The following is a 144179-nucleotide window of genomic DNA, read 5'->3' as shown; positions in this document are numbered from 1 at the left end:
CTGCCACAGCCTGTTAAACAGCTTTTTCCCAAAAAGGGGATAACTTAAATAATTCATGGTCACCAAGAATAGCTGAAAGATGCATCTTCATGGTCACTATTCAAATGTGTTTAAGCAATCATCTGAATATCAATAAACCAGATTCCATTTTCAATGTGTTATTCTCTTCTGTCAAAGTAATCTTACTGAGGCCATTCTTCAAAAACGCAGCATAAATACAAAAAGATCTTTAGAGAATTTTTAAACTTTGACACCTAGCATACAGTACTATTCTGCAAATCATGCACTGTTGAAATGCTAAATTATAGTATATGTCATTATTCATTTGCCATCATAAATAATGTATCTCCCTTATTATCACACTTTTCAGAAAATGTATAATGTATCATCAGTTAGACCCTAAACATTTTTCATTTTGAGTTGCAAGGAGGTTTATCAGATATTGTATGACATAAAATAATGTTTTGTATCCTACTTGGCTATTTCTATAATATAGTGAGCAAAACTAAAGAACAAGTGCACGCTGTGCCCTAGATTTTAATGAAAACTTCATCTTCCATTTGCAGGTTTCAAACAGGCTGAGTGGAAAGGGGCTAGAAGAATAGAGCTGGGTACGTCATTTCTCTTTCCCATCCCATGGCATCAATATTATCTTGTAATATTAACTGAAATATCGTAATGAATGGGAAAACAGCAGGGAACTCACTGAATTTATTCACTCAATCACACACATACAACATGAATCTTATAATTAATCCATACAAAAGTGGCTTCTAAATGCTAATGTGGCACTCATCTTCAATTTTCACCTGTAATTTAGCTTCTCATGGACTTCTAAAAAGCCTATTTAATGTCTGGAATCCACTGAGAAAATCCCCACAACCTTATGCGCCACTATTGGGGCATGTTGTCACATCACAGCAATTTTTCATTTCCGAGCAATAGTAGTGGTAGAAAATATATTTGCATCCTAAATTTCCATCTATATCATATAAAATGAAATTTAAAAATATGTTAAAGTTACATTTTAAGACATTCTATATTATTTAGTGACACAGGAGAAAAAGGCAATTCATTAATCCATACTTTGAAGCCATTAATGCATCTTTCTAAATGCATCACATTCTTCTCTGTTTCTTAAATGTGTGTTGTTGTTGTTTTATTACATCTGTGCTCTTTAATGGTCCTCTCCAGTGGTTTGAAAAATAAATAAATAATCATAATTAAATGAATTAAATAACTTAAGCCAAAGCTAGTGATGATTCAGAAGAGAATCCTTCATCTGACTCATGAAGTCAATACTTACTTTACTTTTTCTTCTCTGGCAAAACCACAGATTTTAACCTGAGATGTGAGTGTTCAACAATCAACTTCAAATGTCAAGAGCCTATCTTTCCTCTTCTGCAAATACTCTACGTCATGCATAACCTTCAGTCACATTGTCAAAGTGTGACTCATATGTCTTTCTAAAGCACTTCTCAATAATCTGCACTTTTCCAACCTGCTGTTTGATGTTCCACTTGCCTTTATCTTGATTTATAAGGACAACACCTCAAATGAATCCCACTGCACCCACAAGAATCTCAAGAAATCTTACAGATGATTCAAAATGTCTCATGTTGATGGATGTCATGCAAGTTGTGTGGCTTAGATAGATCAAAATAAATAACTTATTTAGATGGCCTATATTTAGTACTAAATATTTAATAGATAATAGATCAAGTAGCTAATACTTCATTATCTGCTTTTTACTTCATTGTGTGACTTTGTTTTATCTGCTGTTAAAGCTGCGGTAGGGAACTTTTGACGCTCTAGTGGTTAATAAACAGAACTGCTTGCGTCTTGCGGAAGAACATCGTAGCCGGAACTACTTCTCTCTGTTTATGTCTATATAGAATCACAAAGGTACTGGGTTACTCCGCCGAGGTATCCCCGAAGAAATCTAAAATAGTCCGAATATAAACACTTATTATAGGTGCACCCTAGTGATTCAGGACAAGCCAAAAACACGGTTTGGAAAATGGATTCATGGTGTACTCGCTTATTATATACATTTTTCTACATTTTGAACACAAACAAAGTTACGGACCGCAGCTCTGATTGGTTATTTTTTACCGGGAGCGATGGAGTTTCTGCAAATGGCAATATGACCACCGGGAGGAGCCAGAGGAGCTTGATTTTTTTCACAGATTATCTATCTCATATTCTACCGTCAGTACATAATGACAGGTTTAATAAATATGTAAAAAATATTTTTTTACAAAAGTTCCCTACAGCAGTGTCTGAGCATGTTTGCCATTCTCAAACATAAGCATGAGGTCATTCTCAACCTGCTTCTCTCCCTCATGCTATTCCACATTTTGATTACAAGAAACAACTCATTGAGTGAGCAAAAGTCTGCACTCTGCAGTTTTCAGTTTACATCCATCAAATAGTAAAACAACTGTTTATTTATCAAATCTAATTGAAAAGATCACAAGCATACACATAAACCAAGAGATCCATCATGCTGATAAAGAAAGAAAAGTCTACTCTACACTTCATTTTATTGCAATTGTTTGTCTTTGGAGATGCAATATAGTTTAAAATGTGGATTCATGTAACTAGACTGTTAAAAGTGCATTGCAATGTTTATGGTAACTTAATTAAAATAAATCTCAAAACTGAACTGCAATGGCCAGAGTGGGCAACACTGCAGGTTAATTTAGCATGACTAATGAAAAATAAATAAATAAAAAGTGCAAGGTTGGGGGTTCGAATCCCAGGGAATGCGATGCAAGTAGCTTTGGATAAAAGTATCTGCTAAATGCATAAATTTATTTTAATTCTTATTTAAGTACTTTGTACGGACGGCCCTTCAAAACAATAGCAGTCAAACTCTAACTCACTTTGAAGTAATCAGAGTAATGAAGAACACACTTCCGATGTTTAAACTACAAGCAGATCACATCAAATACTGATCTGATTACCCATCTGCTATTCACTTAAACCACATCAGGCTGCTCACAGTGCTTTCTAGATTTCATCCTGTTTTAAGCCAGTCGGTTGTGTTCAGACACGTTGAAATGTACATGACCTATGATGTAAAGATCAAACGAGAAGTTTGTGTGTTATAAACCATGGTAAACTGAGCAAGAAGAGACTTTGCTTGATCTCGGAGGTTAGCGCTGACACCGCATATCCAAATTAATTCCAATACTTGACCTTATAACATGCTGCTTCATTGGTGCATAAAGGCAATCAAGTCAAATTGTTCTGGAAGAGTGAAGATATTCATATGGGAAATTTAATGAGCCAGGAAATCGTGGAGCTCAGAAAGCTGGACATCCCTACATGGTGGCCAAGGCCTTGGTTCAGTTCACCACTACTGTAATTAACTTTTGAGTTGGAGCAACAGTTGAGCAGAAATAACATCTATTACCTTTATAGGAAAAGAAAAAACTTTTTTTTTTCTTTTGATATTTAAAAGTGTTTACTGGGCTTTTTTTATTTTTATTAATTAATTAATGTATTTATTTTTTGCTTGCAGATGGAAAATGCAGCAAATGGAAAAAAGAGTGACTGAACTAACCATCCAAACCCTGACCTCTTATTCTCCCCTATAATCTACTCTATATTGGCAAAAGAAAATTAATAAATGAATAAATAAACTAAGCAAAAACAAACATTTGCTGAAACACTAACAAGTTTTTGGACTCTTGTTGTTAAAGGTGGCTTAGGAACCTTGCTTTGTAAGAGCGAATTAGTTAATTTAGTAATACATTATCACCCTTTTGCATTTAAGCAAGCCACCTAACCCGTGTTTCCAAGCAGAGCAATTAGTTTGCTGTTAAGTTGTTCAGAATGCAAAGCATCTGCTAAATGGCATTTAAGTTAAAGAAAAGGTCACAGCTTTTTATAAATTTGTAAGTGGAGCCCCACGTGGTTCTGTAGAGGATGAAATAATTTATCTTGGTGCCATGGCTTTTTTTTTTTTTTTCAAAGTTATAGCTTTATTCTTGTGTCGTGGTTACTTGAATTGCAATATAACTAACAAAATACTAAACGAGTGAACAAAAGTGAAAGCCTTGACGTGAAGTCACACAACACTGTTCATAAACTTAAAACATAAACTAAAAATAATCTTAAAACACTGATCAAATTGCTGTCCATTGAAAATTAACAAATAATGACTATTTTACAGAAAACAAAGCAAAATGTATTGGTTGTGGACATATTTTACTTGATACTCTGTGCTTCAAAACAAAACTCAGAATATATTTGAAAAATATGATTCCAAATTCAGCTATGTGTTCTTCAAAAGTGCTTTTTTTTTTCAAACCGATATCTGGTAAACACATCTTTATTTCTATGGGTTCTAGGATGTTCATGCACATGTTGTCTGAAATGGAGACAAAGTTTTGGTGGGGGGAAAAAAATGAGTGCAAAATGATTTTTGAAACACTATGAAATGCACCCGAGGGAACATTTCAGCAAAATATCCTCCATCCATCTGTGTTTGTAAATAAACAGATTGCCTCAGATGTATTTAAAATACCCCTTGCCTTGTCTCCGTTTCACCAAGAAAGAAATCAGTTCATAAGCTGTATTCTAACACATGGTTGATATTTATGAGAAGCCTTTAGCAACAGTCTATTTGTTAAAATCCTTAGAATCTGTTTAAAACCTAGTGTGTTTTTAACTTACTGCAATCTAAAAGTATCTAAAAGTCTACATGTGGCCAAAACATCTACACTCTTAAACAGAAAGGTGCTTCACGATGCCATAGAAGAACCTTTTTGTCTAAATGGTTCTATAAACAACCATTAATATCTGAAGAACGTTTCTGTTTCACAAAAGGTTCTTTGTGGCCAAAGAAGGTTCTTCAGATTACAAAAAGGTAAGAAAGAGATGGTTCCTTAAAGAACCGTTGACTGAATGGTTCTTTGTGGAACCAAAAATGGTGGCATCGCTTGAAGAACCTTTTGAAGCACCTTTATTTTTAAGAGTGTATATGATGCTGTCTCACATTTTTTGCAAAAACCACCAACCGCAACTCTCGATCATTATTCCCACATTCTGATATCAACCTGGTAAATTTATAATACATGGCACTCTGTATTTAGAAACGTTGTGTGCACAAAGATTCGTTTGAAATAAACTGCAGGGCCTTCCCTCCCAGCTAAGCTCTCCTCAGACCAGATTTTGATCCTTTTTGCACTGCTCCTATGAGATAATGCCCCACACGCTTCATCTTTGTAGTCATTTTCATAAGATTTCAGCATCTTTGTGATCTTTTAAAAGCTTAGCATGCAAAATTGGAAAACTCTGGAAAACTTGAGCCAGTAAATACACAGCACTCACATGGGGTCCCATTTATTTCAATCAAGATGGGATTTGAGAAGTATTTGAGAAACATATCTGTTTTTTTTTAGGAGACGTAGAAACAACTAAGATGTTATGATATGTATCGCATGTATTGCCCTTCATTTGCGTGACAAATTTTTAGAAAACAACAGACCAACCTCCTGGGAAATAGATTTTCATGTGTAATGGGAAACTAGGCAGGCAGCAGTTTTCTCATGGGAAGATGTTGATGGGCCGCTGTTTTCATCCATGGAGGGGAGAATGAGCAAAACATTTGGCAGAGTTTGCTTCCAAGTTGTCAGACTTAGGAAGCCTGAATTCTAAATGTTGTAGGTTTCACAAAAAGAATAATTGGAAAAAAAATTTTATTCAAAAAACAACAATGGATCAAATACTACAAAGGTTTTAGATTTTTTTCCTCTTTCTCTTGGAAATGCTAAAGGAGGATTTAAACAAATCACTGAATAGCAAATATAAACAACACCACTTTCCAAGACACATGCCATGCAATAATGAAAATAATATTAATAACTTAATAAAACTAACATAATGGTATCCATATATACCACTTTTGAAAATTGCAGATTGAGAATCACCTGTTTTATAACAATAATTATTACTGTTTTAATTATCTATTTATTTAAAATACCCATAAGATACACTGTCCGTTTTCTGTTTTTCAATAACTGTAGAATTTAAAAATATCATGTTTGAGTTTAAAAGCCCCCTTGTTTCATTCATGGGAAAAATGTGCCCCTTATATAAAGTCTTATTGATTTGTTGAGAATGATGTACAATATGGCCCCACTTTGTCTGGTCCAATTTCAATGGAGATTAACTTGTGAAATAAGACTGTATAAAGCTGTATCTCCAAGATATGCACTGTTTGTTTACAAAAAGCTTAACATCGAGGAGTTTGTTAAAGAATGCTTGCTATGGCATGAAATTATTAAAATAAACAGAAAGCACAGCACATGCCTTTTCTAAAGCGGGTGTGTTGAATAAGCAATTCCTGCTCCAAATTCTGCACTAACATAAATGAACCCACAACATTTTCTCAATATATCACAACAGGCATACGGATATATATCAAATACAGAACTTGTTGCTATAGTGAACAAATGTTAAATGCAATAGCAGGATTGGTTCCCCTAGGGCAGGGTCTTTGTGTAATTGGGATAAATGAGATGCAGTGGCTAAAGCTCATCAGTCTTCCTCACCACGCTGTGTGCCCTGATAGAACGTCAATATACGGCCGAATCAAGTCACAGGGACGGCAGTGGATTTAATCTCCAGACCTAAACCACTGCCGTCGGGGCTCTCATTGCAGGACAGACGGTGGATGTGACAGAACTGAAGCCACACACACACACACTCTACAGTACCGGCACGCTCTCTTGCAACACAAAAAGTGATGCATTTGATAGATAAGCATTTACATATCTTTGCTGACTAAAAGAGCTATACATATATAATTATATCTCATCATCAGATGCATTACACGAATGATCACATGAATGCTTAACATTCACTAAAGACTATAATCCTACTGCAAACAGTTTATGAATTATACATATACTCAAATATATTCAAAACAGTAGACAGTGACAAATGAGAGGGATTATGAAAGTGACTTTTAATATCTAATAATATCAAAATGAAAATTTCGTAGTCGCTTAATCACCCCCGTGTCATTCCATCCTGTCTCATGTTATTTTCATTACACTGTAAAACACAAAAGGTGAAACACTATGTTATGGGGAAGAGCTTCTGTTTTCCCTGGCGAGGACAAAGAAAGGCACCATAAAAGTATCATAAAAAGCAATCCATAATACTAATGCACTGTATTCAGATTTTAAAGTGTTTTGAAGGCATATCTAAAGAGTCCTATGTCCTAACGTTGACAGAATTACACAATTCAGTCATAAAACATTGAATTTACTGTATTATGTGGAATGTCACAGTGTGGAATTTGGTGCAACAGAGTGCACTTCATAAACATTTTACTATTTCATTTGACACAACTATTGTCAGATACACACAGAAACTCAGACGTGAGTTTGAGATCGCATCTACATATGATCTTTTTTGTGATGAACAGATCAAAATCCCCTCTTCTTAAATCTCATTTCTGGTCATGTTTTTGAAATGTTCTACATAATCATTTGACAGAGCCAGTGTGTTTGCCATAGTGGCGTCAAAGGAAGTGTGAATTAAACTGGAGAGGTCCCACAGAGAGGAAGATTATCAGTGAAAGGCTTAAAGGTGATGTACTTTTTTTCCAATTTTATAATAATCTCTGTAATGTAAATGTAAATGATCTCCAAAGAAACTGCTTGACGTGCTTTGCATTTCCTTAAAGGAACAGTTCACCCAAAAATGGTTCACCTCATATCAATTCAAAACCTAAATATTTTGAAGAATGTTTCAGCTGTTTTTGTCCATACAGTGAGAGTCAGTGGGTTTGAAAACAATACTGAATTGATTCTACTGAACACTGTATAAAAATAAATAAAAATCTACAGCTCACACTGCTTTAAAAATGACAGAGAAGAGTTGACTGATTTTTGACCTTTGACATTGTTTTGTACAAAAGGTTACTCTTCTGCCAGTTTATCCATCAATGAACGACAATGCGCAACACAATGTTCGGCCACCTAAGTTGTTGTTTGTTTATATATTAGGCTATTTTGTTTGTATCACATAAATCAGTACCAACCTGGGTGATCAGTCTTCCTCTTTAGAGAATGACTTGCATATCTCCAGCACTCAGATACGATCTTGAGGCTGGAATACTCAATGATCTGGCACAAAAACACCAATACAAAACCTTTTTACTAATGCGTACCTGCTATTTGTTACTGTGTGACATCAGGAAGCTAAAAACCCTTCAACTTACCGTTGCAATACATCATCCCAACTCTTATCCCAAAAGGCCCATAAGAGTTCATTCTCATTTTAATGACTTTGACAACTCATTAATTAACTTGAAAACAAGCGAGAGGTCACCGGATAAACATCTCCATGAGAGCTGAACTACTCACAAGAGCCTATCTGTCACAGAAATACTCAAAGTTAAGCCCTGTTTAGAATGCAAGACATCTTGGATGAGCCTCGGCAGCCAATAAAACCGATTTTATCATCTACTCCTTATCTCTGTCCATATCTATGAAAAACAATCTCCGCTGGCACTTCACACCATGGGTCTTTTACTCGCAGGAAATGAAAAAGGGCCGAGCCGGTGTTAAACAATGTGACCCATTCACCTCTCATTACGATCCATTCCATTAACAATACATAATATCACGACCAGAGGTGTGCATAATGATTTTCTCAATAAAGGTGAACAGAATGTCTTTCTGTAAATTTACCTCATATAAATATTACGTTCTAAAATAAGTTAGCCTTCCCAATATGTCATACTTTACATCTGAACAGAGCTGAAACCATCTCTGCCGCCTAATGCTTATCTAATTTAGTTTGCAAAAGAATTTTAGTGCCGTTGGCAATCTGTCTAATTGTCAATAATGAAAGAGTTACACTTTGTTTTCTTTAAATGGTGATTTTTTTTTCCTTCCATTTGCTTCTGCTAACTGGTTAATTATCTATTGTATCAGATGAACTAATTTAATCTGTGGAACAAAAGGGCCCACATTATGTAAACAGATAAAGAAGACTATGTCAATCAATAAGGGTGTATGTGCATGTCAACACACATTTAACGAGCAAGAAAAACATTTTTAGATGTAATCTATGTCCTGTGTAGTGGTCTGCATATGGTTCATCCCTGTTGCATAATCATTTTGAATTTTTTTTTTGAAAAACATGAAAAATCAACCTGTATTAAGTTTAAGTAATTAGTTTTAAAATTCAATACACGGCCAACCCTCTATCCCACTGACTAATCCAATAATACATGGGGTTAGATTTGAGTCTTTCAACATCGGTCTGATGAAGTAAAGGTCATTCTACAACAATTGGAAAATGGCTGATTGTTTTAGAGGTGAACAGACAGAGAAGTGAGGAGAGGAGGAGAGGGATGTGTCATCTTGCTGTGTGCTCCTGATAGCATCACTCCGGGCAACAGCGATCACCAATTACACATTCAAGCATGGCTGGCTTGAAAACACCTGCATGCTATCAAGAAAAAGAAATCCATCTTGAACCACTAAAAGTACAGACCCCATTTAAACTTTGTGTAGAAACTCACAGCGTTACACTGTGTCCTAATGAGTTTAGATTCCACCACCTGCAAGCAATTTCTCTCGCCAAACACCAAAAGGGGATGTAACAAAACATAATCACACAACACAGCCAATCAGAAGACTTCTCTCTGTTTGCGCTCATTCTCACAATGCAGCATGGCATAAATGCAGATGCATCTCAATAAATTAGAATGTCGTAAAAAGTTTTTTTTTTTTTTCAGTTAATTCAACTTAAATTGTGAAACTTGTATATTAAATAAATTCATTGCATACAGACTGAAGTCGTTTAAGTCTTTGGTTCTTTTAATTGTGATGATTTTGGCTCACATTTATCTTCTCAACAAATTAGAATATGGTGACATGCCAATCAGCTAATCAACTCAAAAAACCTGCAAAGGTTTCCTGACTGGCCAGCAAACTCACCAGACCTGAATCCCATAGAGAATCTATGAGAAACAAGAGACCAAAAAATACTGATGAACTGAAGGCCAATGTCAAAGAAACCTGGGCTTCCACACCACCTCAGCAGTGTCACAAACTTATCACTTCCATGCCACGCCGAATTGAGACAGTAATTAAAGCAAAATGAGCCCCTACCAAGTACTGAGTACATGTACAGTAAATGAACATGCTTTCCAGAAGGCCAACAATTCACTAAAAATGTTTTTCATTTCTTTTTTATTGGTCTAATGAAGTATTCTAATTTGTTGAGATAGTGAATTGGTGGGTTTGTGTTAAATGTGAGCCAAAATCATCACAATTAAAAGAACCAAAGACTTAAATTACGCAGAGTCTGTCTGCAATGAATTTATTATATACACGAGTTTCAGTTTGAGTTGAATTACTGAAATAAATGAACTTTTCCATGACATTCTAATTTATTGAAATGCACCTGTAAAAGCACATACATTCATCATTGCATTCATCAAATGGAAACTTGAGGTAATTGTCATATAACATGCAATTCTTACCTTTGACAATCAGAGTTATCGATATCCATGAGTCCATGACACTGCATGCTTATTAACATGTTAAGACTATTTGTGTATGTTCTGGCCTCAAAAAGGCTGTAAGAAGTGCAGATTAAGATTTAAAACTCATAAATCAAAGTGAGATGTGTTTGAGAATCCTGCACAGTGATAACAGCTTGTTTAAAAAGGCTTAACTTGCTGGTTTTGTTCTCATTTAAAGTAATATGTGCTATTTGTAACCGTGTCACAGAGGCAAACTCGTGGATGCAGTGCTGTAATTACGAAGTAAGAAATGTTCACTCCATTTAACTGAGAGATGAACTGTTAAAGAACAAGCAATTAGCATGGTTGTATAGCTGATTGGCTTTTGTTTGAAACAGGTTTTCTTTCATCGCCTGTTGAATGTAAAAAAATCTCAAGAACGAGATAAATACATGGGTGTGGGAGAAAAAAAGTGAAATAAAAAACAACATCCATCTTTTTCTCAGACGGGTTAGTCAGTAAGTCGGGAAGTTTTGTAATTCAGATTAAAATAACCATCCCATGACTACAAGATTAACTTCCAGATGACTAATCAGATCTACAGTAAATGTATTAATGAGATTATGTAAGGTGCTCACAAAGAATATGTAGAGTCTTTATCATTACAAAGCCCTATTAATAGGCTTAACAAAAGAGGTCAGCTAAGGGCATTTGATAAGATAGAATAGTGAAAAGAGCTTAGAATAGTTAAGGAAATGCTTTTTGTCCATTATAGTCAAAACATTAAAAGTGAACATTCAGAATGTACTCCTCCTCATTTCATTCTTAATCCATATAGAAGAATGTCCATGATGTGCTTTTATGTACAGTTTAACAACAATTAACAATTTTAAGTTTAACAACAAAATTATATTTGCTCAAAGTCAAAAAATTCCCTTTTTGTTATTGAGAGCTGTTCACAAAATTCAGATTAAATGCAGTATGAGCATAAATATTATTAGAAAAATACCCCTATAAATATTGTACGTTTACATATGCCTCCATAGTTACAGTAGTAGTTAGTCAGCATCTCAATCTTTGTGTAGATGTGTATATGCAAGCATTTGCGTCCGCGACTACTGAATCACACAAAGTAAATCTTCAGCTTCCTTTTTCAAAGCTGTGAGACTAACAACTCACCAGTCTCCTCAGGCATGGCAACACAGGAAAAGAGCCCTCTATGACAACAAGACAAACAAATAAATATTTCTGTAAGTGTTCAGATTTCCCAGTCTGATGTGGGAAACCAGCAGGGTCATCTGCATTTGATAACAGAGAGAAAATTAGAACCAAGAAATGAGATGGCCATCTTTGGCCAATAACAAGGACTGTGGAGCCTGGTAAAAAACTGAAGCGTACGTTCTATGAAACTCAATCCATGTGTCAGTTACTTACAAGGCTTGCACACAAACACAACTGACATTTTGAATTCTCTATGATCCATGACTAACAAGAACAATTTGTGTCCATTTGACTTAAAGTTACCGAAACCATATCCAGGATTTTTGTCAACCATATGATTTCACATCTACATTTGGGCCTGAATAATCTAGAATTTTGATCTGATACCTACAGCATGGTTTACAACAGGAAATCTTTATTTCTGTTCATTAAACAATTCTATTTCCCTATCTGCTTTTTTTATTGTTTATTTTGCTATCCTAACAACCCATGACAAATATATATTTTAAATGGTACAGTTTATTATTTGTGCACTAGTTTGCATCGAATCACTTATTTTAAGGTGCTTAAACTAGAGAGGAAGCTTTGATATATGTCAGCATTATTATTCCAGCAAGGCAAGTCTTTCAGCGGGTCGCACAGGCAAAGGGCTCAGTTAATTTTCTTGCCGGCAGTCCAATAATGACCCAAAGGTGACTCAACAGTGTGTCCTCCTGCTTCAAAGGAAGTAACTGTCAGGTATATTATTATAGTCATTAAACCATACAAGACCTGGGACTGATGTAGAAAATTGAGAAAGTTGAGGAAAGTTACTGTAGTAGGAGAGGAAAAGTGAAGTTTGCGAAAGTAAATATGAATGAATAGGGAGTTATAATGGAGTAAATGTCTGTAGAGAACGAGATAACAAAAAAAGTTGTAATTTAAAAGTCATAAAAGCTGTAGCAGATTTTTTTTTTACATCTTCACAGAATCTCTTCAGGGTAAAGAAAAGACCACGGAGGTCCACCATGACAGAGGATAATACAGTCTCCTTTTTTAGGGACCTGCAGGCAAACTATGAATACTACAGTAGGCTTGATTATCTGAACATTGCTTATTAATTATAGTACTATAAGCTTTGTGGTATTCTCTATATTGACACTAAATGTTCTTTATTCAAAAGATTTCAATAATTTAACTGAAGGAACACTGGTAAGAAAAGAATTTATGTAAAAAGGACAGTTATGTCATTATTTACTCACCCCCATTGTCTCAAATCCGTGAATGACCTGTCATTTAGCTGTGAAACACAAAAGGAAAATATTTGGCCAACAATAGTTTATAGCGAGTGTGTCTATCATCCTTCAAAATAATTAAATAAATAAATAAATAAAACCTTAAAATTAGTAGACTTTTCTTAAAAAAAAATCTTCTATATGATAGTATTATATTAGAAACCTAGGATATTGTAAGTTATTCATTGGAAATCTTATTCTCCTTTTTGATGGAGTTCTATGCTAGAACTGCATGAAGATTCTACTATTTTGTTATATGGAAAAAATAACCATATACAGGTTTGAAACATCAATAATAACAATTTTCAATTTAAATGATTTGTTCCTTTAATGATTTCTACAGACTGATAATCTAAAAACCTTGTGTTTATACCAAAGGAGAAATGCTTTGTTTTTTTAAACAAAGCTGCACAGTCAAAAAGAAATTGCAATTTGTTGATGACAACTGGCAGTGCTTTACTGTGAAATCACTTATTTTCGTCTGAGGGTTTTTATTTTATTACATGAGAAATATCCAACAGAAGAAGCTGCTACATTGCTTACAGAGTAAGTGCAAGCAGTGGTAACTTGAACTGCTGGGTGAGTATTAACTGAGCCAGATGTCTGAAATTGAGAAATTATCGCAATATATCAGCATAGCAATCTTGGAAGGAATACAGAGCAGGCGAGATTTACATTTTACACGTATTTTTTCACCCATCATCCATTGTTCAAAATAAGAAGTGACTACAGCACATTGCCAGAGAAACTCAAAAATCTCATATCTCTCGTCCACAGCTTACTGGATATCCAGAATGATTGGAGAAGGTGATCTTTGTGTGTTGTTGTCTCTGTGTACTGGAAGCTTATGTCACTAAAACAAATTCCTTGTATGCGCAAGCATACTTGGCAATAAAGCTCTTTCTGATTCTGATTCTTTGGTCAATGATAGAAAAGCTGAGAGAAGATGGTTCTGCATGTTTGTGATTAGAGGAGCTTTTTATCATGGACAAAGATATGTTTTAATTTTTATTTATTTTGTGCAGGCACGTGATCAGCTAGAGACAAAAAAAAGAAAGAGAAAAAAGTTTGGAAAAATTACAATTATTAATTAATTTTGAATAACTATCTTCTGTTCATCAAGGCAAAATAAAGTAAAAGAAAAAAAAAATATTGTGAAATATAATTACAAATACAAAAACGTTTTAAATTTTAATATATTATAAAATTTAATGTCATTCCTGTGATGCAAAGCAGAATTTTCTTCCTCACTACTCCAGTTTTCAGTGTCACATGATCTTTTAGAAATCATTACAATTTATTTGACTCTCAAGAAACATTTCTGATTATTGAAAACAACGTTGAAAACAGTTTTGTTGCTTCATGTTTTGTGTGGAAATAATGATGCACATTATTTTGCTGGATTTTTAAAAAAAATAAATATAAAGTTTAATAACCAGCATTTAATTGCATTTATCAAATACATTAATTAAATGTGTTAATGCACTTATTAAATATAAATAATTTTAAATGTCTTCACTCACTTTTATAAAACGAATAAATACAAAATACGAATACGAATAAAAGTATTAATTTCTCTCTTTTTTAAATCTAATACAAATGTTTTAGGGGTATCATTGTTTCCACAAAAATATTAAGCAGCAAAACTGTTTTTAACATTGATAATAATCAGAAATTATTCTTGAGCAGCAAATCAGCATATGTGACACTGACACTTTGTAGACAAAAACAGATTTGTAAACGCTTCTAATGACGAATGTTGCATTCCCAAATGCAAATTAAAGTGTCTCAAACTAAGCCCAGCTAAGACTAACAGTGAATCGAAACTAAACAGTACTGTATCAGCAGACATGTAGCGCGTCACTCACACTACAGCCTGTTATATAAATTAATCACCCTTTACTGTCTATGAGCACTACCAATCTAAAATCCTTACCACCATTCATAAAAGGTCACGGGGTCAAGTAACACGTTTCCGCGATGATTCTGCTCGCGTTTGGGGCTTTGAATCATTTGAACGCTTTGAACTGTCCTGCAGATGGCGCCAAGAGCTCGTGCAGCGCTCTCAGGGCCATTCCGCACATGATGTCTCCATGATTGTTGGGGTGTGAAAAGAGATAAGTTTTATTTTTTTTACTTGGCAGTATGGAAAACACTGTGTAAGTACCCAACTCTTATATATATATGCTAATACATACAGTAGTCTTCTTCCTAACTAGATCTCATGAGGAAATGTTCTTTCATGTCCACTGAGGCCTAGCTGTCCGAGTGTGAATGTGCAGTGGGTGATCTTTAGCATTTACATAATTTGCTGTCATCAGTTTTGGAATAAAATTGTTTGATTGCTTTATTGCAGCATGCTGATTTCAGTGCACAATGCGGTGAAACTAATGATGCTTTAATCTAACCTAATTAGCATGGTTGGTGAGCTGTTGAAGTCTCTAGCTGCCTCACAGTAAGACAATCAAAATGAGTATTCATGCGGTTACATTTGAGGTACAGTATAAGAACAAATTTGCCTCAAAAGTTACAGCAAAGTCTAAACTACTGAGGATTCATGTCTGAAATTTGCATACTTAGTACTGAGAAAACGCGCGCAGACCTACGTCACCAGACTATTTGCTTAATCTTCACGGTACTAGAAGCTGGTATCGTAAAAGGCAACAGGTCTGGGGGGGAAATAGTTCCTGGTACAATTGTTCCAGGTAATTTTGGTGGAAACGCGGCATAATAGTCCACCCTGGAACAGGAAAATCAACTATGGCCTCAACCTTTGCTCTGACAGGAAGTGAGAAGCTGTGTGTTTGTGCAAATTAAATGATTCTAGCCAAAATATCAGCCCATAATCCATAAAAATGCTTCCTCCAGTGAAAAAGTCCATCCCATTGTGCTTCTCTATCAGACTCCATTAAACATATTTGTTTAGAATTGTTTTTGCTCGTAAATGGTGCTTGATCTGTCTTAATTATATACTTTTGTACACACATACAGCTTTTCACTTCACAATATGTTAACAGATGGACTGGAATGGAGTGGTGTGGATTACTTGTGGATTGTTGTGATGTTTTTATCAGCTGATTAAACATTCTGATGGCACCTATTTACTGTACAGGTGTGTAACTGGTGTTCCTGGAGGGACACAGCCCTGAGGATTTTAGTTCCAACAATCGAAAAATATATCATGTAGTTTTCAAATAAACCTAAATGAATTGATTAGTTTGACACCCCTGCTATAGAGGATCCACTGGGAAGCAAGTGATGTAATACTAAATTACAAATCTTGAATGGCCAGAGGGTGAGTACATTTTAAGCAAATTTTCAGTTTCAGAGATTATTTGTTTAGATTATCATAGTTTTTTAAGGTCTGGTTTGTCTTCAAAAATAGAAGCCAATATAATAAAATATGGAAAAGCACTGGACAAGGCTTAAAGAGCTAGGGGACTCAACAACGATAAGAAGTCAATTACAGAACATAGACATCAACAGGATTTCTGTCAGGCTGCGATTATGTGCTCCCCACCCATGACTTCATGTATTGTCCTTTTTGAAGAAAACAAAAACACGAAGAAGGATGATGAAAGACAGGAGATAATTTATATTAATATAATAATTACAGATTTTTACAATTGTGCTGAATTGCATAAAACACTCTGTTCGTTGAACTGAACAATTTAGCTGTGGACAGTAATAAACTCACTATGTTAATCAGTGATGTGCTGTTCATAGATCTGAAAAAGTAGAAAAAGAAACAAAGTAACATATTTACCTATCTGTATCTTGGATCTAAATGCCTTAGCTTTGAATGCTTCATTGTGACGAATACAAATTACTTCATTTCCTATGAGATGCATATCTGCCAGTTCTTTTGAAATTAGCTTTTTGGGGCAGTGGAAATTCTTCCGTGGAAAGTTAAGAGGACACTTGAAGAACTAAAGTGGAACTTCTGTATGCACAGGAAGTAAACATGCCAGCTGAAAGAGTTTCTTCACAGTTCTGCAGGCTGTGAATGTGTTCCATCTTGGATATATAAAGAGAGAAAAAAAAAAAGAGAAATTCGTACAGGTTTGAATTGAAATGACATGAGTGCGAATAAATGACCAAATCTTCAATTTTGTGTGAGCTATCCTTTAAAATGTATAATTTTCTGCATAAGAGTTTACCGAGACTGTCTGCTCAAACACTTTCTCTCTGAAAAACAAATGCTGAACATCATTAAAAACGTTCAGCCAACAGTCCATTAAAACACACACTGCCTCTTTCCTTAAATTATTCTGTCAAAACTTTTTACCTTAGTTTAGGACTTGATATTCTGCCATGAATTCAAATGCATTCATTTATTTTAAGCGTGGTCAAAAATTGTCAAAGTGTGGCCAAACGCTTTTTTTGAAGCCAGAAAATAGAGACATCATAGTTTTAGACACAAGGTAGTGAGTATCATAAGGGGTGCCAAGATTTTAGTCTCCTTCTGCTTATTCACTGGGAAATTATTATCATTTATATATATATATATATATATATTTTCTTTACAGAGTTCACAGCAGTCAAACGACGCCTCTGTCATATCGATCAGTGCCGTCCTGTGCATAATGCCTCATTAGTTTGAGTGGCCTTTGACCTGCTGGGACCAGATGACATTACAGTCCATCATTGCATGAGTTGCCCGATCATTTTTGGCTATTTAAGCCAAGTTATAAATCTTATCAGACTTATCTGGCAGGCACGATGAGAATTAAGCATGAAATACTGAGCAATATTCCATGAAGAGTTCCATAATGTGAGCATGTGGGAATGAACATAATGGTGTAGCCTGCATTAGATATAATAAAAATTTATTAAGGATTTCTTTATTTTCTCACTGTCTGTTCTTGCTTTTAGGGCTTTTGATGTCAAATATTTAATATGGCAAATTAAATGAGTGTTATATTAGTGTTATATTCTTAAATGCCTATTACACTTAGATAATAGCTATTGAAGTCTGACCACAATGTTTATTCTTTTTTCATGTTATGTAACTAACACAATGGAATTCTTTCCAATACAAATTCTCAAATTACAAACCACAAAACACTGTTTTAAGCGGTGCAGAAATAAAACCTACATATCTCAACAGCATACACTGCAATGTAATCAGCAATTTATAATTCTTAAACCTCTGAGAAATGACTAGAGTGTCTAAGAAGCTCAAAATCAGTGTGTCTCAGTCGCCACCTTATGGACTGTTTTAAGCAACAGTCTTAGAGCTCATCTCAACTTACTGAAATGAACAGGCATATTTCTAACTTAAAAGCTTTTGACTTCCCAGACAATGAGTTTTGCTACAAATACTCTTGGCATCGAATTCAGCCTCTTTTGCCAAAATGTAGGTGTGACATATAGACAGTCAGGAATTGGCAAGCCTATATTTGTCTTCGATTTTAAACTGTCATTTTAATTTACACTCTAAATTTGTACTTATATTTATTGTTTTTTTTTTATATTTATAATATATTTGTAATATATACAGTATTTATTGCCTTAATTAATTTTTGCTTGCTTGCTTCAAACTTTCATCATTATTAATAAATCTATATACCCATAAAGCAAAATTGTGTAGGCTATATCAGCTCCCTTTTTACATTTAAAGTTAATTTAAATCAAGCTAAATAGTTTAAATTCCCTGCCTGTCATTTAGCAAACACATCTACAATGATGTACACTTTGTCATCAGAAATGTAGATAGAACATGAAGACATTACAAACACACACACCCTTAATCTCTGAAAATGGCTGAGTAATAAAAGATACACCTAACGTGATTCATGTTAAAAGATCTCACACATTTACTGAGTTCACTAGGTCTCTGAACATTCTTATACAGGCTTCTTATTCCAGAAGTAACATATATCAAACATAGTTAAACAATGTCTGTCATAGTGAAAAAAAAGGGAAGTAGGCTACTTTGTATGTGGGTGCTGTCTTTTGTTTGATATTTGATTTTCTGATGAATCATTTGCTGGAGATATTCTGATACTTCTGCATTTTAGTCATTTGACACAATGGTTTTATAGTGTTTATACTTAGTTTGTTCTTTGAGTTTTCAAATTTGTAAAAACTAATATATATATATATATGTTATATAAGTTGGTAACCAAAAAGTTGATGGTATGGAAACATGGAAGTCAATAGCCCTGGACTTACTTACCACTTACCAGCATTCTTTAAAATATCTTCTTTTGTCAAACAAGTGTGGAACAACGTGAGAACGAGTAGGCCTACATAATGACAGAAGTTTCATTTTTGGATAAACTATCCCTTTAAGGATCTGTATCGGACGGTATATTTGACTAAAAGCACTATCAACCGTTTTTTTTTTTTTTTTTTTTTTTTTTATAGATTTGCATACATCACCAACGGCCTTTGTTTAATATTGTAAAAGGTAAAAGCGCCAAAAGACACATTTTGTGCTGAACAACACCGCGCCTCGAATTCACTGAGGAGATTATTTAAAACTCTGACAACTCGCAGGTCATTGCATAATTCGCACACATCGTATTTTTCAGATTGGTTTCACCAAAAGTAGGTTTTGATGTGACTGATCACTAATCATCATGACGAATCGTCATGTTGTTTCCATAACTAGGCTAAGCCAGAAACTGCAAAAAGATGACATTGTTAAGTCATATTCAGACATTTACACGCCCACCACTTTGGAGTGCTGTTGTGAATTTCGTAATGAGATGTGACGTCTGTTAGTGTGTCAGTTGAGTATTTAACTTCTGGAAAGCAGGGCAGGAGAGTGCACACACTCGTACACACACTCGTCATGTTGTGGACTGCGCTTCTCCTGCTGGGACTCGCTGTTCTGTTGCTGTGCGCGAGACGCACGAGGTGAGTCCAGACCAGTCCGACCAGCTCCTAACTCTGACAGACGACACTTACACTTTACAGATAGGTTTAAACAATTAAGAATTAAACTTAACTTATATTTTATATATTTATTTATTTATTTATTTATTTATTGCAGACGAAGAAATGAGCCTCCTCTTGATAAAGGAATGATTCCCTGGCTCGGTCACGCGCTCGAGTTTGGCAAAGATGCTGCTAAATTCCTGACACGAATGAAACAGAAGCACGGCGACATTTTTACCGTGAGTTCATGTTAAGGTTACGTTTTGGTTAAATGGCATCATTAAATCAGCAATCTGTCATAATGTTTAGTTTTTGCTAATGGGTAGTTGAGAAATATAGTTATTTTAAGCCATATTTCACTTGAATGTATTTCTGTTTATATGAAATTTTAAGGCATTTTGGAGTTTGCTTGAATGGTTAAAAGTAATATTAGCATTTCTAATTATTTAACTAAACTCCAAAATCCCTTAAAACTTTGATAAACCTGATGTTTATATATATATATATATATATATATATATATATATATATATATATATATATATATATATATATATATATATATATATATATATATCAAATATATTATACATGTGTAAATTGTTATTGATAAGTCGATAATTAATCAATAATTTTTATGACTTTTGTCTACAAGGATGACTTATGTCTTTCTTCTTGCTGCAGTTCCGCATTTGTGATTTCCATTATTTGTACTTTGACTTTGTTTGTTCATACTTGCATCTAAAATTTACAGCTATAGCTGTTTATAATCCTAATAGTACATTTTACTGATGCAGTGCAGTTATTCCTGGTCCCTGGGCTGCATTTCTCTAAAGCTTTGTGAGCTAAGTTGATTGTAGTGACCATCGGAGGCAATGGTACCTTAGTTGGCTGTTTTCTTAATAAAACCTTATCTAGATATTGCAACTGTAAACGAGAGTTTAGATAACAATCTTGTTCTCACATGACATTTCCTGTGCCAGCTTACTTTCACTTGTTTTTAGACCTAACCGCACTCATCTAATGTGAAACAGGTGCGTGCAGCTGGACATTATATCACTGTTCTGCTGGACTCAAATTGCTATGATGCTGTCCTGTCCGATGTGGTCTCGCTTGACCAGTCAAGCTATGCTCAGGTCCTAATGAAGAGAATCTTCAGCCTGGAGCTGCCCAATCACAACCCTGAATCGGAGAAGAAAAGAGCAGAAATGTAGGTTTCTAAAAATGTTAAATCTGTCATCTTGAGAATTTACTTTAAATGTTTTTAAAGATGTTTTTCAGATGCTGAATAGATAACATCAAAGCTGAAATATCAATGAATCTGATCAATAATATATGTGTTTGTGTGTGTTTGACTAGGCATTTTCAGGGGTCCGCTTTAACCCAACTCCGCAGCTCAATGCAGAACAACCTCCAGCACCTTTTGACCCCTTCAGAAATGGGCCCGAAAGTATCTGAGTGGAAAAAAGACGGACTCTTCAATTTTTGCTACAGTTTGCTCTTCAAGTATGCCAATCTCTAAAATCAACATAACTAATAACCCTCTGAAGGCTAAAAGACCATTTTTCTCACCACAAGCATTAACATTGATATGAAATTATTAGTAGGTTTCAGAATTCACCGCAGCCGGAAGCAAAGATTCAGTGCTTAACACTTAGCAAGCTGATCAGAAAGCATGTTGAAAATTCATTATAAAACTAAAATGTGATGATTAATTTCATAATAAATCTCTGGGGTCACCTCCTGATATCCATTTCATAATTTATGGCTGTTTTTGGAGCAAGTACGTACTGTAGAGTCATAACATATATTCAGCAGTCACACTGTCAATGTAGAAATCAAATTTTTAAAAATCTAATTTCATTATGCACTGCTTGAGTACTGTAGGCTTAATACTTTATTTGGCAGTCATTCTGTACCTATCAACAAGAAGAGACTGTCCCACCCAAACGCTGGTACATCATAATTATCTATCACTATTGTACAGATAAGACCTGTTGACATGCCTCCACAAGGTGCAGCTTAGTTCTCTCATGAATGCCTTAAGGTCATGCTGTAAAACGTGGTATTTTGTGACAGTTGTTCAAATTAAAGGCTTGAATGTTGTACTACAGATTTAAACAGTCTGGAAAAACCTGATTTTGTGGAATTTTTTTTCAATACTGTATATCCTCATACCAATCACTTTCTTCTCTGCAGGACCGGCTATCTTACTGTGTCCGGCGCGGAGAAAAACAACAGTGCAGAACTCGAAGAAATTTATGAGGAGTTTCGCCGGTTTGACAAGCTTTTGCCTAAACTGGCTCGTACTACTGAAAACAAAGGTAACGCGGTTTCATTTGAAAGAAATTGCTTAGAGAGACATATGTTCTTTCTTCTGTTACTATTGTATTCTTCTAAACATGCATTTCATCAGACATGATTTATTTAACTCTCCTGTGGTTTTTTATGTAATCATTCATTAGAGGAGAAACAAATTGCAAGTTCAGCGCGAGAAAAGCTTTGGAAACGGCTGACTCCATCACATTTAGACAGAAAGCCAGAACGCCAATCATGGTTGAGGAACTATGTACAGCACCTGCAGGATGAAGGAGTTGATGCTGAGACTCAGAGGAGAGCCATGCTGCTACAGCTTTGGGTCACACAGGTGAGTTTCCCTTCGCTTAGAGTAGTTGTCCTTTCACAAGACATACTTGCAACAAAAAAAAAAAAAAAATGGATTGCGAAAAATATGTTTCTAAAGACATTCTGTTGTAATAAACGTACATCATTCAGAAGTTCAAGCTGGTGAGATGTTTTTAAAAGAAGTCTTTTATGCTCACCAAAGCTGCATTAATTTGATTAAAAACATAGAAAAACAGTAATGTTTTCTATTTTAAAGTATCATTTTCAGCGGCTATTACTCAAGTCTTCAGTGTCACATAATCATTTAGGAATTCTAATTCTTGATTTGGTACTGAAGAAATTATTTTACATATTATTAACAATATAATGCATCCTTGCAGAATAGAAGTATTAATAAAAAGAATATATATATATATATATATATATATATATATATATATATATATATTAGGATTGAAACATTTGGTAAAGTAGTAGTTCATCATTTTGTCTGATAGCATGCGTAATCACTCAAAACTACATAGTGGTGACACAGTAATACATGGAAGTTACCATAGCGATAGGCTGTTTTGCACTCCTGATCTTACTGTAAACAAGAGAGCCTGTCACCTCTGGAATGTGCGAGTGCATGATTTCACTCGAGTCGTACAGAACAAGAACAAAGAACCTGACAAGCTGCCCAAAACACATGAGACGCCATAGCCTGAGGCCAAACAACACCTTCTGAATGAACCCTTTGTAACTGAAGGAAATCAGGTAACGCAGGTGTTGAATTGTCCCTAGTGTGTACAATCCATTTGACAGAATTATTACATGCATATTCAAGCTTGTTTACACAGTCACAAATAAATTATCTAAATAGACGCCATTTGGCACAATTAAACGATTAGTTCACCCAACAATGACAATTATGACATTATATACGCACCCTCATGTTGCTCCAAGCATATATAACTTTCTATGGAGTGCACACACACACACACACACACACACACACACACACAAAATAATGGTTGAATTGCAACTATTGCTTAGCTGTTTTTTTGTGATTGTTGTTGTTGTTGTTGTTTTTGAGTATAGATTTACATTTCCTAAGGCATCATGCAGCAGTTCTCTTCTTTAACCACATGAGAGCAGTATAACTACAGATAAATAGCTTCACTGCATCATTTGTGATTCTTGCTGATATGATTGCTAATATTGCTCATATTTAAGGTTAGGGATTTGAACAAACCACTAACCATACATATTAAGCTTTGGCACAGAATAAATTGACAAGAAATCAGGCTTAACATTTTTATCATTTATTAAGAATATTATAAAGACTTGAGCCAGTAAGAAGACACCCAGAACACTCTAGTAATGTGCTAAAACCACTCATATTTTCACAAAAATGTAAAACTTATGTTGGAAAGTTTGGTTTGATATATTTCATAATATTACTGTTTGTACTGTATTTTTGATCAAATAAACGCAGCTCTGGTGAGCATAAGAAACTTTTTTCAAGAACATTAAAACATCTTACTGACCCCAAACCTTTTAACAGTAGTGTAGTTTTTTTCATGAATTTTGGTGTGTGATGAAGCGATGTATAAGTCCAGTCCTAAGCTAAAATAAACATATAGGCTTTATCATCCATAATGTGTTGTCATAGTGTGCCACAGCATCTGATACTCTTAGAAAACCAACATGTGATGCAATTCTTTAGCTTTGTCATGCTCTCAGCAGGTTTATTGGCATACAGATTCACCTCAGTCTGTCTGAGAGTCTTCACCCCTCATTGGCCTTGTCTGTCAGTGAGGAGTCCCCCTGAACCCACAGCAATTGTTGTATGACATGTTTAACTGCACTGCCTCGCACGCACTGACAGCAATGTTGATATAAATCTGTTTAAGGAGAAGCAATATGCTGTAGGTTATACCCTTCTGTATATTTGTATGAAATGTCATAAATCTTCTGACATGTCAATGGGTGTCAGTTCACTCACACTTGTTTTGCAGTCAATTAAAATGTTTCTTACTAGATTTAAAGGGTATAAGTGTCAGCCTTTTTAGTGGTTTGTTTGACGGTAATTTATGGAATGTTTCTGTCCTCAGGGAAACGCGGGCCCCACTGCATTCTGGTTACTGGGCTACTTACTCACCAACCCAGAAGCTCTAAGGACTGTGAGAGAGGAAATCCAAGGTGGAAAGCACCTCCGTCCAGAAGAGAAACAGAGAAAAACTCCAGTGTTTGGTAGGTCACATAGGAAAAGTGATTTATATTATTATATTACAGTATATTAAAAAAGTCTTATGTATATGCACATATTTGTGCAATCATTTTTCCAACATTAATTCCTGAGTATGTGTGTGTGTACATATATATATATATATATATATATATATATATATATATATATATATATATATATATATATACACACAATTTAAAAAAATTCACTGAAATTAAAACAAAACTTCTGAAATCTGTTTTTACAGATAGTGTTCTTAATGAGACACTGCGTCTAACTGCAGCCGCTCTCATAACAAGAGAAGTGAAGCAAGATAAGAAGATTTGTTTAAGCAATGGGCAAGAATACTTGCTCCGACGGGGTGATCGGCTGTGTGTTTTCCCCTTCATCAGCCCTCAAATGGACCCACAGATCCACCAACAGCCTGAGGTGCACTTTCAAACTCCACTTCCATCTTAAACCCAACCAAGCAGAGAGATGAGATTCGCTTGGGAGAGAAATCATTTTATTACTTGAAGAATCTGGGCAGATTTTAGATAAATTTGAAATATGTATTGATTTTCACTTTGTCAAAAATAGGTGCAATTGAAATAGACTCGAGCACTTGCACTGCGTTATATAACGGCCCAAAAATATTCTGTAGACTTACACTAAAGGTACCAAGCAAAATCTAGAATCTAATAAAACTTGGGGGTTAGTTCTTGGCAAAAACATCTCTGGAATCATGCCTTTTATATATATAAAATGATAGACATTATATTTAAATTAAATTAAATGCAACACCTTAGCAACCAGATAATAATAATAATAATAATAAAAAATAAAATAAATTAATTATAAAAAATATAATGAACTTTTTACACTTTAACCACCACATAGTTTTTAGTTTTTGCAAATAATTTTGACATTTTAAAAAATGAAACATAGCAATTTAAATATCAAAAGTTAAAGAAAAATACTTCAAATTGAAACTAAAATTATTACAAAATATATATTTAAGTACATTGCTTTATTAACACATCACTTATTGATAGCCTAAACCTCCTTAGCTTGAATTTTATTGACGTCCACCATTATGATCAAGCTTGGATTACATTCTGCACAGGTCCAATGGCTAATCTAGTGAGATATCTGGGATTAGCTATTCAAGTGTTGTCATTGGCACAAAGACAAATAGGGGGAAGGGGTCACAGTTTACAGGAACTGCTGCTGCTCATACTATTTGTGAGAAACAGATGCTTGCACCATACACAGTGCTTTGTAGGCCAAAATGCTTAGAGAGGCCAAAATGACGTTGCATACTGTAGTTCTGTGTATTGGCATTGTGAACTAAAGATCTGATCCAAGCTTCCATGTCAAGCCCACTGATTAATAGAGAATTGATTAGCTGCACAGCAAGATGTTGTTCTTGCAAGCAAATATTGGATGCATCTCACAAACATATCACAAGAGTGCAGTCTCTTGCTTTACTCTGTTTCATCAAGACAATTTGATGTTACAAATATTAATATAATGTATTAATTTTCACCCGTAGACACAATAATAACAATTCTAATTCTGCTTGTTTTCTCCTCATGTTACAGATGTTCCAGTTTGACCGCTTCCTCAATGCAGATGGGACGGAGAAGAAGGACTTCTTTAAGGAAGGGTTGAGGGTGAAGAATCCCTCTGTGCCCTGGGGGACCAAAGACAACCTGTGTCCAGGACGCCAATTTGCAATTAGTGCAATTAAAGAGTGAGTATAATTGCATTAACCATATAAGGTGCAGTCACATTTACCATTGCAAATGATCCAAATGATTTTGATGATCCAATCAATTCAGTTGGAATCTATAAAACTGATTCAGCTCAGGTTCAAGTTCAAATTCGCTGTTTCTTTTGTGTGAGCAGTGCTTCATACATTCCTACCCCATTGACTGTAGAACTTAATCAGGTCATCTTGAATTCAACACGGATGAAAACGAGGGATAAACTTGCAGTCTTTACAATAGCATGAACTGTAAAAGTCCTAGATCATTTTCAAAACTGTTGTATGGAGATGTTTCATCAGCTAAACAATTGGTATGTTGCTAAACAAAAGTACAGTCCATCGATCGCACTGTTCTTCTGTCCCTCACAACCTCAATTTCATTCCTTTTGTCTATGAAATTATTGCCAAAAATTTCACTAATGTGACTGCACCTTTAGTCCTTGTATTTAGCTTTAAATTGATTTTAACAAATGTTATGCTTGTGTCTGTTAGCAACTATAATTATCCTTTTTCCAATCCCTTTAGGCTTGTATTCACGATCTTGACTCGATTTGATCTTGAACTGTGTGACAAGAATGCAAAGCTGCCATTGGTAGACCCCAGCCGATATGGCTTTGGCATTCTCCAACCAGATGGCGACCTAGAGATACGCTACAGAATAAGATCTTAATACGCCAAATCAAATTAAAACTGTACATATATCAATACCATTTTTTACCAGTGTCTTGAATACTTATTGCAATAATAAATATTGTATTTTTTTAACTCTGATGTCATTTGGTTTTATTATCCTTACTTTTCTGCATTCAAGGCCTCGAAACAAACTAATTCTAATGCAATTCAACATGTTTTAAATCCCATGAAAAATTTAATGATCAAGCACACTTGGTTTATTGTACTTTTGCTTGTCAGGGCCAAAATGATGTGGAACAAAAGTAAAAGTGCTACTATAGTAGATAACACATTTTGGAAACATGCATGCCTGCTTTTTTATACAACAAAGTTAAAGCTTCGATCTGTCTGTAGTGTTGTGACTAGGTCAAAGGCACGTAGGTTACGCCAGGGTAAAAGGCACTTTTGGATCTTAAAAAAAATACATATATATATCACCAAAACACTAAACTACAACAAGCAAAAAAATCTAATTCTGAAGCACTATCACATCAATTTCCTAAACTCCTTTTTCCTGAGAAATTGAGAAGTCAATCCATTATCTGCAATAAAAAAGTAAAATTGTATATAATTCTAAAATACCATATACACACATTTATAATATATTAATTTATAACATTTATTCTGAGACATACACAAAAGCATGTGTGTGCTGTTTAAATGGTAACAAGTTATGCCTGGTCACTACTTCAGCTGTTTCTACACCACATGACTGTAATTTAAAATACAGAAAAGTCAGTCTCAGCAGATGAGAAAGGTTCAAATTCACCCTTAAATAATTAGGATAGATCATCTACTCTATTCGCTGAAATTCACTATAAGGGCTCTGAAATGTGATGACTGGAGAGTGGAGACCAAAGGATGTGAGAATCTAAGTACAGCTGCTATGCTTCACCATAGTAAAATATTAAATGAAACTAATATATTCAAGGAGCTGCAGCTATGGCTGAACTGACTCAGAGGTTGCTTCGAGCACTACTCCAAAAAGCGGATGCGTTTCCTAACGAATAAGAAATAAGAGACTATCTTCTGTATTGCCCGCTCTTCAGTCGCCATTTTTACACAGGTTACTCGTAACGACACAGAAGGAGCTGCTCCAAGAGCCTCTTGATGCTGGGTGGCAAGGGTTAAACGCGCCGTCTCTCTGCCATTGGGCGGTGAGACTACGGAGAGCCAGCCATCTGCAAGGAAACCAGCTGTCGCCTTCACGCAAGAGACGTTAGACATCAGTGAACGAAAACAGTGTGGATTCACCCCAAGACTTGTTGATCTTTTTCCATAAACAAAAAGCGGAGCCCTATGTGTATGTTTGGAGAAGAAGAACGAGCTGCTGTCTACTGGCTTTATTTAAATGGTGACATTCCTGTGTTTCCCCTTATTTAAAAGCTTGATTTCACACCGCTGTCAGCAATGAGTCTTCACAAATTAAGGTGGGTATTTTTTTTACATTTATCCATCTAAATAGTTCTTTTAAATATTTTACCGTATGCTTAGTTATTATTGATCGTACTGGAAATTTATGCTGAAAACCTAATGGGAAAAGTGTGACATGGTGTGCAGATAAGCTATAAGATTTTCCTAAATAATATTTAATTGCATTTACACATGCCATACAAATAACTACGGTTACATTGAGTTTGTTGAGATGTTGTTTTGTGGCGATGTTACGTCTGAAGATGCATTTTTTTTTCCATGCATGATGCAGGATCAATAGTGGATGTCACTCCTACAGCGTTTTAAATTATATTTAATGTCTTTATAATAGCACATTCATCTTTTGAATATGTCTTGTATTATATTCTCCGCTTTGATTATTTAACGTCACTTTTTCCTTCAAGTGTACAAGATGATCAATGAAATCACATCATGCTGCATTGATACATTGATGTCAGCGATAACCGCCTGATGCGATTAATAACATTATATCCAAGAAAAGACGTGCGATGTTCATAAAAATCAATTTTAATTAGCTTTGCAGTGGCTAAACAAAATGTCTATCATGTCATCATGTTTTGCTCCTGTTTTTGCATGTTGTTGCTGCAGATGTACGGTCGGGCTCCAGCAGACGTTACACTTAACTCTTTAGTTGCAAGGTATGAAAATTCAATATACGATTTTAGTCTTTTACTGAATAGTTGATGGAGTCTTTTAATGTACTGTACAACAACAGGGATATTGAGAGTTCTCAAACGTTAGAGGTAGGCAGGCAGCCTTCTGATATTGATGATTAGACAGTATGTTCCTTTAAGTGGATTACAGGTGTATTGCGTGCGTTCCAAAATATATCGATTCAAATGTTTTTTTTTTTTTTCTTTTGGGAGTTTACCAGGACAGCAGCAGGCGATTCAGCACCACGCTAGTGGACAGCGACTTCTCCGGCTTCTTCTAAACGATTCGGTCTCCTTAAAGTTTAATTTAGTAGGCTACTTCAAATTTAAAAAATATAATATGCCCTTTATGCGACCATTTCAGATACGAACAGGACAAATATAACAATTTTATTTCAAATGTCGGTTCTTTAAAAAATAAATAATAATAAATAAAGTGTGTGGCGGGCTTTGGATTTTGGATTCACTAAAAAAGAACCAACCGGCTGAGAGTACATTCGTTGTGCTACGTTACTGAATCACTGAAAATAACCAGTCAGTCATTCGTTTAGGATTCGAACTATTTGTAGTGCTTTTTAATATGATTCGCTGAAAAGAACCGGCTCATGAAAGTCACTAGTTCGGGAAATCCGATTACATTTGTGGTTCTAACAATGATCTCTATTATAGATCACTAGGATCTGCATGGTTTTGATTCACTAAAAAACGACTCGTAAGAGTCATTAGTTCGGGAACCGAACATTGCATATCATTGCAAAGTCATGCAAATAACTTTTTTTTTTCAACTGAACCGTTAAAAATATCAAATGCCTTGTGTGTTGACATACTTAAAATGTGCGCCCCCAGGGGCCACCCTGTGGCCACACCTAGGATGATTTGCAGTGGGTACTATTAATTTAAATGCAGAATGTAAATTCAGAATAGTTTAAGAAGTGAAAAAAAAAACGTGCAGCACCCATTGCAGCCACAGTTTTGCGTCTCTTAGCAACATTAAAGTGTTTTGTTCCTGAATGAATCAATCGTTTAAATGATTCGGTTCAATCGCAATGACTCACTTATTAACAGTGACTCTCTGCCACCTATTAGCACGTTTAATTTCACATTTTAGGTACCTTTTCATTTTTAAAATAATTTCAAACATCATTTTTCAATGTTTTATCTATAAAATATCAAAACATTATTTATCCATTTGTAACTGCAGGTTAAAGTATTCCATGTTCCACAGTGGGTAAAAACATCTAAATGGCACTTCAGATGCAGCTTCTGTTTTCTCTGCATTTCAAAGATCAATTTTGTTGATACCGATTGCATTGCTTGGTAACAACCCAAATGCAAGTATTTGACCGAAAAGATGGTGCACACTTTTAGAAACAATGGTGTAAAGGTAAAAAAAAAATAAAATAATGGTCGCTGTCAGCACAATTAGAAATAAGACATCAGCACAATTACACTCAGCAAAATAGTCTAATTATCATTATCGATAAAATCACAGAAATCTCAGAGATATAACTTTTTGTCTATATTGCAAACCCAAAATTTACTGTGGCCTCATCTGGCCACCCCTGTTAACATTTTCTGGGGGCACCACTGCTGCTAGTAAGTGACTGGTTTAAGAATTTGTTTGTTTTGCAGGGATAAACTTAGCAGGGCACTTAAACATAATAAAACATGCAACTCATTTTTTGTTTCTCCTTTCTTCTTCAGCAGCTCAAATAAAATGAAACAGCTCGGAGAACCACTGGTTACAACGCCAAATTCATAGGGTAGTGTGCACAAAAAAACAAAATGGATAAACCATCCGCAGGAATGAGTAAAGTTGGCTCTCGCTCGACAGCTTCTCTGCCCCCGGATCCTGTGGATATTATCCGGAGTATGTCGTGCTACCGGCGTGTCAAACTGAACGTAGGGGGTCTGCCGCACGAGGTCCTGTGGAGAACCCTGGACCGACTGCCGCGCACGCGACTGGGCAAGTTACGAGACTGCAAAACCCACGAAACACTCATGGACATATGCGACGACTACAACCTAGAGGACAACGAGTACTTTTTTGACCGGCACCCCGGGGCTTTCACGTCTATACTGAACTTCTACCGCACTGGGAAGTTGCACATGATGGAGGAAATGTGCGCCCTGTCCTTCAGCCAGGAGCTGGACTACTGGGGGGTGGATGAGATCTACCTGGAGTCCTGTTGCCAGGCGCGGTACCATCAAAAGAAAGAACAGATGAACGAGGAACTCAAACGGGAAGCTGATACTCTGAAGGACCGGGAGGGCGAAGAATTCGATAATACGTGTTGTTCAGAGAAAAGGAAGAAACTGTGGGACCTACTAGAGAAACCAGGCTCGTCTGTAGCAGCCAAGGTATAAATCACACTGACAGCATCTTATCAGACTGATAAATATTCAGAGATTTAGACATGAACACAAGTTTACAGAAGACCAACTTACATAATATCATGCATTAGTTCAGAGAGAAAAGGAGACTCCTTCTTAATTTATTATGAATTGCACAAACCTGCATCTGAAAAAAAAAAGTCTGGTGAGTTGCAAAAACAAGAAAAAAAGTAAAAAAAAGGACTTATATCACTTATTTTGATGATGATGATTTAAAATTTCATAAAACCGTATATATTTCAAAAAATAAGAATTATATTTATATATCAGGTTTAATGCCCATAGCTAAATAAATACAGTCTGATGTCAAAAGTTTTTTAATGACAATAAAAGTATTCAGAAGGTATAATTTAAATAACAATCTGCTAAATTAAAAAATAAATAAAATAAATAAAAGTTAAAATACTTCTTTAAATGTCTCAAAACTCAAAAACTAGAAACTCAAGTTCACTCACCATTTGGAAGTAGTAAATCACCCACAGATGTAACCAAAAACATCTGGGTAACAGTCATAAACCATAATTCTAACGTTAAAATCAAGATTACACATAACTGTTTTCCGAATCATGTGAAAATCGGCTGAGAATTGAACAAACAGATGCAACCTGGCTCTGAGAATCATAGGAATCATGCCTTTGTTGCAGTATTTTCTGGTTAAAATATAAAACAAATTCTTCATCTTACAAAAGGTCGTCGAAAGCAAAAATACTACGAAATGCACATATTTAGTAAGTTTGAATCAGCACCCCAAAATGAGTAATAAATCTATTGGATTTAATACAGCGAATATGATGCAGGGCAGTTTAATGACACATGTATCATAAACAACAGCTATCCAGCAGACATCCAGCATTCAACATTGTGTGTCAAACATCTTCATCAGCCAAAGAAAAAAAACACAACCTCCAGATAAGCATATATCAACACTCAATTAGCTTAAAAGGGCAATGTAAAAAGTGCAGTTCAAGCTTCTGGACTCTAACCAAATTGTGTCAGTCGTGTAATCAATCACAACATAGTGGCACTCTCGAGCTTCTCACATAATTTCAAACGTAGTATTTCCCTGTAAACGTTCATCGATCACAGGTGCAGGTCTGACACTTATGTGTGTCTAAAATAGTTTTTGCTTGATATCTTTGGTCTCAGATCAATAGGAACAGAATTTGGGTAGAATGGTATTGCTAGAGATGCAATGCCTATCAGCAAACTTCTGTTTTCCCTCTCCTGTGGCTGTCTATTTTACTTGCTCTAATTCCATAATTGTGTACCTGTGCTGATATATAGTCACATGGGATTGGGAGGGACAGTTCAGTGTAAGACTGTCCTTCCTGTTACCAGGCAACAGAGAGATGACTCTATCACTTTAAAAAAAAGGACTATAAGTCACTAAAGGACAAAGTTAGATTTAGAGGGTGTTTGAGTGGCCGAAGTGGACCATTGTTTTGGCACACGTGCATATCCTACTTGTATTCAAATAAGAACCGAATGAAGAGTCAGGCTTCGCTTTGGCTTTTTCCTCTTCCATCTCTCCCTCCCTCTATCTTAAGGCTCCTTCCCTGCACCTCTGGCTAAATGTCAGGGAAATGTCACATTAATTATCCTCCATGAGACTCTGTGTCCCATTCTGTTTTCAGCCCCTCCTATCTCTCCCAATTCTCACTAGAACTCACTAGGCTCTGTCTACATCTGTCTCAAATCAGATTTTGCTGCATGGCCCTACCGCACAATAAGATTTTGTCAGGCCTCTGTCATATCATTGCAAAATACCGCCTGGTCATATTTCATAGCTAGACTTCATCTTCTTTGCATTCACTATTTAGTGGATACTAGTAGTGTAGTAATTAATAGTTTACAAGATAGAAGGTGGCATTTGCTTTAAGTTAAGCACCTTGTCTTGAAGCCTCATGCTCAAAGCTCTGATGCTTCAGTTGAGGCATGAATGCTGAGGTAGTAAATGTTGTTTTTAATTAAACGGCACATGCAGTTTATCACGTAATAGGCCCTACCTTGATTCAGAGCCATTTATAACCGGTATTGACAAACTACATTGTAAATCTAGGTTATGGATCTATAATCTATACATTTTAAGCACAGGCCTTCAAATTTGAGTATACACGTAGATAACATAAAATGTAAAAAAAACAAAAAAAAAAACAAAAGATTAAATGATACGATATAGTGGTATGATATGATGGCAGTCTGACATTATCTTATTTCTATGGTAAGGCCATGCGGTGAAATCTGACATATATTATATTTCCCATTTTAAAATCATAAGGATTTTAACCGAAATCTTAGAATCTGACAGCATACTGTATATTGCTTTAAATATTGCACCTGGAGGAGACAGACAGACTGCTGCTATTAAAATACTTTACAGATGTAAGAAATGACAATCATCTAAGATTAATCCCAGTTAAATGTGATGCTGTGAGTTCAGGCTATAAGCACGAACAGGTCATGACGGAGTAATTAGCAAATGTTCTTTTCAAAGAATCTCATTCATGATTTAGCCCATCATGTATATTGAAAGCCTGTGCCTGAGGAAGTGGGCATTTCCTGATTCTCTGAGATGTCACAAAACACCAGTCTTATTTACTGTCTCCATTTGGTATAAAGGGAAGTAATCACTTACTGGATGTGGTTATTTACAGCCATGTCCTTCCAGAAGCCCTTGCAGCACTGAGATAATGGCAGTTACCCGTGATACTTGATAGTTGATACGAGACATTTTCACAGATCTAGATACAATATTATCATGTCATGAGATTATTATCGTGACTTTGATTTATTAAAAAAAATGAAAACACCATATGGCGCGTCAAAAACGGCTGAAGGTGACCCTATTTATTGTGAGATGTGAGAAAGACAACCTTTTTCCTGTTCTAGTTAATGCTACTGCAATTTTATTACTATTACAGTATGTTCAAGGGACATTCATTCTTATGAGAGATACAGATAATAAGCCATCCATTCTATCAATGCAACATTTATGAGGATATCTGACTAGTGCCTGTAAAGGTGTCTAATGTCAGGATGGCTAGCCCAAAAATAGAAAACTACGGAAAGACTCCGCTTTTGTGACCAAGGCTAGGATCAATTCCTGTGCAGTTTATCCCACTGTATGAATTGATAGGACTGGATGAGATGAAATGAATCTGAAATCGCTGCTTATATTTCTAAAGCTCCTCCCTGTCCATTAATCCTGTAGTCAAATAATGGCAAAAGAGTAATTTGTGTAATTTATTACACTTCATTGTTAATGTGTAAGTGATTAATTTAATAATAGATGGTTTCAAAATCATAAATATAGCAGGTACAATGTAACACTATTTGTACACTGCTGGAAGTGATAAATGGTAAGAACAACACATTGCAAATTTTACATATAGTTTCAAATTCAGATTTAACCACAAATAAAGCATGATGTAGGCCTGTATTGAAATACCATTTTTGGAATTCAAAATAATAGCTCTGCTTAAAATTATATAAAATTAAATGAAATAGGATAGTACTAGTTAGCGAACACTTTTTAAACAACAAGCTAAACGTCTTCTATAAAAATGAGTTTTAACTATTTTAACAGAAGTTAACTCATAATCACAATGTTACCAGAAACTTAGCTGAATGAATCACCGTTTTTGAAAGAATCAGTTGAATCAACAGTCAATCGAGTCAATAGTTCACTCTTGTTTGTCGCCATCAACTGGCACAATGACGTGAGTTCCGGAAAGAGTAACCTGCTTACCTTTATTGTCTTTGCAAACCTGTATACATTTCTTGCTTCTGTGGAAAATGAAAGAAGATATTTTGAATCCATATATGTTTGGAACAGTGCAGGGTGAGTAAATAATGGCAGAATTTATTTTACTTAATTAAGTAATTTTCATAATTTTTAATATAATGACAAGACATGTAGAATGAAGAAATGTTTAGGTTTTACAGTATTTTGCAATGTACTTTTTGTGTTGGATGTATATTGGAGAAAGGGGTGAAAGTTTTGGTCAGCTTCACTGTATTTAGCTCTAGACCTTGATGGTGGTATTTTAAAACATTAATTTAGCTACTTCATTAGACATCATGAATCTTTTCTTCCGTACACCATTTCCCTGAATTTGCTGAAATTATTTCAGCTGAAATGTAAGAAATTCCCTTTCCTATTATTTTAATGCCAGATAATGTGGCCAATAAAAAAAAAAAGTTAAATATATTTGTCACACCTGTAAATTAGCTCAGTTATAACAGCATCTCATTTTACATTAAATGTTGTAAGCTCAGAGTAAGAGTTATGAACAACGTGCATAATATGAAATCGTTTTGCAAAACAGCCTGTAATTATGCATTGTTATTGTTACCACAGTTAATTATTTTGACATGTAACTTGAACACTTGTATTATTAGAAGGTGTCCTGCAGTTTTTGCTCAGCCCTCGGCAGCGGCTTTTCGAAGCCCTTCGTGGTATATGGGTCTTAACCTGTGGTTTGCTGCGGTTACGATAGCCTAATTACCTGTGACACAGAAGTTATAATGTGAACTTTTTCTTGTGAATCACACACTCATGAATCATAACAGTGTTATATGAATCATCTAATGCTTGGTGAGATTTGTAACTAAACGCTAGAAGCCATGTGGCTTGTTATTGTGCAATCAGGCCTAATCGCCTTTCTGTCGCATCTCATTCACCTTATTTATGAAAGTGGGTCAGTAAAGTGTCCTTCGTTGTTGAACTGGACACTTCTGGGGAAGATATAATGTGGCGTGATTTCCTAAAGATTAACACATTAAACTGGTGCCAATTTCGATTTATACATTGCCGAGCATTGAGAGTAAAAATGTGGTGTTTTCTTTTTTTAAGTAGATGACATTCTTTGAAGCTTGGGCCCCATCTTATTAATAACAGCCCATATTTCTGCATATAAAATTAATCATTCTTTAATTAAACCTCATTAGGAGGTGATTTGTAGCATTTAGGAGGCTAGGCAGTCTTGGAATCTAATGAATAAAGAAGTGTAATTATTTTTTCAGACCCTTCAATGTAAGTTGTTGAAATGAGATGTGACTGCAGAGATCTAGAGAAACTTACTGTCATCCACCAATAGCTTATCTGTGCAAATGATTCAAAAGGGCGCTTTCAAGCTCGGCTATGTCTCGCTCTTTTCACTCATGCCCACAGCTACCAAAAACACGCCGCAAGTCAGAAATACAAGTCTCATGTCAGTGTCTTGGCATGAACAGAAGCGACTTTTCTGGAGCAGCATGTCTGGCTTTGACATTAAAGAACAGGTTCGTGCTACAGTTAAAGAAAGTTCATACAATGTTTTTTTTTTTTTTTTTGCCATCATATAACTGAACTGTGAATTCTGCTTCTTTACGAACATAATGTGTTTGTTAGCCTTTATTAGGCATGACTTTAAAAAGCACAATCAAAGCTTTCTCATTTCTTCCCTACACACTGTGGGTGCTTTCATCCATATGAAAAAGCAGCGAAATAGCTATTAAAAAACGAGACATTTTCCCATAAGTTGTTTAACTCTCGAAAGGTCTACATACAGTAAGTGTTAATCCATCCTTAATCACAGCATTCCCATTCACCTACACAATTGGCAGCGGAGCCTCTGTTGCCATGGCAAACTCCATCGGTTTCCAGGGCAATGGCTTGTGTCTCTGTGTTGAAGTAAGAGTATGTAGTGTGCAGTGAGTACATAATGAAGCTTACATTGATTTCCTTATTGAAACTTTCAAGTTTGACCAGCAGACTCAGAAATACCATATAGTGTATGAAATACCACCGTCACATGTTCCTTTTCTCTCTAGTGTTTCCATTAGTGCTAATGGAATTTTGGGGAAATATAAGTGTATAATTTTCTTGGTAGATTATTTATGACTCATTCCCCGTTGCAGTCTTGATCCTTAGGTACTGTAATGAATCATATTAATGCACCTGTTCCCATCTTCAAATGATTAATATGTTATACATATAGGTACTGACCCCTTCTACATAGTCACTAACCTAAGTGCTTACTTCTGGAAGATGACTTAGATCAATACAATGTCTATTAATTTTTCCACAGTTCATCCTAGATCCTATATACCCTACAGCATGCACTCATTCAGCTTTCTAGATTTCATATACTGGGTCATAGTCATTTTGAAATTCGAGGAGCTTCAAACCGAATAGATGAAAGAGTACATTCTGGCTTTTACACTTATTTATCTTTGTAAAAATATACCAGTACTATTACTTTTTTCTATAAAGTATTGATCTCTACACATGTGATCATTACAATACAAAGAACTACAGAGTTTTCACAACATACACATGTACGGTGTATTGATACTGTGCTATGTAGCATTGTTAAACCAACACGTAACAAATTAAGGAAGACTGAGTCGGCAGAGGTTCATGTTCACAATCGGCCCTTGTTGCCCTGTACTGAGTGTCCCTAGAGACAATATGTCAATACTTTCCTGTCTCAATACTGTGCTATCTCTGTCGGCTGGGCTGGGCTCACAGTTTCTTTTTTAGCATTTGCAATGCCCAAGGACAACACAACCTGGTGAGACCTGGTGTTTCCAATACTGCTGGCTTTTTTCCTCTCATTAGCAAGTTGAGTTAGTACCGAATGCGAACATATGGACTACTGTCTCAGTCGTTTGTTTGTTAGTTCGCATGATGCATTGGCTAACATTTAACACTCTAGTCTAACTTTACACATATCTTTTTCACAGCAACACTGCTGCGCTTCCCAGTGCATGTATTAAACTGCTGACAGCTGAATGGTTGCAAACAAACACATGGCACTCTATAAATGTTTCAAATAAGGTTCTACAAGAGATTTCGCCAGGCTGACTTCATCCACACTCCTGAAAACCCTTGCTTTTAGTGACATGTCAGCTGATGCAAGCAACCCCAAAAGCTCAACGTGACAGGCAGAGTTTCTTTTTTTTTTTTTGGCTAAAACAAAAACAAGACACAGGCCTCCACCCTGACTATGTATTGCTGTCTACAGAGTGATAACTGTCAGGTAGAAGAGACAATTTATGCGTGGCATTCTAAATAAAACGCCTACAGCATTCGCCTTTAATTGCCTTACGAAGAACTATCTGCCACCTCCAGAAATGTGAGCACTTGCATAATGCATATTAGAGCTTCTTTCATAATGTGTAAATCACCTATGAAAATAAACAGAGCCAGCAAATCCGATACAGATGCACAGCTTTTAATTAACACGATTTGATGAGTAATTTTTTGTGCCCTCAAAAAACTATATTACTGTCAAAAGCAATAAGTAATAGCAGACCTACAATGAAATTAAAAGGCTTTAAAAGGCTCAGTGCTCTTTATTTAATGTGAGCTGGGTATATTAGCAGACAAATCTTGTATGTAAGCGATTATGAAACATCGAGAAAGTTCCGGCATACAAGAGAAGGCTAATCTAGGGAGAGATAATCAAAGATGGTTTCAGTCAGCGTATCACAGAGGAGCATGGCGTCTCATTCTATTGAAGTCTTTCCCAGGCCATTAATACTCCATCGAGACATGAGCTTGACTGAAACAGGAACAGACTGAGAGTGTGTAATAAACAGAAGAAGCTGTACGTGTGTGTGTGTGTGTTAATTTGCTCTTGAAAGAATCCAATGAGAAAATGAGTTTGTATTGAAATGTATCTTTTGATTAAAGCATTTGGTATCTTAGCTATTCTGAGCACATATACATTACTGAGGTCAGTTATATACTTAAAAAAAGTCTCCATTTAGTCTCATAATTGGAGAAACAAATGATATTAGACTGTAAATTTACCATGCAATTAATTGTTTAACATAATAATAATAATGCAATATAAAAAATACACATTTAATCGTTCCCCAAACTTTGAGGATATGGAAATAAACAATATTAAGATTTTTAAGTCCTTGTTTTGTAACGTATATTTATTGTTTTACTCAACTGGCACAATACTATCGGTATTATTTATGATTCATTGATTTTCCTAATTGGAATATATTATGAACTCTTTAGTGTCTGCTGTTTAAGAAAATCCATTAATTTATTTTCCTCTTGCACAGAAATTCCATTCGAATGAGCAGCAGGCTAATAAATCAGAGGAATGGCAAATAGAAAGGGAGTGGGGTTCAACAGTTTCCCATGTTGTCATTTTATTCTGTCCTTGCCAGTTGGCTTGTCATGTTTATAGTGACAGGTAGCTCTCACAGTGCTACGTTATAGTCAGGGCAATCAATAGAAACGACCGTAAAACACACTACACAAGGCCTACTGAAGCACGGAGGGCATCTTTAGTGCAGCCCCTTCTCTTGGTGTCAGAGATTGGATTGCCGTTGGAATGGATTTGACAGGGAAGCAAAGGCCAGGGGTACAAAACAAATGGCACTCAAGCATGGGAAAAGTTCATCAAAACCAGTATGTGATTCTAAGGCGGATGCAGGAGTGAGCAAGAGAGAATGACCCTCTAAGTCTTGCTTATGAAAGAAGGACTTCATATTTTACAACTGCTGGACCCTGTACATGCCTTTCTCAAGAATGAGGGCCACTTGTGCCACAGTTCAAAATGTTATGGACAGTAAGATTTTTGTTGTTGTTGTTAATTATTCAAAAAAGGATGCATTACATTAATCAAAAGTGACAGTAAATACTTAGTGTTTGCTTTACATGGTTACTAAATAAAATAAAAGCTGTATTGAATTTTTTATTCAGCAAATTATCTCACATAGAAATTGTCATAGTTTCCACAAAAATATTAAGCAGCAAAACTATTTCAATAATAATTATAATAATAATACTTAAGTACCAAATCAGCCTAAAGACTGTAGTAGTAACTGCTGAATACTCAGCTTTGCCATCGCAGTAATATATTACTATTATAAGTAATAATTATTTTAAAATATAAAAAAATAGAAAGTCTCTTTTAAACTGTTAAACTGTGTTCACTTTATTTTGATCAAATAAATGCATTTATAAAAACATAAAAAAATGTTTCATGCAATTGCAATACAGGCAATTTTTTCTCTTTCTTTTTGTACATATTCTTTAAAAAGCACTGATAATAAATAGATTATATTGATTTACAATTTATTGCACTAAATACTAAAGCTATGAAATAATGTGACTACATTCAGGATCCTGTAGATGATATACAAAGTCAGTAAATATCAGAGTTTCCTGTAAATGAGCCTATGCTTGTAACTGCTAATGTAGGTTCCATGTGGAAAATAGCTGAGACTAATTTCGGAGATACATTAAAAAATAATGTGAATGCTGCGGTACGCCTCCCTTAATTACCTTTTCCCTTGACCTAAGTGTAAACCCGAACACTATCTCTTTGCTACATGGTGTCACTGTCTTTAAACTTTAAACATTCAGGTTAAGAGTCAAATTACATGATTTGTTGTGCTGCTCGCTGACTTTTGGGTGGGTACGTGCCTACTGCACATATTAACGTCATTGGTTTAGTCTTTTTAAATTAAGACGTGTTGCTGCTCTCCACGCCTGAACTCTTCATCTTTACCTTGTTGCGTTCTTGTTTTCATACATGCCTTTCCCACTGTCTGCTTTTCCACTGACACACACGCACGCACGCACACACACACACACATGCATTCTTTTCTCTCTCCCATCCCTGAAATGTTATAAAGCATGTCGTCATTGTCACCATAGCAACTGTGTCTTGTGCGACGCCTGAACGCACAGCTGTCTCTGTCAGGGTAAGCAGCGGTGTGTGTATGTGAGCCTGTGCGTGTGTTTACTTTGTGTACCGCTGTTTTTTTGTTTTGTTTTGTTTTTTTTTTGTGTTTGATTCTTTGTGTCAACCTCTAATGTGAAATATATGAACTAGTTTGTTTGGTCGGGTGTGTCTCAGAGGGACAATTAAGTGTCACTGATGCGTATAAATGCTTGTTTGTGACAGATACTTCTCATCATTTGATGTTCTTGAATTTCATGCAAATAAGAGGTGAGATGTAAGGGGCACAATGATAAGATCAGGGACCTAACTGTTAAAGAGAAAATGTCAATCCTGTCATCATTTAGTCACCTTTCAAACCTTCCTGTGGAAACCAAAAGAAGATATTCTGAATCATATTGCCAGCCAGACCAATCTCTGTGGGAACTGAAACGATTTGGTTAGCAACATTCTTCAAATTATCTCTGATGCTTAAAATATTGCAGCTTAATGAGGAGAGGTGTGTTACCTACTTTTCAAAGCAATCATAGGGCCCTGTGATTTCTGCAATGTGGAAAAAAGGAACGGAGTCGTAGAATCCAGCCATAAAAATTGACTTGACTGTATAACGCGGAATGTTACGGAATTTGCCATTTTTTTTTTATTAATAAATCAAAACTAGGTCAGTAGACTTCATTCAAAATGCGATATGGACTAGGGTCTGTGAATATTAAGCCATACAATAATATTTACGAGACCTGCATGTTCTGCGTATCTCTGTGTGAATGAATGGTGCAGACATGTGGCTGGTTTTGTGTACAACACACATAATGAAGCACAAACATGACGCTTGTGGTGTTTTCAGCCTCTGCCGCCTCAATATATGAGTACATGAACATAATTTATATTAAATTATAGTTATACTTAATTATAAAACTGCTATAATACTCATTTCATTTATTTAATTTTTTTACTGTTTCTTATGAGAAAATTTGTCATCATATCATTTAAACAGATAAACTTAAAGGTCTTCAAAGCAATCCATAAAAAATAAAAGTTTGGTTTAACTTGAAGAAACTGTGACAGAATGTTGGTATTGATAGTACTTGATAATGACTATTAAAACCTTATTTTTAACGAATATTTTCCAGGAATTTTTTTTTACCAAGATGTAATTAACAGAAAAATGTAAATACACAACAGTATTCCTGAAAAAAACAAAAACAAAAAAAAATTATATATATATATATATATATATATATATATATATATATATATATATATATATATATATATATATATATAGTAAAATCTATTATTTAGAGATGCTTTTGTTTATTAGAGTTGTTAGAGTTTAGTAAAAAACTATATTTGAAGAAAACAAAATGTATTTCATAGGGCCTTAAAAGTTAAATTTTTGTTAAACTGTAGCTGATAAATTGTGTAAGTTTCATTATTTCAATAAAGTAGACATGCTTTTTGCTGAAAAAAAAAAAATCAGTCTAAAAAATAAAATAAATCTAGAAAAATTTAAATGGAATTTAGGAAAAATTAAAAATTTTCATAGGGCCCTACAATCAGACTTACCATTTTGACCTTGTGAATGTTGAAATCATACACAAGCCAAATCTCATTGCCTCTCAGTGTAAAAGGAACCAATGTCAATTGAAGTGTTCTGAACATCACAAAGATTTGCGAGTCAGTAAACAGCCACCATGCAACTACCAGAGCATTCTAGAAACTGCATAGCAACACATTAAATACGACTCAGAGCACTTTAGCATTGACCTGGAAATATCTTGTCATCGTGGAAATGACAACAGAAAATGCTGAAATCTTCTTGTTTTTTCTAATTGTCTATAATGCAACAATTAAAGCATAAAAATTGTAGCATGAAATATTGCCACATGCTGTCCGCTGGATCGTCCTCTGAGTTGTGTGTGTGTGTGTGTGTTTGTGTGTATTCTAAGAGAGCTCTCCTGTAGGATCCCAAAGCTGCCCAACTGGAGCTATTAATAACTATGTCAGGGCCTGGGCAGGTTTAAATATAGACTCAGCAACTGGATTTTCCCTCTCATTGCAGACAAATGAATAATGAACGAAAAAAATAGGGCTCTGCCAAGGATCAGTCACTCAGGTCATCTAGCTGTGTGTGTGTGTGTGTGTGTGTGTGTGTGTGTGTGCACTGCTGTTGCCTATGTATCTCAAGGGCTTCACAGATACAGCCGAACCTTGTCTTCTAACTCAGGTCAGAGCTGTTCCAAGAGACAAACAGAAGACAAGGACAATTCTTCAAGGGCAGGACTTTGAAATAACTTGTTTTGCATTGATATTCATGAGAAAGTGTGCATGCGTTTGAGTACTCTGTCATGCCATCATTTGGTGGAAAATGTAGAAGACATGGTCTCTTCTGGTAACCATGGTGACAGTGTCACTTTCAGAGGGACGTGAAGGCGTGTTCGGCAACACTATCAGAAGCTCATCTCTCCCTGCTCCCCTTACGTCAACCCATAACAACAGCAAAGTCTGGGTCTGTCTGGATTCTTACTTCGTTGCATTTTTTAAATGGTCGCTCACATTCACATAAATGATAATGAAGGAATGTAGCTAACTAGAAGCAAAGCCATGATGCTTGGTCGTTGCAAAAGCATTGCTATCTAGTAGCTAGGGTGTTTCAGAGTGGTAACTCATTATGATTCTGGGGCTGTATTACAGAAACATCCTATAACTTAGAATTCTATCTTATCTACAAAGCCACTTTCGGGCATTTTAATGCAGCTTCAACGGGCTCCACATGATCCCAGCTGAGGAATAAGGGTCTTGTCTAACGAAATGATCGGTTCGATATAAAAAAACATAAATCAAAATCAAAACTATTATCATAAAAATCAAAACAATTATATATAATTCCGCATTTGTGACATAGGTGGAAGTACCAACCAACATCAAACACCCTTTACACAAAAAGGTAAAGCAACGATGTTGGACGGATTTGAAATCAAGGAGAAATTGAGATGGAGATTTTCGCCCTACCCTACCTTTCTGAACTGAAGTACACTGACAAAGAACTAACCATGCGTTACCTTTCCAATTTTACCTTTAATTGCAGAGCTATTGCAAGATGAGCATTTGTGATATATATATTCTTAAGAAATTACTGATTAGTTCGCTAGATAAGACAATTATTCCTCAGCTAGGATTGGGTAGACCCCTTTGAAGCTGCACTGAAACTGCAGTTTGGACCCTCAACCCATTGGCCGCCATTAAAGTCCATTGTATGGAGAAAAGTCCTGGAATGTTTTGCTCCGACACATACATTTCTTTTTGACTGAAGAAAGAAAGACATGAACATTTTGGATGACATGGCTCTTTCAGTATTGGTATTTTTTTTTTTACCTGATTTAGCGTCTGCTAGAGGAAATCAAAAGTCTGATGGCCTGTAAAAGTAATATCATACTTTATCATAAGTTAAGCATTAACGGTACATGGTGAGTTACACAAGTACTTAAGGTTAAGGGGTTGTTCATATAAACTCTAAATCAACCATTGACGCAACCTGTCCTCCAACCAATACGCTTGTATAGGTCGTTTGTCCAAATCCTTGAAATACGACCCATCAAAGCGTATACTACATATCGGCAAAAGGTTTTTTCATATTAATGTTTTGTACTCTTTTATTTGCCCTCTGGTTTGCGTTTCGTGTAGCTCAGTTAGTAGATTATTGTGTTATACCTTGATATGTAATCATGTTATCATGGGTTTGATCCCAGGGAACGCACGTGCACGAAAATGTATATGCTGAATAAATCATAATTTAGCATGATTTCTGTGAGGGTTAGGTTTAGGAGTGGGGTTAGGTGTGGTCATTCGAACGAATAAGCCACCTACAGTAGTAAAATATGTAGGAAATACTGTGAGATCGGTGTAAGATGCCAACACATTTACATAAACGTGCGTTTTGATTGGCAATGACGTTATACGTCAATTCATGACGACAGATGCAATGCGATACTGTCATTATTTTTACGTCTGCTAGAGGGCGCTTAACTTTAAAACGTAAATATAGGTCGTAATAATTGTTTGCACAAACAACCTATATAGTCGTTTTTTGTTGGAGGACAGGCTCCATTGACGCCAATAGGATAAACTGTTATTGAAGCCATGGCCTAACATTTATTGCACATGCTCTAGCACATTAAGTAGTACAAGTTGAAATCTGGCTTGTAACATTTTCCGATTCTGTTGCACAGCATTACCCATTCTAGCTCTAGTATACTAGACAGTTAAAGCTACCATGCAGGCAAACCTGTAAACTTAAAATAAAGGTTTACGAATGCACCTAGAATGAAGTACACTTACAGAATCTATTAGTACAGGACTGGCTGCTGTATGTTTGTATGAGGCAACCAGTCTAGGATGATGCTGATGCTGATGAAAAGAGGGACAAAGACATCTACACTTTTCAAACAAACCTCTTCATGTGACTGCCTCCTACCGAGCTTGAAGAAGGTTGCCATGACAATGCTGCAGCAGCAGTTGAATGTCAGTGGTCAAGGTCAAAGAAGTTTTCACTGAAGAGTCACAGAAACATCTGCACAACGAGTGTTATGCAGGCTTATATTTACAAATGGTGATAAATAATATATAACGAGAAACGAGTATACGGTCTAGAAAAACACTCAAGGCAATTTTGTCCCTATAAAAAATGAAACAAGTGCTGAGTTTTCATCATTATTGGCTCTAAATTGTTAAGTAGGTAACTAACAAGTGAAGAGGAAGACATTTTTTATTGTACCTAGAGTACTTGGGTTTACAGAAATTCTCTTAAAAAAAAAACAATTATTCACACATGCACACGTATTTGAATGATAATCTATATTTTTTCTATGATTTACAGTTAACTCATGTAAATGGTTTAAGTCTGAAATATTTACAGTACGCTTTTGTGATTATTCTTTCCTGTGAAATTGCACGCAATTTAATAGCCTTTTATGGAATGTCCTGCTGTGCACAACAGCTTTTGGAGCCTTTGCATGCTTGGTGTGTGTGTGTGTGTGTTTGTATTCTTGTGAGTATATTTATTGTGTGTCTCAGGAGATCATAATTTGTACTTGCTCATAGGAGCACCCCACTGGATGTGATAATGAGCCGCTCACCTGAGATGATGCAAAGATGCAGCGATTTCTCCCTGTTCATCCTTAGCCATCTCTACTCAGGGAGTTGACCCTGTTATGCCTTCCTCAGTTTGAGTATGTACAGACATTATTTACAGATTATCACTTCAGTGGCTCAACTGACTGCATTCTGAGAATTTTTGCTGAACCCTTTTAAAATGTGTTCCTCATTTAACATTCACTGTCACTGTAGTGGACTATGTTTTTTTAGTTGCCCTTTTCATTAAGAATACATTAAGAATACTTTGTAGCGCACGTGTGCACACACGTTTGGCATTAAAGGCCAAGAAAAATTACCTAGAAAGGATTTCTTAGCTTCAGGGTTCAGAATCACTCAGAGCCGTAGTAAATTGTTGTTGTTCAGAGGTTGCTCTTTCATAGCTCAGGAGACATAATGAGCATGCCAGTTATGTTTCTTTAACTTAGGTATTAGATTTGTCTCCATTTGAAACAAAACATACTCAAATATCCAACTTTAGACTGCAAAAATATGATATTGTCAAGGTCTGAAATCTAAAGAAAGCATATACGATTACTGGAGTTTTTTTTTTTTTTTTTACAAAATTTAGTATTATTGCTCTGTAGGATAAAAACTGACATCTCATTAGTCATTTCTCTTATGGGAATTAGCATGTTGTTCAACTCTAATTGTTTGTCTTTTATAGAGTTTTAATGACCAGAACTACACTACTAACCACTTTGGACTAATAAAAAACTTTATATCTCTAGCACCAGAATGTATCCTAATGACATCAAATGACAACAAAAACAAATGTTATTGGCTTCTCTCAGACAGTGAGCGGATAGGAGATTATGTGTGATTTAGAGATTGTGGTTGCTGATACCGGTGTGTAAGTAATGCTGTTGAAGCTCTGGCAAGCTTATAAATAAAAGGCTAATCTTTGCTGTATATAGGTTATGGGCTGTTTTTAATCTTATTACCGTTTCCAACTTACCCTCATGACTCACGTGACTGCAGGGTATCATCTCTTCTTAGACACATTAATACACACAGAGAAACACCTACAAATGCAATGAGTCACAAATGATTTTCCATACTATTCATATGAAGGCGAGTCATATGATAATACTGTCAAAGAGAGATTAGCAGGCTAAAATAGAAGATAGAAGAACAAGTTAGGGATTCCTAATTCTGTTATGTCTTGGCATCACAACAAAAGCGTGGTTATAGATGACCACTTTCTCCTTCCCGAACAGTGTTATGAGACAATATTTTTGCATACTTTGGTGTGAATGTTTTTTAAGCGAAATACCCAAAACTGATTCATCTTAGGAATCCTGAATCATGTTGCCACCACCATGCTTTGGTTTAAATTCAAAAAAGTGCATTAGTCAACAGTAATCTTACTATATAATATTTTTGTCACATTGCCTATAGTGAACTGAGTTGCTCCAGGCTTTGACCAGAAATGGACTCCTTCTTTCCACTCCCCCAAAGAGTCTATAAAGAGATTTTTGAGAGTTTCTTTGTCCAAGTTTCTCTTATCTCAGCCAAAGAGCTCTGCAACTCGGTCACTGTTCGGGTCTTGTTCATTTCTCTGACAACTGTCCATCTTATTGAGTTATTTGGTACAAAAGCCTCTTAGTAGGCTTAGTAGTGTTAGGATTGTGCCACAGTTTTGCCATTTTTGTTCAGTTCTGACAGAGGTTTAGAGGTTAGAGGTTTTTTTTTTTTTCTGGAAAGTTCCACAGGGTACCATTCTGCATTTAGACAGCAGATCTTATCTGATGATTTAGTTGAGAGACTAACACAAGTGTTCCTTGTGTCAATCTCTTAAGATTATTAAGTACCCAATTTAGATGTTTAGTTGAATTTATTAGCAAGTGATTTTATTACTAGGTGTTTTAGTGTATTTTTTATCAATAAGTAGACTTTGTTGGGGATTTAAAGAAGCGTTTGTCTTACAAACTTCTGGTTTTGATGGTTATTGCATGTTCCACAACATTTCTGTATTTCTCAATAACCCTCAGCCCTGTAACACATTCATTTACTACTTGATACTGCTTTCGGGACCCACAACACAGGTAATGCCATTATTATGCAATGACATTCCCTACTCAGCAGTGAGTATAAAGATTTAGATTTCATGTAGATGCTTTGGCTGACAGTGTAGTCGACAACTTAGTATGTTTTTACAAGTTTTTCAGCAAATTGCAACAATGGTATAATCTCTTACCCACAGTCACAAATATATATATATATATATATATATATATATATATATATATATATATATATATATATATATATATTTTTTTTTTTTTTTTTTTTTCAGCTTATTCTCTCTTGGCCTCAATTTAATTAATCCTGACTATGCACCTATAGTGAAAATTAAAGAAGAAATTCCTTAGTGGAAACTTTGTATTCAGTACCGCCATACATTTGATCAGACATTTCATTCAGCTGTCTTGGTTTAAGCACCAATGTTGGGTTGCAGCTACCACTACACTGGTGTATCCAGTGTTTTAACCAATATGTAAGAGATCATGAGACACAAACCTCAGTATTGAAGGTTTTTCCTGTTTTCTAATGGTGGATTTTTTTGCCTTTCAGATCTTGGCAATCATTTCTATTCTATTCATCGTGCTCTCCACTATCGCTTTGTCTCTTAACACCCTCCCAGAGCTGCAAGCGACAGACGAGTTTGGTCAGACAACTGATAATCCCCAGCTGGCCCATGTGGAGGCGGTGTGCATCGCTTGGTTCACCATGGAATATCTTCTTCGCTTCCTTTCCTCACCAAACAAATGGAAATTTTTTAAAGGTCCCCTCAATGTCATCGACTTGCTGGCCATCCTACCATATTATGTCACCATATTCCTAACCGAGTCCAACAAGAGCGTGCTGCAATTCCAGAATGTGCGGCGGGTGGTTCAAATCTTTCGAATCATGCGGATTTTGCGCATCCTCAAGTTGGCACGTCACTCCACAGGGTTGCAGTCACTGGGCTTCACGCTACGACGGAGTTACAATGAGCTGGGTCTGCTGATCCTCTTCTTAGCAATGGGGATCATGATCTTTTCGAGTCTAGTTTTCTTTGCTGAGAAGGACGAGGATGACACCAAGTTCAAGAGCATCCCTGCCTCCTTCTGGTGGGCCACTATTACCATGACCACTGTTGGATATGGGGACATTTACCCTAAGACACTTCTGGGTAAGATCGTTGGTGGACTCTGCTGCATAGCTGGAGTGTTAGTTATAGCCCTACCCATTCCCATCATCGTCAACAACTTCTCTGAATTCTACAAGGAGCAGAAACGGCAAGAGAAGGCCATAAAGAGACGGGAGGCTTTAGAACGAGCCAAACGCAATGGCAGCATAGTGTCCATGAATGTTAGAGAGGCATTTTCCCGTGGAGCAGAGCTTCTGGATGTGGTGGTCATGGACAAAGGTGAGAGAACCCAGGACAACCATCTTTCACCCAGTCGATGGAAATGGTCATCCAAGCGGGCAGCTTCAGAGACCAGCTCTAATCGTTCCTTCAATCCAGACCAAGGTTCACCTAGCAAGGCGAGAGCTTCTAGTCCACAGAGGCTTAATGCACAGAAACTAGAAGAGATGTATAACCATATGGCAAAGACTCAGTCACAGCCCAACCTGAACTCTAAAGACAGAGGTTCATCCCGAGCAGGCCATAGAAGGGATGAAATTGAGCTGGGAGCCTTGGCAGGTCAAGGAGGCGACCCAATGATTGGGGGTCGTGAAGGGGTGGTAGATATGAAAAGTCTGTCAAGCATTGACAGTTATATCAGCTGTGCAACAGACTTCCAAGAGAACCCACGATTCCCCTACAGTCCGGCAGGAGGTCTATCCCTCCCAGAGAGCTCTCGGTTCTCCCACAGCCCTGGTTCTGGCCTCTCTGGGCGGGTCAATGCTAATCCAAGTCTGCAGACTACATTGGAGCATGAGACTATGCTCAAACCACCATGTTCTGGTACTAAACCTCTCAACAGTGAGGGTTTGCGGCAACAAGGACTTCTCAGAAACTCTCAGAAACTGCATTCAGTTAGGGTGAATCATCGTAATTGTGGGGAGGCCAGTCCATCAGGCGGTCCTCAATCTGACAGCTCTATTCTTTCTGACCATTCCATCCTAAGCCCCGAGGTGTCTGTCTATACAACAGCCAGCAGCAGGACTCCACCTAAGACACCAGAGAGAAAAGCATTCACCCCTGCAGTCTTCACTTTTCATGATGCGTCCATCAGCAAGTACATTGATGCCGACACAGATGACGAGGAGCACTTGCGCGAAGGTGGCCCATCGGAGCGCCTGCTGGGTGGCCTGAGCTCCAAGCCTCGGCTCAGTGGTTACCAGGGCACCGTCAACCACTTGGAAGCTGCCCAAAGGCTGCTCGGTCAGAACTGCCTATTCCCACTGGGAAGTAGCCCAAGTGTTGGCCATGAGAACCATTTGGCTTCAGAGAACTCACGAAAGCCTAAAGGGGACAGGGGACATTCCAACGCATTTGATAAGGGCCTCTGAGGCCTCAGGGTCATAAGTTGGACTCCAAAGGGAGTCCAAGAAGGGAAAGAAGGCCAAGTTCAGTCAAGGACTTTGGGGAAAGCAGAGACTAATGTACAATGGAGAATCATTTTAAGGGCATCTGACCAGGGGGCCTACCTTGGTGACTTTATGCTGGAGAGTTCACTGGAAAACAGTGGTCATCATGTTACATCATTAAGGAACATGATCTTGAGGATGTACCACTGCCTACACCTCTTGCTCTTTTTCCTCTTCTGTAAACAAGCCTGCATTGGTGCATCGAATGGGTAAGATAAAGCTAGAGCCGGTCTGGTCTACAGTTGTTTGTGAAAAGAACAGAATGTATTCTAAAGCTTAATTAGTTTGAGACTGAACACTTACCAGACATTTAAATGCAGATGTGCATGGTAAATCAAGGGGGACAGTCCGTCACTGCCCACGTCAGCAAGTCACTGTCCAGAGCCCACCTTAATGATTAGCATTAGAAACATGTTATACTCTGTTTACTAGTGCACCCTTCCCCTGTCCCCTAATAAACTGGCCTTACTTAACTGCAGTTATGGGTCTGCATACAGTATGAGTGCTTGTTTGCAAGTGTATTTGAAATAGGGAGGGCTGATGGTATGATAATGTGCACGTATAAAGTAATTAACATTCCTGCACACAAGCTCACTCTCCACATGGTGTTTGATTCTACTTGATTAATTTATTTTTATATAGACGTGGACATTATCTGTAGAAGTCTGTCTGACATATTTCTTGTCACATATTCACCAGTATAAGAATAAACCGCTAATTGTTTCATCAGAAGAGACCAAAATCTGTTTAAATTTACCTCCCCTCATTTACTTGTGTGTCATCTTTAGGATTTTTTTCTTCTTCTGATTTGGCAGATTTTAAAAGGATAGCTCACCAAAATAATTGAAGAAGAAAAAAATAAAGAAAGTTCTGTCATTGTTTACTTTGTCTCATGGCATTCCTTTGTTCTATATTTCCTCTTTATATCACAAATAAGGATTACATTACAGATTACACAGCCAATGGGGTCCGATGTTATTTAGACCCATATATTCTTCAAAAATATTATCTTTAGTGATCTGCAGAATAAAGAAATGCATACACGTTTAAGTGGGTGAGTAAATGATGACAGACTTTTCTATTTTGGGTACACTATCCCCTTTAAAATACAAAGGTGTTTTTATTTAAGAAAATAACTGAAGATACGCGTCTTGCTGCGCTTACATGTGTAATATTGTCTTTCAAAAAGCCCATGTTTATGACTGCTTTTTGTAAATTATCTAAAAAAAACTAAACAAACAACAACAAAAAAACAATTACGTAGCACATGCATATTGGCAGCCCAAACAGAAGCAACAATGAGAACAAATGGACAACGCATACCTCGTCCTGTTGTTACCAGATATAGGTAAATGATGGAAGGCTAGAATTAAATCTGAACAAGATAGAAACTACTGAAAAACTTCAGGTCAATTCAACATTTCATTTAGAATTACCAGTTTCATAGCAGTAGATGCTGTCTCAAGCCAAAATATTTCTGAATCGAAGAAAAATTGTATATTTCTAAAGTATTTTCTAGATGATCATAGGAAGTGAGGGAGATGGTCTCATACTTTTGCATTGCCGGGGAGAATGTTTATTTTAAAATATATGATTTAATAAAAGGTTTTATGGGGCCTTTTGTGTCCTCAATTGTTATTCAGGCTCAACATACACAGTGTGACCAAGATGACCACCAGTTAATCCCAAACATTTATCCTTTTTGATAGCTAGCCCTGCAATACGGTACATAATGCATGGCCATGTTTACCTCCAAATTTAATACAATCCTTTCATACTGCACAAACTTAATATCCTTAAAAGATTAGATCCTTATCTCCAACATTGCCATCCACACCATTCTGTAACCACATGCATACACATAGTCCAGCATGTATTCACAGGTATGTAGACAATGTCCTGAAGATGACTATATCTAGTTTCCATGGTGACCACAAGCCCTCCCTGCTATAATGCTCATGTCCAATTTGAAAACCAGGATAGTGAGGGCTAAACAAGATCAAAATCATATACTCAGTTGCATCTGTGTCAACAAATAGCATCACTAGAAGTCACATTGTCAGAATTAACTTGTCTTTAAGAGTATGTTTGTGTGTGCATGTGTTATCAGGGGAGTGCGAAGATAATGGGGGGAATCTCGGCCTCTCCCGAGACTTGTGAGTGTGTGTGTACGCTTCCATCCTTGTCTCAACGATTTTAGCTGAGTTGAACTGAGGTGTGAACGGAATACCAATTTTCTGCAAGAGAGCGGGAGGAGGGTGTGATTGGGAGGGAGATTAAAAAAAAATCTGCAAATGAGAGGGATCTTCCCTCTCTCCTCAATAAAGAATAATTTATGAATGCAGCGATGTGTACTGCTTACTGTACTGGTGGGAAAGGAAGCTGCTTTCTGAGTGCTAAGGTCCCTTGCTCCACTTTTGGTCTTTTATGTGGATATTATATAATATCATGATCTGTTGGGTGTATGCTCCACATTTAATGCCCTATTCATTCAGTACATTCATTTGGAGAGAACATAGCACTAAAATGTGACATTACTGAAGCCATTCATAACTCTCTTCCTGTCTCTGTGTTAGGCTGTGCCCTGAAGTCAATGTCAACTCTGGGTTTTTTGTAATGATCCATGGGTGAATCTCACAAAGAAGTGTCTGACAAATATCCCCCACAAAAAAAAAGTTTGGACACACCTTCTCATTCAAAGAGTTTTCTTTTTTTCATGACTATGAAATTGTAGAGTCACACTGAAGGCATCAAGGGCTATTTGACCAAGAAGGAGAGTGATGGGGTGCTGCTCCAGATAACCTGGCCTCCACAGTCACCGGACCTGAACCCAATCGAGATGGTTTAGGGGTGAGCTGGACCGCAGACAGAAGGCAAAAGGGCCAACAAGTGCTAAGCATCTCTCGGGGAACTCCTTCAAGACTGTTGGAAGACCATTTCAGGTGACTACCTCTTGAAGCTCATCAAGAGAATGACAAGAGTGTGCAAAGCAGTAATCAAAGCAAAATGTGGCTACTTTGAAGAACCTACAATACGACAGATTTTCAGTTGTTTTCAACTTTTTTATGTATATAATTCCATATATAATTCCACATGTGTTAATTCATAGTTTTGATGCCTTTAGTGTGAATCTACAATTTTCATAGTCATGAAAATAAAGAAAACTATTTGAATGAGAAGGTGTGTCCAAACTTTTGGTCTGTACTGTATATATATATATATATATATATATATATATATATATATATATATATATATATATATATATATATATATACATATATATAATTTTACATTTCCCCCCAGAATTTCAGAACCACAAGATGTCTTGATGTTTTGCTTTTGAAAACATGCTTTTTTTTTCTTTCTTTTTTTAAATGCATGATCAAAATTTGAAGTTGGACCAAAAATTTGAAAAACTGCTTTAATATAACATATACATTTAAGGGGTGAAAATCAGAAGAAAATGTTTTCAATTTGTCATGTATAATGTAAAAAAAAAAAAAAAAAAAAACTTACTGGCTCTTTATATGGCTCTTATTTTCTTTATGCAATATTTAATAAAAAACTAAACAAAACAGAATTTGTGAGATTCACCCTCATATAGTCCATGTTAATTGCTCAATCAGAGATGTGAGAGAATAGTATGTGTTGTATTATTGAATTATGATATATGTCTCACAGGAACACTTGCAGTGCAGTGTGCATAGAGCATTTACAAAGATTAGAGTGAATTATATATGGGTGATTATTTTGGGGATATTTTTTGACACCAGTCTACAAACAGTGATGACAATCAGTAATTTGAGTCCAATATAAGTGTCTTATTGGATGGTTTGATGGCATTAAAGGTGTTTTGTCTAAAATACCCACCCACACAACAGTGCAGGTTGCAGTTCATCATGGTACATTTCTAAAATCCTTCAAATTAAGTGGTATTAAAACTTGTCGGAAAAAGTGCCTGTGCTCCAGCATCAACATGGACGCTGTTTGAAAATTAAATATGATTTTTATCTTTTTGGTTTACAGTAACATTTATTAGATAATCAGCACTTTGACTTTTAATTCCGTTGATTATTAATAAGAGGGTTTGTGATGATTTATGTACTTAATTTCTCATACAAGAAAGCACAACTAAGATTTATTTGAATTTTCTTGTTTTCTTATGAAATTGTACAATAACAGTGGTAACTAGAAGTATGAAATTTAGGAAGTATCTCATGATTTAAAAAAATTACCGTAAACATCCATGTAGAATTTCCAGGGAACTAAAAAAGTGAGCACTGTTTACAATCCCTCCCTTGCCCTAAATCTTCTACAATGTTGTTTGTAGGTCTAAAAGCTGTTTGTTTTGTAATCTTTCTACCTGTTCACTTTCTATGCCGTTGTTTCTGTATGTGTGTTATGTTGTTTAATGCATGTCGTACCTCTGGAAGCTGTAACATGTTCTGTATGTGACAAAAAGCCAATTAATTGTCTTGTATAGGAAAAAGAGCCAAAAATGTGTCAACATGTCCTGAAATCTTTTGATTTCTTTGCAGTATGAAGAGACATACCCTCCCCCCTTGGTTGGCTGGAAATCAAATAAATGATACAGATTATAAATTTTACCTATTATTCTGTGTTGTCATTAGAGTTTACACCCATTAATTTGAATGGCATATCCCTACAGACTCCTAAGAAAGTAAAAACCTTAATCACACTTAGAAGTCATTTGCTCTAAATAAAAATAACAAAAGCAATCTAACATTTGTTTTTAGTGCTTTTAATATATTACTGGTTAAAATTCATTTGTTGAAAGGAACAGTTCACCCAAAAGTGAATAGATTTGGCTAAATTTAGCATTGCATGACTTGCTCGCCAAAGAATCAACTGCAGTAAATGGGTGCCGTCAGAATGTCCAAACATCTGATAAAACATCACAATAATCTACAATTAATCCACACGGACTCCAGCGCATCAATTAATATTGTGTGAAGTGAAAATCTGTGTGTTTGTTAGAAACTAATAATAAGGAGTTTTAAATGTAAACCATTGCTTCTGGCCAAAATACCAGTCTATTATTCTGTTCATAATAACATGTCCTCCAGTGAAAAAGTCCATCCTTATGTTGTCCTTCGACATTAAAACCCACCAACATGTTTACAAGATGTTAACTGATGGACTAGAGTCACGTGGATTTCTTGATGTGATGTTTTTATCAGCTGTTTGGACTCTCATTCCGACGGCACCCATTCACTGCTGAGGAGGTTACATTCATGAGCAAGTGATGCAATGCTAAATTTCTCCAAATCTGATGAAGAAACCAACCCATCTACATTATAGGTGGCCTGAGGGTGAGGGAATTCTCAGCAAATTGTCATTTGTGGGTGAACTGTTCCTTTAATCTTAATATGATGGCCATTAGCATCAGTCTTTTTGTATAAGTGGAATTAACTGTGACTAATATTGAATCTTTTCTTGATAACATACTGTAATGAGATATCAACTGTATCATTTGGCATACAAGCCTAGAGCTGGTTTGAGCTACCAATATAGTCTCTGCACATTCAACTGTCACTTCTTTAAAAGTGTGAAATTTCATGACCCTGTTTAGGCTGACTGAAGTTAGATGAAGAGAAAACTGTGTACAGTAGGACAGGAACAGGAGTCTCGTCGACGGACCCGTCTCCACAGCCCTCTGCAGCGAGAATTCCCCACGGCCTGCCACTGCAGAGACAAGCTCCTAAGAGTGAGAGAGTGAGAGTGTGATGGAAAAAGATGATCGAGGAAGACAGATAGAGTGATGGCGGTTGTCCTTGAGCTAGGTTAAGAGTTACAACCCTACCTTATGAATAATACAAACATTTTATGTGTTGGCTAATATAAAATATCGTTATAGTATTCTTAAAAATACTTTATATAAAAATACACCAGCATCACTAGGGCTTTAAATTTAGCTCAGACTAAATGGGCAATTGCTCTCTTTTTATAAAAAAAAAAAAAAAAAAAAAAATAAGGCTCTAGAGTGCTCCAAATGAGTGCACAAGTCTTAAAGCAGTACAGGATGTTTTATACACTAGCTTTTGAATATTTAAAGATGTGTCACGGTTCCCTCTAGTGGCCAAGATCTAGTGTCAATTACTTGGAAAAACCTGGCCTAGTTCATGTCAGAAGACCATATTTCTTAAAAGATTGATCAAAAGTGACACTAGTAATAAGAAATGTTTCTTAAAGCATCAAATCACCATATTAGAATGGTTTCTGAAGGCTCACGTTACACTGAAGACTGGAGTAATGGCTGATGAAAACTCAGCTTTGCATTACAGAAATAAATTGCATTTTAATATATATTTCACAATATTACAGTTTTAACTGTACTAGATGTCAATCCTACCACGAACTGAGGATATAGACAACTTTACAACTCAAAGAACACTTTAAGTTTGTTAAAGTTGTCTATATCCTCAGTTAGTGGTAGGATTGACTTCTGGTATTTCCTGTCAGTGTTTTATGCTCTATGAAAAGATGCATTTTATCACACTAGTCTTATGTCAACATGCATAATGTCTCAGGGCAATACTTTTGAAACAACTGTTTAGACATTTCTAATTCTAATGAGGAGTGTCTAAGCTATTGCACTTAAACAAAAAAAGTTTCTCTGCACTTACCCGTCCTGTCCCATGTTCTCCCCGTCCCCGGAGCAGAAGCGTTGGCCCTGGGCCAGTGCTGGTGGCTGGCACTCCACACACACCTGATGTCCCTCTTTCAGATACCGCATCCAGCGAGTGTGTGGACTGAAACTGTGTTGACAACCCACCGTCAGGGACGTGAGTCTGAACTCCACACAGTAACTGAAGTGTGCACATACAGACACAAATACACACAAAAAAATTACACATACGTTATAAACAGTATATATATATAAACATACAAGTATGATTTTTTTTCATTCATACATTTGACAAAGATGCATTAAAATGATCAAAAGTCATATTACAAATATAAACATATTATATTTCAAATAAATGCTTATTTTCTGAACTTTATATTCATCAAAGAATCCTGAAAATAAATATATCATGGGGTCCACAACAATATTAACCAACACAACATTTTTTTGTGTTTTCATAATGATAATAAATGTTTTTTGAGCACCAAATCAGCATATTAGATTGATTTCTGAAGGATCATGTGACACTGGAGACTGGAGTGATGATGCTGAAAATTCAGTTTTGCATCACAGGAATATCAAAATATTGGAAACTTATTTACATAAAATCTTAATGTTGCACAATAATACTATATTCTGTACTGTTTTACTGTATTTTTGATCCAGTAATTATAAGTTTTGCTGTGATTTGTGAGATCTTACATATGTTATATAAAAAAGGACATTTTTGTTACTTTTTTTAGTCTTGGATTGTCAAATCTTACCCTGTGATACTGTTGTCCAAAATCTCCCTCTTTTTCCTTGCATTTCCATATCCACCTGTGGTGATGAGAGCTGGGACTGCAAAATAATGAGACAGAGGAGTAGGACAAAGATTAAGGAAGAGAGATTTTAATGCATATGTGCCCCCATCCTTCACCTGCGGCCTCATAAGAAGGTTGAACTCATTTTCAGAAGCCCACGGTTGCTCAGGATAACAGGCGACATTTAGATTGCTGCTTTAGTGCCTAGAGAATATGCACTGACGAAGATGATTACAGTTCATCATTTGATTACAGTCAGAACCAATCTGTGTACTGATAATGTGATTATATAAGATAAATATTCACTCAGATAAATGGGATGTAATGTGTACTGTGGATTCCATCCAAGAGTAACAATTCAACGGAAAAGTAATGGTTGTATAAATCATTTTAAATACATTTCAGATGCTTTTATTATGGATCATAAGGGCTGACCTCAGACCTTTTGAGATACTATCCATTGTTGTTCCTGATATGTGACATTTGTGTTGATGGATGGCAAATGGCTTTGCTTAAGCTTTAGATCTCCATACCTAGTGACTGCAGGCAGGGGCCATGCTGGTCGTGATACTCTGCGCAGCCTGCAGTCTGATATAGAGAGGGACAGGGTTCGCCTCCATTACGTGCTTCCCGAATCACCTGTCTCTGCCTGGTGCGCAGTGTGGGTTTACACGGCTCCAGACAGCCAGACCACACGCTCCATTCACTCACTACACAGGATACGGCTAAAACACACACACACACACATAGTAGATGTAGAAACTAAAGCATTCATATCCACAAATGTAATAAACAGCAGCAGCAGCAACAGCGAAAAAAGTTTTATATCATATATTTTGTCATTTTTTTATCATTATTTTTTGTGACCATTTTCCACCCTCCTTCTGAAACTTCAAAGTACACAGGCTTTTTTTGCTGCTGTTGTTATTATGCCTTTAAGGCCTCTTTGCATGTGAAATGAGGTTTAGTGTCTCCAGTGTAGTTTTTAACTGAACCATTACACATTACACTGTGACAGGATCACACAACAATCTGCAATGAAAAGTTGTTTGAAAGCTTTTGTCCTCCAGTGCGTTAAATAATAAAAAGCGGAAACATTTGTAAAGTACAACAGTGAGAAGTTTTCAAAGGCCACAGAAATTTGGTTTTGTATGGGTGCATGCAACAATGCCTGCTCACTACATTTTGTATTAAATGCACAATCCTGCTGCCAATTAAGATTTACTTAAACATACATTACTCAAGAGATTCATTTGGAGCATAAAGTAAAATGTGAAACAAGAGATGAAAATCTACAGTGCCTATACTTTCCCGGATGCATTCATATACATTTACACAGTTTTTAAAATAAATTATAACTTTTATTCAGCAAGGATGCATTAAACTGATTAAAGATGAGAGTAAAGACAATTGTGTTACAAAAGATTCTATTTTAAACCAGTGCTGTTTTATATCTATGTATCATGGTTTTCACACACAAAAAAAAAAAAAAAACCTTAAGCAGCACAAGTGTTAAAATGATAAAGTGATAAAAATATGAAAGGTTTTTTGTTTTTTGTTTTTTTAGCACTAAATCAGATAATTAGAATGATTTCTGAAAGACCATGTGATGACTGGAGTAATGATGCTGAAAATTCAGCTTTGCATCACAGGAAAAAAAACAGTTTATTTTACAGTATTACTGTTTTTACTGATTATTTATTTATTTATTGTTTTATAAATGCAGCCTTGGTGAGCATTAGAATCTTTCAAAAACATATATCACACTTATATATATATATATATATATATATATATATATATATATATATATATATATATATATATATATATATATATATATATATATTCACAATGTTTTAAACTCATAAAAATCTTGATGTTAAAATAGTGTTCCAAATATTTTATAACTATCATATATTAATATTATTGTTATATTTTCTAAAAAAAAAGATTTAAAACATAGCTCTGGATAAAATCGAATAAAATATGGCACCCATTACAATCTGTTGAATCGGTTTAAGAATTTTTAAAATATAAAATCTGAAAAATATAAAATTCTAGAAACCTGGACAGGCAAGGTCATAGTCGTGACAACAGTCCAATGTGGTCTTGCATGCCTGGTCGCAGTAACATTCCCCATAGGAGCGATCTTTCCTCCAGTCTTCAGTAATACATGACTGGTTTTGTCCAATGCAACACAGTCCCGTATCCTGACAACCTCCTTCGCTCTGGGACACCAGTGTTACCAGCAGAGCAAGGTACAAAACCATCCATGAGCGTCTGGAGCTGCACGCTGACATGATAATGGGAAGCCTGAATATGTCACTCTCCACATCTGAAGAGCTCATGCATGTAATTGACTTCTACATCTTGCTGCACCTCTGAGCTGGACTGTGACATTTACTGTGCCTGTTTTAGATGACACGCTTCACTCGGTCAGAGATTTTGGTTTTAATTTTTTTTGTCTCATGGCACTTAAATGAAAAGTTTACCCAGAAATGTGCTTAAAATATACTTATTCTCAGGCCATCTGAAATGTAAATGTGTTTCTTTCTTCAAAAATGTAACATTACATCACTTGCTCACTATTGGATTCCTCTGCAGTAAATGGGTGCCGTCAGAATAAGAGACCAAACAGTTGATACAAACATCACAATAATCCACAAGTTAGAATGAAGTCCATCTATTAACATCTTGTGAAGTTTAAAAAATGCATGTGTGTAAAAATCCATCAAGATGGTTCTAAAGAATGGGGACTTCAAAAATCACGGCCTGTATAAATGACATAGATTTAAGGTAATGAATGACCTAAAATATTTTGCACTTGGCCAATAAAATGTATATAAGATCTAATGTATGCAAGTTTGTATTGCATTTACAGTTGTTAGATGAGTTTTTCTCTGGTTGACAACCCTCTTCAATGTTTCCTTAGTTGGCCAGGATTGCCCACTGATGCTGAAACACGTGAAAAGAGAGGATTAAATGAATTCCTGTAGCTAGAGGCTATTCATACAGAAATAACAATACCATAGGCACTGTTGTAATGTAGGCCTCATATATTCACATTCCCTTGTCTCATGTGCAAAGACAGAAGGACTTAATAGTTTTGTGAGGTAAATGCACATGCAAGGGCATACACGATGTGTTTGTAAAATAAATGGAGCTTTGATGTACACATAATGAGAATTTGTTTGGGTGCATTTTTGTGTCAAAAGTAGCTATTATTCATTTATAGTCCAGTACATCCATTGTGCTTAATATAAAGCAATATATTTGTTCTCATTTTTTCCCCTTATAATCTATTATCATAAAAATTAGTAGTAGTGAAATTTGATATCGGCAAGTTTGAAAAAGCTAGGTTAAGAGGACTTGTTTAAAACAAGCAATCATGCATGGGGCACTTTGATCCATTCTTTCCAAACTGAACATAAAACTGTTCAAAACATGCAAGAATTCTACATTGCCTTTCAAAAGCATAACAACACCAGATTAATGCTATACACATATAATCTACATACTGAGTTATTCAAATTTATTTTTTGGCGCAAATATAGGCACAGCTTGGACTAATATATGCGGTTTACGAATATTTTTTATCTATAGTTTATTTCTTAAATTGTTTTTATTATCTAAAAATTATCTTGAGTGAAAGTACAAAGGCATATTTTCATCATATAATTTATTCGTTAACTGCTGCAGTCAGATCAGTTAAATTCACAAATAATCGATCGCTCTTAAACGATTTGTAAATTGGACAGAGCTAAAAAAAAAATAAAAAAAATAACATTTTTTATGTATTGTATTAAACCGAAATATCATGCTTGTTTATTAAGGTTAATAATATTGTACGTAAGTAGCCTATGCACCTATATGCTTTATTTTCGAGAAAACACAAAACCATTGAAATGGGCTCCATACTCCTATTATTGAGCACAGCAAAATAATTTGAATTGGTTGCTCCAAATATCTTCCCCTAATACTAGTTCAGAAACAGAGCAACCTGCTTGCTGTCTCACTCACACACAGCTCTACATGGACACCATGATCTTCCTAATGCATCCAGAGATGTTGCGAACTGGGCGTAGTGTTCTTCACCCTGCGCTCTTGTCTGTGGATCGTGCCGAGACCGCGTACGGAGCCCAGAGACGGCAAGGTTGTGCTAATTACCGGCTCTGGAGGAGGCCTGGGCCGCCTTTTCGCCCTGGAGTTGTCTAAGCACGTTGCAGAATTGGTGCTGTGGGACATCAACGGAGAAACTAATAAGGAGACAGCAAAGCTAGTGAGGGCGCAAGGGAGACAGGCACACACACGTACATGGTGGATGTGGCACAGCCAACCAGGTGCACCGGAAGGAGGTGGGAAGAGATGTGACCTACCTGGGGAGCAATTAACGCCGAGGTGATGACTGACGAGAGACTTCCAGACTGTCCTGATCTTACTGTCTATGGTCCTGATGCCATGATGGAGAGGACTATGAAAGTAAACTGCCCCTTCTCTCTTCTGGGCAAGAAGTTTGAAATAACATCAGAAAAGGTATCTTCAAAGTTCAAACAATTACTGCCTATAGGCTAGTCATTTTTGCAAAGGTTTTTACTGGTCGCTATGTGAATGTTAAGAGTATTTTTGGAGAACTTCACCCAAAGAAGAAAATAGCTGAAAATATACTTACCCTCCGGCCTTCCAATATATAAATTTTTTTTTTTTATATATAAAAAGTTTGTTTCTTTATCAGAATAGATGATAAGAAATTTGTATTACATCACTTGATAATCCAGTGGATCCTCTGCAGTGAATGGGTGCCGTCAGAATGAGAGTCCAAACAGCAACACAACAATAATCTACAAGTAATCAACACGGCTCCAGCCCAACATCTCAATAGAATCAAGAAATAAATATGCTTAAATAGCCTCAAATAAAACAAATACTCAGTTTTTCTCAGAATCTTATAAGTGGAGAATGATGAGAATTTGTAAAATGGCATGTGAACATTGTGTGCTACATTCTGTATTCATGCCAAAGCTTGAGAAATAGATGGATTAAAAGTAAATAATGCTGCTTTCATTGTATAACTTGATATGCATAGAACACAGGATGTGGAAATTACCTAATTGTCTCCCTTTAGCCTTATTTACAGGCCTTCTCTGACTTAAACATATTATTCCCACAAGAAAAGTCTCACTTTGATCCGCTTAATGCAAATAGCCGTGACCACGTATGAAGTGGATTAATGTTCACATTTAGCAGTCTTTACACATTGGGCTGATGTGTGCACTGGATGCCAACCAGTAATGATGATACTATGGATTCTTTGCATTTATATATGTATTCAACAGGAGAACATTTTTATCCAAGGCAGCTTAAAGTGCATTTGCATTTTTTTTTTCAGTGCATTTGTTCCAAGAGAATCAAATCCATGGAACTGAAATTACGTAAGAGCTTTTGATTTATCATTTTGAGCAGTATTTGGAGAGTTTGATTTATTATTTTATTGATTTATCTCCATTACGTCTCCATTTAATCATCCAAATGCCACCCCAATTATGTTTTGTAACCTGTGGGAAACAATCTGATGATTTTGGAAGAATGTTTATGCAGCTATTCATAATCCAGTGTAATATATTTTCCATAACTCTGGAATCCCTGTGATTAGTATTTACAGCACACACACACACACACACAGTGCTTTTATTTGTGCAAGAAGCACATCATTTTTACTCATATTCCATGGTAGAGAGATGGGCGGGGTCAACACTGATAGGAGAATGCATCGGTTTAACTGACATGACTGAAGATTATCGTGCTTGAAACAAACATTTACTCGATCGCTTCCATACACAACAAAAAAACACCACCACACACTCTACACTGAAGTCACAACATTTTCCCAGACCTACATGAAAATGTAGACAAATTTTAACTTTTTTTTTTTTTTTTTCGTGTGTGAGTGTTATGGTCGTCATTGTAACTCAAAGCACTGGAGAAAAACCACCACAGCAGAGACGTGTTTGAGAGCTTCACCATATCCTTCAATGGGGTTTTATACTGCACTTCACAACAGCGCTAACACAACCCAACTCGCTGGGTTCCTATAATACAACGTTAAAAATAAACCAAAAATAAAAGCGAGAACAAAATGTCATGACACTGAAAACATGACGTCCTTGGAGCAACTAAAAAAAGCCAATCTACTCGAGTCAAACTTCACGATAATAGTTTTACAATTTAATAACGAAAACAAAACCACCACTTCACTGGATATGATGAGGTGACTTTTCTAAAGCCTTAGCGTTTAAAAATGTATCACTGCGTGTGAACCATTTAACAAAATTAACATCTCTTGACCTTGTTTAACTGTTTTGAAAACTTTTTTTAAATCTAAGTAATTAAGAATTACTCAAAAGGCCTTTTTGAGCAGCCAATCAAAACTCTGCTTCTGACTTTTCTCTAGTGTTTCGCAAATAAAACGACCAATCAAATAGTCAGTTCTATACTGTGCCGTCCAGAGTCTTTCTGATGGTGCTTGAGTTAGCCGGTTTTAATAATGCATCACCCTCGAGGTCTTGTTTGTTGCACCTATAGAGAGGGAGACACGTGAGAAATTAAATGCAATGTATGCGGTTACTGGACTCTTATCAGCTCTATCTTTAGCCTATATGCGTGAAATAACTGTCACTTAAAGTAAACATTGTTCAGTGACTTTGTAAGACACCTACAAAGTCCATGTATGGTATCATATTGTAAAAATAAGACCTTTTTAACATTTGAGACTGACCCTGTCATTGGTCCATTAGCTGTGCGCTCATTGGACTGCTGGTCAAGTTCTGACAGGAGCTTCAGGATGTTCAGAGCAGCCTGTTTAGAGACAAAAATACATTGCCGTAAACAAGGGAACAAGCTAAGGCATAAATACACATACACTGTCTAGAAGGACATGAAGAAACAAAGCAACAGAGATCGACTAAATCCAGGAGAACCGTGGCAATGTCTCCAAGATGCTTCAGGAAACCGATCTGCAAATCTACCTGAAAACTATGCATGACGAGGGCAAAAGCTGCTTTAATGCAAAGGATGGTCACACCGAATGTTGATTTAATTTAGTTAACATAAGTTAACTGATAAAGAAAATCTATTTATCACATTAATTTTGACAGCATCCCATAATCCATTAACCGCATTTTTACAAGTGCCTAAAACGTTTAACAGTGCAGTAGTTTTGCAGGTAGGTTTCTTGAAGCCTCTTGGAGATGGTGCCACAGTTTTTCTGGATTAAGTCTGTCTCAGTTTATGTTTCATCATGTCATTCCAGACAGACTGGATGATGGTGAGATCAGATCTCTGTGCTGTCAGACTCCTTGTGCAAAATAAACTCACTGGATTATTACAATTAATGGCAAAATTAATGTTTGGATATGTAAACTGATATTTCCTACTGACACACACTACAGCAAAGATAGAAATAACTGGTTTCAACCATTTTTAGCAGATGAAAACACTAGTGTACTTTATTTTATTTGTCCTGTGGTGGTAAATAGATTTTTCTTTTCTAGATATTATTATATCATAGGTATACACATACAAAACAATCACATTCTGAAATCTATTTAATATATTAATATATTTTCAGATGTAATGTATTCTTGTGAAGGAAGTGAATTTTCAGAAGCCATTACTCCAGTCTTCACAATCAGGATTTTTAAAGTAAACTAAAACCCATCAATTCTGCTAATTTTAATAAATGTTAACTAAAATATATAACCCTTAAACTCAGTTTCCAAGGCAACATTACTCATTTAACTTGATTTACTAAAATGACTGAAAACTGAAAAATAAAAACCAAGACATTTAAAAACAACAAAAACTAATAAAAATGTCAACTAATAATATATAATATACATTATTATTATTATATATATATATATATATATATATATATATATATATATATATATATATATATATATATATATATATATATATATATATATATATATATATATATACCCTAACTAAAATGAACAAAAACAAAGTATTAAACAAATCTGCATTTAAAAATTCAATAAAATCTACTATAGTATATCAATGAAACTAAAATTCTTCAGAAAAAACATTTCTTATCAGTATCAATGTTTAAAACTGCTTAATATTTTTGTGAAGACCGAAATACAGTTTTTTAGGAATCTTTGATGAACAAAGTTTAAAAGTACAACATTTAATTTAAATGTGTCATTTTTTTAACACTTTGATCTATTTAATAGATCCTTTTTGAATTTTTATTTATTTATGAGTAAAATATATGTACCGGTAGTATGACACGGTGAATGTTATTATTATTATTATTATTATTAATATACAACTTACCATGTCATGGCAGGACTCCACGTCCTTGCCGATGCCGTGGCTGATGAGAGGAGGCTGAGAGGAGCAGTTGATCAGAGACACAAACTCATTCTTGTTGTTTTTGGGAAAGTCTTTGTATTCAACCTGTACAAAAACCAAAAGGTACTGATTGGTTGAGCAACATCACTGGGGTGGATAAGTGTGTGTTCACTGTTAGATTTAATACCTGTAAGCCCTGTATAGTGGCCAGGTAGCTGAGCTGTTCTGATGGTCTGGTAAGGGGTCCGTGGGGTCTGTGTGCCAAGCTGTTGTTGGTCTTCAGTATACCCTCCGCAGTCGGGGACGTCCCGGCGTACAGCAGTTCATTGGCAATCATGGCCGTTACCGTGGCCTTGGCAGGGTTGGGGGCAGCTGTGTGACCGTAGTCTTTGGCATGGGGTCCCTGGTTGGCACCCACTGCCTGTGCCACCTCAGGCACCATGGGTAAAATGCCAGCAGGAAGCTGCTGATGGCTGTGGAAGGGAACTCGGAAATTCTCCTCCTTATTGACTGCTTTGAGAAACACATGAATCAATTGGTTATGACAACAGTCACATGAATATGAAATTTATGACAGAATATGAGAACAGACTACAAAACCCATACCAAGACCGGTTTTCTCCACAGAGCCCGGCTCAAAGAAGGTCACTTTACGTCCATCGCCAGGTTTCTTAGCAGGTGCCTTTACAAAGATAAAACAACTTTATAACGGTATACAAATGCAAATGATTCTTGGATATGCATCTTCTAAATGTAGTTTTGGAAGATTTGGAACAACATGAAAATTAGTAAATGTTCCTTTTTTGGTGAACCTTTTGATGGCCAAAATATGACATTCCCCTTATGAGGGATCCCCTTCCAAAAATAGACATTTTTTTGAAAAATATTTCTGCTAGGTGATACAATTATCAGGGGCAAAGTCATAAGACAACAAAGGTTTTTTATTATTTTCCAAATTAAATACTTGGCTTTTATATTGTTATACTAAATATTTTTCTTATACCTTTTTTTAAAACAAATTTTAAAAATTATCTAGAAAATGTTTTACACTAAACTATATTCATATTGTTTTACTTTTCTCAAAATTTGACCATTATTTACAAAGCTGAAACAGTAATCAGATTTTGTGAATGTTTTCATATATATATATATATATATATATATATATATATATATATAAAAGTGTTGCATTAATAAGTACACACCTTAACTTTGGCAGCTCTGAAATAGTAATATTAATCAAATTTGGTGAATGTATTAAAAGAATCCTCCCCCCCAACACACACACACTACATGAAACATGTTGCATTAATATATATTAAGTGCACACCATAACTTTGACAGCCATAAAAAAATAATAATATTCAGCCCTTGACCCCAGTTGTAAATCTCCTGACACTGCTTTTCCAACATGTTTCAATACAAAGGAAATGCTGATAATAAGCAGACACTCACCTTCTCGTCTGTTTTCAGTGCCGGTTTGGGTGGTTGTGGCTGAGGCACTTTGAAGCCCAGAAGCTCCAGCATCTTCTCGGCTGCATTTCGCTTGGCCACTTTTTTACTAGGTCCCATTCCCTCTGCATTCTGACATCCAACTGACACCTGAGGGAGAGGTTAAACAGAAAGTAATGGGGCGGGGGACACATTTCTTTTTCAAGGAACATTTCTGACAAGAAGCAATTATGCAGGTTGTACAAGAAAAAGTGAGCAGAAGAAGAGCATGGCCTTCACACAAAATGTGCACTGAACTATTATAAAAATGCTGAGTCAGAGAACACTCTTCTCTCTGATGGAGTACCTGCATGACAAACTCCCTGCGTCGAGGCAGTCCTCTCTCCGTCACTAAAGTGTACTCAGGGCTCTTTTTCTTTCTTAGCCTGCTGGATCTGAGCCAGTCTGCTGATGGGGTTCATGCCCTGACCGTACTCAGGGCTGGTCTGCAGCTGAGAGCGGGGGCAAGATCCATTAAGGAAATAATAATAAAATAATAATAATAGGAATTATTATTATTATTATTATTATTATTATTATTATTAAACAATCATCAGGGCATTAGACTGAGAATCCGATGAAAGGACATTTGACATTCAGTGAATGGCAGCCAATGTCTGTGTTGGTATAATTACTCATTTCCATTACTTAATATCAATTAAGTTATTAATATTTCAGTTACACTGTCAAGTTTGCCTTAATATTAAAAGGAATACACCTCTTTATACACTACCTTTCAAAAGTATGGGGTCAGTAAGACTTTAAATTAATATATAAAAATAATAATAATATTTAATAATAATAAAACTAAAGTTTATTTAGCAATGGTGCATAGAATTGATAAAAAATAAAATTAAAGTTGTCCTTGGGTAATTTGTGTCAAAGAATCCTAAAAAATAATGCATCACAGTTTCTAAAAAAATATTGCACAACACAAATGTTTTTTGAAATTCATAATAATAAATGTTTCTTGAGCATCAAATTAGCATATTAGAATGATCTCTGAAGGATCATGTGAAACTGAAAGGTGAAAATAATTCAGCTTTTCCATCCCAGCAACAAATTATATTTTAAAATATAAAAACACAAAAGGGATATTTTAAATGGTACAAAAAATTTAATATTATTATTTTTTTTACTGTATTTTTGTTCAAATAAATTGGCCTGGTGAGCATGATAAGACCTTTTACAACAAAAAAAAAAAACAAAAAAAACATACTAACCCCAAACTATTGATTGGAAGTATATCTGTATAGAGAAAAATAAATATAAAGAAAAATAGCCATCAAACTAACTCAGCCAGTCTAAGCCATCTTCTACCTTAATAATGGACTTGCTTTTCTTTTTAATACGTAGTGGTATCTTGTCAGTGACAGGTAGTTGAGGCAGTTTGCGGAGCTCCTCCAGGACAGCGATGGCAGCTAGTTTCTTGGCGATCTTCTTGCTTTTGCCTTCACCCTCCCCTGAAAACTCACCCACAGTTACCCTCACCACAAAACTCTTCATGTGGGGAGGCCCAGTCTCTTTTAGCACCTGTATATAGTGAGGACAGTAAAAGAAAAGTCATGCATGATCAAGAAGTTTTGCTTAATTATAATGTGCATTTTAATACATTTGTAACCTATGAAAAGATCACGAAATACCTCGAAATTCACAGACATGTTGCGCTTCAGTGCAATCTCAAACACTTGGCTGATCTCGGATTTGTTAAGGTTTTCTTCTTCTGGCTCTTCGTCCATCTACAGGATGACAATGACATGCTTTTTTTAGTCACCATTTAATAATACAGATTAGATAATTCTATTTTGCTTGTATTTTCTAGACTAAGATCTACCGACTGCCCATTCATCATGTTAGTAGTATGAACTCTCACCTCAGCTAGCTGCTGCATTATTGGCTCTTTCTGCAGATATTTGATAGCTTTAGCCGCAGCGTCATGTTTGGCTGCTTGACGCGTGCGGCCCTTGCCATGGAACAGTTGTCCACCGATAGACAGCTCCATATGATACAGTACTGGCCCCACAGGAGGAAATGGGTAGTAATAACTGATCAAGAGAAGAAAAGCAAAACACTAAATAATATAAAAATCTCTATTATGCATCATTCAATAAGCAAAAACAACAGATTAAAAGAGAAAGTGCATACTTCTGCATGGAGCGTGCATAAGGGTCTGGTGCTCTGATGTTGTAGTTGAACGCTGGTCTCATTCCCTGGTAGGCATCTATAGGTTTGTAGATGGGCTTCTTGCCCAACTTCATACAAAGTGCATTAAGCTCCACAGTGTGGGTTACGTTATCTACAGGAGACAGAAACATGTCAAACAGCTGACTGCACCGCTAACATTCATGAGGTTCAACCGAACACACATTAAGATCGTAAAATATTATTGCGGTTACTGCAGTGGACTAAAACATTTGTATTTATTAACCTCTGTTTGTTAATAAAAACACAACCAATCACTGTTAGGTTGAGTACATTAAATAATATTAGCATATACACCTTTTGATTTTAATCATGTACAAGTAAATGTTCAAATTAACATTGATTAATGCATTTTAAAGTATTTTTCATTGTTAATTCATGTTAACTAATGAATTTACTAAAGTTAACAAATGAAAACTTATGGTAAGGCATAACCTAAAAATCCTCTGTAACCCTGTAACTTGCCTTTACCATCACTTTAGATCAATTTAAAGGGTCCTTGCTGAATAAAAATATTAAATTTATTTTTACCAAGCGTCTGAATGATACTGTAAAAAAAACTAATTATGATATACTGTACAGTACATCATAAAGACAAAGGAACCCCAATGGATGTACTCAAGAGTTCAAATAGGTGGAAAGATGATGTTTCTTTTTAAATTTAAAGGAACGGTTCACCCAAAATCTAGGATCAACTACTCACCATGTATGAAAGTAACTCATGTGACTGTACATTTCAAGTTTTGAAGGTAGATGAAGTAAATGCTGTTTCTGGACAGTTCAATTCCAACCCTGCTCCTACACACCTGCCTGTAATTTTCTGAACATCTTTGTTGATTTGGTTCAGGTGTGTTTGATGAGGGCTGGAGCTCAACTCTGCATGACACTAGTTACTCATTCTCTACAGTATACAAACTTCTTTTACAATTTTTTTTGACTTTTTAGGGTTCGACCACTCTATTCTATAGAATCCAGGTTCTGCCATTGAATAAAAAAAAAAAAAAAAAAAGATAATTGTTTTAGCAAAAGTTGGACGTACACTCTGAGCCCTTGTAGATCCCACCTGGGTTCTTGCCTGGGAGGCGGGGGCTTCTGTGACTGGGTTTGGGGAGAGTGCTTTGGGAGAGAGCACATGTTGCTGCTGAGTGCTGGGCTTTTTTGATACTGGTCCCCTCGGCATCCCAGTGCTGTTCCCCCAGAGTTAACCGCACTGAGAAAATCTGACCACACAATATAAGAAAGTTCAGGCAGGCGGGATGAGACAGTTTTGTGTGTTTGTGTATAAAAAAAAACCTCCAAGTCTTACCTTGGAGTGGGCTGGTCCTTGTTCACTGAGTAGCTTGTATTCAGGTTGGATCTTATTGTAACGGGCTAACTCATTTACCAAACACATAGGGGTCTTCTCTTTAGGGTTTGCCATGTTAGATACTAGGGGAGAACATTAAAAGATTAAATCAAGAAGGAAACATTTGAAAACTCTAACAATCCCAGAAATTATTTTTATCATCATGTCATAACCGGGCCCAGATTATTCAAAAGTTTAGGTTTAGTAATTATATATTTATTTATTTATTTATTTATTTATTTTATTTTTTGAAAAGTCTTTTATGCTCACCAAGGCAGCATTTATTTTTGATAAAAATAAATCTAACAGAAACACTGTGAAATATTATTACAATTTAAAAGAACTATTTTCATGTATTTTAAAATGTAATTTATTCTTCTGATGGAAAAGCTGATTTTTTTAGAAGTCATTACTTTAGTCGTCAGTGTCACATGATCCTTCAGAAATCATTCAAATATGTTGATTGGCTGCTCAAGAAACATTTCTTACCATCAGTTGTGCTGCTTAATATTTTGGTAAAGAGCATTTTTTTAAGTTAAAATAAACATTAATTTAAAATATTAATTTTGTAGCATTATAAATATATTAAATTTAACCTTTGATTAATAATCTTAAAAAAAAAAATTACCAAAGTTTCAAACTTTTGAACAGTATTTATTTTTTTCATAATTTTATACCACTGTTATACTTTTTCTTTTTTTTTTTTGTCAATTTTGTAAAAGTTTTTAAAATATAAATCTTTGGGTAACACTGGTGTCTCTGTTACACATAACATCTGCTTACTATTATAATATCAATAAATTATGCATAATTACATGCAAGTAACCTTAAGCCAAACCATAATCCTAACTATATAGTAAGTAATGTAGTTTATTAATATTACTCAGAACTTAAATGTTTAATGGTTAAATTATACTGTTAACAATGACACCTTAATAAAGTGCAACCATCTTTTGTATTACTGTCAAATTTGATAAATGTTATGCATTCTTGCTGAATAAAAATGTTACTTTCTTTCAAAAATAAACCGAACCTCACAGACTAAACATCTTGAATGGTAGTGTATACATTTCCAACATGTTCTGAGATAAAAAGCTAATTTTATACGACTGTTTTCAGATTTTATTGCTGAATGGAAATGTTAAAAACCTTCCATAAGATTTCTCTATGGGCCTGGGCATAATTGCATATTTCAAATGTACAAACTTTCAAGTCCTATATAATGCATCACCCACCTGTGGGGTTGCAGAAGGGCGTGGCGGAGGGAGAAGGCAAGGCGGAGTTTCGGAGCGGGTGACTGGCACTCTCTGAGGGTAAAGGAGCGGCACCACAGGGAATGCTGAACCCGGGTTGAGGCGGGGCCAGCTGTAAAGGGGCGGCACTGGGTGCAGGGTTGCCAGGTGCCTGGAACTGAAGCTGTGACATTCTGATTGGCTGGTAGGAAGGTGGGTTGTTTGAATGACCAGGTACAGACTTTGCAGTCAGGTAGGAAAAGAACTTCACAAAGAAGGGTTGTAGGAAAGAGAGAGCGCCACAGTGAAGGTTTGTAGAATGAAGGACGACTGCAAAGCTTTACCTGCAAGAGAGCAAAAATGAAAAGGGTTGTAATTATCTCCCAGTAATATGTCTAATTAAGGTAATATTAAAAAGCTAATAAAAGCAGAACCTATAATGCAATGTATATGTATAAATAATTTTCTAACAATTATGCATGGATAACAATTATGCATGGATAACTTGAGTTGCTTTAGTAATATTTCAAGACGAAAATTTACTGGACTAAGAATATAAAAAGTTATTCTTACGTTTAGTTCATAAAATTTAGACATTTTTATACTAAGGGCCTTTTACTTGCTAAATAATTCAGCTGTCAATCAGACGATTTAAGGCAGTAAGGTTTTGATCATTTCGAGAATTCAAAAGCCTTAGAAATGATAAAGCTCACAGGCTTTATGAGGTTAATATAATAATGCTAAATGTCAAAACGGAAAAAAAAACATCATATTACAGTAACACGGAAAAAAGCTCTTATTGTCTGACAATTCCTGGAAACCTGTTTAACAGCTCAAGATCAAAACACATCGTCCTTGCAAAAAAGTTGTGGCAAAATGAAACGTCAAGGCAGTGTAATTTAGATTAAACCGATTATTTTACAAGTTAACATAATTAGTATGTACAATATTATCTGACCTACTGCACTTCAGCTGCAGTCAACTGATTTATTTATTTTTTTACATTTAAAAGAAAAAACGAACGCACAAGCTGAAAATGTGGACAGAAAAATAAATATCAGCTGTCAAGGCTCCTCCTACCCTTACACAAGTATCAAAGACAGGGATATCCACACACTAGAGCTATAAATATAAAATGCATGGCATTAATAAATCAGGCCAGTTTCTATAATGTTACGTGTGTTTTTCGTGAAAAGCTGCAATGACAATATGCGATAAAATCCACTGAGATCAATATGAATGGCTCGAGCTAACAGACTAGCAGCTCGCGCATCTCCACAAACGCCGGCTGAATAAAGCTCACCTCGGTTTATTTCTCTCCGGTTGTGATTTACTCCATGAGTTACGATGTTAAAGTCTAGTGTCTGATCGGTTTCGTCCTGTTTTAAGGGGTTCTGGACTGGTTTAGTATGAAAATACGGGGAAGAGGTAGAGACGGTGAATGTAGACAGGGCAAACACTAAAGAGAATAGCCCGATATTTTCCGCCCCTGCCAGGAAATGACGTGACGCCAGTCATTTGTGCGGTAAAAACGATGGAAAAAAGTGTTTTTATTAAATGATTCCTACATTAAATTACAATTCAGCTTTTCTTATTAGGCGTATTTAAAGAATCTGCATCTGCAGAGGTTTGTGGCGTGGTTAGGCGGGCCTTATGTTACAGTGGTATGGTGGTGGAGGGGCTGGTAACCCAATCCTCTCACAAACATGTTTTGGACATACTTGAAGCACACTTTATCCATTTGAAATGCTGTTTATTGGTTAAATTGAGACAATTTTGTCATTCTTAATGCAACTGTGTTCAAGCATTTCTCACAGGCTTTTTTTTTTTTTTTTGCAGGTACACAATGAAAAAATAACAAATTACATTATCATTAAAATAAAGAGGAACTTATCAGCTTAATTTGCCTCTGTATATAAAAAAAGAAAATATATTTGTAAACAGCTACTGTGTTCTTTTATAATTTTTGAAACCTTTTTTATAGAGTGGCCATAGCCAGGGAACTTTGTGAGGATTGGTGGTTTTTAGCAATATAAAAATTATGTGGTTCAACATCATTAAAGCACCCAAAATTCATTTAAAATAACAGTCAGTGAAATATTTCAAATCCAAGTCAGTAGTTATAAATTGATGCACGAGTGACTTAATTCCAGTGCTTCATATGTACCTAAATGTGGCTAATATTTCTCACACACACACAGAGACAGACACAAATACACACACAACTTGGAGATTATTGCTGAAGTATTTCTGATGGTACACAATACTTTATCACATTGTAATAGGAAAGATTTGGTAGAAGTCTTGCATAAATAAGAGTCCTGAGAGTTGGGGATAAAACAAAGGTTTAAAGGCTGTACGCCTGTCGGATATTGAGCGTGTCTTTCATCATCAGGTCTCTGAGTCGCCATAATGCATCGGCCATCGTGGTGTGAGCGCCCTTGCTTTTCAACCAGTGAGTAGGGAGACGGCTCTCTTGCTCCCTGGTGAGCCGGCAGTCTTTTCTTTGTGCTGAAGGAATGAAAATTAGAAAGAAAACCTTTTTCAAACATGCATCATTCGGGACAAGGCCACTAAAACTGAGCAGCAAAAATGGGTCATTCAGAAATGTTTTGGCTTTAACCATACACAAGCAATTTACACACAGAAGACGTAACGGTGCAGCCTTTAATATGAAAACACTACTTTAAATTACTAAATTATGAATGTTTTTTGTTGCAAGACATCATATATGTATATATTCGTGTGTGTAGCATTTAGTGTTTTTTTTTATAAGGAAATGTCATAAAACACTTGCTTAAACAATACAAATATTTCTGCAATTATTTAGTAAATACTACTTTTCAAATGTTTGGTGTCTGTAACATATTTAAATGTTTTTGAAAGAAGTCTATTAATTTACCAAGGCTGCATTTATTTAATCAAACCTACAGTAAAAACATTAATTATACTGTGAACTATTATTGCAATTGAAAACAACCATTTTCTAATTCAACATTTTAAAATGTAATTTGTTAATCTGAAGGCAAAGCTAAATTCTCAGCAGCAATTACTTTAGTCTTCAGTGTCACATGATCCTTCAGAAATCATTCTAAAATGGTGAATGTTTGAAACAGCTGTGTTGTTAAGATTTTAATAAAAACCATAAAACATTCAAAAGAGCATTTATTTGAAATATTCTTATAAAGAAATAATTTATATTATTATATGTCATTACTGTCAATTTTGATCAATCTAGTGCATACTTGCTGAATAAAATTAATAATTTTGGTCAAATTAAGATGAACCTAGCTGACTTCAAACATCTGAAGATTAGTGTAACTGTACATGACTTCAAAAGGAATACATAAAACAACTCTCATATCCAATTCGCATACAAATCATCTTTACCCTTAAGGCTCTGGTCCCACTTGCTAATAGTGGAGGACTCCGCACTGAGGCCCTCAATGTACTTCAAATAAGCTTCTGAATGCAGAAGACGCTGAGGTTTTGGAGGCGGGGCCACAAAAATAGGCGGAGTTAGCTGCTGCTGGCCTGGTTGACCTTGACCTGGATATGGTGGTGGAGCTTGCTGTCCTGGGCCATATCCACCCATCTGAGAACATTAGGTAAAGACAGAGATGACAATCTGCATCTGCTTTAGTGTCACCAGTGAAAGCTGCATGAACATGTTCTTCACCTGCATGCCATAATGGTTTCCAGGACCAGGACTTCCAGCCATGCCGTTCATTCCTGGGCCCATCACACCTGAGTAGGAAAGCAAAAATAGTTTAAATCTCAACTCCAACAGATAAGGTTGCAAATAATGTGCACTGACTGAATAAAAACAATATTGTTTACATAAATGTGTGTTACATTTCCCCCAAGCAAGTGGTGTTTTTATAAAACAATGATTCAGTGAAGTCAGTCAGTGGAAAAGTGAAATGACAAATCATGTGTAGAAAATAGATTAAGAAAGTGTGAGGTGAGATATTGAGGAAAAAAAGCATGTTAGTGGTGTTGTGTGAATATTTCCACCTTATGAATTAGATACAACTAAAATTAGACAAATTAACAATTAGCTCGGTTTCAAAACCATATAAGCTGCCTTGCTGTCCAGGCAGTTCACTAGTTTTTGGAACAAAGCGATGATTTCAAACCGAGAGAGACAAAAAACAAACAAATAAAAAACAGATTTATTATTTTATTTGGATTGAAGCTGGTCGGAAGATCTTCAGATGTGGTTTCTGTCTGATCGGGATGCTTCTTACCCGGATGGGGCATACCAGGGTACCCGGCCATGCCTGGTAGAAGGTAGTGCTGGGAAGGCAGCTGGGGCACCCCCATGGAATGAGGTGGTGTGCCACCCATGCCCATCATGCCCTCAGAAGGACCCTGCATAGGCATGTAGGGCAGGCCATAATTTCCCATCATGCCTTGGGTGAGGAGGAAAAAGATCCATGCATTGATGACATGCAGTTGTCTAACAAGTCATGCAACTACAAAATAACAATCATATCAATGTCAAAGAAAGTGTGAATTTTTAAATGTGGTAAAAAAAAAAGAGCTCTACATATTAAAGGGTTAATAAAAAAGGTTCTCATGCAAATAGACAAGTGCAAACGTGAAAAAGAATGTGACAATATTCAAAAACACAAGACGAGACCAAAATGTTTGCATACAAACAAAAGGCATTCAGTGAAATGAATTGAATAATCACTAATGGGGCACACTTTTGGTTTGGGGAAGATAAGGGACATGACTGATGAGTTGAGGTTTTAGATGATTTAAATAGATGAGAAACTGTCGGAGGGTGCCCGGATGCTGCATCTGTCTCTTTCAGCAAAGGTGGGGGCGATTTGGCGTTACCTGGCACAGGTGGCATGGACTGGTTTAACATCCCCATAGCGCTTGGGGGAGGTACCACCCCCATCATTGAGCCGACTGGGGTACCTGCTCTTGGAGAAGCCTGCTGCTGCTGCTGCTGAAGGACCCTCTCCCGTTCCTGCTGCTCTACCAGTTTAGCTGCCCGTTCTGTAAAAACATTGATAACTGAATTGGGACTCTTTAGCATGTGGTTGTATTAAGCAATGCTGTGAATAAGAAAAACATTTTCTATACAGAAATAGTGTTGAGCAAGTAGGAAAACTAATCCTGGTTACCATTGTTCTTTATTTCTATGGGGAAATAATCTCAGCTGCAGACATGCAAACATTCAGATGTGAGATCCCAAATGCATCTCTTATCTTGTGACTGAATTCGTTGTATTCAAAGCAGTGTCTTGTAAAAATGTTTGGCTTTATTTGGGATATGACTGGATATTTAGCATAATGGAATATTTTACCTTAAAATTAAATTTGTTTGAAAATGTAGTACTCCTATTCTTCTCCTACTTTTCGATTTGAACAAATTTAGCAACAGCTGCCAGAGTTCAAACACTTGATCATTACAGTAATTCACAAGTAATCGACAACCAATCAAAATCATTTGCTGTCTTGTGACATGAAATTCTGTGTGCGCTCAAGTAACAAATCCATAATCAAGGCATTTTAAGGCATTCAAACCATCACGTCAAGCCAAAATACAATAATAATGCTTCCTCCAGTGAAAGAGTCCATCCCCTATTTTCTTCTCATATCAAAATCCACAGACATATTTGTTTAGAACCATTTTGGACTGTTTTTACTTGTAAACAGCGCTTAACCTGTTTGAACTCTCATTCTGATGGACCCCATTCATTGCAAAGGATCCATTGGTGAGCAAGTGATATAATACTTAATTTCTCTAGAGCTGTTTCAATGAAGAAACAAGATCACGAGGTGAACTTAAAGTAATCAAAGCTAGAGCAACTTCTCAGGAAAGGTTGAGAACATACCTTCATATTCCACTTTCTTAGAAGCTTCCAGGTTCCTCCATTCTGTGCCCACCAGGCGGCTTAGCTCTCCAAAGGAGAAATCAGGGTGACGAGCCTTAATAATAGCCCTCACTTCACTGCTAAACAGGATGTAGCCACTCATGTTGATCTTACGCTTGGCTCCTTCCTTTTTGGACATCCCCTTAATCTTTGGCGTGGACTGTGCATAGCAAACAGTGGTGTAAAGAAAAAGTCAGGTGCTGTTAAATATGAAAAAAACTGGAGAATAAAAGTTGATCAACTTAAAACTAGACAGTTAAAGATGTATATATTATTCCATATTGAATATAATAACTCAGAAAGCAATGGATTTCTGATAGCAATAACTATGTAATATTTTTATTAATGTTTCATTGTTTCATGTTTGCTTAAAACTGCTTATGATGCACACCTAACTGGAAAATGATTAATATCTGAATATTCTTGTGCATGTAAAACTGGACAGGATGGGTAATGACTGATTTTTTTGGGAGAGTGGAGTACCTGTGGTGGTGTATAAGGCATATCCATGTCACTTGTTGTGGATGCCCTACTGGGTGGCATTGAGGGCGTCGCTGCTGCTTCATCATCATCTTCATCCAGGTCATCCATATCTTCATCCAGATCTTCCATGTCTGCAAACTTAGCCTCTAGCTCCTCAATCTTCTTATCCAGCAGTGGAGACGGCACCTTCTGGGGCACGATGGGTTTTCTGAAAATTAAATTACAGCATCAGTTAGTCGCTAAACCCAATCAACCATTTCGAGCCTTAGTTGAAGTCTGGCACATTAATTATTAATAAAAGCAATCAGACTTTGGCTGTAACATATATTGCCTGCTAAAAGTAAGGTAGGAGAGTTAAAAGCACCTAAAGTAGAAGATCTCGTCATCAACGACCTTGGCTGAGAGGGAGAAGCGTTTTAAAGCTTTAAACTTCTTCATCTGCTTTTCACTCTCAATGTAGCGACTTTCAAACAAGAGAATGTCTTCTTCTGGACATTCAGTTGGTCTGCAGGACAGGAAGTCCTTAAAAGACGAGACCACACATTTCCCTGTGAAAAAAAAGGGAAAGGCTTAAAATATGGTCCATAGTAAGGTTTCAACGGAGTCAGTTTTTTTTTTTTTTTTTTTTTTTACAGACAAGGTAGAAAACCGTAGAAGAGAACATTGGAATTAAAATGAAAATGTTCAAGTACTTAATCAGCTGTATAAATCCCATTTGTGGGAATACACTGTCAACATGATATATTTGCTACTGGATCTGCAATAATTTATTGCACTTTTTGTTCTTACTCGAGCCAAGTGATCCCGCACTGATTCAGTTATGCTTTCAGGGTTCTGAGGCGGCTGGTTTTGTACTATAAAATCACTGCAGACTTCCGCAAGAAGTAGGTCTTAATTGCATTTCCAGTGTCTTTGTGAAATTAAAAGTCTCTGAGAATGTTAATGATCCCAAAGCCACCATGTGCATTGACAAGAATGGTTGGCAAATGTTCTATCACAGCTTGAACACCCACAAGTTTGGTTAGTTGTGGGTTGCGGATGGATAGCAAACTGGTATGAAAACTAGGATTTTATTACAATTAGATAGAATTTATTCGTTCAGTGCCCATACCTAAGATGCAGGTCATAGGACAGTTCTCCTCCAGGCTGCTGAGGAACACCTCACGTTTGTAGAACATCTTTGTTGGCTCATGTTCCGTTTCCTCGGGGTGGATGAAAATGGGTCCAAAGAAGAATGCTGCTCCATCCCGCATCCACATCTTCTCGATTCTGTCCATATCAACCATAACAACTCAGACTAATGCTGTGGGCTTATATTACTATCAATTGTGTACTTTTACAATGAGTTATTGGTGTAAAAGCAGCATGATTTTGCCCACCTGCCAACTCGTGGTCGCACCAGCCCGTGGGAGCGTATGTAGACACAATCGCCAAGTTTAAGCCACATGTCATTGTAGTGGAGCTGTTCATAGTACTGGCATCCTGGCTCCCCATTGGCCACTTCAACTGGAACGTCTTCTCGCTCCTGTAATGAGTGCAAGAGAGTATATTAAATGCTTAATTTAATTTAAGAAAAAAAGAAAAATGTACTCAAAATCAATCATTTCCTTCATACCTTCTCGATGAAGCCACCACTCTCCGCATCAGGAAGATCAGCCGCTTTGTCTTTTGCACTGACAAACATGGAGGCAACTCTGACTACAGGCAACTGAACCTCTCGAGGGACTAGTTTGACAGAGCTTGGCGGCATGGACCATACTTTGATCTTCTTGAAGGTTTTGGTCCTGGCAGTGTAGCGGGATTCACAGACATAGATGTCTTCAGGTTTAAAGCCTTCTGGTTGCAACTTGAAATACTCCTAAAACAACAATCCCACATTCAAGAGAATGAAATGCTAAATTCTTCAAGAGCCTGTGAGGAACATATTGAAACTAAAGTACATCTAATAAGATATATATACCATTAATTTTACTTTCACTGCAACACATATGGCTTTATTTTGTGAACCTCTTGGTCATATAAATGTATTATTTAATTATATTTGCCTAATGTTACTCACCTTTACAAACAACACAACACATTTCCCCAAGATCTTGCTGAAAGGAACATGGTTGTAGTAATCGCTCTTGAATACCTCCTTTTCCAGAAACTTGCGGGTTGCCAAATGGAAAGTTTCCCCTGGACGATAAAACCAACATCCGTACATCCACTGCTCACCTGCAGTCAACAAACACATCCAATTGCTAATACAAGAAAAAATTATTTGACAAATGGAGGAGCATTAAGCAATGACAATAAAGGAAAAGAGAATGTGCGCACCAGCTTCGTCCTTCCAGAGTTTCTCAATGCAGACAATGTGAGGTTGCAAATTTGCTTCTGAAGGCTGAACATACACACAGTCTCCCACGCTGTAGGTGTTGTTCTCAAAATTGCAGTCCTGACTATATGAGCTTTGAGGACCTGACGGCCACTGGCTTCCTGCAGCACCCTCTGCTTTGTCCTCTTCTGGAAGAGCTATTAGTCATAAAAGCAAAGTGCAGATTATTACATTTCTCATTATAGCAGCAAGACTTTAAAGGGTATCCCAAGGTTTGAAAATGCTAGAAGCAACAGCAAAGCAATTTCTGAAAATATCAAGGGCAAAAAACCTTTACTGTCTTCTTCCCGTTTCAGCTGGTCTTCCTCAATTTCTTGGGGCAGTTTCTCTCGCTTCTCTTGATCTATGTCGGCATGCAGATGTTTGGATGTGTAGCTCAGTGCTGGGGTCAGCAAGATTTCACCATTCTTGCATAGTTCGTCACGGATCTTCACAAAGAAATGCTGCAACTCCACAGAATCCTCAAAGATCTCAGAATCGGTCCTGGAAACACACACCAGCTGTAATGAATTCTCAGATTACCGGTGCTAAACTTGATTTCTATTTACATTGACTTTACCATCAAACTTGATTCTGTTAGAATTGAACAGAGCTTAAAAGGAATTATTCATGAAGTTCTTTTCATCATTCACTCACTCACATATCATTCCAAAACCTGTAAATCTTTTTCCCCCTATGGGGCTATTGCTATTATGTTGCCAAATAATGCCAAATTATCATAGCTATGTCAGAGAGTTTAATGCAAAGCATTTAATCAAGTCTGACAAGTAAAACTACAGGATTACATCTGATACACATACAAAGACTGCATTCATTTTAAAAACTTCAAAATCATATATTTCAAGTTTTAAAATAATATTGTTACTGATTACATTTGTAATAGTATATGGCAATAATTTGCATATTGAATATCTATAATAGTCATTCAGTTGTGTTAAATGATCACTTTTCTTTTACTATACATACTCTAAACATCAAGATAAAACACGGATAATTAATTTTGTTTTATATATATTATAGATATTTTGGAATTTTGACTAAAATCTAAAAGTTGGCTCAAATAGGAAAAGTAAGACTAAAAAAGATCCTACTTTTCCATATTGCATAGGAAGGAACCCTAATAAAATATGGAATATTTATATATTTTTTTTTTATTTTTTAAAGCATCAAAAACATCTCATAAAAGTGGTCCAATATGCTAAATTGTGGAATGAGGTTTGAGGAAGACACAATGAGGGGAAAAGAAAACACTGGCACATAGAACAAGTAATAAAGAGCCTTTTATGGTTGAATTTTTTCCCGCCATCATCTTTAAAGCCTAAATCCATTCCTATTAATTTTATAGAAAGTGGCATCTTTTAAATTCCAGTTTCTTTAATGGTGACAAGAATAGCTAATTTTCACACTCTTCCCTGCTGCTCACCTGTTGAGACGTCTTGCTTTCTCCAACACCTCAAACACATGCTCCTGGAACACATCCAGTCTTCGATAGCGGCCGTGATCCACATTATTACGAATAATATCTAAAGTGAGGGGAGGGTCCTCTGGATTAGCGGGGTCGATGGCGGGAACCTCTGCCAAAGAGTCACTATAGCAGCGGCCTTCATCATCCTGGTAGCCCATCATCGAAACGAAGAGGTTCCTGATGAGCTCACGCACGAGAGAGGCAACCGACAAACCACCCAGTCCACCTTCGTCTCCCTCCTCTTCATCCTCAATTTGTCGACGGGCTTCCAGGAAGGCTCGATGGAGCAGCAGTGCATCTCGGTATATCAGAGACTCTGGCTCATTGTAGGTGCAGGCGTTGTTGAACATAAGGATGAAATCTTCTGCTAACGAGTCAATATCTTGATAGCGTCCCTGTACCATGTAGCTTCGTATACGTTCCATGTCAATAGGACGCTTAATGGCAGCATAATAGTCAGGCAGCTCAGAACGCGATGGAAGACGCAGGAAAACGGCACTGAGACGTCGGCCACGATTGTCTGTGAAGTTGCGCACTGCTTCGTAGAGATCACTAAGCTTCTGCTGGAGTGGGGTGGTCTGGGTGCGGGCCTTTTTAGGGGAGGCAGCAACTCCACTACGGCCTAGAAAAAAAGAAAGGAATTTAGTAAACCCACCTCCCCAAAAAAAGTTACATCTAAAATTTGTTTCTTAATTAGTGCGTTAAAGTGTCCAATTTTAGTCACAAAAAAAAAAAAAAAAACATACGAAGCTTGAGTTTGGGAGAGCCCATGTCATCTTCCTCAGGAGGAGGGCCAAGCTCCTTCTGTTTATCCTTTACGATCTTCTCCAAGATGTTTGCATCATTATAAACCTGCAGAAAAAAAATAATTGGCAAGCATACATTTCAAGTTAGATTCTTCAAATTAGGTCTTTTCAATTTAAGACACTATATTCAGGTTTGAACCCACAAAATGAAATACTGAAGAAATATTATTTCTGAATGAAAGTTTCCTTTAACACCACTGTCATCTTATACATATTTGTAAAAGATAAGGATAAGCAACTAAATACAGACAGAATTTTGGGGCTGGCAAGACTTTTAGTGTTTTTGTATGAACTGTAACAATTATAGTATGAATTATTATAATGTTAAATAACGTTTTTAATACGGAATATATACATTTTAGAATGCAGATTAATCCTGTGATAGCAAAGCTGAATTTTTTGGCTGCCATTAATCCAGTTTTTAGTGTCACATGATCCTTCATAAACTATTTTAATATGCTCACCTGAGACCCCTCCTCATTATAGTGGCGGGCATTGCGAAACATTAGCTTCATGTCATCCATAAGTGCTTCCTCATTGTTATAACGCTCAGTGCGGATATTGTTCTCGATGGTACGCAGGTCCATTGGGTCTTGGATGATCTGGTAATAGTCTGGGTAATCCTTCTTAGAGGGCTTCACCATGAAGAGATCACAGAGGCGGCGTCCAGTGCCTGTCTCACGTGCTTCAGTCACTGCAGCATACAGCATCTTCATTCGGTTTTTCTTGGTGTTCTTCTTGTGGCTTTAAGGACCAGATAATGGCAGATTTTTTTACAACATTTTACTGACTGCAAGTCATATGGGTAAAATAAAATGAGAGTGACATCATTTAAAAATTACCTTTTCCTTTTACTACTTCCCAAGTCAGAATTTGCAGTAGAGACCTCTCCTTCATCATCATCTCGAAGCTCTCTTTTCTTTTGCTAGAACACACAATCAACCAAAAAAACAACATTTTTTTTTTCCTGAAACACTAGGACATTTGGAGTAGGTTTTCAACAGTTTGGAAAAAACTTTATTTCTTAAACTTGTTACTTTTGTACTATGAGCTAAAAATTGTTGTGGTTCACCTGTACAATGACAATAAAGATATTCTAATTCCAATTCTAAAGCAGACATACCTGCATTATTTGCTGTAACCTCTGAGCACGTTTGTATATGGTGGAGTTGGGCATGTTGTAGCGTTTAGCATTCTCAAACATTAACGTGAGGTCAGCCTCAATCTGCTCGATTCCTTCATAATCCCCATTCTTCAATTTATCCCTATAAAAAAAGAAAATATGAAGAGAATGTGTAAATATTGACTGCTTTCAAACATCACGATTTAAATCAGCAGATATATCACATGGGTTATCCACACCTGATCTGTTGCAGGGAGATAGGGTTTTTGATCTGATGGTAGTAGTCCGGGTATTCTCTTCGTGCGGGCAGTTGGAGGAAGGGTTCAGCGAGAAGCAGCCCCTGAACACTTCGGGCTCCGCGCACTGACTGGTACAACAACAAGATTGGGTCACTTGCACTGAGACCACAATCTGCCTCCGATTCTCCAGTGTCATATCGTACAGTGCCTGAGAAAAGAACAATCCTTCAGCTATATTAAGCTGCAGACATTGCAAATGTATTTGTGAATACGACTGTCAGCAGACCTTCTTAGATGGATTGTTATAGAGTTATCTTGGACAAAGGGAACTGTGGGTATGATGTACCTGTCAGAATCGAGTCTTCATCACTTTCGGACCCAGCCTGAAGAGCCATAGTGATGACAGACAGCCGGTCACCCTGAGCAGACCTCCGATTTCTAGCAAAACACAGCATGTTACAGACTAAAAGATGCATCTTCAAAGCAACCAGTTGAGGAAAAGAAGAAATACCTGATGCGGAGGCTAGATTTAGTGGGTTCAGCCTGCTCAATCTCAGTCCTTCTCTGGGCAAACACCTTCTTAATTGCGGTTGCATCCTTTACAAAGACAAAAATATGTTTATGTTGTATACAAGGAGTTAAAAGTTTAGGATGAATAGACAACAAGGGTATAAAGTTTACATACCTTAAAAACTTGTGACCCTGGCTCATTGTACGTTTTGGCATTTTTTGTCAAAAGATCAACATCCTTGGCCATGGCACTGATGGATCTGTAATGTCCTGCCTAAACACAGAACAAATTATTACTATTATTCACCTTATTTTGCAACACAGGAAGTAAACCATTTCATGTCGATGTGAGAGATAATTAACTACAAGAATAAAGTGAAGTAAACAGTAAAACTATTTGCACTACTAATTAGCATATTCCTAATTACGATAATAAATAAAAAAAATAACAGTTTGCAATATCAAGCAGCGTAACAGACTGTTTTTGTACAGCTAAAATAAATAAATGAATGCACCTAACACTGGAAGTTTTGCACATAAGTTACAAATATAATTATTATAAAACTCTTGCTAAGTAAATAATGGGCATTATTTTAATTTGAACAATTTCATGAGATATACATTACATCCGCCTTTAACAGTACTGTCACAGTTTAAATTATTATAACAGCTCCAAATGCACACCACTACACATTTTGATTGCTATAGTCCGCTAACGTATTTTCAAAGCACCACATACCTGTATCTTCTGAGCCACAGTGCGCAGATCTATTGGCTCTTTTATTACGGCATAATAGTCTGGATAATGCTGGAAAAGAAAGAATGGGGATGGGAAAAGTCCGTTTTAATTATTTAAAATAATAAACTTGTCATGATTATCCACACTGCAAAATGACCAACCAATTTGGAGGGAAGTTTTTGGAATAGCTCGCTGACAAGCCTCCCTGAGGAATCAGTGCATGATACTATGGCTTCCAAGAGCTGCTCCAGTATGGCTTTTAGATAGCTTGGTGGTCTCTGTTTGGCAAAGGTGTATAGAGGAGAAAAAAACGATATCAGTCTGGATGTGCAAATTAATATTAAAACCTTTTTTTTCTTTTAATTGTCAAATGTTTTAACCTCCTCTTCCATGGAAGTACTAGGGTTTTCCCCATCCTCATCATCCTCAGCCTCTTCTCCTTCGGCTCCCTGTAGCAGTTCATTCTTGGTAGACAGGAAGACATTCAAAAGCCTACAGGCAGCTTTGTACTCCGCACTGTCAGCCTGTTGTAAGAGACCCACAGGTGTATTAGCATTTCTGAGTTAATGGTCGGTGGGTGTGATGCTGAACAGTTCTGCTTGTGCAATAGCTATGTTGGCTGCTACTGCAAACTGCAAACCAGTCCTGCGGTCTAAAATAACAGACAGACTGAACTGATTCATGTGCTAGAAATTTCAATATTATGTGTGAATGCAAACGCAAACTCTATCAACTCACTTGATAGTAAGCTTTGGTGTTATTAATAAGCAGATGAAAGTCAGCTGAGAACTGCTCTACATCCTGGTATTCCTCTGCCCTGAGCTTCTGCTGTATTTTCATCATGTCTATGGGCTGGCTTACCACTTCATAATAGTCAGGCTGATTCCTAAAACAGGAAAAATAAGAATGCAGGTTAGTGTATGGTTTATTTCATCACATTGTGAAATGATACAGAACTAATAAAACTAATAAAAAAGTGTGATTACTGCTTTTACTTTTCTGCATACTTTTCTACTATTTTATAAAATGCATAAATTGAGCCAGTGTTATTTTAGTATCAATTACACACTATTATTGTATTTATTAATATTTTGAAATAGAATTTCTTTTTATATTTCCTTTTTTTGTCCTTTACTCCATTTAGAATGGTGTGTAAAATACTATGTATTAAAAAAAGAAAATGCAAGTGTGTTCAAACATTTGGCTGACAGTGTATATTAAAAGACAAAGATAACACACTGATACCTCCTCTTTGGTGCACGAACAAAGAGCTCACAGATCTGTCTGCCTAGGTCATCTTTGTAATCTCTGACAGTGTTATACAATTCATGGCACACAGCAATCTAAACAAAAGATAAAGTCAAAGTCAATCTGCCAAGATAATTTTTGTGATCTAAACCACTCTTATGTTGTTTTAGTCTATATTAAACGCCATGTACTCACTTGATCAACAGAAGGAGCAGTGGTAGCTCTCCTCCTCTTCCATCCACTGACTGGGGTGGATGAGGTGGCATCATCAAAGTCTCCTGAGCTGGAGGGAGAGGTGGCTCGCCTTCTCTTAGTGCCCATTGAAGTGATACCTATTCACCAACAAACATCCTTTTAGACTCAGGGCTTCCAGCACTAATTCATTTCCATGACTCTTCAAGTTGTGTTAATAAAATAATGAGGGCTCTCAGAATCATTTCATGGAGATAAATCTCTTTTGTATGCCAGGTACCAATACTTAATATCTATACATTTGCATGGTTCTATTTTTTACTGAACAAATGTCACAAGTTAAACCTAAAGCGCCTTCACATCTGAACGTAATACCTGAATAGCCAAAGATAACGCAGAATACTTTAGAGTACAACATAATAAAAACCTTTACGATAACTAACGCAGATTTTCATGATTTAAAGATGGTATTATATGTTTGTACTAGATTTTGTGAATCACCATATGTAATATCCCCGTAATAAATGTTGTTTACAATTCCTGTGAGCTACTTCTCATAAACAAACCACAGTTGACCTGATTAATGGAGGACAAAAGAAAGTTTGGACATTAATTCATCACTCATATGTGCATTATTTCATACCACCTGTTACGTAAACCTTTAACAGAAGCGATTATGCTTTAGACTATATGCATGAAACGTTACAGTGTTATGTGGAATAGCATACTTAGCCGCGTGTTAATCTTCCGGTAAACAATCCCTAAACACCAACAGCCAATCGAAGCTCCGTGTTTCAGTCAAACAAAAGAGCGGTCTCGCGGTGTGTTCTCGTACTCACTCACTTCTCTAGAAAAGCGCACTTCGGTTTCTTAGTTGCTGAACTTTATAAACGTATTGGGGAACGAAGGTTTTTAGAAGTACGCCGACCTACCCGTATTAAAATCTCAACTTTATTGGCGTAGTTAGGAATTATCTTTCAGTAACAACACAGCAGCAACTGTTAGCCAGCAAGTAACGTTAGCGTTGATGGCTAGCAAAGTCACGCCTCCTTTGCCACACGAAACCGGAAGTACATTGAAGAGGTCCCACCTTACATCCGAAATGTAGAATATTTGAAATATTAAATATTATTTTCTCCTTGATGAAAAATGAATACAAACGCTATTCGAGATAGGATAAACATTTACATAGATTTAATAATTACAACGTAATTAAACTTAATCTATTTTAAAGATTGCAGCGAATTAAGAATGACGAAAAGCAAATTATAAAAGCAAAATATAAAAGCAAATTAATGGAGCCAAATAAAAAAAAAATCAATTAAACTTCACATATTTATAATTAATAATAATAATAATTAAAACTGCTACTTTTATAGGCCTACTAAATAAATGCTATTAACAAAATGACATATGCAATTACATATACATAAATTACAATGCCATTTTTTCATTAATTAAATACTTTCAAAGAACATTTACAACGATTGTAATAAGATGCTGCATTCTAAACACTTATTGGAAATTCCCAGGCAAGCCCATTATTTGCTTAAAAACGCTAATTCTCTTTGCCTTTTAGTTAAACATTAATTAAAATAAAATTTAGCTATAAGACATAAATAAATTATATATATAAACTTCAGACTTCAGAAAATTTAAAATTGTATGAAAAGGTGACAAAAATGAACGTGTTTTAAATAGTTTTGAGAGTATATTTATTTACTTATTTGTTGAATGTAATTTTTAATGTCCTGCCATTGTGATCCAGCAAGCGTTTTCAAAACACATCTACGTACAAAACTTAATAGTTTAAAAATCTATAGTTTTTTTTTAATTATTATTATTTTTTTGGCACTCGGGAATAGTATCATAGTATCCGGACTGTATCGTTATATTGTCAAATGAAAGACACCTCCTCCAGTCGCTGCTTGACGTCAGGGTAGATCCCGCAACTATTGCATCGAAAGAGAATTGCAGATAGATAAAGAGGCAGAAGAGGACCATCCATCCGTCCGTAGGAGCAGACGATCAGGTATCGCATTCATTTTAAGTTTTCCTCCAAGTCAACTGTTAAAGTGTATGAACTGATTTAATATAGTATCAGAATCTTCTGCAATGCCACTGCAAGGTTTCATGCATGATGTGGGCAATACACAAGTCCATGCTGCATATTAGAATTCTGTGTGAGATAACGTCGATCTGTTTTCAGTCAATTCATGGTAATGCTTCGTTGTCTGTTCTTAAAAGATTATTAGTACAGGTAGCAACAGACTCCTGCATGCGCATCTATGCGCAGTGTCTGAATACACACACTCACTCATACACGAACAATATGCATCCACTGGTATAGCGCATTGCTTGTTTAATGACTCGAGATGCGGAGCACTTTCAAATACTGATAAGGGGTTTTGTGCATTGCATTTTTACAATTTATCAGTGGAACAGCTGTTCATAACAGATGTTTTTTTTTTTTTTTTTTTTTGTCTTATGATTATTCCTTTGGTAATTTGGTGAGGTACTAATGGTATAGAATGGTCTTGAATGACTGTCATATTCATATTCCATGATATAGCATAGAATTACTATGCATGTTAAAACACACATTGCTTTGGTACCAGGTCCAAAAATAATACAATAAAATTACTTTTTGTACTTTTTTGCACAGATATAAAAAATCTAAGTTGTACTTTAACTGAATGTTGACAGGATAAATGTTATGTTATATGCATGATATATTATTTAATGTAAGTACAAGTTCCAGAATTACAACAATCAGACGTATCACGTGACAGGTGCTTATCTATTTTAAATGTCTATAAAGATGACAAAGATTCTAATGAATAAGGAATGACCAATGACTGATATAAAAGCAAGACAATTTAATTGTTAGTTAATAAATTGTAGAATAACAGATACATAATACATAATAATGAACAAATTTGCCATGTACAATAAAAATACATGAGCATTAATAATTGTTTAAATCACAGTGATGCTTTTACTCAATAGTTTCATGTGAAGGAAATTCTTGGGGATTTAAGGTAAAACTTGTGGAGTTTAGAATGGCTAATACATTAGTTTTAAACAAATTTTTTTTTTTACAAAATAGTTTCCAATGTTTTTTTTTTCATGAAGATGTGAATATGTTTTACTTTCTCTTATTTTTTTAAATAAGATTTTAATCATCCTTATAACAGAATCAATAGAGTTTGCCTATAAAAAAATGTATCTCAAAATCTATAAATAGTCAAACTGGTGGCTTCAGAATGGCTCCCTGCAGATGCTTAGGCTAATAAAATGCCTTATTCAACCACAAACTATTGGTTTGGCCCATCTTCCCCTGCACTGAGAAGACTAACAGGTACCATGATGACGGCATTCACACATGCAGGCTTCAGAGGCGGTGTGATGTTGTAATACACACCTGAACAATGTCACACTATTGCAGTAGGATTTAATAAAAACCATGAAAACAGAAACACTTAATTATAATTTTTTTTCCCTGTTTCTATGTATTTTATTGTTTTATTCATTGATCTCTACTTCTGTTTTTTTTTAAGTTCCTGAGTGGAAATCAACTATACAATGCCTTTAGGTGAGGATGAAAATGGATGGAAAAAGAAGACCACTGACATCAAGGAAAATTATGATTTCAAGGAGGTCTTGGGGACGTGAGTGTTTGATAAATGAATTGCTTGATTTACAATGAAAGTGGCCAGAAACAAGTGTTATTTTAGTATTATTTTTATACTACTTTAATTTTATTCATATTTTTAATTAGATTTTATGTTTATATTTTCAGTTTTCATTTTCTTAATTTTGTTCTGTGTTTTCATTACTATTTAGGTTTAATTTATTTTTATTTCAGTTTCTGTTTTAGTCACTTTTTTGCTTTTTATGCTCCAAAATATTTTATTTTAGATTTATTTCAATTAACAATGATAATAATCTTGATTTGAGTGATTTCATACACTACGAAAAGGACATTTAAACCACACAAAACCAATGATGACAGGAAAATCAGGTCTTCACAGTGTTTTAGTTCTGTATGGAAATCATCCTACCATCCGACTTTTTGCAACTACTGTATCAACAAGTATTCTTATTCCCAATCTTCTTAGATCCCCTTCATTTGTTTTAGTCAATTGAGAATAACAATATGTCATGTTGGCATTATGAAAACAATATTCAGAGTTTATTGGCACTGAGTGGCATCAGAAACAGATCTCATCCATGTTCTTTTTGAGCAGTTGTTTTTTTTCTCGCTTTGCTGGGTGTGATTAATGACACCTCAGTGTGGCACGCAGCAGGGCTTTCGTTATCCGTCAATATTGGGAATTAGTTCAATTTACATTTGCATTTATATTATTCCCAGATGCTTTCCTACAAAAGCAACAACAACATTTCTGTTTTGAAGTGATGTAGACCTGCTTCTATTATTCATGAAGCCAGTCGTAGTAGAAGGCAAGAGAGTGCTCGTCGACCCTAAGTGCACTAGCCCTTTTATGTTCGCAGATATATTTATAGTGCGTGGGCAGAGTGTGTACATTTTACTGTCACGTTCGGCGCATCTTGGCCGACATGGCTGAGGACAGGAGCCAGGGAGAGGGATAAACAGATGGACAGACTGATCTACCATGCCGAATCTTAGCAACACTCTCGCAAGATCGTTCACGAAGCACGTGAGAAGCAGGACGCCGAATGCTGGTTGGGAAGCACATCGCCAACCTCCAAGGCACTGCTGAGGGGAAAGTCACTAGTAGAGCTGTGATGAAACCTTCAGACATGCACACACAGACTCATACACAAGCATATAATATTCATCAGGGGGTTGTTATGAGTGTCTCTTCCCTCCTGAGGCCAGAATGACTGCTATTTCAGATGGCATAACATAATCATTTGGGCATGCTTACTTCAGCTTGAGTTCACATGGCCAGCCTCATGTTAAATCCACTTCTTTGGAGCCATGCATGCTACACGATCACCAGAGATACATTCTTAGCATCACTGTCGAGCAATTGTCAGTCTTGACCTTTGTTGTACCAAAACCTCAGCCCTTTATACCTTCAGCATAACGTTTGGACCCCTTTGCAGCTTATTCTGGGAAATAAATGTCTAACCTAAAACAGATGGGATGCCTTGCGGAAAATGCACCATTAGTTGAAAGATCACACTTTTCTATTATTGTAACAGATTTTTTCCAAAAACTTTAATTTCCCTTTTAATACGAGTACGCATTTTACTTTATATCTATTAATTGTAAATATTATACACTGTACTGTTCAAAAGTTTGGAGTTGGTGAGACATTTTCCTTGAAAGAAATGTATACTTAATTTGACATTTAACTGATCAAAAGTCACTTTAAAGAAGACACGTAGTCTATAATTTTAGAAGATTTTTTTGTTTGCTTTTTATTCATCAGATATTTTTTTGCAATTTCCTCAAATATTAAGCGCCTTAAATGATGTTTAGTAAATGATGACAGAATTTTCTTTTTTATGTGATCTGTTCCTAAGGTGACTTGCAGCTTCGACACTTCCAGTGCTGACCGCCTTAAGCAATGTGACGTCCGTCACTTCTATTGTAGACACAGTGTTACATAAATTGTTGCATTAAATTGAATGTGACAATTTTTTGTAGAAAGGTTTTACACAATTCGTTTCATAAATGAATCACGTTGTATCTTGCAAACATGACTTGTTTCTTAGCAATCTGACTCTCGGAATTTGCATAGTATTACTGTACATGACATTTACATATAAACATTTGGCAGACACTTCCATCCATCAGATGGTCAGTGAACACACTATAACTATAGTTGTATTAAATACCCTGCACTGGAGTGGAGCAGTGCAGTTAATTGTAAATGGTACAATGGAACTATCAATGTCAATGAGCAATTTTAGCTTTGTGCTGGGAGGCAAAGTCCATGCTTGTCTTCTTTTGTTGGCAAACAACGAATTCTACAGAGAGCTGAATGAACTGAAGCGGACTGTGTAGTAGGCAAGATTGCTGCAGCTGGGACCTGTCTGCCCCATCAGCAGAAATAAACAGAGAGAAAGAGAGTGATGAATCATGGGAAACTCCAAAACTTCAAGGAGACCTTTTTTGAGGAATGTTTTATCAATAGCAGTGCATAAGCTACTTGTAAATATTGTGGGAAAGGTTAGCCTGCTGATCTTTAGCAAGATGGCTCAAAAGATTTCTGTCATTCTGTACTCTTAGACCACACACTGTATGGTCATAAATCAAAAAAGTGCTCTTTGTCTGTTCTGCACAATTAATCTTGCATTAATGCAACTGTAGATAGAAAATGGAACGGTTTCTCTGCATAGGCAAATCTGTAACCTGTCTTTGTTTTCACAGTGTCATGCGGTTTTGACTAGTTTGCCAGTAAGGCATTGTTCAGAGGATTTAACTGTACATGTTGACAGAAAGCCTCTTTTCTAAAGTAGATTACGGAATTGGTTTATCCGTGAATTCTTTGAGTGGAGTCAATTGATTTATTCTGGGGAAATTGTATCTGCTTTGGCTTATCTCGCTGCAGACCTGGATTTTGATTAAAACATGAAAACAGTTTACAATTGGACACTACAGACTTTTTAATTTTAGTAGACTATTCAGGATTTGCTACAGTATGTCGACTAATGTTTGGGTAAGTGGTACATGTGTGTTTTGAAGTAACTATAAAAAGAGATAGGAGCTGTTAATTGCAGAACAGTTCATTTCTACTGTAAGCATTATCCATTCTGGTTGTTTTCCATACTGTTATTTATGCATTTTATACAAATGTACATGGCTGTTAACATAATTAAGAACAGGTGGTACTTTGAAGACTTTGTTATGATGTGTAAGTGCTTAAGTCATTGCTCTAACTAATATATACAAATAATAGTTTGCTTATCTTGTTTTTGTAAGAAGAAGGTCTGTTTACAAGAGGTTTATAGTTGAAATTTGTGAAATTTCAGTGTTTTTTCAGAGTTGCTGTCTGAAAACAGTCATATTTGGGAAACAAAATGTGACTGTTTATATTTGTGCTCTTTCAAAGCTTACATAATTCAAACATCACTTTGACTTTGCTTTTTTGTTTTTGGTTTAGTCATTTATAGTGTTCATCATATTTACAAAGTGGGCAGAAAAGGTAAAAGGAAACTGTTTGCTATGGTGACAGGATAAGTTTTTTTTATACATAAAGGTTTATGTTTATGTGTGTGTCACAGAAGTAGGATGAATGAAAATTCAGAGCTGTTTTTTTTTTTCAAAGGTCCTTTTGTTGATTTAAACTCCCAGTCTTCCTAAACAAAATGAGAAAGGTATTTTAAAAGACCAAGATTTGTCAGGTTGGTATAATGTCAGAGTTTTTTTTTTTTTTTTTTTGCTTTTCAGTCTGTAGTAACAGACAAATCTATACAGCTTTCTAAGGGAATCTAAAATTACAGAAAAACCTCCCCAAACAACCTTGTCTTTTAGAAAACATCCATAAAAAAGAAAACAGGGCCATTCATGCTGATTTTTTTTTATTCAATTTTTAATGGCATTGTTAAAATGAGTTTTTTCAAGGGATATCAATAAATTTTATCATTATTTGCCGAGAACAAAAATGTATTTAATCATTTTAATGTAAGAAATTAAACTGATAATTTATTGTGGCAGACAAAGGCATGTTAGATAAAATGTTGAGTTGTTTCTGGAGTTAAAATCATAATGAGAGATGTCTCGTGTTCCAGCACTAAATCTTTGAATGACTGGATTATTGCTTCACAGATTATTTTCCAGGTCAGGTACAGTGGTTAAATGAAATGCAGCATCAGTATTACTTGAATAACTCTCCTAGACATTGTAAAAAAAAAAAATCATAATATATTTGTGTGCGTTTTTGTGTATATATGTGTATGTGTAGAGAGAGAGAGAACAGAGAATTCAGAGGCAGAATCTTAAACTCTTATGAAATAAATTAGACTTAAATTACTTATATTCTTATAGTTATTGAAGCAATGAATTAACACTAATGCAACACCCAAAAAAAAGTTTATATTAATGTTTTATGACATCAGAAAAAATGGACATATAATGACTGCTTTCAAATTAAAAGTAAGAGTCGTTCAACACTGCTGTACCACATTTTATGAAACATAAAAAGTGTAATGAAATATAAGCATTAGTGTATCAAACTGATATGAAAGGAATGTTTGTAATTTTTCCTTTCATGCTGTTGATGTTTTTTTCACTTTTTATTGACATGTACACAGGACCGTTTCTAGCCTTTTTGGCACCCTAGGCGAGATTTCTACCAACCCCCCACAATATATAACTATTGGTGGGGCGGGGGCTCTCACTGGCGCCCCCCAGCTGTTTGCGCCCTAGGCGACCGCCAAGTTTGCCTATATGCCTAGAAACGGCCCTGCATGTACACTATAATATCTCCATGATTATGAAGCTCTCAGTAGACAAACACTTTACACCATGAGCATTTTTAAATCTATTTTAGTGTACAGAGCTGCTGTTGGAAAATGATTGGCCTTGTAACATATGTAAGGCATTCCATCAGCTATATGTCCCTGCTAAACAATTTTCTCATTTACAGACCCAAACACCCACATCGACTGTCTTGTATCATTTCCTAATCTCCATTCTGTCTCCTCTCTTCCTCCTCCTTTACCCACAGGAAGCCACGGGAGGCCTTAATTACACCATGTCTCACGGCAACAGCACAGCTCCCGCTCTCTTCATTTCCTCTCAATCTCTCTTTCTTCCCTTCATTCTTTCTTCCCAGCCTCCTTTTTTGCCCCCACACCTCCCCCTTTCCACTTAAGGCAGTCTGAGAAGTCTTTGATACGAGTCCAGTAGAAAGTTTGTTGACAGCTGAAGCACTGTTGAGCAGCTCTCTCTCACTAAATAACCCTGCTGTGATCATGACTCATGATCATGACTACAGCATGGCTTCCAGGTCATTGGAGATTTCCGATTTATTTTTATTATCTCAACAACAACATATCATAAGGTCCTTTTAATTGAAATCATCCTCATGGAAACTATCCTCATTCGCTACAAAGAACCTTTTGTGGTTGTAAAGGTTCTTGATGGAATCGTTTAGACAAAAAAGTTATTTTATGGCATCGTGAAGCACCTTTATTTTTAAGAATGTATTTTTGTTAGCTGGGTATCTGTATTTAGGTGTAGGAGATGTTGTTTTTGAATTGTATGAGACATCTAAAATAAGAATGAAATCATAATTAGGATTTTACCTCTATATAAAATTTAGTCTTGGAAGTGAGGAAAAGAAATTTCCTCTACTGTCCATTTATTCTCTGGCTTGTTTATTTCTCTTTTCCTTAGTGGCAAATTGTATGTTTAATTGCTCCCTCTGTGATTAAGAAGGGAGTTTAGGGAGTGTGTGTTTGGGACAGATAGATTATACATGACAGTGCTTGTTTTAACACACAAGCTTTGTGTTTAAGAAAGAGAATGAGAATGAATGTGCTTTGTCTACAAACCTGTAAAATCCTGAAAAGATGCTCGAAATGGGAAAAAACACACACCCAGATGCCTAAACACATGGAAACATTCCTTGGATGATTAAACAGCTTGTACTGTTTGTCTTTTTCTGGCACTAGTACCGGTGTCCCTCTGGAAGATGTAGACGTACAGCACATGGTTTCATCTTTCCCCACCTGAAGAGTCTGGCCTGATAAAATATCTGCCGCTCACAATATTTCTGTTGTGCAAACAACACACACACACACACAAAAGAGAGCTTCTCTGGAAAAGGCACCAGTGCCAAGTTACGTCCCTTTTGTGTGTGTTACACAACAAAATCAGAGTTGAATTACCTCTGAAGGGTAAAAATGCATCAGTGCATTTACTTTCAATCCATCAGTAAACTTATGTGCATTAACTTTTTAGAGTTACACAAGGCCTACTGAGTTTTATTAAAGAAATTAATACTTTTATTCAGTAAGGATGCATTAAACTGATCAAAAGTGACAGTAACTACATTTATAGAGTTACAAAAGATCTCTTTTTCATTTAATGCAGTTTATTGAACTTTATATTCATTATAAACTTGATCTGTAAATCAGCATATTAGAATGATTTCTGAAGGTAATGCTGACAATTCAGCTTTTTATCGGATGAGTAAATTACATTTTAAAATATATTATATAATTATATTATATTTTCACAATATTACAGTTTTTGATAAATTTCTTGTATAATAATAATAATAAATAAAGCCTTAATGAGCATAGGAGGCTTCTTTCAAATACATCAAAAATCTCCAAACCTTTGAAAGGTAGCATATATGTTATTTTATGCTGTTTATTCCTGGTTGTTATTCTTAACCGTATATAAATATTTCTGGCAAACCCCAGATTTATATCATAAATTGGTGGAAAACATAACACACATAATAAATGCAATTGCAGTTTTTATCATGCACGGTTTACAAAAAACATTTAAATTTGTTTAAAACATTTAAATGTAATCAGTGTTGTTAATATTTACAATTACCATTATCAAAAATATGTATTTATTAAATAATCAAATTTGATTATGCTTATTGACTGATGTTAATTATCTTGAAATATCGATCAATTAATTTGATTGTAGAGGCTGTGGGTGCATTTACTTTTGGTAAATGCAGCTCTGGTCAATATATTAGTTACAATAACTTAGAGGTCCACTGGGGGAAGATAAAAATCAAATAACACTAATTCTATCTTTCCTGTCCTCCAGAGGTGCGTTCTCTGAGGTGTTCCTGGCTGAGGAGAAGAAGACCCAGCGACTTGTGGCCATTAAATGCATCCCTAAGAAAGCTTTGCAGGGAAAGGAGAACAGCATTGAGAATGAGATTGCTGTGCTACACAGGTCAGAACTGGCTATAATAGCATTAAAAAAAAAAAAAAAAAAAAAAACCTAATTTGATAGTCAAGATGGACAGCTAGCTGGCAGATCAACAATCTAAACCAACTGAGGACCAGCTTGGCTTTAGGCTGGTTTAAGCTGATAATTATTTTTTGTATTTGTTAATTCAGGATAACATATATTTATCATACATGGAGAAAGCCAAAGAGAAGGAACCTGTAGTCTGCAGCACACCTTTACTATAGTATTTGGGACTGAACTCTTTTACAGATAACAGCACTGTTTGAGATCAAGCGAAACCATGTCATGATTTATGTGCCGGATATAGGACGGATGCAGTCAAGAGCTTGATTCTTTGTGAGGTAGTTTTAAGGATAATTGTCAGTCACGATGCTGAAAGGTCTCTTCCTTTTCCTCTTAAAAGCCAGATTGCTCTTTGAGAGAAGAAAAGCTCTTGTGAATGCTGTCTGTGCCACACAAATGTGCTATAGCTTTAGAGATCGTAGAAGTGTGTACCAGAAATGTCAAGAGTACTGGAGATAGTCCTATTTTTAGTGACTCTGTTGCCAGGGCAACAGCACACGCAGAGGCTGAGATGGGATGGAGGTTCCCCGCAGCAGTATTGTGAAAGAGAGAAAGAAAGGGACCAAAGAGGAGGAGTGGGGATAGAATTAAGAGAGAGAGAACCCCACCATTGGTGTGAAAAAATGGAAGGCAAGAAACCAAAAGAGTGGAAGTCAAATGGGGATAGAGCGAAATGTTATTAATGTCTGATTTGAGTGTAGCCGGTGTAGCTTCACAAAAGAGAACGAGAAAGAGCATTAAAAATAGGGAAGAAGGAAGGAAAGCCACCATGAATAGAGTATAAAAAGATCTTTAGAGCAATGCAGGGACTTTCACATGCATATTACATTTCCTCACAGCAGTGCTGTTATTGTTAACAAAAGCTATTATTTTTATTATTAATATAAAATAGTTTTCAGTATTTAAAGAAATTTGAAAATAAATGATAAAAATCCAAAGAAAAGAAAAAAAACTAAAACTAAAATTAATCAAAATAGTTTTCAGTATTTAGATACGTTTGAAATTAGATGATAAAAATCTGAAATAAATAAATAATAATAATTAATCAAATAAAATAAATGGCCGTGTATTTGTGCACACATGGCAAATAAAATGTATTTATTTATTCATTCATTCGTTCAATTGTTCATTCATTAATTCATTCAAAAACTAAAACTTAAAAAAAACATAAATATTATGGAAACTAATTGAAATAAATAAGTAAAAAAAACTGAAATTCAATTAAAGTTACAAATATTTTTATTAATTTTAATAGTATAAAATAATACAAAAGTAACACTGCCTTATAGTGTAATAAATCAACATATACACAATATAAAATATCAATCTGCAGGTTGTGCAAGTTGGATCCTGCAAGTTCTGGTCCCTAATGTAAGGATCCTATGCCTTTTTACTGTCCATTAGCTGAAATGGTAAGTCTGATTGCCAGTTTAGATTCTAATCATTGCTGTTTTATTTTTTTTATTTTTCAGAATAAAACATGAGAATATTGTTTCACTGGAAGACATCTTCGAAAGTCAGTCGCATTTGTATTTGGTCATGCAGCTGTGAGTTCTTCACAACCACATCAACCAAAATAAGTATAAAAGATGCTGGTTTAATTTTCAGTGTCAATTGAACGCTTGTGTGATTATAATAAAGGTGCTAATTGTAGTTTGTGTGTGTGGGTCTTCACAGCGTATCGGGGGGAGAGCTCTTTGACAGGATTGTGGAAAAAGGCTTCTACACAGAAAGAGATGCCAGCAAACTCATTCGGCAGATTTTAGATGCGGTCAAGTATCTGCATGATATGGGCATTGTGCACAGAGACTTGAAGGTAATGCTTACATATTCTTTCCATAGAATTACACACTGCCTTTCTAACCAGGTGTAAATCTGAAAATTATTCAGTATGCAATCTTTTTTCTGTCCTTGCTGAAAGCCAAATGCTGTTGGGAAGGGACAAAATAATTGACAGAAGTATTGAATGTTTAATATTTAGCTGTGTGGAGCTGAAAATCAGACGATTGAAATTTAACAGTAGGCAGTGCAATGTAACTTGACAGAAATAGGCTGGAACGGAATACAAGTGTACAGTACTGCACAGAATGCTACCTAAAAACTAAGGTATATGATTTATCGGTTGTCAAGTCTGATTACAACACAGTGTTATGCATATGAAAAAGCGTGCACCAATGGATGTCCATAAATGTAGCAAGGTATGAAGTGATTCGGGGGGAATTGCATTCAGCTGATATTTGTTCACTCTCTTTCTGTGCAGCCAGAGAATCTGTTGTACTATAGTATGGAGGAGGACTCCAATATCATGATCAGTGACTTTGGCCTGTCTAAGATCGAGGACTCGGGAAGTGTGATGTCAACTGCCTGTGGAACACCTGGATACGTAGGTACGAATGAGGGCTATTTTTCCTGCCTTTTTTCATCTATTTTAGCAAGGGGCAGTAATTTGTTGGTTTTTAGAGACAACGCAGTCGTATGAAATGCTGTACAAAGTCAAGTGCTAGCATTTGAAAGTGCCTCTTTGATGCTGCCCAAGCTCAAAAGGGAAGTGAACCAAACAGAGAAAAAAAAGAAACACTGAAAGCTTCTCTGTCTCTCCCACCCTCTCAATCAGCTCCAGAGGTCCTGGCACAAAAACCGTACAGTAAAGCTGTAGACTGTTGGTCCATAGGAGTGATTTCTTATATTCTGTGAGTATTTCTTGATCTGTCATATCACCGAAATTTTGTGATCGATTGATTGTCAATTTTATAGGAATTTATTTAGGATGATTTAATGTATTAAATGTATTTAATTATTTGTATTTATGGTCAATCGCCATTAATTCATTGATTTATTTAGAGAGAAATGTTTAATAAATTAGCATAAATCAATATTTCGATCTAAATCTATACTTCATATTTAGTTATTTATGTATTTGTCATATCAAAAACAATTAATTTGTGCATATTTATATATTTACTTATGATTTATTTAAATCATTTAATTATTGAATTAATTTTTATAATTTCTTTTTCTGTATGATCAGTTCTTTGGAAGCCAGGTTACGCCACTAAAATAAGAAATAAAAAACTAAATCTCACAATTCTGACATTTTTTTCTCAATATCACTTTATACAGATTCACACTTCTGACTTTTTTTTTTTTCTCAGAATTGTAAGATTCCATTTCTCACTTTTTTCTCATAACTGCATTTGCATCTAGCAAATCTCACAAATTGGATTTTTTTAGTTTTGTTTATATAACGTAGTTCTGAGAAAAAAAAGTTGATATCTTTCATATTGATTTATTAGTTTGTTTATGATTGGCCAACTAATAAGAGGAGTAAACAGTCTGTTTGGTTGTTAACGATGTCTTTTGCAGTTTATGTGGCTACCCTCCGTTTTATGATGAAAATGACGCCAAGCTGTTCGAGCAGATTCTCAGAGCAGAGTATGAGTTCGACTCTCCGTACTGGGACGACATCTCTGACTCAGGTATGTCTCCAGTCATGATAATGGAGTCATAATAATCCAGTACCATCATTTTGACCAGCTCTTGATACAAATGACTGCACCAACTTAGCTCAACATCAGGTTTTTAAAAATAAAAACACCATTGGTGATGTAACAATGTTAAACGGAGTTCATTTTTATAGAATGCGACTTGTCTGTCAATAGTGAAGAAAAAGCTTCTCAGAGCTACTGATGATCTCAGTCCTGTGCATTTTCTTAATGCTTGAATATTGTCTGACAAACATATTATCGTTCATATCCCGTCCTAGCCAAAGATTTCATCAGTCACTTGATGGAGAAAGATCCGACTGTGAGATACACATGTGAACAGGCTTTACAGCACCCATGGTAGGATTACCTAAAAAATATTAATCTACGATCATAATATCCTTTTCCTCTTTTAACAAAATTGCATTAGTCACTCATCCCTCATCTCTAATTTTTGAAGGATTTCTGGAGACACGGCTCTCGACAGGAACATTCATGAGTCTGTCAGCGCTCAGATCAAGAAGAACTTTGCCAAAAGCAAATGGAAGGTGAGAATCCCATCAATTTGTTCACATCTTGCATTTCAAGCCCAAGTTTTTTTTTTTTTTTTTTTTTTTTTAATATGGCTTACTTTGTTTGCCAAGAATAAATTACTATAAACCCGAGTTATGTTTTCAGCCTCTGCAGTCTCACTATATGACTACAAAAAACTATTGTTTAATTACTTAAACACAGAAACTTAAAGGTCTTCACAGTAACCCGTCAAAATAAAAGTTTTCTTCAAGTTGAAGAAATTGTTACAGAAATATGTAATTGTACTAAAGAATGGTTTTCTTAATGTAACACTACTACTACTAATAATAATACAAAACATAATCAAATTTTTTCTTCCATGAAACCTCTGTTGTGCAGCACTTTGTTTGACTAAAACGTGAAAGGGTTTGTGAAATATTAATTTGATTTAAAGATAAATTAATGTTTCATGCCTTCATTTGATTACCAGAAAAAAATCTAAATACACATATTTCTAAAAAAAAAACAAAAACAAAAAAAAAACATTATTGGGCCTCATTATTTTAAAGAATTTAATAAATTAAGTTGTTTATATGAGTTTAATTAATTAGATATGTTTTTAATAAAACCATTCAAATGGAATCAAATGAAATTAAAATTAACACAGAAACTGAGAAAATAAAATAGATTTCATAGGGCCCTAAATATGTCATTTTTGTTTAACTTAATAATCATAATAATAAATTACTGTTAATTATTATTATTATATATATATATATATATATATATATATATATATATATATATATATATATATTTTTTTTTTTTTTTTTTTATATATACAATTTAGTTTAACCATTAAAAAGGAGTACAGAAAAACTTTAACTGAACAAAAAAAAAAAAATTTAATCCAGAACAATTGAATGGAATAAAAATGGAATTTATAAAAAATAAAAACAGGATTTGGGTAAAAATAAATTGGTTTTCATGGGGTCTTATATATGTTTATATGTGTATATAGTAGATGGTAACAGATTTCTTCGTTAATCTCACTGAAACGTTCTTAAAGATACTTGTAAACATATTTCAGAGACCCGTTGTTTCTTGTTCTTGTCCCTGTAGCAAGCATTCAACGCGACAGCAGTGGTCAGACACATGCGGAGACTGCAGCTGAGCACCAGCCTAGAGGGGCCGAGCCAAATCAGCAGCACCAGCCCCTACCACAGACACCTGCTCCTGCCCGCCAAAGAGCTGGACCACGAGGAGGACGAGAACGAGGACGAGGACCACAACAGTAAGCCTAAGATCAATCTCCAATAAAAGTCACATACTATCCATCATAAACAAGAAACTGACAATTTTAGTACATACAGCCTGTTAAGTAAACAAAGGAAGTGAAGTTAGTGACAGTTTTCTTCTTGGATTTTTTTGTTTAAGAAAAACGTCCACAGCATGATAAGATCATACATAATGAGCAAGTTCATGTTTTTGTCATGAACTCATTTAGAAACTAAACACAGTTCTGCTGTAGCTTGTTAAGTAATGTTTTCGTTGACAAAACTGAACAAAAACACACAATAGTGTGTAAAATATAGCACAATATTAACTTCTTATTTACTGAACTGTTGTATAAAATCACATTTGGTCTCGTGTTCTTCGTGACAAAAATAGCACTCCTGTGATATTGCTCTAGTTGCTGGTGTGATATGTTTATATCATATAAATATGAGACAAAAACTCATACAGGGCCATTTTCTTTTTTGACCCAATATCTTGAATTTTAGGGAATAACTGCATTTATAGTTGTTGTCCTGCATCATATTTGTCAACAGTCACCTGTATGAAATGTTAGAAGACATACAGGTTTGGGGGCGGGACCTGTGTGTTAACTGCCTTTCAAATTTTTCATAACTAATTAATTAAGTTAACGCATTAAACTGACAACCCTTATATACATATATATATAACTATTCTATACAAACTATTCTGTTTAGGTTCCTCGAGTGCGGATGGGCGTCGAGGCAGTGCTGATCGGGACAGTCTCAGAAGCTGTACTTACTGCTGCCGACCAGCCAGTAGGATCTGAAGCAGAACTCGGAGCCCAGCAGAACCTAGAGGAACCCAGAACCCATGCACGTCCATCGCACCAGTCTGACCCGGAACACAGAGCTTTCCTGGTAACATGCACTAGATGGAGCCAGTGCTGCTGGTGGGACGTGAGAGGAGAGCGTCATTGTTCCAGACATTCAGACTTGGGTATAATCATAGACAGATAGTAACTCCGCTGTCGTTTTCATTTGATTACTATTTCTGTACCCCAACCAAAGACAAAAATAGGTTTAAGTTGTACGTTTATGGAAGGTTTAATTATTTATTTGTTTATTTTATTACCATTCATTTTTTAAGAAAAAGTTCAGGTCTGTACCCTGTAGCAATTTGGACTTTCTTGGAAAGCCACTAGTTATACAATGTCTCAACAAATATTAGTGTCTTAATAAGCCCCACTTGCTCAGGCGAGAAGTTCATGAGAAAAAAAAAAAGATAATTATATTATTTTTAGGCCTTAATACATTGTGGTTTTGTTTTGTAAGGTCTGTTGGGTAGAGAGGTGTCCATGTTGTTGAGTTTGTGATCTGGTTCAGACTGGTACAAAGCTGCATATGAAGTCAGGGCAGGAGTATTTCCAAGCTGTATTTCCAAACGGCGATCACAGAAACTTGTTGTGGGTATAAACCTTCTTTGAAGAGTGTGGACAGAACAGGGCTTAGGAGCGTTGAGCCACAGTCCAGATGCTTTTTTTACACCCAGATTAAATGCAATACTTCGATAATATCCACCAATAAAGAGTTCTAATTTTAGATTTATGGGGCAAAAGTAGTCTGTAGCTCAGTTCCAAAACCTACATTTAAAAATTATTGATTTAGATCTTAATTTAAGATGTATGTTTTTGAATTTGCATATAAAATATCCAGCTATTTGAATTACAGTTTTAACATGAAAATTCATGCATATTTGACAATCATACATAAATGAAAGTAGCAAGATTTCTGTAAAATTACTAAGAAAATGTAAACATGTTTATATTTTTAATGATCAATAAATCAGTTTTTTTTTTTTATCGAATGCATATTCCTAATTAAATATTGGTTGTTCTAGAGCAAGCCATATTTTAACCATGTTCTTATTTTATTTTAACTGAATAAATTTGATTGTTTGCACAATAAACAGATTAAGACAAATTCAAAGCATTTTTATAAACTAATTTTGACAAATGAAACCGGTGAGATTTTTTGCAATAATACTAATGTGTTTTAAATATACAGTAACCAGGCTTTTTATATATTTACCACCCATACATCAAATTTGATTATCTATCTTATTAGTCAAATTAATATATAATGAGCGCACTTTAGCTAAACATATTCATACTTTTATTTTAACTAAATAAACAGATTTACACTGATAAGCAGTTCGAATAAATGCATTTTGAGAATATAATTATTTAAATAAAATTCCATAGATGCAAACAGTTCATAATAAACTATGCCATGCTTTTTCTGTGTGTTGTTTAGAAATCGTATCCATTTCATTTATTCATGACTGACGAATATGCATTACATTAAGTTTATTCGTTTGTTTACACTAAAGCTGTGGAATTCAAATAAATGGTAATATTACACAATTCAAATACATGAATCTTAAATGTAAGCCCAAGTTTAGTGAGAAGGAATCAGATGCACACTCCTGGTCCAAAATATGTCTTTTAAGACCCCTCATAAATCTAAGGCAGATTGTATCCTTTGCTGTGAAAGCAATCTCATAATGCAGTGCAACAAGCTCAGTAAATATATATAAAAAATAATGAATAAAAACACCATTTTAGACAATATTTGTGAGAGCTGTGGATTTATGCTTTTTAGAGTATGCTGGCATCAACTTCTGTTGCAGTTGTGAGTCGAGTGTCGTATTGCGGTTCACACGTGAGGCACTATTTGTAGATTGTTTTAAAATCAGTTACTTATAAGGTTCTGTTTAAATTATTCTGCCTATTCTGAGGGTTTGGGAACAGATGTTGATGAACTACTTTGTCGCAACAGTGATTTAGTTCTGCAACCACAATGATTTATCGGTTCATGATTATCAGTTATTCTATGTTTTGCTTGTTGTGGGAGCTGATTGGTTGATTGGTTAAGGTTCTTTTGTTTGGGTTGCTGGCCGTAATCAGTACTGTTCTCCTGTGAAGAAGACGTCTAATGTTTGCATGACCTCGTAAAAATATGTTTACAAGAGCGATGATCAAAATAGACAATATACATAAACATAGTCTTATCTTTAAAATACTAATCATAAAATAAGACATACTATTTCTGTCACGAGTCATTTGGGAGTCACAAGAAATGTGGACACTTAATCTATTTCTTTTTATAAAATATACATATAACATTATATTAAGAACTCGATACTGGCCTCATTTTAAAACCGGATTAATAAAAAAAAAAAAAAAAACATTTATCACCTTGATAATATATAATATCTATGCCAATTTGCGCATATTACAAACTTGAAGCCAACAATGATACAAATAAAACGTTTTTGTTTTTTGCTAATGGATACCTAATATTAAAAACATCTTTAAACCATGAATGATTACACACTCCGTCTATGTGATGTAACTGTATTTATCATTTATTTGCATAAAGTCCATTTCTAGGTTGTCTGAACAGTGTTGTCAATGCAACAGCATTTTGATTTTCAGTGTAAAATGCTTTTTATTTCAATGTAATATTTATTCATTTCAATGAAATTCTAAAATATTAAGTACATCAATAATTAAAATATTTAATTTTAGAACTGCGTCATACCTGAGTGCAATCATCGATTTAATTAGTATAAAATTGCAACGGTCTAACGAGCAGTTCAGCAATCAGTTCATTATGATAATTATGCAAACTGCCTCAGAAGGGCTGATTCAATATCATTAGAAGATATCTACGACTTACTTTGGCTTTTGGAAAGTATACACCCCAGTTTTTGGGTAGTTAATTCCTCCCTTGATCAATTTTTTTTTTCATATGGAAGTGCACACACTTCAGGAAGTGAAGAGGAGACACAAATACAGTATGTGTATTATACATAAAGTCAATGTATACATATATTGTACATCTTTTTTGTAAAAGCTACAAATATATGGATGCAATGCATCATGTGTTATCGATGGAGTTATGAAGAGCCAATGATTTGTACCCTTAAAGATATACAGGTAGTAGCACGTTATGAATAAACACTCCTTGTCTATGCATTGTGTGTGTTCAGTAAAATCTGTGTGTACAGTGCAAATAAAGTTCACATCAGAGTGCTATGCAAAGGCAGGTTGTGGTTGGTACTTTCAGATTATATACTCCAAACTCTATGGCATGTCAAAATCCCTTTATTTAAAGATCATTATAAAATGTTGTGTTGTTAGCAGAAACATACATGTGACATCAAAATTGAATGATGTATGATGATAACATTATATGATAACATTATAAAGTTCTGACAGGAATAGTTCACTCAAAAATGTAAATGGACTCACCCTCAGGCCATCCAAGACTTAGATGAGTTTGTTTCTTCATCAGAACAGATTGGAGAAATTCAGCATTACATCACTAGCACATCAAAGTATCCTGCAGTGAATGGGTGCCGTCAGAATGAGAATCCAAACAGCCGATAAAAAACATCACAGTAATCCACACACCTCTTAATGATGGATGTTTGATACAAACAAGCAGCTTTTCACTGCACAGGACCTAATTGATGGACTGAAGTTATGTAATGCTTACTCTGACGGCACCCATTCGCTGCAGAGTTTCAATTGGTGCTCAAGGGACGTAATGCTAAATTTAAACAAATCTGCAATGAAGAACAAAATCTATTTCTTTAAATAAAAAACTCACTTATGCAAGTAGTGTAAATCAACAATCTTAATTGTAAAAGATAACTTTGTTAAAACAAAATGCATGTGGCAAAACAATAGCTATGCCTGCCCAATCAAATAGTGAGTCAAGAAAAAGAGATGCTAAAATTTGCCTTGCCAAGCCTAAAACATGGCATTATAGTATACAGTGTCCTTTTCTTTTTGTACTACATATTTGGTTAAATGTAGTAGTGCATGATATCCGAAACTAGTATGCATATGTGAACATACCAAACGATTCGAACCATAAATGTAGAAATAATTGGTGTATATAATCTATAAATATGGCAGACCAATAATTTCTATACTCAAACACTAGTTACAGTTCCAGTATACTGGAGTTATTCTGTTCTTGTGTGTTTCTGTAACTGGTGCAAATTACAGCCCTGTAATCAGCAATTACAATGAAATCTCACTCGACCATTACAAGTGCTTAATATGACATAACATCAGCCCATATTTTCAACATTCTTATCCTTGTCAACAGGTTTTTTCACATTCTGTGATCGCGTTCAAAATCCAAACCCCAAACTTTCTAAATAAAACTAAGAACAGCTGGAGGAGTGTCAAGATCAGTGAAGTAATGTCATGTGTTTACAGCTCTTTCTCCACAGCACTTGTGATCGCCGTCCTCTTTAGGCTCTCTTTGACCCTGATGAACTCGGGCGCGCACTTCGACCTTTCTCTCTGCTCTTCGACTTCTCTCTCAAACTGAGAATAAGAATTATTAAAGTTAAATCATTTCTGAATGAGGTTATAGTACATGGTGTAGTAGGCCTATATATTATGACTGACAGCACATTTTTTGGAACCCGAGATCAATGTGTTCTGAATTTGATATTAGAGAGCATTCTGTGCAATTTGGATCACTTCCCAGCCTTATTAGTGCATTTCACACAATACTGTCCATTCAACACTCATTTCAGTATGGTTTGAGGAATGGTTTTTCTGGTTTTACCTTCTCTAACCTCATCTGTCTCTTCAGTAACTCCTGCTCCAGTGGCGATTTCTCTTCCTCCTGTTTTCTGTGTTGTTTCAGAACTTGAGCTCTGTTTCTCTGTTCCAGAACTCTCCGTAACTCTGGCTTCTCCTCCACCACTGCTCCTCTGATGAATAAAATAAGTCTTATTTATCTATATTTTATAATAGAAAGTGTACATTCATTGCAATTAAATGGAAAGCGAAAACAAGGATTTGGACGCTTAAGGTCAAGTTCATGCATATGTTAACATATGTTAACAATTTTGTATTACAAACTATTAGCCTATGTTTAAATCATTAAACTACTAAAAATAAGGTAACACGTTTCCTTTAGTTATTATAAACCATTGTAAACCAACATTAACTAACAATGAGCAATACATTTCTTACAGTGTGCAGCCTATTAATCTTTGTTAATGATAGACGATAAAAATACAAAACTGTTCATTGCATTATGCATATTATTAACAATATGCATTGATGGATCGTTCACTATAAGGTGTGTGTATTGAGACAGCAAATAGGATCGATTTTTATTTCTGTTGTTTCACTTCAAAAAACATACCATCTAGCGATAATTTATAATAAAACGCGTTACGACTTTTAGTAGAGGGATCCACCACGCCAGAGGCTTCAATTTTGACTTTACTGCCATCTGTTGGACATAACATGTACATGCACGAGCGCCATAAACTCAGCAGACCCTCTTTGGGTACGTTTGAAGTGAGATTAGAAATTGGGTCAGGTGATAAATTACGGCCGCAACTAAGCTTGTTCATGCCTCAAAATGTGAACATGCTTTCAACTCAAATTCTGGGTCAGTCTGCACCTTTTGTGCGTAATAATCAGCTCTCGCTGGAGCTCCCGGTGGCTCTTGGATGCTTTGATGGGATTGTGGAGCTTTTTGGGCCTGATGAGCTCTTCATAGTAGCTGCTGTCTGTTTGCTCAGGAAGCAACTTGCTCTGGTCTAAATCATCTTCTCTGCCCCACCTTTGATCAGGGTCTAACACGGCTCCAAGATCAGAGACTAAATCCACCAGTGGGAGACAAGCAAAAGAGAGCATTCTATTAAAGAAATAGTTTACTGTAAACGTAAATTTCCTGAAAAGTCCTGTTAAGAAAATTCAAAGCAGCTGATAAAAACATCACAATAATAATAATTAACACAATTCCAGTCAATCATTTAACATCTTGTGAAGCAAAGCATTAATGCGTTTGAATTTCAAACCATCACTTCTAACCAAACTACCATTACATAATTCATAATGCTTCCTCCAGTGAAAAACTCCTGTTGTCTCTCATATCTAAATCCTCTAACATATTTGTTTAGAACAGTTTTTGCTTGTAAATGGTGCTTGATCTGTGCATATTGCTCTCCTGATTCAGACAAGATGTCTTTTAAATGGGAGAAAGCAATACTGGTTTCAGATGAGGAAGACTTCAGCTAGAATCAAATGTTTTTTTATATTAAAAACATCTTATTGATGAATTTGTTTCTTACAAACACCCAGCTTTTCACTTTACAAGATGTTAACTGATGGACTGGAGTTGTATGGATTACTGTGATGTTTTTGTCAGATTTTTGGACTCTCATTCTGACGGCACCCATTCACTCCAGAGGATCTTTTGGTGAGCAAGTGATGTGATGCTAAATTTCTTTAAATCTCTTTCGATGAAGAAACAAACTCATTTACATCTTTGTTGGCCTGAGGGGGAATCTTTCAACTCATTTTCATTTTTTGGTGAACTTCCCTTTAAAAACAGCCAATATCACCAACAAGGAGAAACTTTAATTTGTATGGAAAAATAATAGGACACCTCACATGACCATGGCACCAAATGCACCTTTGTTCAAGAAAGCATGAGTGATAATAATGAAAAGCATTATCAATCAATGTAATTGCATCAAACAATATGAAAGGAAGATAGAAAACCTGATTCACCAGGTCCAATAAGTGGTTGAGCACAAGCAGAGTTGTGATTTTGATGATTATGATCTGCCTGTGAAAGAAAATGGATATGAGTCATTATATTTTAACCACAAGACAAAATATAAAAATGTTATTTTGATTATTTCCCCTTCTGTATTTCAGAGTGATGTGCTATGTAGTGATTTCATAATACCATGGTACTGTATGATTAACATATTTACTATAATAATACCATGGTATTACCATCATAGTGTAGAAAAACCATACTATCACTATTATCATGTCCAGAAAGTATAAAAGGACATTGCACTTATCTATCATCCAAACAATCTAAAATAATCTCCAAAGCTGTTGATGAACAGCACAATAGCCCTGTGTGTTGAGAGAAACTTGCACTAACACAAGGGAGGCATTGTGTGTGTGTGTGTGTGTGTGTGTTAGCACCATGCTGGGTTGATCATACTGGACTAAAATGGTTTTGGGACCAGCTGGCATTTAGCCACCTCATTACTGGCCCTGCCAAACAAACTCTCCATTTTCCCTTCATAATCTGTTTGCTGTCTAGTATGTGATTGTCTGGAAAGTCACGAGGAGTCCTTGGACTTAATCAGAAAAGAAAATCTGAAGGGAACCAAAGTATTCAAATGAGGTTAATGTTACAGATGGCAACTAAATATGTACTTTTTTACACTGAAAAATAACAAAATACATGAAAGCTACAGACAACTGGAGTTGAGAAGAAGGCTGTCTCTCTATGTTATCTGAACTAAATCACACAGACATATATTTATATATACACATTATATACATACATTATATACATATATAAGAAAAGTTACTTTGGCAACTAATAGATATTTAAGTTGAAACACCATCATTACTAACTGGAAATAAAAACTAAAACTAAACTGATATATATATATATATATTAGGGGTGTAACGGTTCACAAAATTCACGGTTCGGTTCGATACGATACACTGATGTCACGGTTCGGTTCGGTTCGGTTCGATACGTTTTAGATACAGCAAAATGTAAAAACATCTCAACTTTTCAGAATGCCGCAAGCGCACCGCGGGTCATGTGACAAGAACTAACCAATCAGCTTCATCCTTTCCCGTAACAACGTTGATAGCTCAGCCAAGATGAAGGATCAGCTGATCATAGTTGTATATGGATTGCAATTTTGAAATAAATTTAGTAGCAGAGCTACTGCAAGCGATTTTTAGAGCTGCAAATCCATTTATCCTTCGCTGAAATTTCCGCGTCTCATGGAGAGAGCACGTCATTGTTGCTTAGCAAAGACAGACGCCTCATGAGCGCTTCTGCCCAAGCGCTTTGGAAAAGAGGAGAAAGACGCGCTTAGCGTTTTCCATGCGTTTTTAGGCAACGATATGTGAACGGCCCCTAAGGCGCTCGCTCACTCAGCACGCGCTGAAGGCTCGTTGCAAAATGTCGAATGCCTTTAACAGACCAGAAATATAAGATCCTAAAATAACCAACAGGTCTGGTGTTTGGGTTGGATTCCCTGTAAGCTATAGTTTCTAAATGCTGCAGGGATAGTTTGCTGCGTGCATGTTTCTCCTTTTTTTCGTCTTTTCCCAGATAGTACTGACGCATATATCCCAGATATTCCCGCTGGGTTTTTTTTTTTTTATTTTTTTTTTTTATTCCCGCTAGTGTACCCTGTCATGTTGCAGATGCGACATACCGTTGTTTTTTTATCCACCACTCTCTTGCCATCACCATTATAGCTTAAAGGGAATCCAAAGTGCACCCAAACACCAGACCTGTTGGTTATTGGAGGATCTTCTCATTTCTAGTCTGTTAAACGCATTGGCTATTTTGCAACGAGCCTTCAGCGCGTACTGAGTGAGCGAGCGCCTGCTGAGTAGCCTAACATAAACATATAAGATGGTGTTTTTTTCTTCTTCGGGAGTGTCAGGGGCGTTGCCTGTTACGTTGTTTGGGTTATTGGGCTACCTTGTTGAACGCATATCATTATATTTCTCTCTCTCTCTCTCTTTTTTTTTTTTTTCAAATATAATTAATTACTCCAACGAACCGTTCGGTATACATAATGCGTACCGCGTACCGAACCGAAAGCGTCGTACCGAACGGTTCAATACGAATACGCGTATCGTTACACCCCTAATATATATATATATATATATATATAACTTAAATAGAAAATAATAATAATGTCTAAGGCACATAAAAATATTTCCAAAAAATCACCCCAAAATAAACTGAAAATATAAAAAAACCTAATTCAAATGATTAATATTTATAAAAATATTCATAAAAACTATATAGATAATACTAAATAACACAGCTGATGCTCCTTGATTCCACACATGTTCCTAAGAACTGAAACTGAATTACTGTAACTTACAAGACACTCAACTCATAATAAGTATATTTCAGCTTAGAATAAATGTATCAAACTCAAACCACATCAAACTAAAGAAAGTCTCGCCTCAAAAAAATTCTGTATTTTAAACCTTAAACACTGCTTTCCATTTACAATCATCCATTTGTGTAAGAGTTTGAGTCCTGTCAGATCTTTAGAGGAGATTTAGGACTTACACTCGCAACATACAGGTTCTTCAAACTGGATTAAAATAACCTTACTTTCTTTCCATGGGCCACTCCCATGATTCCAAAAGTGCAGAGCGCTGAGTGCCTCAGGATTGTTCCACAAACAAATTCTCTGGGATTCCACCTGCTATTTTCATGCAGAGCAAGGGTAGAAGCAGGAAGGGGGATGTATATCCCTCCAAGCAAACCCAAACACACACACACACACACACACACACACACACACCACACACTTGTACAACCCGGAGTGCATACAGTGTCCTAACTGGTACTACAATCCAGCACAAGGAGGGGAGTGAAAAAAGGGACTGTGTTAAAGTGATGTCACTTTCTTATTTTCAACTCTTCATTGTTAATATCAACAGCAACAGTGTTACCTTATATACAAGAACCAGTGAGAAGGAATTCTGTATGAAAACAGAATAATCTGTATTATCTTTCAAATGTATTTTTGTTTTAGAATATTATCATAGTGACAGAATGTTGCTCTTCTAGAATTTGGTAAAGATCAGGATAAATATATGCACATTTTTGCCGAATGAGTTCCTTAGAAAGAAGTCATATGGATTTGAGCAATACGAGAGTAAACCTCAAACCTTCAATTTATTTGCTTAGGGAGGGAAAACAGCCAAAAAAACAAAACAAAACAAAAAAACTTCTGTGTTGTTAATGTCCTATTTTCAAATGAACCAAATGTGGTGATATGAGGTTGGCTACTGTGGCTTATTCAGTCTCAGATATTCTGGGACAGCAGCCAATGATCTCCCCCATCTCTGGCCAGTCTTCATACGTGTTGCTCCTCACATCATTTTGAATGAAATAAACATAACAGAGAAAACATCCATCTTAAAACTAAAAACTAAAATACAAATTTTCATTCACTGAAATGAAACCTAAGTAAAATGTAAACAATTGGATTAAAAACTTTAAAAGATATATCCCAACCTTTTCAAAAGGACTAGCTTCATTTATTCCATAGGCGCCTGTGAATACCCAGCCATCCCTGGGCTTCAGGGATTTGACCACTGTGCTGCCCAGTGCACTGAATATAGCTCTAATCTCATCGGTCAGCCTGGAAAAGAGACAGCGGCAGTGGAAGTAAGACAGGAATGAATAATTCAACTCTAATGCCAAGTTAATCATGTTGATGGTGTGTGAAGGCTGTCACATTTTTACTTTTGTGTAGGGTCGATGTGTGAGGCCACAAGCACTATATGTCCTCGTTTTAGTGTCTTTAGATAGACAAGTAATTCCTCTGGATCTTGAAGGACAAACAAGTGGTTCTGTACATCAGGATAGTTTTACTTCACATCTTGTTAGATTTAGAACAATTTCACTAAAAGACCTACCTCTAGATTCCAGGATTCCAGGAAAGTTCTTATTTCTTAAAACCTCACCGGTTGCACCTAAGAAAAGAAGAGTCAATTAATCAAACTGAATTTGATTTGCATATATGAATAATTATTAGGACTTGTATAAACAAAGTCAAATATTTTTAAAGATTAAAAAAATGTAAATCCTGTAAAAAAATGTAAAATAATTGAACCGTTTGCTAACACAATGTTCAGCCCTTGTCCTGCATTATTTTTAATGCCACCCATGATGCTGTAGAAGAACATTTACCATTAATAACACACTCATTTAGCATTTATACTATTTAAATATATCAAACAAAAATGAAAACTGCCATCATTTATCTCAATAAAACTAAAAATTGTGCATATTCATCAGTTATACATAAATGAAACGAGTATAAATGATTACTTATAGAGTACTAACATACAGAATGCACTATAAGTCGCTTTGGATAAAAGCGTCTGCTAAATGCATAAAAGTAAATGTAATAAACTGAAAGTGTTTTAACCAGGTTTTATATATATATATATATATTTATCATCAATAAATCTGATTTTTTTTATTTCATACATTTAAAAAAAACTGGATCTTACTTATTTTGCAGCTATATTTAAACCATGTTCATTGTTTTTAACTTATTAAATGTAATTGTTTTCACAAAGAACATATTTAGTACTAAACAAATGCATTTATAAAATCATCACAGAAAGTCATTTTGTGGATTTAAAAGTAATCCAAGACTCTTATTCTACAAGCCATACAGCAGATTAGCGTGAGGAACAGACAAGAGATTTGTTGTTATTCATGTAAACATTTAAATATGCAAGCTATATCACTGTAAGCTTTGCAAAGTATGGACAAGCAGCATAAATTTTCAGATGAATCTCTCATTTTGCATTCATATGGATGAGTAAATGATGACAGAATTGTATACAATTAATTCAAATAACCACTGAGTTGTCTGTCATAAATAAGCTACAGGATGTAACAATTCTTACATTGTATTGTTAAAGCAGGTCTTTGCAGCCACCACATTGGCTACACCGCTGTGAATGTGGAAGGGAAAGTAGTTGATAGGGCACCGTTTATGTGGACAGCAACCAAAATGAGGATTAAATAGACCTGTCCAAAACAAGTAAACAGGTTGCCTGAAAAAAAAATTCAGTACTACAAGCACCCTAATAAGCTCCATCTCCACCTCGTCCACTACTGAACATATAAAATAAACTTACCTATCCTCACAGTCCGTCACAAAATCATTAACTTCATCTGGAATACAAAACAGCCCCAATCTTAGCCTAACTAAAACATAACAGTAATAAAATAGATTTTTAAAATAATGTTACAGATTAAGAAGCTGTCATATTGGATCACCATGTACATTACATAACCGTGTGGTAGTTTCTTGGAGTTTTTGACCAGTTAATGGAGAAATACCATATTAATATGATCAGCATAAACATGATCTGAAAAACACAAGTAACATATGCTCAGTATACACACAAATGGTCATACAAATTAATCAGAAAAGCTAAAAAAAGGACTATGGTGGTGTGTGAAACCTTACCCAACAGGATCTACCTAAAACAGATATGTTGGTGCATGCAAACTGATTTTTACAGTTGTGTGATGCCCTCTTGTGGCTATCTATGAGAAAAATGCATGCAACCACACAAGGAATATTGAGTTTATCATTTTATTCCTTCTCAGTTACACAAACTGATAGTTTCAGTAGTCAGTACAGTTCAGTCTCAGGTAAGAAAGAGTGAACATGAAAATCTAAAGATACAGAAGACCATCATCAAAAATACTTCCCAGCATGAACGGAGCTCAAAGAAACACAATTATTGGAGCTCTGGACTTCACTGCGCATAATAATTCTCGATCAACATCATCATATTAAAATAGAGGTGAAGTCAAACACCACCATTAGTTAATACCAATACAGCATATGAGTGCATATTATTGTTCAAATACACAGAGTTAACAGATTTCAGTAAGGCACTGAAATGCAAACTCTACAGCATTATTACAGTTGTTGAGACCGGTTTACAGTAAAATGCTTATTCAGATGTGCTTCTGGTGTTGGTGGCACTGTTCACAGTATCCAGTGGAAACAACCCTGAGATCATAAAGCTGTTTTACAATCAAGAAAAAGTCAGGCACAATAAATACAATCATTTCAACAGACTTTGGTACAAGTTGCCTTGCATTGAGAAATTCAAGAAAATACTAAACAAGATCTTCAAGGAGTGCAATTAAAAAGGTAGTTCCAGAATTGACCAAGTATTAAGCAATGTGCAAAGTAACCATAACAGCTCTTTTCATAAGTTATTTGCCTGCAAGTAAATCATAGTAACTTTGATCTCAAATGAGCATCTTCTCCCCACACTTCTTTCATGTAGGGGACTTTATCCTTCCAATCCTGCCAAATTTAACCAGCTAATTTTAACTGGTTGGTGGATATATCCATGCTGAAAAATGGTTGAACAGATATAAATATTTCAGAAACTCCTGGTGGTTTTTAAATGACCCATGTAATGCTTTTGGCCATATAATGTCACATCATTAAAAATGAAGAGAAGCGGCAAGGATAAATTATGCTACATGATTCACTCCAAGAGGTCCTGTGGAAAGAACATCCAGAGTAAGAATAAAAAGTAATTAAGTATATATAAGGCTATTATTACTAATTTTAAAGTGTCATGCATAGGCCGACTAACCTCATCGGAATCATTGTCCTCTTCTCTGGCTGCATTTTGTTCTTCCATTTGTCGCAGCTCTGAGTATCTATATGTTACATTGCTGGAAATAAAAGTCTAAATTTAGTTGTCACTTAGTAGGGACAAATTTGGCAACAAATATGGGTTTAAAATGATTAACTTTCCTATAAACTGTTACAAACATTTTTTTCCTGTACAACAGGAATGTAAGGTTATGTTGCACTGTCAAGTAAAGCACTTGTTGCACATACCTCTGCAGACAGCAGTATTTCCGGATAATGAAGACAGCAGCTGCTATTGCAACTACAATAACGATCACAACAGACGCGATAACTCCGAAATGGAGTCTTAAACCCTGCGAAACAACAGACCGTGGATAGTAAATAAATACGCAAACTAATAGACGAGACTGGCGCAAGAAAGTTGATAACGAACCTGTTGAACATTTGGTGCTGAGATGGGTTTCTCCAAACTCTCTGACTGTCTGGATTCGAGAAATGACGGAAAGGCGAAGGCGAACTCATTAAAAATACTAAATAAAATCACATTTAGTAACATATTCGAGGAGTGGCTTAACTTGAAGGTCTTTCTCGCCATTATAGATGTTTACTTCCTAGTGAGCAGAGCTAGAGAGCTACCTGTCAAATGACGTAGAGGAGTATCTGGTGTATGATTGGCCGATCGTGTGTCAACGCGATGACTTCCGTCAACAGGAAACTGTGGGATCACTTTAAAAAGTGAGATTAATTAAAAACATTAATTATATAGCAGGTATTCTATAATGTTAGTTCTTTTTACATAGTTGTCTAGGAACAACTTATAAATTTGAATAAAAAAGTTTGGAGGAATAATAAACACTGAAATGGATTTAACAATACGATTTTATTACTTGCTTACTGAAAAATGTACTTATATTATGAGCTCATACAAGCTTGAATGTGAATATATTACTAAAAACCGATATTACATTAGAAACAGTAAAAAATAAAATAAATAAACTTTAAATCCCAAATTTCCATTACAATTTTTAAATGTTATGAAGGCCAACAAACTTGAACTAATCCATTCATGTAATTGGCAGTATTGAATAACATGGCTGTAGATGTAACTCATCTCGGGATCAGAGCGGTTCATAATATTTCACAGAATATGTATCAAAGTAACAGTTGAGGCAAGAGAAACTCTTCTTCTCCGCTGATGTTATGCAACACAGACCCTGTGGATGTCACAGAGAAAAAAGTTGAGAGTATATATATATATATATATATATATATATACATACATATATATATATATAGCAATTGTTTTGGGTCTCTAAATTGATTTCAGTGAAATCCATTCAGTAGCTTCTAATTTAACTGAAGGTTTTCATTTCTCATAGAGACAATTTACCCCATAAATTGTTCATAAAATCTTTCAATAACAGTTAATATGTTTTCTAACAAAGACTTTCAAAAATAACCCTGCCTTTAGAAATACTCAATATCCTGAAAACCCTGATAACTCGCCTACAGAGAGTTTAAGAGTCTTGTCACAGAAATATCACTGTGGGTTTTAGATGAAGAAGGAAAAATCAATCATGAATGTAATTATACCAGTTCTTCTAGCTCACGATTTATTTTTAGCAACAAAGGGTTGAGAATGAGCCCAGGATGGGGATTTTTCTGGTGTCATACCTCTGGGTGAGACCTTGCCGTGGTCTCCTTTCCCATCTGCCATCTGTTGATTTGGATTAACTATTGGAAGGCTGAGGACATCCATTCATTCTCTACAAGAGGTTTAAACCATATAGTCATTCAGATACAGTGTATAATTAATATAATTGTTTTAATTGGGAGCCAGGGTTTTAATGGTCTTAAAAATATAAGTTATTCTGCATATGATTTATAGTTTAATTAAACTAAAGCTTCTGGAATCATATGAAACTACATCAAAGCCCATTTTCGAAATCCCTCCTCTGTCACTAACATGTTACCTCTTGTTGTGAATGAAAGACCCCCCTTCTGTATGTCTCTTTCTTTCATATTCTCTCATTTACATGACACTTTTTAAGGCACCATGTGGTGTTGATGGACGGGCTCCCTGGTGAGACGGGAGGGAGGTGGATGATGACCTCCTAGCGAGCTCTGCTGCAGCGGTGACAGCTAGGTGACACATGCAAGCCTCTGAGCACATGCATAACTCCTGCTTGTTCATTGTCCCTGACAACCATGCTTAATTAATCACCGAGGCGTGGCAGTGTGGGCAGCTTCCCTTGACAGGAAAAGTTCTGCGTAGGAAACTAGCCACAGTTATGCTGTGTGTACAAAAACACAGCTCCATAAATGATTTTTTGATTGGTTAATTTATATTTAAAGGTCTACTTATAAACAGTCATTATGCAGAATCAGTTTACAACTAAAATTAAATGTTTAATTATTGCAGTGTATATTTTCTGTCTTTATTTGCATCTTTCATATACTGCTGCTGCTGCTACTACTACTACTACTACTACTATTAATGTTACAATAATTTATAATAATTATGTTTATGCAATTCATTAATTACTGATGCTAAAAATACAATAATAATAATTATTATTGTTTTTAATTGTCATTATCATTATATTTTACTACTATTAATAATAATATTTTTATGATAATACATATTGTATCATCATTATCATGACCATTTGACATAGTTATTATTAGTAGTACTGTATAAATATGATATAAACATTTTAACTAGTTATTCATATACTGCTACTACTAATTATTGTTATTATAATTAACCTATATTTTAAATAATCATATTAATGGTGTATATTAAATTATATAAACAATAGTATTAAATGATTATGATTATTAATATATTACTAAAGTTAAAAACTAAGAAAAAAAAGGAGACAAAAAGAGATACGGTGCTCCATTAAGTAGACAGTCTAAAAGGTTTGTCATGAAATGAATGGCAAACAAATCTTTTGAAGGTTGGCATAAGATTTAGTGGAGCACACCACCTGCTCTCTTTTTATGCTTTGATGTTCAAAAGTTCTTTTTAGTATCCTAGAACCATTCGATACAATTGTCAATGGAAACTTCAAAATGTTCAGTGCCCAAGCTATCCCGATCATATTTTCTTACCACTTTTCAGAAGTCCAAATTCTTGAACGTGCATGAGCCTGAGGGGCTGACGAGTGTTCTCTTATGAACTCGCATGATAAAGTTCTGCAATGACTCATTCATGTCTGAGCTCAACACTTAAGATACTGACAGGCTTAGCATAATGGCTTAGAGTTATGCCTCACAGAGGCTAAAAATCCTGTTTTGCTTTTTTTTTTTTTTTTTTACCTGGGATTAGAGTGAAGAAGAGGGTACATTTCTTTCTGATAGTGCTGGCCTTGATCCACTGGCTAAGCACAGAGAGAATAAGCACTGTACATTTACAATCTGGTTCGGGGGCCATATCTACCCACTATTAGCTCCAGTCTAGTAGGGAAAAATATAATATGTTCTGGATAACTGCATTCCTTACTGTAAAATAATGATTTAGCGTTTATAGTTTGTAGCAGTGGTTCTTAACCGGTGGGCCATGAATCAAAACGGAGTTGCAGGTCTGTTCTGATAGAGTCTAATATTAAATCTGTTCCATCAACTGAAAAAAAAAAAAAAAAATTATATATATATATATATATATATATATATATATATATATGTGTGTGTGTGTGTAGAAAGCCATTCCTCTGATATCTTTCCTCAGTGACGTTATTGTTGTGAAACTTTTGCTAATTTTTATTTTATTTTTTTATGCAGAATGATTTTTAAACTATATCTTTGAATATATCTATATCATTACATTTGATGTTTTCCTATACTTCTGCATGATAAATGATTTGTTACTTGGTCGTTTCGCCACTGGATGTCTCATGTAAAATCTGGTTCCTGAAGCATAACTTGAAGCACTTAATGATTGTGCACGTTTTTTTCTCACCTGATGAGGGCAGTACTGCTATGTTTTCACAGTCGGTACAGTCCACTTATTTGCAGTTTCTCAGTACCAGGCCACCAGGCATGATTAACAGTTGCAGCATATCTTTCTAATCAACAGACAACAACAGCATCAACAACTGATGGATAGGGTCTGATATTGAAATGCCATGGGTGTTTATTTCACTCTAATTAGTAGGTTTTTATATAAACTGTTTGATTGCCCTTCTTTATAGGAAAACAGTTTTAATATTCTCTCTATTATTTGCCTGCTAGCTACAGTTCGTCCATACAAAGCACCCTGTGCAACTGAGGAGCCTAATAATGAAGAAGGAATTCAGGCCTTCCTGCACTGCGCTCAAGTGCGGCAATGTGCTTGACTTCTGTAATTATAACTGCCGTAAATGTCTGTGCAGTGTATGTGCGTTTGTGGTTTGAAAGTCCACCAAAGGAATACACTGAGTCCAGTTTGAGGCGTCATCGCTGTGCGTTGCAATAAAAAAAAAAACCTTGACAGAAGATAAAATTGTGTTTAATTATGGGGTGGTCTTTTTATATTCGGACTCACAACACCTGGAAAGAACATGCGTTTCATATGGATCAAGTAAGAAATATTTTACTATCCATGTTGAATAATATATACTTACCAAGGCATTACCATACCATTTATCAAAAATACTGTGACATCTACACTCACCTGTAAAGCCAAAAAATCTCATTACTTCATCAGTGCTATTTTGTAATAAGACTGATCGTTCTAGGGTATAGCTAATTAGCAAGCAATCAATCAAAGCTTGCAAGCTAATTGGCAACCCCATTAAGGCCAAGACATCAGCAGGAATGGCTGCATGCTGCTCTGAAATCCACTTATATGAAGTCCTACCTGGATCTATGAGCAACCTTCCAGATAAGCTCAGCAAACTTCACCAGCATCAAAGATTTGTGCCATGTTTAAATGAGGAAAGTAGTGTTTTGGGGCATCCATGATGATCCTGAGTAATTCCCTCATCAAACTCAATTTAAAGTATTTAGTTAATGACCGTTTCAGACCTGTGGTGAGAGTCTGCGGTAGTTGTGCTAAATGCTTAGACCCGTTTTAGTCCAGACATGTTCCCACCTCTAAGAGAACGCTAATGAGTTCTCTTTGATATCCCAGTTGTTCGTAAACAATGAGATGAAATGGAGACTTTGCTGAAGGCTAACGTTTCTCAAGTTTATCAAACAATTCTGTCTTTTTGCTGTTCTAATATTTTTAAGAATGTTTCAGCAGTTTTTTTCCATACAGTTGAAGTCAATTACAATACTGTTCCTCATTGACATTAATTGTATGCTCAACACAGGAAATTTGTGTGGATATTCTTCAAAATATATTCTTTTGTGTAGCTCTTTCTTGCATGCATCTGTAGTGAAGGTTAGTTTGTGTACATGATTATTTCATTTTCATTTATTTATTTTCTTCTTGCAGAAGAAAGAAATGATTTATATTAAATGAATATTTTTATTTTGGGGTGAATAATCCCTTTCACGTAGTGTTTCAATTGGAGTAGGATTTACTTTAAAACCATTTCTATTTAGAAATTGCTATCAAATTTCACAGTTAATTACAAAACAATGGCAACAAGCACATTTAAACATGAAATGTAGAAGTTAAAAGACAGAAATGGTAGTTTCATGTCAAACATACTCTAATAATCTTTGTTTTATTTACAATGATGTTTTTATTGTCTTTGGAATGTAAACATCACTAATCTGTGTCTATAAAGGACAGATGTACACGACAAAGTAATTTTATTGTAATGAAACTCCTAAGAGCAACCTCTGATCAAAATAAATTTTTTGCTTAGTTCAAAACCCCAGAAAATGTTTTATAAATCACAAAGACAAAAGAACACTATGTCCAAGCCATTTGGAAAATTTTGTCATTTGCGATTTCCAAATGCATCAGAGATGCAAGGGCACAAACAACTCCCCTCAATCTGAATGGATTCAGATTAAAATATCCAGCCTGGGGAAGATAAGAACCACACCAGTTCTGAAATTACAATAAGAACAGAGGCCCTAATAAACAAGCCACTCTGCTGGAGTGCACCAATTCAGCTGAAGTATGTGCTTGATTTGATCCCCTCTAACCCTGCATGCTTGCTACGGTTAAAAAACATTTCATCCACATGAACACAAGGCCATGTGATTGGTGTGGGTTCACTCCACAGAACCCAAGTGCTTGTTTATACTATTCTGAATGTCTTTTCTCTATATTACATCAATTATGCTTGCATATTTCTCTCCTGATTCAGATTTGATGACCTTTTGAGGGTTTAGTATATATTTTGAGGGTTGTTTCTCTATCTTACATAAATTATGCTTGCAACTTTGTGCTGATTACTCAAAGGGATTATTCTGTCATCTTTACTCACTTTGATGTTGTTCCAAACCTGCATGAGTTTCTTTCTTCTGCTGAACACATAAGAATTTTGTCTTGATTTTTGCTTGAATGCATATTAATTATTTTAATTACAATTACAATTATTTTATTTTATTTTACCCCTTTGACTTTCATTGTATAGACAAAGACAATAAGACAATCTTAAAAAAAAAAACCCAGACGAAATCCATACAAGCTTAAAAGGATTTGAGGGTAATTAATTGATAATATAATTTTCTTCTTTTTTATCCCTTCAAAAGGTAAACCTTTTGGAGGCCAGAATTCTTCTGTGAAATTTCTCACCCAGATGCTCTGTTGATAGATATCCTGGTATCTCCATCAGGCAACGCTCTTCCAGCTTTGGACCGATCCAGTCCGCTCCCTTGTCTTGTATTGGGTGAGAGGCAGTGGGCTGGTGCAATTCGCATGGGTTCATGCCTCTTTGGTCCTTCAGAGACATGCTGGACTGTGGAGGCCTGAGTCTTAATTGGCTCACAAAAGAACTTGGGTAGGACTGTGTATTTTTGAACTGAAGGAGGTGTTGGGGGAGCAGTAATGGAATGGACTGCACATCTCTGAAGGAACTTGGTATGTATTTCATCCTGTGAAGCAAAACGAAGTAATAAGTGTTAGAATAGTTTGAATGAAAACTAAATTTTTTTGTGACAAAATGATAGTGTGTAGTGGGTTGTTGCTAGGATTGTTACTAGGAGATAGTTTAGTAGTCTTTATTATATTCTAGTTGCCTTCAATGTAAATCTATGGGATTTAAAAAAAAAAAATTAGTGAAGAGTAGCTCACCCTCATGCTATCCAAGATGTAATACTATAAAATATGTTCTGATGAAGATACAGACTCATCTATATCACTTGCTCACCAAATGGATCCACTACAGAGAATAGGTGCCGTCAAAATGTTTGTCCAAACAGCTGAGGAAAACAATAATCCACACGACAGCAGTCCGTCAATTAATGTCTTGTGAAGTGAAAAGCTGCATGTTTGTACAAAACAGTCCATAATCCATAATAACGTTTCTTTCAGTGAAAGCGTCCATCCTCTGTTGTCTTCTCACACCAAATCCAATGACATTGGTTTAAAATAGTTTTCACTTGTAAACAGTGCTTGATCTGTGCACATTTCTCTAGAATATTACATCTAGAATATAATATTTGTATTTTAGATGGAAGTTCTGTAGATTATGGTATTGTGTTATTTTTATCAGCAGTTTATCCTCTCTGATGGCACCCATTCACTGCCAAATAATGTGTTTTCCAGATGATTTCTCCAAATCTGTACTGATGAAGAAACAAACCCATCTACATCTTTGATGGTCTGAAGGTGAGTAAAATCTCAGCATACATTTATTTTCGGGTGAACTACTGCTTTAAGGAACAGTTGTTTTCGTCTCTCTTTCTTTTTCAAATGAACCTCCTTTGCAAGCATCACTAATTATGACATATCAAAATGAATAGCATCACTACGCTTGATCATTTTCTTTCAGCCTGGGCCATTAACACAAGGAAGGAAATCCGTTGATATATCAAAATTCCCCCTAAAACTACAAATATTAAATTTATCAACAAACTTGCGATGGAGTCATAAAGAGAATGATGAAATCTCTTGCAAGGGTCTCGGAGCCACGAACGCCAACGCTGTCACAGATGAAACGCATTAATAGCCACGACGTGAGACAGTCTGGCGCGGGCGGAGTAACATCAGAGTTACCTGTAATTAATCAGGGTGACACTGTGCCCACAAAGTTGTCTGTCTTTGCTCTGTTTTGGAAAAGATAAGGTCTTTAAACTAGTGAGGCTTTGATCTACACTAATGGTCTTAAACAGCAAGCTTCACACTAATGATGACAACCTCACTTAAAGGGCACGGCCAATCGAGCCATCAGATCAGCCGGAGTTTTTGTCTACTTTCTTTCCACCTTCATATCCCCTGAAGGGACCAGTCTTAATATATCAGCTTTTTTATTTTTTTGATAAAAAAAAAAAAAAGTGTCATCTCTTCTCACAATGTGAAACGCTGACATTCGGTAAACACACATCAGCCTGGCGCTACTCTATATCTATTTGCAATGAATTTATTTAGACTGGTCAGGCTCTCTACGAAACTCAATGTGTTTAGTGGTTATTAAGCTGGGTTGCAGATGAGTTTCAATATGTTACTGCTTCATCCGTCTTCCGATGACAACTCTGTGGCATTAATGAAAGTCATTAGGCGAATATAATCACCTCTGCTTCTAGTGGAAATGATTTACACAGGAGCAAGTTATAGAGGTACAACATAAACATAATGTTCAGAATACTCAAAGCAGTCATTATTTCTTCTTTTTCCCATCTCCCATTAGTAATAAGAAGACAAATGCAGACATCTAGGTTTTTGGAGAATGCAGATCAAAAACAAAGAAAAAATGACATGAAAAGGGAATTTATCAAGGACGGAAGGGGAAATAAACAACAGATAAAACTGTCAGAGATATCAATCAAAAATGTCTAATTAAGTGCAGCAGAACATATGTATGCCAAAGATGAGACTGATTTCCCAGGAGGAGATGAAACAGACTGCGAGTAATGAAGGATGTTCCTCTCAGTGGACACAGAACCCAAAAGCATCGTGGAGCTCAATGCAGTCTCATCAAAAATCAACTGAACTGACGAAAACTGAATTCATGGATCTAACTGAATGGCAGGGCCCCTGGGGGCCTCAATCAGGTGGTGTGTGTGTATGTATCATTAACAGATGACTCCACTAGAATTTTCCACTAGATTTTTCACTAGACTCCACCACGTATTTCCTTGAGAAGGGATCTAGAAAAGAAAACAATGCAGGCAATGTGTTAAGGAGATGGGGAATTGTTGATGATGTTGTGTTTGCATATTTTACAGTACAAGCATCTGTAGCGATAAAGGAGAATTGATTATTTTGACAGGTGTCTCAACAAATGCGTATAATTTGAACAAAACTAAAGGATTAACAAAATGTAAAGTACCTTTGAATATACACTGATTATTTAATTGAACTTTATTTTATTGCTTAACATTTTTGTCGTAAGGACATCTTTTATTTTATTATTTATTTAATTTAATTGTGAGGACAAAGAAGAGATGCATGCTAGTTTGAAACATCAGGGTTAGTAAACAATGAGAAAAATATATTTTATATTGAACTCCTTTAAAAATGCTTTCATTGTTTTATTGTAATGTTTTAAAATATCTTCTTTTTTGCTTTACAAAAGAAAATATATATTTTTATGTTGATGACATTGGAAATACTTTTTTTAATTTTGTGTTTTGTTTAGTTTAGTTTTGTTTTGATGTCATTGAAAATAAAAAACCTTCAATATTACTGTGAACCAACATAGCACACAGAGTTTAGAAGATGGATGAAATCCATTTTCATTAAAATGATTTAAATCAAATGTATTATTGTTATTATTAGTAGTATAAATTAAATGACTGCTGAAAATCCCAACTTAAAAAAAGAAAATAAGGCATCAGCCCTGCCAAAGTGCACTCATTCTTTAAAAAAAGCACAACTGAAAATGAGGTCTGATGGAAATAATGTTGAGAAAACGATTTCTACTTTCTTCAGCTGACTTACTGTTTCAATAAAGATCAATAATAGAAATCTGAATACTAAATATAATGTTGCCTCTTTCATTTTTTATAGTGACACTCATGTTTCTCGCCTGCATTTATTTTAATGAGCATATGCAAATAAATGCAGAAGCACAATCCTTGAAGATTAAGATGAATTCTACTACGCTTGCCAACTGAGGGCGAGAAGGAATTTATAGAATTCATCTAACCTCTTTCATTTGATAACTGCAGCATTATGCTTTAATTACACCAACTTATATTCCTCATGAAATAGTAATACCATCCGACTTATCCAATCTGACAGAAACAATGCATTTTCTCTTAGTGATTTCATACGAAGATCTGACTACAGTAGGACACGACTAAGAGCTTACTTAATTTTGTATGTCTGTTTTGTCCACAATTTATCACAATTTAGCTCTAGCTATCTATTGTGCAGCTCTACTAGCCACTTGATAACCGAATAGAGTAAATGCTTATACTCCTCTAGTAACATTCTGAATGTCCTCAAATCTGTTAATTAGAAGTGAGAAGCAACCCTCAAGTCCATTTAATCAATCTTTGTCAAAACCATACATTTATTACTGTCTCTGCATGTTAAAGTATGTGTATGTTGTCTGCGTGCCATACCTCTTCACTCTCACTACCGACAAAATCATCCTCCAGACGAGCATCTTTCTGCTTTCCTTCTGTTACCAGCTTGTGCCCTTAAGGCCAAAGGTCAAATCCTCAACAGGGTTGCAACTAGCCTGATTCCGTCTGGCAGAGTGAGGGCATGAGGAGAAAGTGAAGACTTCCTTTTCGTATTCCTCTTTGCAGAGAGAATTCAGTTTCTGTGTCACAAAGGTCAGCATCATCTGTAGTCAGCAGACGTTCTGGAGGTGAAGCAGCACATGGAGGCTTGAAGGCTGACCCAGATGTACCTGCACTAGAAGCACAATCTGCAGAAATATGACAGGAAGATTTGTAGGTAATATCACCATTTGCTGCCATCTAAAATGTGCTGTACTTTGTATATGTTAGTATTTTGTCTTGTTTATAAATGCTGTCTGGCTTTATTTTGAGTGATTGACAAGTCATAGGCCACACATAAAAATGTATAAATATCTGTGTACTGTATAACAAACACAAAGTGGCATTTACAGTATTTTATTGAAATTTGAAAAATGTTTAATCAACAATTTTACAAAGAAGTTTGAAAAAGTTTAAAAAACTTAAACACTAATTGTGAAGACAAGTATAATGCACTGAAATTCATATATTTGTGTGTGCCTAAGTATCAAAAATAGTCCCAATACTTTTTTAGCAACTATGTTCACCACCATTCAAAAGGCTAGGGGTTAGTCATTTATTTATTTATTTTTAAGAAATTACTAGTGTTATTCATTAAATTACAGTAAAGATGTTTCCATTGTTATTCAAAATTAAGAAATGTTGTTCTTTTGAACTTTCACAGTTTCCACCAAAATATTAAATGGCACGACTGTTTTCAACATCGATAATGTTAAGCAACAAATCAGCATTTAGAATGATTAAGATATGAAATGATTATTTAAATTGTAATATTATTTCACAAAAATACTGTTTTACTGCATTTCGAACTAATACAATTAATGTAGCTTAGGTGAGCAAAAAAGACTGAAAAAAATCAGACACCAAATCTTTAAATGGGAGTGTATATTTTTTTAAATGTAATTTTTTTTTAACACTAACATTGGCAATAACAGTAGAGACGATACATAAAAACATTTAAGGAGAGAGATTTTGCTTTTGTTTATTTGCCAAAGTACACCATTTTTGTGAAAAAAGCTCCGTTGAAAAAAAGGCCTGATGGTAATAAGGTTGAGAAAACAACTTCTACTTGTTTCTCTTTCTTCCACTGACTTACTGTTTCTATAAAGATCAATAATGGAGATGTAATTACTAAACATAATGTTTCGTCTTCCATTTTTTACAGCGGCACTCTTGTTCTTTGTCCATGTACATTTTAATGAGCATATGCAAATAAATGCAGAAGCACAATCCTTGAAGACTTAAGATGAATTCTACTACGCTTGCCAACTGAGGGCGAGCAGGAATTTATAGGATTCCAACCTTTCATTTGATAACTGCAGCATTATGCTTTAATTCCGCCTTAAAAATATACATAAATGGGGGAGACGCGTTGAAACGATAATTTAAAGATGTAGATGGCAGGAATTTACATCTGCGGTCCAAGGGGAATAACGGAAAAATAACATTAACTTGCTTTGTGTGTGTGTGTGTGTGTGTGGGTTCAGGAATCGGGGAGAGGGTGGGGGGACTTTCTGGCTTTCCCACTGACACAAAAACAGCATCATTAGTAGATAGGGAGCAATGGTACAGTAAGATCATAATTCAGACGGGGCGATGTGTGCCTGTGGGGTCTGCATGCCCTCCTACTAAAGAGAAGACACCCAGAGAGCAGGGAGCAAAAGACACCGCAGAGACCAAGTGATGAATTTTCTGTGTGAGTGTACAGCGCTTTGATCTACTTCAGCAAAATGCACAGCAGCAAAAAAGTCTAAACCGCTGTGAACTGTGAACCTAAGCTGTACTTTCTCGTACTTAGAGACAAGGACGAAGAGAGGGCATTGTAGACCCAAACAAATTGTTTTGCGCTTTAGATAACTCTGGCTGATGACTGTCATCGTCCACCACTAATCCACAGGGCATTTTGACCACACTACATTTTGCCATAATGTCATATGAACTATTAGATCAAAGCATTTAGATTAATGTTTTAATATTACAGCAAATATTTTTTTTTTATTGCTCAGTGGTTGCTCTTTTATAGCTCATAAGACTCCTCAACTAGGTTTCATTTAAAAGAATAGTTCACCCATAAATGTCAGTTTGCTAAAAAAAACATATGGTCAGCCTCAGGCCATTCAAGATATAGACAGAGTTTGTTTCTTTATTGGAGCAGATTTGAAAAAAAAAAAAGAGCATTTTATCATTTGCTCACCAATCGATCCTTTGCAGTGAATGGGTGCCGTCAGAATGATAGTACAACAACTACAGTATGTGTCTATAAGAAAAAATCCATAATTTGGTGTTTTAACTTTAAACTTCATAATTTATGGCCAAAATACCAGTCCATAATCCATAACAATGCTTCCTCCAGTGGAAAAGTCCATGCTGTTATTCTCCCAGACAGCAAGCAGTTTCGGCCCAGATCTGGCCAGATCATGTTCAAATCCACCCACATTGCTCATAACAGTGCTTAATCTGTGCATATTTCTTTCCTGATTCATGCGAGATTACTTTTTCACTGGACAAAGAAATGTTATGGACAGTGGACACGTATTTTAGCTGGAAGAAACAGTTGGAAGTTAACAAACATCTTAACATCTTAATGATGGAGTTGTTTACTACAAACACTCATCTTTTTGCTTTACAAGATGTTAACTTGTTGTGGATTATTGTCATGCTTGGACTCTCATTCTGACGGCACATATTCATTGCAGATGATCTCTTGGTGAGGAAGTAGTGTAATTATTTTTTTCTTCTTCTTTCATTTCTGTTCCAATGAATAAACAAACTCATTTACATCTTAGGTGTCCCAAAGGTGAGTAATTTTATAGCAAATTTGTATTATTGGTTGAACTGTGCAAAGACTTTCTGAGATCACTGAAGTCTTTTTCACATCACAACCTATACTTCACCCATCTCCATGTTTTTCTCTATTTAGTTTCATTGCTGTCCAGCAAAGATCTCATTTGTGATTTCCTTTCCTATGGGCTGTTTTGAAAGGCCTGTATTTTGTTCTGTTTGTTTTGCTCACATGCATGGATCATAAAGATATTATCGGCTAAACAACTGATTACATATTAAAATGAAATAGGAAAACAGCAACATAATAGCCATGTCAGATAAAGTGATGTAAAGGCTCTATTAAGCTCTTCACAGAGGAGCGTTTCATCTAATTAAAGCATGCACGCTCACAGAGCTCCTCTCAAGAGCTGCCTTCTCTCTTGCCATTCTGAGGGGTTTAGCATATTTTGATTCCTGGCACGTTTTTGAACAGCCTTATAATGTAATCACCTTTTCTAATTGCGCACAGTGCAAGTTTGCCTGAACCCAGGAGACTTCTTTTTGACCTACACAGTGTACTTAATGTCCCATTACCACTAATGAACTCTCTTTCCTCTGCTAAAGGGAAGTTCGAGTTAGACCTACTCTGCAGGAAAGGATTGTTAATGTGGAACAACTGCTCATGTTCTCTGTGCCGGCGTCGAGACAGATTCCAGTATCACTCATTTGGAATGTTTGGTTTGCTAGACCTTTGGTCAAATCACCTTTATTTATATAGCGCTTTATACAATAGAGATTGTTTCAAAGCAGCTTCACATACAGATTTAAACAGAAAAGCAAAAGAATCAATGATGTCAACTTCATAAAATATGGGACAATATATACTATAACATGTGAGCAACACCTAGTAATTACTCACCTCGCAGAACTGGATTGGTTAATTTGCCTTCTACTGGTAAGTCAGATCCCAGAATGTGAAGTGAAGATAATGCAATTTTTCCTTAAAGCTCAGGTCCCTCTGGGTCCAGGCTAATTTTGCTACTTTCTTCATCTTTGAGAGTACATATAAGACCAAAATAAAATACAATGACTTTGTAGTAGCAGACTTCAAAAGTCAACAAGGAATTAATTTCAAGAGAACTCGTGGCATGAATCTCTAGGGGAAAGTCATCCGTCTGATTATTATTATTTTTTTTAAACAAGAGCAAGATTTTGAGGGCTGAAGGCAAAATACATGAAAAGTCCTGTTTTAATCAATATTCAAAAAATAAATAATATAAAAATAAAAATTTGTTCAAATGAGACATAAATCCTATCATTTACTGAATATACTAGCATTCAAAAGTTTGGGGTCAGTGTGATTATAAAGAATTTGGATACATAATTTGATTAAAGGTGACGGTAAAGACCTTTCTAATGCTACACAAATTTTATATCTCAAATGAATGCTGTTTTTAAAGAATCTTGAAAATGTATCAGTTTCCATGAAAATTCTAAAAAGCACAATTGCACAGCATTTTAGAATGATTTCTGAAGGATCATGAGACAATAAAAAGACTAGACTAATTGCTGTTAAAAACAATAATTTGTAATAATAATGTTAATTCGCAATATTATGGTTTTATTGTATTTTTGATCTTTGAAACCACCTGTCGTTTCTAGTAAACAGGCATGCACAAAACACAAAAACCTAGCTGATATAACCCTATAAAGCCCCATTTATATTTAATATGCAAATTTCTAAGACTTCTGAATTATATAAAAAAATAATACTATAAGTTTTGAATTGTAAGTAATATTTAAAGCTACAGAGCCTTGGTTATAAAACTAAGACTTTAAATATCATCTTAAGAAATATTATTGGGCAAAATAAAGTGATTACTAATATTTACATTCTTTTTATGCAAGTAGTTTGCTATACTCTTAAAAATTTCACTTATTAACAAGTTATCACAATTTTATTTTACTTTTTTGCCATTTAAATAACAGAAAATGTATCTAATTGCACATTTGTGCACACACTTATTTTGTATGAGTTCCATAATCTAACCATATCATACTATATGGACCAATAAAAGCCTGATCTATGAAATATGATGCTCAAGAAAAAAAGCATACTTGGCGCAAACTTATTTATTTATTTATTTTTAATTATTTTAAAGAGTTTTTTCTAGAGGTTCAAAAAATTGCTCCTTAGGTCCTTAAAATCTTTAGATAGTTGAAAAAATTAGAGGTAAGGTAATACTAAATCAAGAAAGAAAGAAAGAAAGAAAGAAAGAAAGAAAGAAAGAAAGAAAGAAAGAAAGAAAGAAAAAGATGGATTGTTTTAGCCCAAGTTAATCCCTGAGTATTCTAACATCTGCCATTCAAGTGAAGTGATGATGTATTAAAACACATAATATTTGTATTTAGACTAACAATATCATGACATCCTTTAGGACAATAGACTGTTTTCATGTTCATAATCCTTGTAATTGTGAGGCCCTTGCCATCTGTTCGTTTGCAATTGGCGTATTTTCAATTGTTATTTAGCGTAATGCTGCAAGAAAAAGCAGCGTTAAGGTCATGGCAATCTGGCAACAAAACACAAAATACTGCCATTTGTCATTTCAATGTAACAGCCAGCTCGGGATCCAAGGCTGTAAGCTTCATCTACACGGTTTCATACACAAGGCCCACGGTGTTTTTATACGCTGTTGCTAGGTGATGAAACAGGGAAAAATGATTAATGTAGAACGAGAGACTGTGGTCTTTTGTTGCAATATTTGTATATGTAGAAACATTTTATATGATCTCATTACAGTCCAACACCTCTCGTCAGTGATTGACCTCTTGTTATATTAATATCTTGCTATATCTACACTATTTGAGTCTTTTTCAAGATTCTTAGATTCTTGAAAAAGACTCAAATAGTGTAGATATAGCAAGATATTAATATAACAAGAGGTCAATCACTGACGAGAGGTGAGAAAACAGCAGTCTGAGGGTGAGAAGACAGCAGTCTGGCACTGTGATATGAGGCCAACAGATGTCTGGATAAATAAGAACCGTAAGAACAGCTACGAAGGTCTCACTGGGCTGGCAGAGTGGACAGGTATGTGACTAAACAGAGATGATTAGAGCTCTCTTGGCAAGAGGTGTTTCTCGTCTCAAACTAACAGACAGCAAATAGCAGGAGAGTTCTGCAGAGGTTCTGACCTTCTGTTTAGCAAAGAACAAAAGGCAAACACACAAAACTTCAAATCTACAAATAGAAACTAAGCAAAGAAGGATTTGTGTTGAACGATAAAGTAACTGACTTGCATCTGAGTTCGCAGATTCACTCTTTTAATCAGACTGTCCAAATGTCTTCATGTTCACCAGCTGGACAACATGCTGAACTTCTTTTGGACTGTTACTTATTTCTAAACATTGAGTAAAATACGAAAAGTAGACGGTTTTCAGGCAGTGAGAAAACAATGTTGTGAAGTTGCTTCACCAAGTAAATACACAGATCTAAGCTAAAATGTCAAAAACAGAATATTAAGGCGAAGCATTTGGCACTTTCCATGAATTGTTTATCCTTTTCAACAAACGGTCAGTGAAAAGACATGCTCAACTTTCAGACATTCAGCCAAGGTCAAACAAAACATTTGAGAAGCTTTTGTGTTTTCTGTGAGATATGCAGTTTTCTGCACCTCTGTTGTGAGTTTGAAAATATTTTATGAATGTTTGAATTCAGTTTAACTACAGTATAATATATTTAATTATTATTATTTGTTTAATATATTTAATAATTAATATTAATAAAATGTTTTTAAATACACATTTGTTTATAATTCATGTTATTATTATTATTATTATATTGCAAATGTAGCCTAAATGAAGCTAGGGAAAAAGTAGTTTGGGATCAAATGTTGTTTGTCTATATTTGCAAGCTATATTTTTCACATTGTATCATATAAATATATTTTATGAATTCTATTTTAAATTTTTTACATTAAGAGGAAAATCATGCACTAGCAGGACAAACATTTTTGGATGCACTAAGCATTACATTTATGATCATTAGATAATAGTTTATATAAAATATCCAATTATCTTAATAAAATCAGTTTGTGAATGCCCTAATTAAAGTAATGGGACACTAAAGTGAGCCACAAAATAGTATCCTTAAAGTTAAGCACAGGATGCATTTTCCCCTAACCTCCATCCACGCAGTCTGCAGGTTCATCCTTCATCGTGAAGATGCGGCGGACCTTACAGCAGGTGGAGATGATGATGCCATCCAGAGACAGCAAGCGAGTCCCTCTGAATATCTCAGATCGATACACAGATCACACCACTGCACACAGACAGTCGTACCTTATCTTACTACCGCAAGAACATTTTTCAGGTCATTTCTGTGGTCATGTTACAAAGTGTCTCACTAAGCTAAGATCAATTGATCTGATGGCTCATTTGCAGATAGTCACAGAGATTGCAGCAGTCGGGACTTACAGTATTGCGTTTGAGGCACATTAGAGGTATTCTCGCATGCAAAGGGGTTGCTGAGAGCTCTTTGTGCACAGTAGACAGGTAGAGTCTCTTCTCTCTTCTCTCCAAATTACTTGCTCTGTAAGGCAGATGGAAAGATTTTTAACCATTTTCTCATGTGTGTGTATGTGTGGGAGTGATATCTACATGTGTGAAAGTGTGAATTAATTTACCCTCCATGGTAATAAACCTTCTACACTTTCTCTGAATTTCAACTATATCTTAGCAGCACAACAAGATTGTTTTCAGATTGAAAATAGATGTCGGAAGGAACCTGTTAACAATGACACTAAATTTGAAAAGAATTCAAAAGGGAAAAAAAAGCTGGGACTTACAAAAACTCAGTAGAAAAATCTATTCCCAATGGAACGTTTACCTGTAGAATCAGAAACCTCTGAATCAGACCAACTGTAGGAATGTGAAACAGGAGATTAGATGTGAAAGAGATGCACAGACACATAAAGCATAAATGGTGATTCAACCTGATACTCAGTCTTTAAACGCATCCCTAAGGCAATATGATATTTTTGTTATGAATATGGCTTTGAAGATGTTCAAATAATAACAACAACAAAAATCTATAGGCCTTAACAAAATGGAAAAATGTATTAATCATACATGAATGTTAAATGTCAAATATAAGTGCACTACATTTGATTACATAGATTATATATTAATGAGAGATTAATGAAATATATTATTGAAATTAAAAATATATTTAGTTGTAACCTTGATATAACAAAATATATTATTTCAAAATGTATTGAAGGAGAAATAAAATACATTTCCAATCTTACAGTAGCCTACATTTAGACTAAATGAAAAATAGGGATGGAATAACCTACTTGAAATCAAACAAATAAAGCTTTTCTTCAAATTTGAAACATCTGAATGTATTTTCTTGGATTGAAATATATGGAGGAATGCTTTTAAAATATATTTTAAATTTTAACATACATTTTCAAAAATAAAAACACATAGGTAGAAGACATATTTACATATATTTGAAATGTTTTAGCAAATCTATTGTTGCTCATTTTTGCTAATTTGAAATATATTTGCAAATATATTTATACTTTTATTATATATTGAACTGGTGGTTTTATTTTTGATTATTGTGAGCCAAAAACATCACAATTAAAAGAACCAAAGACTTAAACTACTCCAGTCTGTGTCCACTGAATTTATGTAATACATGAGTTTCACAATTTGAGTTGAATTACTGAAATAAACTTTTCCACAAAGTTCTAATTTATTGAGATGCACCTGTATATATTTGCCATATCTGATTTATACTGGTTTTATTTTCACTTACGGGTCATCTTGCTATCCTTAGGTACCTCCATCTTGTGTGTTTGACTGCTGCCTTCAAGACACAAAGCCCTTCACTTCGTTATCAAACACCTGTTAAAAGAGAAAACAAAATCAATAAACATGCAGATATGCTTTAAATAATGCTCCTCAGTAGTTATATATCTACCTACAATATCTCATGAATAAATAAATTAAAAAAAACACATACTGCACATACTGTTGTGTTAAAGTTACAAGCTATTTGGGCTGCATTCATTAGTGTTGTTTGTGATATTGTTCAAATTATTATTTTTTATATGTTTTGCTTTTAGTCATATCATCTTTCAAGTAATGGGAATGTAAAATGATAACCATCATAGTTCTATCTGAGATTATTTTTATAGGGCAGATTCAGCTATACAATCTGTCTCTAAGAATCTGTATTCCTTTTTACGCCAGTGAATACTGTTTCTAGTTTTTCAGCATTAATATAAAGGTTTTTCATTTATTCTTACGTTTATTTCTGAAGGCCATCTTCTTTATGGCATGCTTTATAGAGTTTTGTATAAAAAAATAAATAAAAAAAAGTTTCACCATTATTGCCCAGTAAATAAAGATAATGTTCAGTGAACATGCTGAATTTGTGACAACATGCCCCATTAGTGCGGCATGTTGTGACACTGAGGTAAGTTGTCAAATGGGAGGCCTGTTAAAGTCTTTTAAACTAAATTTAGAAAAAGAAAGAAAAAAAAACTAGTATGAAACACAGCGAAATATGACGGTATTGAAATTTATATTGGATTATACATTGAATATTTTTTCTAAGACCAATTAAAAACAACCTTTATTATTATGCTAAAATCTGTCAATACTGAAACATCCATTAAAGATTTCGTGCCATATAGTTTCCATTTCCTTGTGCGCTTAAGATGTTAACCTTGAAACCCCCCCACCCCACACACACACACACACACACACAGACACACACACAATGAGAAACACTGAAAAGAACTGCAGATACTTAGCAAATCTTAAATGCTTACTGTACCTGACAATCATTCCTGAACATTCTTCCAAACGACTGGGATATGAAAAAGACTGATAAATGAAGGCTGCTTTATTTTCAAATTCCACTGCCGCACAATACTGGTAGCCTAACTGTACAACTTGTTTTTATAATATTAACTAACAGACTAGTGCAAAACATATTTTAACCACGTTCACCGGCAGCTAAATGAAAATCTAAAAGTCTCAATCCATTTAGTAATTTTAGAGCTCTTTATTAATTAAAACATCCATGTTGTTAGCTGATTAGTTAACACCAAACTATTATTGCATATAATTGCTATGTGTAGTTTTATTAATATATTGTTCTAAGTATGAGTTGCTATCTATCTATCTATCTATATATCTATCTATCTATCTATGCGAGAGGATAAATAAGGCTTCAAAAATAGTCCTGTTTTGTTGCTGACTGTCTGTTGGACTAATAAAACATACTCTGATGAGTGAACTGAACATTTTGTAATTGAATCTTAAATGTAAATTCTAATTAGATATCCTTTGGGGCATGATATTTTAGAATTAAATTCAGTTACAGATTTGTTATTGCATATACCACACCCCATATGCAGTACAGTATGTAATAATATTGTTATTATAATTTTTTACTTCCTAAAAGTATGTCCCATTATACTGAATGTTTACCATGTTCATGTGCTATAGTATAGTATAGTAACTTGATATTACTGTGCCAATTGTTAATTAACTTGATTTTAACTGAACTACTCTATGTCATGGTTAAAAATGCCTCTCTTCACTCATGCAGAATGTCTTAATATTGTAGGCACAGAAAGCAGACTAGTGCATTTTGAATGACAGTGCAATTGCATGTGTTAGAAATAACATCTTCCTCAAAGTCTTGCAACACCTTAGACCCACTGCTTTAAGTGCATTGTGAATCATTCATCACTGTTGAATGGTGAATGTCAAATGCATGCGTTTTTGTAAGTCAGAGTTTAAACTTTCAGTATTTTTCCCCTGTGACTCTGGAGATCGGCATCAACAGAGAATTAGTATTCATTGTTCAATGTGCAAAAAAATGAAATATTATCTGCCGAGTTCCTATCCGTGACAATTTGGAGAGTAGCGTGTCTTGCATTTGTGTGTGACAAATGTTTAAATACTTTGAGCAGATGGTGGGTCTTTACATGCATTTCAATACTAATGATGCAGCAACTGCAAACTGCTCCCCAAATTGGATTTTGGAAGGTTTTTAATAAGTCTATTACTAAGCAATGTAAATTAAGTTCATTGTCACCGAAGGTCAAACATGTAATTTAATGGTAGCTTGGAACATATCTGAATAGACACAATCATACAATAAATAAGCTAGCGACACTATTCAAAACTACAAAGGGTACCAATTCATAATGAATGCAGGCAATCTGTTGCATATATAAAATTATGACCCAGTTTTCTGTAATTCCCTCAGTTATAGGTGACTGCTGAGCTGTCATTTCAGATCTAACAGAAATGCATTATGTAGCCCTATAGATGCAAACAGACACTTCGGTCTAAACACATTTGCAGAGATCATATTATGATTTTTTTTACTGAATGCATACATCACAGTTAACTGTGCACTTATAATTACTGCTGTTGCCAATGTTAATTTACCTTAGCATACTGTTTATGTATACAGTAAATAAAATTGTGCACAAAGTGAATTATAAACTTGTTTTGATGTAATCTGTTTACATAATGCTGAGTGTTTATTCTGTAATTCATTTTTGCATATTGATTTTTAAAATCTCAATAATTCATTTTTATGAACTATTCCTTTGAAAATAACTTGGCCTTTAAAAAAAAATGCATGTCTTTAGCATTGAAGGAAAGATTTCTTTTTATTATTTTTTTAATATATACAGTATAAGCACTTATAAAAGAAACTGTCTACTATCCAAAAATCTTATAGATCATTATTATTGCTACATATACACTACATTTTAATATCTATAGGAATGCAAAGGCCAATCTCCTGTTCGGTGTAAGTTTGATTTTATTACTTTGATAAAGCTGAAATATCTCAGAAGGCCAAATGTTTCTATATTGGGGTTGTAATTTTTCAGGACCACAGAAGGCAAATATAACAAACGGACTTTAAATTATCTCATTCACTGTAATGGTGATGAATCCAGTCTATTTGCTATTATTTTGCACTTAAGCGTCTGTTGTTTTATCTTTGTATCTATTTAAACATGTCTCTTGAGGTTCAGTTGGCTGTCTGAGATGCAAACTGTATAAATATATCTGAAATATTGTCTTTGCTCTAGAGAATGTCCTTAGCAATTAACCTATAAACCTTTGCAACTTTGCAACCATCATTCCACTGTCACAGAAATGTGACAGGAAACTCAAGATTTCTTTGTGTGGCATCAACTTGGAAACTTTTCAGAGTATACATGTACAGCTTTTTTTTTTTTTGTTCCAAGCCAAGCAATTATAGGGAAAATAATTGTGCTGTAAAAACTATTTTACATTGCCCGTCCCTGGTGTAGAGATAGTTTTTTCATGTGCCATACACACATAAACAAGCTGCTAATAAACTGCAAATTATTCACTGACAGAAAGGCAAAAGGAGAGTGGCTCAACAGGGAAACAAGTCCCTTCAAACATTTAATGACTGTCTTGTTTTTCTGATTGAGGTGTGAAATGTATCCTCTAATTAAATGAGGAGAATATTTTTCAGACATCTGGTCCTTGGTGACCTGTATGTAGAAAGTAAAGGTATTAGTCTTTTACAGTTTATTTTCTTACATATTTTGAATTGAATTCAGGAGTATTCTGGTTTGTAATTTTCATGTGTCTGCTCAGACACATACAATGATCCACTGATCCAGACACTGTAGCATGGTAGCTTACGCAAAAAAGAAAAAAAAAGAAAAATTGCTTGCAATTTGTTATCTAACTATGCCAGGGCCGCAGTCCTGCAGAGTTCAGTTCCAACCCTGAAAAAAACCTTACCTACCTGTAGCCTTAGTAATCCTGAAGACGTTGATGAGCATGTTCAGGTCTGTTTGATTAGGGTTCAGATTAGAGTTCAGCTCCTACCCCTGAACTATGCTGCAAAAATTAATAATAATAATGCCTTATTTCAATTTTGAAAAAGTAAGTGTTCATGCTTGACTTGAAATTATAAGTTTAGTTAACTTTAAGTTCAGTAGTTTTTCAACATATTATGGCATACCTTTCGAAATGTATCGTTAGGGCCATAGGAGGTGGTGAAGGACTGCCTATTGAGTCATTCACTGAATCATTATTTCAAACCGATTCACTCTCAAACACCAATTTATTCAGGAAAAGCCATCTATTCAATTTCAATGAATCATTGAACCATTGACTCAACCGATTCATTCCAAAATAATTTTATTCAGGAGTTTACTCTGCCTTGACTCTGGGACCTTTTCTGTGGGCGAAGCAAATATTTTGACAAAACAAATTAAGTAGTTATGTTATGGTAGCTATATTAACAAAAATGTTTTATTTAATTGTAGTATAAAAGCAATCGTCCTGTTGGTCTGAAAATCAAAAAGTCTACCTCATCGTTTGTACGTAACATCGCATTTTAAACACCATTTCAAACCCGATAGAATGGGATTTTACATTCTACTAAAAAAATTTAGGTAAACTGTTTAGACAGACTTCCCTTATGGTCGTGTCTCAGAGTAGTTTTCGTGTCAAAACTTAAGAAGAAATTGAAAACACTTGAAACAAGCTTCTCAAGACCATCAGCTTCTTTGAAATTCCTTCTAGCGTTTCCTAAAATTATGAACCAGTATGAGCACCAAGTTAAGAAGATAGTATTTTTACTAGGTCTACGTGATATACTACTTATATAAACTTATTACCCTGTTGGTCACTTTTGAAAGCTTTGTATTTGTAAAAGGTTTAAAAAAAATGTTTAAAATTGAACAAACTTGAATCCGAAGTTGGATAAGTGTTATGTCATGAATCACTTCGCAAAATTCCCAGTCGCGTAAATGTGTCTGTTGACACGGCTGCATTCTGCCTGTGGATAATCGCCACACAAAATGTAAATGTGACCACACTTATTATACTTAATTCGTTTCCCAAGTGTAGAAGTTCAGTTGAAAACTGTTATAAAGGATACTCAGATCTAGAGAGTCAAGTAGTGCTGCTGCTAACTAGTATTAATGAGACGCTCTTCTACATCACATCTCTTCTGATTCTTCAAGCATACATTGTTCCTCTTTATCAAAAACGACCTAGTTATGTCTGGACGTCTTATAGAGGAAAAGTTAATCAGGATACTCTGTTTTATATGGCATGTGATTTGCTCGTATCGATTTAGCATGGTTCTAAATTCAAATTAAAAGCACAAGATAAAAGCTCTAATATTACTGCAGAAAATGCATTATGAAACCCCATTAATTTGTAATATCCTTATTCTTGGTCTTCTTTAAATAAATATGAGCATGTGTTGGTACGCCTACTGGTAAGGGAGCTGCAGATCTTCTTTCCTGCAAATGTCAAAAGTTCAGTCGAGTGGAGTGAAACTCGGAGGCCAAAATACATTAGAAAGCTCTCCAAGCAATCTGCCTTGACATGCAATGTCATAGTGGCCCTGCTATGAATTGTGACACATGTCATGGACATTGTTGCTCACTGAGTGATTGTGTGATATTTCTTTGTTATGACAATACCATTACCGCATGTCCAAAAGCATGAGCTGTGGAGGCTTATGGAAAAGTAAGCCATCTATGGATGTCTTTTACACAGGCCTAAGGGTTGTTACAGACTTATAGGTTGCTATAATGCATATAAATAATTACACACTGACAAATGAGGAACATTTCACTTTATTTTACAGGGCATTGGTAAACCTGCCAATGTCTTGAGAGGTTTTTCAGCATGTAGTTTCTAGGGTGTTTTCGAGGAAATGAATGGAGGATAACAACTAACATTTCTTATTGTACACGTTTAAAACTTTTTTTTTAAAATCACTCGTTAAAAATTTTACATTTTAGAAG

General features: G+C 35.5%; 8 protein-coding genes and 1 pseudogene across 17 annotated transcripts; 3 read left to right on the top strand and 6 right to left on the bottom strand.

Annotated features, from left to right (window-relative positions):
• Positions 1 to 19721: 19721 nt before the first annotated feature.
• ptgis (prostaglandin I2 (prostacyclin) synthase) lies at positions 19722 to 27237 on the top strand. The gene is made up of 10 exons (XM_026262303.1): positions 19722 to 19866; positions 20003 to 20126; positions 20922 to 21097; positions 21247 to 21393; positions 22087 to 22211; positions 22353 to 22534; positions 24609 to 24747; positions 24993 to 25174; positions 26329 to 26480; positions 27021 to 27237. The coding sequence occupies exons 1-10, from the start codon at positions 19802 to 19804 to the stop codon at positions 27163 to 27165; spliced, it is 1437 nt and encodes a 478-aa protein (XP_026118088.1). The 5' UTR covers positions 19722 to 19801; the 3' UTR covers positions 27166 to 27237.
• A 902-nt stretch (positions 27238 to 28139) lies between these two features.
• LOC113097060 (potassium voltage-gated channel subfamily B member 1-like) lies at positions 28140 to 53783 on the top strand. Of its 3 annotated transcripts, XM_026262296.1 has the most exons (4): positions 28140 to 28597; positions 29211 to 29260; positions 30980 to 31636; positions 49096 to 53783. In XM_026262296.1, the coding sequence occupies exons 3-4, from the start codon at positions 31061 to 31063 to the stop codon at positions 51022 to 51024; spliced, it is 2505 nt and encodes an 834-aa protein (XP_026118081.1). In that variant the 5' UTR covers positions 28140 to 28597; positions 29211 to 29260; positions 30980 to 31060; the 3' UTR covers positions 51025 to 53783. The 3 variants fall into 3 exon arrangements, with proteins under 3 accessions (XP_026118081.1, XP_026118086.1, XP_026118076.1); XM_026262301.1 differs by lacking the exon at positions 29211 to 29260 and having other exon boundaries at positions 30983 to 31636; XM_026262291.1 differs by lacking the exon at positions 29211 to 29260.
• A 2567-nt stretch (positions 53784 to 56350) lies between these two features.
• LOC113088492 (somatomedin-B and thrombospondin type-1 domain-containing protein) lies at positions 56351 to 60951 on the bottom strand. Its single transcript, XM_026255772.1, has 5 exons — positions 60626 to 60951; positions 59091 to 59282; positions 58519 to 58594; positions 57753 to 57935; positions 56351 to 56827 (listed from the first exon to the last, which is right to left on the bottom strand). The coding sequence occupies exons 1-5, from the start codon at positions 60906 to 60908 to the stop codon at positions 56710 to 56712; spliced, it is 852 nt and encodes a 283-aa protein (XP_026111557.1). The 5' UTR covers positions 60909 to 60951; the 3' UTR covers positions 56351 to 56709.
• Positions 60952 to 64229: 3278 nt separating this feature from the next.
• On the bottom strand, positions 64230 to 74696 carry LOC113097049 (double-stranded RNA-binding protein Staufen homolog 1-like). The gene is given in 16 exon segments (XM_026262281.1): positions 64230 to 65133; positions 65333 to 65412; positions 66919 to 67041; positions 67124 to 67449; positions 67543 to 67618; positions 68392 to 68538; positions 68735 to 68794; positions 68796 to 68879; positions 69748 to 69960; positions 70071 to 70166; positions 70301 to 70472; positions 70573 to 70723; positions 71669 to 71849; positions 71936 to 72057; positions 73210 to 73550; positions 74510 to 74696. Coding segments are annotated over 15 exon segments (2109 nt in total). The 5' UTR covers positions 73400 to 73550; positions 74510 to 74696; the 3' UTR covers positions 64230 to 65045.
• Positions 74697 to 74942: 246 nt separating this feature from the next.
• LOC113097003 (protein polybromo-1-like) lies at positions 74943 to 89349 on the bottom strand. Of its 7 annotated transcripts, none has more exons than XM_026262252.1 (30): positions 89214 to 89349; positions 88285 to 88421; positions 88087 to 88184; positions 87580 to 87727; positions 87222 to 87365; positions 87003 to 87119; positions 86842 to 86910; positions 86278 to 86376; positions 86104 to 86189; positions 85939 to 86030; positions 85593 to 85800; positions 85354 to 85495; positions 85073 to 85155; positions 84695 to 84974; positions 84171 to 84276; positions 83383 to 84046; positions 82231 to 82442; positions 81902 to 82096; positions 81642 to 81799; positions 81198 to 81440; positions 80962 to 81107; positions 80694 to 80851; positions 79947 to 80130; positions 79583 to 79790; positions 79061 to 79259; positions 78055 to 78219; positions 77457 to 77621; positions 76886 to 76953; positions 76597 to 76801; positions 74943 to 75717 (listed from the first exon to the last, which is right to left on the bottom strand). In XM_026262252.1, the coding sequence occupies exons 2-30, from the start codon at positions 88408 to 88410 to the stop codon at positions 75554 to 75556; spliced, it is 4932 nt and encodes a 1643-aa protein (XP_026118037.1). In that variant the 5' UTR covers positions 88411 to 88421; positions 89214 to 89349; the 3' UTR covers positions 74943 to 75553. The 7 variants fall into 7 exon arrangements, with proteins under 7 accessions (XP_026118037.1, XP_026118022.1, XP_026118049.1 ...); XM_026262237.1 differs by having other exon boundaries at positions 89010 to 89343; XM_026262264.1 differs by having other exon boundaries at positions 78139 to 78219; positions 89010 to 89343.
• Positions 89350 to 90043: 694 nt separating this feature from the next.
• Positions 90044 to 106612, top strand: LOC113096995 (calcium/calmodulin-dependent protein kinase type 1-like). Its single transcript, XM_026262227.1, has 12 exons — positions 90044 to 90313; positions 91842 to 91952; positions 99017 to 99148; positions 100702 to 100776; positions 100907 to 101045; positions 101490 to 101616; positions 101844 to 101919; positions 102593 to 102705; positions 102993 to 103071; positions 103172 to 103259; positions 104347 to 104518; positions 105219 to 106612. The coding sequence occupies exons 2-12, from the start codon at positions 91867 to 91869 to the stop codon at positions 105308 to 105310; spliced, it is 1179 nt and encodes a 392-aa protein (XP_026118012.1). The 5' UTR covers positions 90044 to 90313; positions 91842 to 91866; the 3' UTR covers positions 105311 to 106612.
• Positions 106613 to 109103: 2491 nt separating this feature from the next.
• On the bottom strand, positions 109104 to 114933 carry LOC113096981 (protein FAM107B-like). Of its 2 annotated transcripts, none has more exons than XM_026262208.1 (5): positions 114726 to 114933; positions 112097 to 112163; positions 110991 to 111189; positions 110139 to 110286; positions 109104 to 109891 (listed from the first exon to the last, which is right to left on the bottom strand). In XM_026262208.1, exons 1-5 carry the CDS (start codon positions 114747 to 114749, stop codon positions 109775 to 109777), a joined length of 555 nt encoding a protein of 184 aa, XP_026117993.1. In that variant the 5' UTR covers positions 114750 to 114933; the 3' UTR covers positions 109104 to 109774. The 2 variants fall into 2 exon arrangements, with proteins under 2 accessions (XP_026117993.1, XP_026117999.1); XM_026262214.1 differs by having other exon boundaries at positions 112106 to 112163.
• Positions 114934 to 115415: 482 nt separating this feature from the next.
• Positions 115416 to 117402, bottom strand: LOC113096965 (protein FAM3D-like). Its single transcript, XM_026262189.1, has 6 exons — positions 117047 to 117402; positions 116239 to 116297; positions 116042 to 116098; positions 115869 to 115953; positions 115637 to 115764; positions 115416 to 115510 (listed from the first exon to the last, which is right to left on the bottom strand). The coding sequence occupies exons 1-6, from the start codon at positions 117238 to 117240 to the stop codon at positions 115416 to 115418; spliced, it is 618 nt and encodes a 205-aa protein (XP_026117974.1). The 5' UTR covers positions 117241 to 117402.
• A 6983-nt stretch (positions 117403 to 124385) lies between these two features.
• Positions 124386 to 136538, bottom strand: LOC113105159 (uncharacterized; annotated as a pseudogene).
• Between the last annotated feature and the right edge of the window lie 7641 nt (positions 136539 to 144179).

The sequence above is a fragment of the Carassius auratus genome, chromosome 6, assembly GCF_003368295.1.
Source record: "Carassius auratus strain Wakin chromosome 6, ASM336829v1, whole genome shotgun sequence".
In the NCBI taxonomy this organism is placed as follows: domain Eukaryota; kingdom Metazoa; phylum Chordata; class Actinopteri; order Cypriniformes; family Cyprinidae; genus Carassius; species Carassius auratus.
Note: the sequence above shows the minus strand (reverse complement) of the source record. Positions and strands in the feature narration are given on the sequence as shown.

Coding starts and splice junctions, on each gene's coding strand:
- LOC113088492 (XM_026255772.1), bottom strand. CDS start 60,908: ATGAGCTCTTCAGATGTGGAGAGTGACATATTCAGGCTTCCCATTATC. Junction 57,936..58,518: donor TTGGACAACAGTATCACAGG/GTAAGATTTGAC, acceptor TGCACACTTCAG/TTACTGTGTGGAGTTCAGAC. Junction 56,828..57,752: donor GAGAACATGGGACAGGACGG/GTAAGTGCAGAG, acceptor TCTCACTCTTAG/GAGCTTGTCTCTGCAGTGGC.
- LOC113096965 (XM_026262189.1), bottom strand. CDS start 117,240: ATGGAGCTTATTAGGGTGCTTGTAGTACTGAATTTTTTTTTCAGGCAA. Junction 116,298..117,046: donor ACCTGCTTTAACAATACAAT/GTAAGAATTGTT, acceptor GTTCTTCTACAG/CATCATGGGTGGCATTAAAA. Junction 115,954..116,041: donor TGGAATCCTGGAATCTAGAG/GTAGGTCTTTTA, acceptor TTGTCCTTCAAG/ATCCAGAGGAATTACTTGTC.
- ptgis (XM_026262303.1), top strand. CDS start 19,802: ATGTTGTGGACTGCGCTTCTCCTGCTGGGACTCGCTGTTCTGTTGCTG. Junction 20,127..20,921: donor AGCACGGCGACATTTTTACC/GTGAGTTCATGT, acceptor AATGTGAAACAG/GTGCGTGCAGCTGGACATTA. Junction 21,098..21,246: donor GAGAAGAAAAGAGCAGAAAT/GTAGGTTTCTAA, acceptor GTGTTTGACTAG/GCATTTTCAGGGGTCCGCTT.
- LOC113097003 (XM_026262252.1), bottom strand. CDS start 88,410: ATGGGCACTAAGAGAAGGCGAGCCACCTCTCCCTCCAGCTCAGGAGAC. Junction 84,277..84,694: donor ATAATGAGGAGGGGTCTCAG/GTGAGCATATTA, acceptor TTTTTTCTGCAG/GTTTATAATGATGCAAACAT. Junction 81,108..81,197: donor GTGGTGGCTTCATCGAGAAG/GTATGAAGGAAA, acceptor CACTCATTACAG/GAGCGAGAAGACGTTCCAGT.
- LOC113096981 (XM_026262208.1), bottom strand. CDS start 114,749: ATGGGAGTGGCCCATGGAAAGAAA. Junction 112,164..114,725: donor GAGTGGCCCATGGAAAGAAA/GTAAGGTTATTT, acceptor TTTCTTTCACAG/GCAGATCATAATCATCAAAA. Junction 111,190..112,096: donor TATTGGACCTGGTGAATCAG/GTTTTCTATCTT, acceptor TGGTGGATTTAG/TCTCTGATCTTGGAGCCGTG.
- LOC113097060 (XM_026262301.1), top strand. CDS start 31,061: ATGGATAAACCATCCGCAGGAATGAGTAAAGTTGGCTCTCGCTCGACA. Junction 31,637..49,095: donor GCTCGTCTGTAGCAGCCAAG/GTATAAATCACA, acceptor TTTGCCTTTCAG/ATCTTGGCAATCATTTCTAT.
- LOC113096995 (XM_026262227.1), top strand. CDS start 91,867: ATGCCTTTAGGTGAGGATGAAAATGGATGGAAAAAGAAGACCACTGAC. Junction 100,777..100,906: donor TTGTATTTGGTCATGCAGCT/GTGAGTTCTTCA, acceptor GGGTCTTCACAG/CGTATCGGGGGGAGAGCTCT. Junction 101,046..101,489: donor TTGTGCACAGAGACTTGAAG/GTAATGCTTACA, acceptor CTTTCTGTGCAG/CCAGAGAATCTGTTGTACTA.